The sequence below is a fragment of the Phoenix dactylifera genome, chromosome 14 (genome assembly GCF_009389715.1).
Source record: "Phoenix dactylifera cultivar Barhee BC4 chromosome 14, palm_55x_up_171113_PBpolish2nd_filt_p, whole genome shotgun sequence".
NCBI classification, from domain to species: Eukaryota; Viridiplantae; Streptophyta; class Magnoliopsida; order Arecales; family Arecaceae; genus Phoenix; species Phoenix dactylifera.
Genome location: NC_052405.1, coordinates 5,453,793 through 5,596,219, shown reverse-complemented (window position 1 = coordinate 5,596,219; position 142,427 = coordinate 5,453,793). Strand labels below are relative to the sequence as shown.

The window sequence follows — 142,427 nt, the reverse complement described above, 5'->3', positions numbered from 1 at the left end:
ACATTGCCATCTGAGACAACTAAGACCCACTAATCCTTGGTGAAGCTCGTCCTCCTATTGCCATAACTAAATCCACCAATCCTTCTGCTCATCATCATATTGTCCTCTCCTAATTTTCTTTATCTTTTCATGATCAGAAGCCCAGGATCATTTATCAAGCTACAACTCAACAAAAAGTTGAACAGGCTATGTATAAGGATGTGATTAATTCAAATACTTCAATAGTAATATTTCTTAAGAAAACTTACAATGATCATAAACGATATAGGATGGGAATAGAAGGAAGTATACAGGACTGAAATCTATCGTGGCAAGTGATATTTGCAATGTGCCTGCTGTCATAGGAACCATAGTTTGAAATAATGCGTCAATTATTTATCTCAAAAAGTTACTCTTAAAATTTTTAATATTAAAATAATTATTAAAATAATGGTTATTATAATGGTATTATAACAAGAAATGATGAAAAAATAATATTATTTCCCTTTTTTGATAATAATGGCTATTATTTTTCCAAATTTTGATTTTTTTTTTAGTTCATGTTTATTTTTGATAATGTATATTCTTGAACCATAGAATCATTTTTAAGCGAATCATGAGAGAAAAAATTTGAAATTTTTAATGAATATTATTTTATTGATGAGAAAGTATGAGTCAAAATAGCGGCCACTATTTATATTGCAATGGTCTCTACAAGGGGAAATGACACGATATAACAGAACATAGCATCCATTATATTTTTAATGTTATTTAGATTAAAGACATAAGTGGGGTAATGGTTGTTATAAAGGTTTTTAATTCATTATCTAAAACTATGGGGCCTTCCTCATCAACTAATTAAAAAAGACTTCGAACCAACTAAAATTTTATTTGTTACTGTAAGAATCCATACGGGCATGTTTTTAATTCTATATTGATTATTCGCTGAAGAGATCTTAAATAATTATACAAAATTAAAAAATTTAAAAAATATTTTTTAACTAATTATTTTGGATGAGATCCTCAGTTGTTATAAATTCCAGTCCAAATGAGTTCCTTATCTCACCAACCCTCTCTATTTAACTGTTGTTAGGGAAGCAAACCCAACCAGTACAAAAACAAAAACCTACTTGCATGATTCACGTACTATAGGATTCCAGGCCATTAAAATTTCATAACCATTGTAGCATAAATGAGTGGGACGGTGAAGAGTACTGATAGCTTTTATCATACACTTCATAAATATTAATTATAAATAAATTAAAATTAGATGAGCAAGTAGAAAAAATTTTAGATGGATCAGATTTACCGTAGATATAAAATAAAATTATCCTAATATAATAGCAATATATATTTGAGCAATTTCATCATGAGATTGTGGCTTTTTTCGAACACCCATATCCATCAAAAGACGAATAATGCTGTTGATTGGATCGTTCTTTTCAGCCCGGAAGATTCATTTAAAAGAGGCAAGCATTTGTTTTTTTTTTTTTCTTCCTTCATTATATATATATTTTTTTAATTTGTTGGCTATGCCCATGCAAGTTTAATGCGAGGCACCAGTGCGTAAAAAAAAAAAATTGATCCTAAGTTTTTGTGAGCAAATGTTAAAATAAAATAACATAAAATAAAAGAAAGAAAAGGGAGAATTCTTTGTTCTTATGCATTTGAGCCCTTTTGCCTTTATGGCTGTCCAGTTTGTTTGATTCGATGGATCATGGCGGGAAACAAGGACAACTGAGTGGAAAAGCTTTCGGCGTTCCTTCATGGCACTTTATGATGAGCATGGATATGATAACCTCATGGTAAGCATAAGTGTCAACACTTTTGACAGGCTTCCACATATCAAAACATAAATCAGACTCATGTCTGTTTCATGGAAGCTTTGCTCATGGCCCATCCAAAGAACTTAAGGCTCAGAATCAAGAATTTCTTTACCAAGGCATTCAGAGCTTATCAAAGGAGGAACCAAAAAAAAAAAAAAAAAAAAGGAGAAAAAGTCATCATTAGAAGTAAATTTAAAATTTAAAATTATTGTATATCAAATCATTACTATCACAAATAAAAGAGTATTCAAGTTATGTTCATCCATATAAATGCCTTAGATATTTTTTTTATTGGGTTGTTTAACGAATTATCAGTATGGCATGCAACATGCGCATGCTTTCGATTTGGAGCACCTAACTTGACCATCTGAATTCAAACATTTGTGTAGATTTATAAAGCTATATGCCGACGAGAGGCACCTGATTGGTTTATTTCGCAGGTCCTTTAGTTATGTAAGATCGAGAATATTAAACCAAGAGTCCAATTTGTTTAGTCTAATATACGACCAGAAATTGCAAGCATATCTTTGTTCCTACATTTCGATGATCCCTAGACTCACATTTCTTTTGGACAAGAAATATTAAAAAAATAAACATTTGACCTAATGATCCAATATTACCGATATGTCATACGAATATCATATTAACTGAAATCATATTTACTAATCAAATGACCCACAACCCTAGCTAAGGTGGCCCAGAGCCGTCGATCCAATAAAAGTTCGCCACATATCTTCGCTGCAAGAATTTTCTATAAGTGAGGTGGTAAAAGATTTCCAATCACTTTCTCTCATTCTTCCACATCCTATAGAATCATAGCCATCAATCAGACACCTGTTTCTCTTGTACATGACCTGATGGAGGTTTATCCAGCACAAAAACTAACTAAGCCACCTCTAAGAAGTTTGATCAGGTGGTGGTATGCATGGAGTTCAATGCATGAGCATGGATAGGTGGGAATTTGGAGGCATTTAGAATTGTTATTCACTGGCTCTCACCAGTCACAAGTGTATACCCAGCACTAATGATTGGCAGATCTGACAATAATCTCCTTGCAAGCTGAACTTTAGAGCCAGAGGCATCAAATGAGCTGTTCATCATTTCATGTGAGTCAGCTTTTGATGGGACTGTAGGCATATCATAAAGGGTATATAAAAAGGCCATTCCTTTTAAAGTCAATGAATCAGCAGTGCATCAGTGCTCATGTCCCTTGCTGTTATTATTACAAAAAGAAGATGTTAAGCTTGCAACAACATCATCAAACAAAGCCATGCCCATATGATATAATAGAGCATTAACCATAATCTATAGGAATCAAACAAGTTGTACGACTAACACCTGACCAATAATTAGATTCTCCCACAGCTGGTTTGTATTATTTTGTGATAGATTCTCAGATTGAACTAATTCAAAATTTGCTTTAGATTCTGCAAAATCTAATCGTTCGAACGTAGTTTGAGTCCCTGAAGAGAATGCCAACCGCTAAAGTTGAAGCTGCAACCGATGATGTTAACTGACGATGCAGATTCTAAAGCCGTGGAAAAGAAAAAATATCTTCCGCCAGCCCATTGACATACCTACAAATCCAACCATGAATTGTCCATTTTGGATATGGGTAATGAATTGGCAATGCCGGTTTTTTGATTAATACTCCAAGCAATTTGATACCATTGAATGTCACAGAATTAAGCTGTATTCTCTCCATAACTCTCAGGACCTGTTTGGGAGAGCTTTTGGAGGGCCAAAAAGCACTTTCTGGCTCTTCAAAAGTACTTTTAGATAAAAAATGGCGTTTGGTAAAATTTCCGGAAAACTGTTTCAGCTTTTACGGGAAACTGAAACGGCTTTTGGGGAGAAACTCCAATTTGGAGCTTTCCGAAAATAATGTTTTCAGCTTTGTTGGGAAGCTATTTTTTGGACCAAAATATTCCCATTTAAATCACACTTTTTCCCCAAAACTCTTATCCCACCTCTTCCTTTCTCTCTTTCCCTCTTAATCTTCTTCTTCCTTTCTCTCTATTTGTTTGAGAGATAAATGGTCATTAGAAGGATAAAAATTAATTTACACTAATAATTATAATATTTTATATATTTATTATTGTATTATACTATAAATATAATATTATATTACATTATATCATAATACATTGATATGTTATTTAAATAATTTAATATTATATTAAATTATTATTTTATAATACATAATGTTATATTACTATATTATAATAATATTATATTACATTACATTAATATTATATTATATCATATATTTATGTATTAATACATATTATATTTTATTATGCTCTGTTATATAATACTGGTAATATTCTTTATGATCATTTTGTCACACAAAAGTACTTTAGTTTGTTTACCAAACACATGTTAAAGTGCCACAACACTTTAGAAATGTAGTTACCAAACAGCAAACAGCTTTTTATAAATGCTGTACTTCAAACAGCTCTACTTCCAAAAGCTCTACTACTAACAGCTCCTCCAAATAGGGCCTTAGTCTTTCTTCTGCTCCATCAAAGATTTAATGTCAAGTGGGCTCTAGGCAAACTTTATCATCTTAATGATGCATGCTACCGATTTTTTTTTTTTTTTCAATGAAGAAGAACTTAAGTACCATTAAGCAAGATCGCTCTATAGTGCAAGAAAAGGACTAACTATGGATTAGCCGAATGGAAAGACAATGAAAAATCTCAATTAGGAACGTGACATCATTTTGTGCTTTTCCGCTAACTTCTCTAGGGACAATGGCAATAACTGCCATAGCTGAATTGGCCCATGAATCCGTTGAATGGACCATTAGTTAGGTGGTTGCTTTCAATGCATCAAACGACATTGAGTGAGACAAGGTCAGAATAGGTGGTAATTGAAATTTGACAATGAAAGCTCTTGATTAAACATCAGTTTCTATAATAACATTCATTGATTATTTCAGCTAGAAGTTTAGGTAGATACTAGTTTTTCATCTAGCTTCTTTAAAGGGAATTCGAGTTGTAGGAAATGAATGCCATCCTAGCTCGTTAAGCATGTGAAAGTAAAGCTAGGTTCCATCAAAAAAAAAAAAGTAAAGCTAAGAAGTAAAACTAGCTTCTTTGGACGTTCGATTGAATTTTATTTTAAACAAACCATTTTTCAAGATATACAATGCAATACCATGCTCTTTAGGGGGTGACACCACGCTCTTTAAGGATGGTTCTTCTAGCGATCGAGCCCAAATTTTATTATTTGATACTCGAAACGAAACAAGCAAACCAAAAATTTTCTTTCGGATAATATTTTGATCGGACGTAACTCTCTATCCGAGAAGAATCCGACAGAACGACAGAAAACAGAATTGATGTAAAAATCAAAATCTACTTCCTTGAAATTTATAGCTATTTTTAAAAAAAATTATTAAAAAAATCTTATTCAAATTAAGAAAAGTAATCCGATCCAAATTGTAGGAGATGGATCTTATTATTATAAATAGAGACTATGTAACTCATATATTCGAAGAATTAATAAAAGATAAAAAAATTTAAATTCTATTTTTTAATTTTTTGTTTTTTAATTACTTTTTAAAAATTTGAATTAGCAGAATGAAAAACCTTTTTTTTTTTTCCTCGATAGGATCATTCGAAGCCACAAAAGCCATGCACTCAGCTAGCACACGTAAACAAAGCCTAAAATGGAAGAACTAAGCTAAAAAGCTAAAAATGGTGATACCCATCCACTTAACCTAAAATGGAAGAACTAAGCTAAAATGCTAAAAGTGGTGATACCCATCTAGTTAACCTCAACCGGTAGAACTAGGAAAGAATGAAAGCACATGGTAACAAACACATCATCCCCCCTACTTTTTCTTAAGAAAAAAATAACTAAAAAAATAATAGCACTTGCAAAGTTTGAACTCAATCAGATGTTAAAGTACAATTACCAGCCATAATTAAGTGTTACAGATCACAAGACAAATCCCAGGATAGCAGGTCAAATCAGACTTATTGTATACTTCATTGCCATCAGTCCTTTTCCATGTACTCCTCTGTCCCCTTATAAAAGAAATATTATGAGTAAACCATTTCTCGGACCCACAAACAAACCTACAAACAGAACCATCTTTCGCCCATAGGTGATAGGTTTTGTCTCTTTCTTGCGGGAACCAAAAACAAAAATATTGAACGAGTCATTTTCAGGGTTCCTTTTCAAAGTGCCGAAGAAGGTATGAACTTCCAAGTCTCTCCCTCTATTACATGGAAAAGAGACGCCGTCTTCGTCCGGGGACGACTCTTCTCTCTTCTTCTCTGTTTCTTCTCCTTTTTATTTCCCTTTTCCCGGTTTTGCCCTCTTCGCGCCATGAAGTCACCGGAAAACCCCGACCCACTCGACAACTGCCGCCGCCTCCTGGCCTCCACCGCCTCCGCCGCTTCCGCCGTCGAGTCCTTCCGCGGCCGGTGGTCAGCCGTCGCCGCCACCCTCGGCCGCCTCCGTGACGCCCTCAACGACCTCTCCGACCTTCCCTCCCACTCCCACCCTCTCGCCGCTGACCTGCTCCGCTCACTCTCTCAAACCCTCTCCCTCACCCTCCCCCTCGCCCTCCACTGCCGCTCTCCCGACCCCCCCGCTGGCAAGCTCCGCACCCAGAGCGACATCGCCGCCGTCGCCGCCACCCTAGCCCAGCTTGCCGCCGACGCCGACCTCCTCCTCCGCACTGGCGCTCTCCTCGACCCCCCGACCCCGCCGCAGGCGACGGCTGCGGCGGCCCCTGGGACCTCCCGCCGGGAATCTGTCCGCTCCCAGGCAAGGAGCCTCGTGACCCGCCTTCAGATCGGGAGCCCGGCGTCAAGAATCACCGCGTTGGATTCCCTCATCGCGCTCCTCCGGGAGGACGACAAGAACATCCTGATCGCGGCCGCCCAGGGGGTGCTGCCGGCCCTGCTCCGCCTCCTTGACTCCTCCTCCTCCGGCGGCGAGGCCCGGGCCAAGGCCGTGGCCGTAATCGCAAGGATCGCCGCCGTCGAGAGCTGCCGCCACGTGCTGGTCGCAGATGGCGCCCCCCTTCTGCACCACCTTGTCCGCACCATCGAGTCCGACTGCGGCGGCCCTGCCGCCCGGGAGCAGGCCTGCGCCGCCCTCCAAACCCTGACCCTTGCCAAGGACAACGCCATGGCCGTCGGCTCCCGCGGCGGCATCGTCGCCCTCCTCGAGATCTGCTGCGACGGCACGCCCTCCGCCCAGGCCGCCGCTGCCTGCGTCCTCAAGAACCTCGCCGGCGTCCAAGAACTCAGGGAGAACTTCCTGGAAGAGAACGGCGTCCCCGTCCTTGTAAGGCTTTTAGCTTCAGGGACTCCTCTTGCCCAAGAGAATGCAATCGGGTGCCTCTGCAACCTTGCCGCCGGTGACGAAGGTGAAAGCCTAAAGCTTGCAATTTTCAAAGATGGCGGCTTGGATTGCCTCAAGAACTACTTGGAAAGTGGCGGCAGTGGCAATGACCGAAGTCTTGAGCCGGCCATCGGATTGTTGCGCAATTTGTCATCTTTCCGGTACATTGCGGAGCTCGCTGCCTGCGCCGGCTTCCTTCTGCAGGTCATCGCAGCATTGGATAGCACCACATCGGGCACGAGATCAGAAGCGGCAAGAGCAATCTCAGAGCTGGCGGTGGTGGGGAGAACGAGGAAGGAATTGGGGGATGCGGTGCCTCGGCTGATCAGAATGTTAGAAGCCAAGGTGGCGGAGGAGAAGGAGGCTGCAGTGAAGGCATTGGCCTCACTTGTGTCATTCCCCAGGTTCCGGAGGATATTTCGGAAGGAGGAGAGGGGGGTCTTCAATGTGGTTCAACTCCTTGATCCCTTGGTTTGGAACGTCGAAAAGAAGTACCCTGTTTCAGTATTGTTATCACTCTCACAGTCGAGGAGGTGTCGGAAGCAAATGGTGGCAGTGGGGGCATGCGGGTTTCTGCAGAGTCTTGCAGCAATGGAAGTCGAAGGGGCAAAGAGGCTCCTCGAGAGCTTGGGAAGGGGGAAGCTATGGAGAGTGTTTCCGAGAACTTGACGAGATGGGAGGATTCGGACCTGGATGCTCCAATCTGTATGTACTATGGCCACTGTCTCCATTCTTACCGTTGGTTGTTTCTTAAGTTCTGTCAATAGCTAATCTTGCTCTGATTATGGTGTACATGCTATGGATTGTCTGTGCTTTTAATCAAGTATGTTAGTTTGTGTGTAGGGAGATGTTCATGGGATGTCTTTCTTTGTTAATAACCAATAAACAGAGGAAGGTTCTGATTTTGCTTGCTCAATATTTTGAAAATAAATGGCTACTTAATGTAGTTGCTCTTTCTCTTCTTGTTGCTTGTAGTTTTAATTGTCTTACTGTAACATGAATGCTGGGGACCTTATCACTTTGTTGAATGTAAGGGAGAATTAGATGGATCCAAATTTCATTAAGATATTGAACGTAGCAAATAATATTGTAGAAAGAGAAGAAATACAGAAAGAGAGCAGAAAAGGAAGCAGAGAGCAGGATTATATTAAGAGAGAGGTTGCAGAGGAAAACAAAGGCAGTTCTGGGTGAACTTAATCGTTCTGAGTGATTTAGGAACTTGTAGGCTTGCTCTAGATTCTCTCAAGCTTAACTGACCACCATCGAGTGACCTTCGTGATTCTCAGGTCCTTATTTCTATCTTCAGATGGAAAATCCTTCTGTTTTTCTCTTTTGATGTTTACTTAAGATTGCAAGCTAGAGCATTCAAGCTTTCATCTTCCCACCATGAGAAAAAGGTATAGGATTTCACTAAGGTCAGAGAAGGCTTATCTATTGATTATCTAAAATTTAATCTTCTTTTGAGCAACCCTTACAACACATTCAAAGTTAGATACAATCATGAATACTAATCTGGACGATTGTTGCAACATCTCCCACTGAAGCAGTGCATTTATTTGGCTGGTTAAACATGTAAAGCATGTCTATCTGCTAATCTGATCTACGGCAACGGAAGTTGTAATATTCTGCAATGTTACTTGTAGTCTGACGAAGTTTGAACATCAAATCTGAACAAAAATGGATATAAGAGTGGGAACCTCCTGATGGCTCTCTCGTTTCTTCTTCACTATAATATGCAATTGATGCATAAGTGAATGTTTTGGTTCCTTATACTGATTTGTTGATAGGAGGTATAAATGGTAGGCTGCTAATGTAACTCTGCTGATTTTTGTTTTATGCTTATATAAGGTAGATGTATCATTAAGTTGTTATACTTGCAGATCGAACGAGATGCCTTACCGGTGCAAATCTTTTAAGCTCTACTGTGGTGCATCTTTTTCGCAACCGACCTCACACTGTACCTCTCTTCCTGCTGCCATGCCATATCCTTGCACTGAAGCTCATAACAATCTATTCATCTGCTTAAGTGTGCTCATCTATATTTTGCAGCTTAATCCTTCAACGGATTCATTAGGCATAACACTTGGGACTTCAGAATGTTATCTGAATTAAGAGGTTGCGCAACACAATTGGCAGTATACAAAACAGAAGCTTCTGAACCAAAATTATTGTTCAGTGCAAGATGATCTTTGGTGATGCTATAGTCTCTTATATAGGCCACATTAAATTGGGTGCACCTTCTTTATAATCTCAGATATCTAAAAGTCTCGTACTCTTCGGGTTTCTTGCATTTATATGGCTTTACTTCCTTGTTGGCTTGATCCAAACCCCTGTGTATCATCTTTCCCATGGAATCATCTTGTAGTGACTTTCTGTGAGTTCAATTGTTTGTCTTCATCTGTTAGTTAGGTTATTCATGAATCAAGTTATGCCCTTCGTAGAGTAATCGAATCGTTCATGAATCAAGTAATTTCCTTCAGCTCATCAAGTGGAACATTTTCATTTGCTGAGGATTAGTGAAACCTTTCGCTTTCCTACCAACCAATGGTGGTCTACAGTTAGGTAGAGAGTAGTTGTTAATCATAGTATAAAACCATATTTTGAAATTATTCTAGCAGTAGCATCCCAGTTTTCCAATATGATGTGGTCATGATAGCAAAACATTTTGTCTGTCTTTGCTGCAATTTAATCTAGTCGGAAATCTGGATTCTATTGCTAATTTATTGCAAATGTTAACATTGAAAGATTTCCATGCTCTTCCCCCTGCCCATCAAGGCATCTGAACTCTGAACTGCCTAAGTGTGTTATGTGTAGCAATTTTAGCTTGCATTACAGGTTCTAAATTGCCTGCCAATATATCTAGAGTATTTTAGCCTGGCATGGGCAGGCTAATTCTTCAAGCCCATGCCTAGCCCATAGTCTAAAGAGGTCAGACCTGGCCGAAGCCAGGCTCAATATATCTGGATTGAGCTAGCTCGGGTTGAGTCTCCACGATTTATTTTGCATCTGGTCCAGGCTTTTTGGGCACCATGATATAAATCATTCACAAATGAAGCTGGTCCTTGTCCCTCCCTTCTTTTGATTAATGCAATGTCATCACTAGATACTAGCACTTTGCATCACATGTAACCCTAACAATATGTTGTTTGTAGTTTGTTACATATTTTTACATTTCAAGGTAGATTGGATCCTGGCATGTCTTAATTACTTGTTGGATATCATAAACATATATTTCATTTGCTGTTTATATGCCAGATTTATTGCCAATTATGCATAAATAAAGACTTCTACACCCACAAAGCAACTCAATAATATTAGTATTGAGAATGCAGTTAATATGATAGAAATGAATGCTAATATTTGTCACATGCTTACATTTGGTAGGGGTAGATTATTAGGCTTGGTGGAGGTAGATTAATTGTTCTGACCATGGATACACAAAACTACTAGAATGGGATAGCGTCGTCATCATACCATACCGATGCAAAATCGATACGGGTATTGCACCGACTACTATATATATCATATCATTTCAATGAAAAAATGGTACAAGATTCTGCGCTGATATTTAAAACCTTGGTTGTGACTTCCCTGGTCTCAAGATTTCTCTCATAATCGACATATATGCCTTTATATGATAATTGAAGAGTTACAATTCCCAAGATAAAGATATTTTGGAACTTTAAGATATAATTGACTAGATGATTAGCTATGCTTGTATTAGAATCCATGCTTGGTACTCATCTATCTTAAAAATGTTGTCTTAAATCTTAACATTTTGTTGGCCGGGAAAAAACTATTATACAAAGTCTGATCTTAAAATCCTAGTTGTATTACACCTTTTTTTTCCCCAATTTCTTCATGCTAGGTTTGTTGGTTGGCCGGGTCAGGCCTGATTTATATTTGGGCTCAGCAATCCGAGACTGAACCTGAACTCTCTCGAGCCAAGCCCAAAAGCTAACTTAAAGCCAACCCAGCTCGAAACCAGTTCCAAGCCTATGCTTGTTACATATGGGGCTCATTTGGTTCGCGGGAAAAGAAGGAGGAAAAGTGTGGTCAACAGAAAAGTAATGAGCTGCCTCTTGGTCAGAGTTTTCAAAGAAGAAAGAAGGAAAAATTGTATTCCCATGGGAATATGATTCCCACATTTCATAGAAAAGTTTTTTCCATGAGAAACATGGGAAAGTTACTTTCCCATGATGCGTAAATCACTCCATTTTTACTTTTTTCCAAAAAGTCCCTTCAGCATTAAAGAAGCATTAAAGAGGCATTAAAAACTTAATTTTTATTAAAGACATAATAGGAATTATACATAACTTTCCTGGGAAAATGGATGGCCAACCAAACATAAGCACTTTCGAAATTTGTCACTTTTTCATGGTTAACCACACATGCCAAAAATACTTTTCTAAGCATCATCTTTCTAGGAATTTATTTTTCAGAAATCATAATCCTAGGAGGGAAAATGCTTTCCGCGAACCAGACGAGCCCATGGTTTCTTTGGAAAGGATGGGTGGGATTAAATTACGAAGAAATCCATTTGACATTTGTCTGTATTACTCTAGAGACTTCTGCATTATTTTAAGTTCCTCGGGGCTTTAATATTGCGTTTAATATTGGTAGAATAAGGTTGGGTTTAGTTAGGGAGTAAAGCAAGGATGAGACTTGGGATAAGACTTGCAGTCTTGCACTTATCAAACAATCTTAAAACAATAAATTAATAGCCGACCCCTTCATTGACCGAGCTATTAACTTTAGTCCATGTTGTCTGGGATCATAACATCCACCCCAAGTTCCAAAGTTTTTTAAATCCTCGACCCTCTCACAGCTGTACATACTTATTCTCAAATATGTACACAATTATAAGTAACAGTGTATATATATATATATACACACACATACACATACACATATACATACACATACACATACATATATGCATATACACATATACATACATATATACATATACATACATATATACATATACATATACATATATACATATACATATACATATATATATATACATATACATATACATATATATATATAGATACACATACACATATATATATACATACATATATACACATACACATATACATATACATACACATACACATATACATACACATACACATACACATACACATACACATATATATACACATACACATACACATACACATATATATATATACATATACATATACATATATATATATACACACACACATACATATACATATATATATATATATATGCGCGCGCGCGCGCGCGCAAGGATAATATAATTATGTGCAAGAAGAATATAACTTTGTGCAGGAGAATATAATTGTATGCAGGATTAAAAATTAAATGATAATAGTTGAAGGACCTCGCATCAAAGTATGGGGAAAGATAAAATCGGGTGTTGATTATAATCTTAAAATGCTTCACATAAAAAAGCATATAATTATGCAATAGTTATAGCCTTTTCAAGGTAAATGCTCTCGTGTGCTATTTCTGTCATAAACGCTCTAGCTTATGTTGGCCACTTTTTTATCAATTGATAAAACCACCTTTTATCTTCACCTCGCAACATTTTACCCTAGCTCACTCTTAGCAAGATGTCACTTGTCGCTCTTCATAGAACTTATGATGCCATTTTTTTCTAGTTGGAGCATGAATGCTGCAACAACTCAAGATCTCACCTAAAAAAACTAGCTGAATGGTATTTTTTGAGGTTCCTTAGTTCTGCATAAGTATTAAAATTTTTTCCAGTGAATAACTAATATAGGACTAAACATACGCCCACACGGATCTTCATACTCTCTCCATTTAATTCATGACGTCTTTGTTGGACTAAGAGTCCAAATCCATACAAATTAATTACAAGTACCACGATCGGCTCGTGGTCAGCTTTCATGAATCCGTGCTGTAGTGTCCTCAAGTGCACATCCACTTCTAGCTTTACTAAATAAAAAATCTATTTTTTTTTCATAATGAACCTTATCTATTTGGATGTCAAATCTATGTTTGACCTTTTTATCCTCCCTAAAAGACTTTAAGTAACCCTAACCTTCCTTTGGATTCGATAATATTTATACCAATGCCACTATTGACCACCATCAGATCACTCTCTCCCTCTCCCACAACATCTTAACCATCCACTCACCTTCCACATCACTTGTTCTTGTGACAAAGAAAAAATTTAATCAAATTTCTCAATCTAGCTCCTCCTCTCTCCCTTAGATCAACCTCTCACCCCTAATACTAGCCCTTCTCTTTGTCCCATAATCTTAGCCTTTCACAAAAAAACAAAAAAAAAAAAAAAAAAAAAAAAAAAAAAACTATCCGTATTAAATCTCCATCATCTACATTCTCAATCCTCACTTTATACCCCTTAGCCAACAGTACATGACCATCTCAAATTCATCGGAACTTTTAAATCCATTTACATTGAATCATAGTTCTCAAGTCAATCTTTCCTCTTCATACAATCCTAACCTTCCAAGAAATAAAACCAAACAAAAACACGATCTTTAAATCTCCGCCATCTACTTCTTCTATTCTCTCTTCGTATCCCCAAGCGAACAAAATCTTGCCACCTCAAGTTCATCGTATCCCTCAAGACTCTTAAGAATTCAATCACAACCTTGGAATCAATGGTTTACCTCTATACATATACAAGTGCATCATAGAGCCCACACCATCGATTTCATATCCTTAGCCTTATGCAACAGTTTGGATCATCAGTATAGAATTTTATGCCCTATTAAAAAATAAAAAGAGCACAAGTTTGCAAGAAGCCTACGCTTAGCTTGAGGAGCCGCAGCAATCCCAAAAGCGGCAGTGCCGTCTTGACCCACTCCTTCGGTTAGATCCGACCGTAGCCACTTGACACCACCAAGCTCCTTTTTCTATCATGGAGAAGAGGGTCCAAGAAGAGGGAGCCAACCAAAAGAGGCATAGATTTTACTTTAGCTACAAAAAATCTACAAAAATTTATATTTTTAGTAATTTGGAACACTCAGAGAATTTTATATTAGCTTGGATCTTCGCTTCGAGACAATGGCCTACAGAGGCAGTTACTGAAACAATAGGAAAAGAATTTTTAATTTGATCTGATTGGGGTCTTAGCGTCATGCATGACGCATTCCAACATCCTCCAACTCTCCAGAAGGGTCTTGCATTCGCTCCACATGAGCTTCTCTCTTCCAAAAGCATGCTCCTTTCTTAAAAATATACAAGGACAGGATCTTGTGAGCTTATAATACTGCCATAAGATATCATACTTTTTTTTTTTTTTTTGATAGAATGATATGACAATTTGAACAGAATATTAACTAACTTTATTGGATAGTAGCAATAATAATAATAATTATTATTATTTAGATTGATAACAAGCTAATTTGCATTCTACCAATAAAATATCAGTAGCAGCAATGGTACCAGTAGTAATAATAATAATAATAGTAGTAGTAGTAATAATTATTTATAATCCAAATAGGTAACTCATAAGAATTTTTTTTTTTTTTTTGATAGAAATGCATATGAAAATCTAATTTTTTGATGTGCATATTTGTTTTTTGGTATAATTCTAATGCCATGAGATGAAGGATACTACTACTCACTGCTCACTTCTCCGACAGACAGCCAGCTCAGGAGAAAGGGTCGATTTCTTTCCCTCAATTCCAGGACAAAATTCATACACTCCAAACGCCCTTGAATAACTGATGATACAATACCCCCAGATCTTCGCCACCTAAGCTATCGACAGAATGAGAGCCGTACACCTACTCAAAACTTAATTTCGATTTGAAAAATAACGGCTATGATTAGAATTATGGATTACGTGGCAAAATCTAAGAGAAATCTATAAAAAATAATCCATGCGAGCTTCTATAAGATGAGAGATCCTGCTCTTCTTACCGAAGAAGAGGCGAAGAAGAAGAGAAGAGAGAGAGAGAGAGTGAGTGAGAGGGCCTCTCTCCGAATTCTGGGGTTAGGTTTCGGGTTAGGATTTCCGAGCTTTCTAGGTTTTTTTGCCGGAAATGGGTGACGGCGGCCGCGGCGTGTCTGCCCTGTGCGACCACTGCGGCGAGGCGGCGGCCGTGCTCTACTGCTGCGCTGACACGGCGAAGCTCTGCCTCCCCTGCGATGGCCTTGTCCACGCTGCCAACGCCCTCTCCCGCCGGCACGGCCGCTCCCCGCTCTGCGACAACTGCGCCGCTGCCGCTGCCGCCGCCCTCTGCGCCGTCGACGGCCTCGCCCTCTGTCCAGAATGCGACTGGAACGCCCACTCCGCCCACCCTCGGACCCCCATCGAGGCCTTCTCCGACTGCCCCTCCGCCCTCGAGCTCGCCGCCGCCTGGGGCTTCGATCTCTCCGCAGGAAAAATCCCACCTTTTACCCCTCGGGACCAGGAGCTTTCCCCTTGTAGTAGCATTTCGGCGGCTCTTGATTCGATTCCGGCCGTCGATCCGGTGCTCGGGAATCTCCATGTCCCCTGTACCAAGCGCCAGAAGAGCGGAAGGGGGTGGCAGGAACTACTGAGGCAGCTGGTGGAATTGGCTGGAAGGGAGCCGGTCGCTGCTCCGGTGCCGGGCGAGCTCAGCCCGAGAACGCCAAGCAATAACAATGGCGGCCAGTACGAGAAAGAGAACCGCGTGGTGGAGCATATAGGATTCACCTCGTTGCTTAATTTGGACTTATCAGCATGCGCTGGTCTCAAAGGAAATGATAGGCTTCTGGAGGATGAGGACTTGGTATGGGATTGTGGTCCTTCTGAACATGTTACTCAGGTTCGCTGTTCTTCGCCATTTCTATCAATTTAGTTCCTTTTTCATGAATCAAAGTTCCAATCTTAATTTTGAGTTGTGAGTTGTTCTTCTGGATTTATATGAATTTTGTTCTCTAGCATGCATTCTTGGATTTAGTAAAAACCAAGGGAGAAAGTCAAATGTTTGATTAAGATTTAGTCTAGAATATTAAATTAAGAGCAGGCAAATGGAGCATTATTTGTGATGTATACAATAGGAAATGCTGCTAGAGACTCTTAATTATTAATGAATAAGATATGCCACCTCCGATGCAACCTCTAAAAGTTAAGAATCTGCATAGATTCCTGCCCCCTCTGTGACTTGGGTTGTATCCTGGTACTTAACTAGCCAGGGATGAGATTGGGGTGATGCATGATGTATCAGCTCATTCTTTTGAATCATTACTCATGTTAATTAAGGAAAAAATTATAAGGCAAGCATGAAGACATAATTAGGTAACTCTATGGGAGCCTCTAGATTGGTTTCATTCGATAAGTACATTATAGAAAGACTTCTTCCATGAATGTTTTCTTCATTTTCTTCTGATTTGGGCACGGCTAATGATATTGACTAAAGCGGCTATTGGTTCCGATTCTCTTGATAATCGTCTCTTGGACGCACATGGTGAGCACATCCTGAGTGCATAGTTTTTTGAGCAAAATCCTGACTGCATGACTTGAGCGATTAGTCATTTATCGTTATGAATCTCTTACAATACTATGTTTGCGAGAGTTTCTCTTTATTCTAGCATTGTGTATAACAATATCCAAAGGGTAACTCCTATAAGTTATCTCAGCCATTTCATTGTCCATCATGAATTAGGCCCCGTTTGGGAGAGCTTTTGGAGGGCCAAAAAGCACTTTTAACCCTCCAAAAATACTTTTAGATAAAATAGAGGTGTTTAGTAAAATTTTCAAAAAGATGTTTTAGCTTTTCCAAAAAGCTAAAACATCTTTTTGGACCAAAATATCCATAATAAAATCGAATAATTACGCAAAATGTCCCTTTATAAGTATAAAAAATTAATTTATGCTAATAATTATAATATTTTACCTTTATTATTGTATTATACTATAAATATAATATTATATTACATTATATCATAACACATTGATTTGTTATGTTAAATAATTTAATACTATATTAAATTATTATGCTATAGTATACAATATTATATTACAATATTATAACAATATTATATTACATTACACTAATATTATACTTTATCACATATTTATGTATTAATACATATTATATTTTATTATACTCCGTTGTATAATACTATGTAATGTTTTTTATGGTTATTTTGTCATACCAAAAGTACTTTCTCAGTTTGTTTACTCATATGTTAAAGTTCCACCAACACTCTAGAAATGTAGTTACCAAACAACAAACAACTTTTTATAAAAGGTCTACTTTCAAAATTTCTACCGCCAATAGCTCCTCCAAACGGGGCCTTAATGGGTTACATAGTCATAAAATGATACATTAATAATATAGTTAATGGTTCACAAGGTCGGAGGTTCAAACCCTCCTAGCGAATTTTTTTCATCTATATAATGCTGGATTTGATTTCTTTTTTTTTCATCTATATAATACTGAATTTGATTTCTTTTTCTTTTTTCATCTCGATTTCGCTTCATTCAATTTCTTTTTCGTCCTGATTTTGCTCTACTTTTCTTTTTCATCTCAAGTTCTCTCCATTCAATTTCTTTTTTGGTTTGATTTCTTTTTCTTTTTCATCTCGATTTCGCTTCATTCAATTTCTTTTTCATCCTGATTTTGCTCTACCTTTTCTTTTTCATCTCAAGTTCTCTCCATTCAATTTCTTTTTTGGTCTTGATTTTGCTTCTTTGCTTTTCATCTGTATAATACTGAATTCAATTTCTTTATTATTATCAACTTGGCTCCGTTTTTCATCTCTATAATACTGAATTCAATTTCTTTTCTCATCTTGATTTGGCTACAATTTCACATTTCTTTTTTTCTGCCCTCTCCTTGCCTTTTGAGTTTAGTCTTGTTATAATCTGAATCCAATTCTATCTATGGCCTTGCAGATATGGGATTTTAATTTAGGAAGATCAAGAAATCATGATGAATATTCTCCGCACGAAGTTGGATATGGTACAAACAATGCTGGTTTTATGATTAATAGATATAGTGATCTTCGTAAAGACAGTTCCTTTGCAACTACAAAGGTGATGGATTATGTATATGACATGAATGACCCTTCAGCAATCGAGGATATCTTATCTACTCAGAGTTACCACGTATCATCTCATAATGTAAAGCATACATCTATTATATTTACTTATTGGAATGTGTAGTAACTTTGCGACATCTATGAAGTATTTATATGCTTGAGGATATCTATGTTCCAGTAGGTATGCATCTCGTTTATCAGTAAATGACCAGTAAAAGCATATAACATCAGTGATAATTTTAATCTGCTATTGTTTTCACCATCATTCTTGTTCCATCTTTTCATCATATTTCCCTGAAATATTTTTTTTTAGTCATGAATTTTATGAAGCATCGGTGTCACTTCTAAACTTCGAATTGAAACTTTTTCTTTTTTCTTTTTCTAAAAAAAGCTTACCTGGTTCTACCATTTTATAGTGGAGCATTCTTGCAGAATAGAGAAATTTATAAGTTAGTTGCGCCTTTTATTCATGTAATAAATAATGGATATTGTTAGTGCTTGAATTTTCTGTTTGTGCAATTGGGTAGCTGTTCATGATAGTTTCAGGTTTGACACTTGATTATCTTCAAAAGTAACAACTTCGATCTTAAAACTAAGTAAAAAAGCAGAAGAGAAGAGTCCATGACAAACTTTTTGGTATTGTTGTAGAAGCAACTGGATGAGCAGGTTTAGTTTGTTAATCACAGATATCCAGCATCAGAAGTCATATGGTCAAATATGCATAGTGGAAACTAGAAAGTTCAGAAATATAGAGATGACACACTGGGTAATAACAGAGTTATTCAAAACTTTCAAATCCAAAATGTCAAAGATCAATTCATTTGAATTTGATCACGGTTGAGGCTGCTGTAAATCATAAATGAGAACCAGACTAACTTAATGAAATCATAAAATGAAGGTGAGTGTGTCTTTGCTGTAATTATATAAGGTGTGGTCATCTGATCCCAGCTACTACACATTCTGTTGTGTTGCATTGGGGAAGTTTGGATGGCTGCAATATGTCTTTTATATGTCCCTATGTTCGTTTTCTGAAGGACACAATTTGTTGCAAACTTCTTTTCTTTTTTTGTACTCTGCGAAGTGTCACATGATTATACCGAGAAAACATTAGGGCGGAAAATACTTTTTCATGCAAGCAATTAAAGGATTGCTTTAAATTATTTGTTTTATGGATAATTTATCCGGGCAATGATTTTATAGATGCGGATGAAAAAAGAAAAACAAAAGCACACAGATCACTTTATTTAGAAGCAAAACTCAGATCACTCTTACTTGTGCTCCTCTCTCCTCTTCAGCTGAACATGGCAGCAAGGACTGGTAAATGGCAGAATAATGCGACCGATTCAGCAAAACCCTCCGGAACTAAGACCTTGACTGGTTATTTACATGATCCTGGACCTGTTGACAAAAGCAAGGAAATTTCCTTTGGAGAACAATCCTACTACATCAGCAATGGAACAGCAGAAGAAACTAAGAAAGCTGACAGTCAATTATTGGCTCACAACAGGGACAAGGCTATGTTGCGGTACAAAGAGAAGAGGACGAATCGCAGGCATGACATAATCCATTATCCCTTCCCATTTGTATAGCTATTCTATGATGGAAGTTTGTCAGTGATATTTCTTACTAATAATCAATAGTTATGTAATTTTATATGTGTCTGCACAATATACAGATATGACAGGCACATCCGGTACGAGTCCCGGAAAGCAAGGGCTGATTCAAGGAAGCGGCTGAAGGGTCGTTTTGTTAGATCAACTGAGGCTTAATGGTAGTTGAAAAGGCCTTATAATGAGGCCAGCATTGGCTGTATATATTTTTCTTACTGTCGCAGCTGGTGCTGCTATTATTGTTGTCATTTAATCTGTCTCATGAAGGTTAGAATCCAGCAATTTCACTGTTTCTTGAATAGCATCTCAAATGAGCAAATGTAGTGGGGAGGGGCCACAATCTGTTTCTGGATATTTGAGCTATGATGAGTGGTGGGTTGGTCTTTCAGGCCAAGCATATCTTTAGAGAGACAAACGGGGCTGCCCAAACAATCTGAAGGTACTTTGTGGGTTGGAAAATGGGAGTTGCCTAGAATGCTTCGGGATCTATTATTTTCTGATTTTATTGGATGTATCAATTACTAGAAATGTATGAATCAGCCGTTTCAGAAAAAAAAGAGCAAATTTAGATCTCCATCATGCTAGTTTCTGGGAAAATGTAGTTGCTTCAGTTCAGGTTTAGATTCCTATCCGTATGCATTGGCAATGACTCGACTATAGCTGGATGTGCAACTGAGAAAACTTTATCAGATTTTTGTAGCATTATATTTAGGCGAGTGTTGAGCTCATGCAGGTCAGCTGATTGATTTGGATCAGATGGCTCCTCTTTGTGTTCAGCAAACCTCCCAAGAGTTAATCTCAGTTTCTCTAATATCTTGGGAGCTTTTATCTGTTCAAGTATATTGTGTTGTCAACCATCAAATGCTTCTCTGACTGATTGCTGTTGTTCCTGATTAGAATGATTCATCAGAAGTAGGGCTGGGAATGCTCGAGCTTGGTGCAAGCGAATCCTTTAGTGTCAATACATTTAGCCTACAAACAACATTAGATCACCCAAACAGCCCATGATCTTGGCATATGGAGTTCATGTGACATGAATCTATGCAGCCAAGCTGGAAGATGTGGTTGAACAAGGGGAAAAGTTTAATTTTAAGCCTTTCCTCACTTTATTCTACTCATTTCTAGATCCTAGAGATGCAAACGTAGCCAATTTCGTGTTCTCATTTTGCGTTCATGGACGATCTTTGTTATATGAAACTTGATATATAAAGTTACTCATAGTTACTTGATGGTAAGTGCAAAGAGCAAATCCTTATCTAGCTTTGCTCGCAGAAATATTAAGCCCAAACATAGGAGGAAACTTGGGGAGAAAAAAAGAATGACAATAACCATATCTCGCAGTTGTTAATAAGTAAACAAAAGAGAAGGATGTGCTAAGAGAATGTTTAGCTTCAGAATTATCATTATCAGTCTCCATGTGGGTTATGAAATGCCATGCCTAGATCTAACCAAAGCCACATGACTTCTGTGTATAAAATATAGAATTCTGCAGCATTTGCTTCTTTGTTGTGCATCTTTGAAGTCTTGTACACCATGTCAACTGACTCCCACCAATTGAACACACAACTCCATGGATTTGGTCCACATTAAGGCTTCTTTCTAGTCTCACTACCTTGAAGCCATGCTTGGTAGCTGCACATTTCAAGTACACCCAAACTTATACCGTCACCAGCTTAGGAGGATTGAGCGTAGTGTTCTACTAAATGCTACTGTGCATGTTTGAAGGAGTTTGATGTTTGGATCATATGGTCTATGGGTCCAAGGGTACCATTCCATGGATCATATGGTCTAAACAGCTAGTTAGAGTCACCTTGTCACGTACCATTCCATGGAGCTGGTGGTTCAAACGGTCAAGCCTCTCTCTCTCTCTCTCTCTCTCTCTCTCTCTCTCTCTGAAGACACTGTGTAAATGTCTTCAGAGGCGTTAGTCTCATAAAAATCCCTTTTTTTTTTTGTTTAACAACTACTCGCTGCTGCTCCTCCGCCCGCGCCATGTGAGCGCACTCTCGGAACTCGCAAAGATCTCCATGGCTCGCGCGCGTGAGAAAGATCCTCATCCTCTTCTCCCACCTCTCCTTAACCACTTCGAAGCTTCTCCCCTTCCCTCCCCATCTCACTTCCCGTAAGCTCTCTCTCTCTCTCTCTCTCTCCCCCCCCCCTGGTTTTCTTCAGATCCCTATTTATAATTTGATTGCTTTTGATTACATTTTAGGGTTCCATTTGACCATCTGAGACTGCAAAAGTCCTAGGTTTTTTGTTTGGTCAATCAAAATCCTTTCTTTTTGACGGTTTTCCAGTGCATTCCCTGTTTTCCTTTTTTTTTTGATAAATAAAAATCCCATCTTTTTGATGGATCTAGTGCATTCGCTGTTTTCTCCTTTCTACGAACTGATTTTGTAGAATTTTTTCTTCCTTTTTTTTTCTCGTTAGTTAAATCCTCAGGGTCGACTTGATTCCCAGATTCTACTTCCCCTCCATCTCTCTCTGTTAACGAAATTTCTCTGTTTTCGCTTGCATGTTTGCCGGTGCAGGATGTATGGCAAAAGACGTTGTTTGATCGTGGAGAAGGATGGGCTGCACTTCATCCATCCCAATCTCGTGTATTGTGGGAAGGAGGAGGAGGAAGAAGCCGAGCAGCATCCATGAGGTGGCCGTGTTCGTCCCGGCCCTCCGCATCCCCTTGGCCGTGGATCTTGTTCGGCCCCTCAGAGGTTTAGTGTCTCGGGATGTTTTAGATAAGCTATCCACACTTCGGGGCCGGATTGTGTCGTTGGCTGAAGAAAGTTGTAAGAATCTTGAGCTTCATTGTGTTCTACGTATGTCTTGTGTTTCGAATTTGTTGTTATTAATCGTAATCTTTATTAGATCTTGCTGCTGTGCCTACTGTTTCCGAACTCGAGCGAGCTCTCGAAGAGTATGTGCCTGTTCTACTTGGTTTGACCAAGAAAGGTATGATCTTTCACACGCATTTGTTCTTTTTTCTACTGATTTATGGCTTTAAAATGGTATTTAGTAATTGGTACTCCCTAGAGCACCGTCTTGAGGCATCAGTGGAATTCAAATGGAAAAGCTTGGGAGATGATGATCAAGTAAGAACCCAGAAATTGACAAGAGAGCATCTTTTCTTCTTTGATTTCTTCCATTCTTTTTTCTACTTCTATGGTTTTGGGATTTCTGACGCGGAATTTTGCATTCTATCTGTAGGAAACTTGTTTTGCAAGCGCCTGGTATGAGTTGCTGTCGGTCGTTCACATGATGGCTATGCTGTCATTGTTGGAGGCAAATCTAATGCTTGTTCCTAAGGATTCTATGGATGAGTGTGGAAAGGTGGTATCAGAAGGTCTGTTCATTTTGATGGAAATTATAGCACATATGAGTTCTCAGATGCAGAGAAGTTTCTGTTTTTTGGACAGATTCTAAGATAGAGATAGCCATGGAAAGTTGTTGATTTCTCATGAGCATGCTTTGCTTGACAGATGCCAAGAAGGTTGCTGTTGATTTGTTGCTCAAGGCAGCAGGGTGCTTGGATTACTGTGTTCGTCATATACTTGTTCAGTTGCCTATGCAAATTAGGTATGGCATCAACTTTCATGGATCCAACTTATGATATTCCTCAAGTTGGTTCCTTTACTTCTGATTGTATTGTGCTTGCTTGGTATTTCTCCGGTCGAACTTAATCTCTAGCTTGAAACCTGTAATTGTAGGAAGAGTCTGCCAAGCAGCTTGCAAGAGGGAATGTTGGAGGCCATCTCTGTTCAAGCATTGGCCCAGGTAATTCTCTCCAGCTAATTGGATTTGGAGGTCAATGTCCTTCAAATTGCTGCTGTCAATAGTGTATACTTACACCATAGACCATCATTTACCAAAATTATCATTTTAAAGTAAATAATCTCGAGTGATTGTTGCTTCAGCACTTCATTTTTCCAGTAGCCAGTAAACTGCCGGCATACAAAATGAAATATTTTATTTTTCTCTTTTGATATTATGTAATAAATTGATGGCATAAAAAGAAAATTCATATTTTCGTCAAAGGTTTTTGATTTCCATTGTTTTGGGATGATATAATATGCTGATTTTGGGATTATGTGAAGCATGGACTCGGGGTCTCAACAAATGATTTGTTTTGTACAAAGACATTTAAGTCTTTTAGATCATATTCAATGGTTTGATATTTCTTTTTTGACCATGACTTCGAATTTTGTACTGGGTGTAGAATCTCTTTTTTCACCCTGTGTATTATAACCTCACCAACATATACATAAATAAGCAGGGATATTTCCACTTTGTAATTTAAGAAAGTATAATTAGAACATGAAAAAGAATTTATAGAAGCATCAAACATCCAGATAAGACGAGAATAAGACATGGTACTAGTTTCTGGAGCAAGGATTGCTACCAAGATGACCCCTTCAATAGCTTAAGCATTTGAGGTCTATTTGGTAAAATTAACATGGTATCAAAGCCAAAAGTCAAGATTTCTAATCCCCATCACACTAATTTTCTTCATACCACCTATTCCTTATCTTGAGTCGGTTTTTGATTTATTCCTAGTTGTTACTTGAGTTTTTCTCAACTTGTTATTTTGAGTTGTTTGTGACTCTTCTTATACCCTCCCATGCGTGGTCGAGACCATACGTGAGGGGGAGGGTGTCCGTGTCTTAAGGCCTGATATATATTGTTGACCCCTTCCCAAACAACTTAAGGTTTTAGGTGCTAGCGATAAGATGAAACTAGAAAGTTCACTAATTATGAAGTTCATCCTTCCATCACTCAATCAAAACCCTTTAGTCAAATAGCAGAAATCACAACCATAAGAGAGCAAATTTAGAAAAAATGAAAGAAATATGAGGTCTAATCTTTTGAAACATTGTTCAGAGCACTTCATAAATTTATTAAAGCATTCTTTTGGTAATATAGTCCTTCTAGAATATTGTAACCTTGAGCTTCCCTCAACACATTTACAATAACATGGAAACAAAAAAGCTTCTGGCATAGTAGCACTTCTAGAAAAGTCACTTTGCACTACCGTAAACACATTTACCATAAAGCGCAAACAAAACCATGGATCTTGAGTGACTGATCTCTGAGATACAGAATGTGATTAAATCCAAAAAAAAAAATTATTTTTAACTTTTAATCGCAGTAAAATTCTTCATTATAAAGCAAGCAATACTAGACATGTCTAAACCTAAAGGTACCTAGTAAATTGAAAAGAATATAAAAATGCTTCAACAAATTAAAGCATCATTTCAGGAATTTCCTTCATTAGATGGAGTGGCCATGATAAGTAAATTGTTGCCATGCCTTTGCTGTGTTTGTTTGTTGGTGTTTGGAGATGTGGGAATAGTCCCACATTGTAAAGACAAGGGATGTTAGATGGTCTTAGATCCACATGGGCTCATCCACCTATTTGATTAGGCTTTCAGGTTAAATTTTTATCATGGTATCAGAGCCAGCCATCTCTTAGGCATCTCTATTTTGCTCCACTCTCCTGTTTCCACACCCCCCTTGATGGCCTGAAATACACATGGACCCATCCTCCTATCAGCTCAAGCTTTTGGGTTGGATTCTTATTAGTTGGGTTGTCGTACTAGGCCATCATCGAGAACCCCATATTCTTAGGATGTTATTAGGGGATTCTTATTCTGTTGATTCTGCAGTAGGTGGATTCAGTAGGGTCATTTCTATTGGGCGACGGTGCTTCAAAATGAAATTGAGCAGTCATATTTTGGCCACTCATTTTGATCTCCATTTTGTTTTAGGAGGTGCACATATTCTATCTATTCATTGTGGCCTTCACAATTTGGAGTTTTGAATGAACCCAATGAGTTCTGAGCTTTGTATTGTCCTATTATCTAGTATCTCTGGCTCTTAATTGATTTTAATTCCATGTTTATGTGCTTGAAATGATCAACTAAACTCTTCCAACCTCACTCATTTATCCCAAAGTTTACCAACAAGACAAGTGAGACAGAAATGAAGAAATATGCCAATAAGCTGAAAAGAGAACAGGAACATTTAATCTTAAATAATTGCGACATTATTTATATTAGTATTATTAATTACTATTTTACATTCTGTCAGAATACCTTATGTTTCCCTTAACGATTACTTTTTACTCTTTTACAATTTCTACATAGAATGCATCTAATGCAAATTGTTCTCTGATGTTATGAAATCCAGAGTGTAGAGATGCAGCTTGGCTTGGCTCTCGAGTGTGAAAAGGCCACATTGTCTGTAAAGAGGAGGTTGGCATGCGAGGCAGTCAGCTATTTCTCCCAGGTTAGTGACACATTTTCGAAAAGAAAATATATGATGCTCTTCTTGGTGCATCGATAGTCTGCTAACTGGAACCCCAAATTTGCAGAAGTAGAGAAATTTGAATTTTGGAAATTGATACGAGCCCTTTTATTGGCTTGGTCCCCATGTAATAATTGTGTAGCCTTTTTTGGATTTATATGACTCTATGAGATAGAAAAAAAAAACAATTGAAGACTAAGGTATCATGCAGAACAAATAATGATTTTTGGAACATATTGAGTGCTAACTGGAGGGTAGAGACAGGACCTCTGCCCATTAAGACCAAGTAGCATGGAACAACCTTCACACCAACAAAATAAGGAACATCCAAGAGGAAAATAGAAATCAATGTCTCCAAACCGAATAAAGTGCGCACCATCTAGGGATATTTGTAGGCAGACGTCAAATGAAAAGATTTGTTTCATTTTTGATCTCTGCTCTGATAGTAATGTTCATTTCTCATTTCCCTATGTTAAAATTTCCATTGAAAAATAGAAGCTTGATGGACGATCACTGAACCTTCTGTAAAAAGTTTCACAACTCTCTGTTCTTGTTCATTTACTTCATTATTTTTGTTCAGGTTCACTACTGCATGGCAGGATGTGACACCAGTGATGCATATGGAAAGAAGCTTCTCTTGTTCATCAAATGGAAGTACCTAGAGGCTAAGGTGCTAAAGTTTGTAACTTATGCCCAAACCAGCCCTCATGTTAGTTGTTAAACAATCTTGAATATCTTACTCATGCATTATTTTGTCAGGCAGCAGCATATTACTATCACGGTCTTGTCCTTGACAAGGGTAATGGATCTAGCAATCATCTTAATGCAGTTTGCTGCCTTTTTGTTGCCGAGGAGCTGCTCACAGATAGCAAGAGAGCCTGCTTAAGCTTTTGCTTGGCAGCCCCGGTCACCAGGTTCGTTCGGTATCACAGGGTACTTTTATCTTGGAAATGTTTAAAGTCGCATGACGTAGAACCTGAACCTCATTTTTTTTTCCTTCCCGTCCGCAGGGTCCCTCCTGCATGGGGTGTCATGAAGCATTTACGTAAGAAAATACCTGAAGTAGCCTCAAAGAAGTCTCAGATGTATGGTTATCCTATTGAGCAAGACAAGAATGGGTATCAAACCTCTAATGAATCTTAAGTCTCCATTAACCATTACTTGTTTTTGCTTTAGTTAAGGTGACAGGTTCTTTATTGCTTGGGTCAAACAAATGGCAGATGCATCATAATTTTCCTCAGACATAAGTTCATTCTCGTTCCTTTCTAAAGTCAACTTGGATTTCCTCCTGGCTATTTGCTTGTGTAATATTCAAGTTTTTTGTTTTGGTGAAAATATGAAAAGACTTAGTGTTGAGACCCAAAAAAATACGGACCGCCTTGTTTAGCTTATGCTTCATACTTGATATTTAGATGTCCTTAGCTTAGACAGCTTATCATAATTTTCACTCTAATTAACAGTTGCAGCCCAGAAAATTTTTATTCATGTTGTTGAACGTGCCATGTTGGGATGCTCCTGGATTTCTGGTCTGTGTACTGTACTTGCCAATCCCAATATTACATTATAATTTTACATACGATAGGTTTTTATTTTTCTCCTCAATGACCTTGCTTCTTTTGGCCACCCAGTAATTCTGGGCAGGACAAATATACACTGAGGCTGGGCTGAGAAACTGTATTTGTGACTCCCAATATTGCATTATAATTCTTCATATGATAGGTTTTTATTTTTCTCCTTAATGACCTTGCTTCTATTGGCCACCCAGTAATTCTGGGCAGCATATATACACCCTGAGGCTGAGTTGAGGAACGAAATAAATTCTGATTTCTGCTTGGTTTCTCTGTTTTCATCTTCTTTTGACATATTATTTTGTTGATGCAGAGCATTCCAGTCCTTGCCTGACCTCCCAGAGTTTCCCCTCTCACTGAAACCTGATGATTATGAGTTACCAAATATAGATCCCTCATGGGAAAGCAAGGATTGCCAGCCTCAGATTCAGAGCCTCAAGGCACATCTCAAAGATGAGGAGGATGATGAGATGGGAACCGAATGAAGCTATGTTAAATCACCTGGAAGCTTGACCTATTTTAGTATCGACGGACTCTGTTTCATGTTTGTGTGTTGTGTTTGTTGCAGACAATGCATCTTTCAAATACTAGCATGATTGTAAGCAAAAGAGATGAATTAATGCCTTGATAACAAAAGTAACATGTCTTACTGTCTACAGTTCCTGGTCTGATGACAGAAACTAAGCATTTCCAATCAAAGCGAGGTGACATGGACAAATAATAGCTATCTTGAATCATAAGTGGTTCAAGGAGTATCAGATCATCTATGTGAATGGTAAACTACAATGTATGAAAAAGAATTACTGAAAATAGTTGTGACTGCTTTATTCCCTTAGAATACTCATCATTCTTTTTCTTTTCTTTTTTTTTCATTTTCTTTTTTCTTTTTGGTTTAAACTCATCTGTCTTCATGGTTTGAAACGTTAATGTGATCTTATGGCTGCATATTATTTCACTACTTTTAGTACATTTCTTCTTTTTCTGGCTTCCTTCTGGTTGGTTGTCATATCCAGCTTCTAGACCATCTGATCTTATTGTTATAACATTAATTCCTTGATCCATCATCTTACTGGTGACCTGAATGAACCTGGCAGTGCTTGTGATATTCTAACTTTTCTTTTTCAGATTGTGTTCTTATATCCATTCATCGTGTATTAATATTATCCTCATCTAAGCAATGTCATGCAGTTTATAAGCAAACTTCTCTCTCTCTCTCTCTCTCTCTCTCTCACACACACACACACACACACACAAGTGCATGCATGTGCGCACGCATTCACACACACTCACCTATGTTGAAGAACTCATCAAAATCCTCCTGTTTATGTCAATTAACTTTGCAGCCCAAGAGGAGATATTCTGCATATGCAGAGAGCACATGTTAAGGATCCTATCAATGTTGAAACGAGGGGAAAAAAAAAGCGCGCAGAGAGAGAGAGAGAGGATCTTATTAATATGCTAGAAAGCTGGGATCTAACAGTGGTCAATCCATGCACTTGGCTTTACTTCACCTGCAATAATAACAGCTCTGTCCTGAGACTGCATGTATTCCGTTCGGCCTTCAGATAATCTAAAATGCTAGTTTAAAGGCAACTTGTATCCTTAGTTCGTAGTCTAACCTATACTGGAAACTTTAGATTGACTGAAATATCATGCCATTGTTCTAGGTGACTGAACAAAAATATCATACATCTTTTTTAGTATTACAGTATATATTGCTTGGATACCACAGTAATGAAAGGTTTAGCTTTGATTCATTGACCAACATGTAAAATGCAGAAGTTTTCTAAGTACAGCTACTAATGGTCCTTGTAAACTGTTAAGCAAGCCAAGCCTGAAGTAGTTACTCTTTTCTCTTTTTTGACAATAAGGTTCTGACCAATAACTTGACCAGCACAATTAAATCATTTAACCCGAGAAGTGCAGCAAACAAGAAAACATTAAAAGAAAAAACAATCCACCTAAAATCTAGAGGTGATTGCTTAGTGCAACTTTAAAAGGTTTAGATTGACCAAGTGCGATGATGTAGGTTCAAGTCATGGGGCAGCCAATTTGCCTGGACCATAACTGGGTAATATTCTTCTAGCAGACCTAAAATCCAAACAGAACAATATATTTATCCGTTGCCCAACTAAATTTTTTGTGCTTGCATTGGCTTTGCAGCCCCAATATTCCAAGACAATAAGGCTTCCAGCTAACTCGGTGATCGTACCGCACATCAGTAGCATAGAAATAAATTGTATGTGTAGTTTGGTTGAAAACAAATTATGTGAAGCATATGAAATTAGACCTTTAAGCTTATAAACAATGTCTTGTATTTATGCAATGTAACTCGCAAAAGGAAATAACATTACTTTGCTCCTTCATGGACAGTGATGAGTTTCTCGAAGTGTCATGAAGCACTCTTGGAGTTGTGAATGACAATTAGGATTGGGCCCTGAAAATGCTCCATGCATCCAATAAGCACGAAACTCTCTATATGGCAATGACGATGTAAAATGGTGCATTTGTCCATTAAAATGGCCTAGCAGCAGCCTCCATCATCTTCTTCACTCTAGCCAGTTTCTCGATCTCTTTCAGAACCTGAAGCATGTCATTCAGACAAAGAACAAAGTCCAATCAATTGAATTTGCACTCAAGTATTACATATTCTCCTTTCAAGGTTTTTCTACAAAACTCCTATTCTTTACCTCCACTGCCATGTCCTCTGGAGTAACAGAGTTCAAGTCTTCATATCCTAGTTGGGAGGCTACTCCTGCAACAGTTGAAAAAGGCTGTTAGTCCTATTTCCTCAGAGTATGAAGGCTAATATTGTCACATAAACAAGAGCTGGTTCCCATATTTGTTTACTTTGGAGTGAGACGATTCCATCTGCCGTTCCATATCCTCCTTTCATTTCGTTATAACGCTTGGAAAGCTCGTCCAGTACCTGTGCATGGACCTGCGCCACAAACAAACAGGCCAGATAGGATACAGACGCACTGAACCAAGCATATGTGCAAGATGCTTAATATCCGGTGCTCATGAGCTGGTACAGACAGAGGGATATCGTATGTTTGTTAATATGCTTTCAAGTTATGAGAATAATCAGAAGGCTTGTGAATGAAGGTATAGACAAGATATAAAACGATAAATGAAGCAATTTATTTTTATTTGAAAGTTCAAAAGCATGAATCAGATCTAAATAAACATCAAAACAAACAGAAGCAAAAATCTAATTCCATTAGGGCAGTCCTGGCAATATATAAAGCGCTTAAGAATATCAACAAACAAGACAAAAATAAAGATTCTCTATAACAACTTCATTTTTGAATGGTAGTCCAGCTGCTCTCCTAAAAACGAAGATAATAATACTGGGACATCTTTGTTAAAGATTTCATCTCGTACTACCTCACAGGAAAATATGGCTCATAATCTGAAATTGTTACCAGTGAAGATCCTGAAACTATTTGTTTTCCACCATGTTTTGGTTATTCCTGAGCATGCTTAACTGATTTTCCAAGAAGATTCTGAAACTATTTGTTTTCCACCATGTTTTGGTTATTCCTGAGCATGCTAACTGATTTTTCAACCCTCCCTAGATTGTCTTTGAGCATTTCCAATCAAATTTGTCTACGTAATATTTATAAACTAAATGTTCACAAATCAGAATAACCTCTCACAAGGAGGGAAAATGGTGGGGACACAGACCACCGTGTATTTTGGAATGAAAACATTGTGTTAACATCTGGTGGATTCCAGATCTTCCCTCCCCTTCCCTTTCTATTCATATTTTCTTCCTTAAATCCCGTCCCGCATCAGAAAAGTAGATCACGAAAGAAGAAGAAGAAAAGGAGGAGGAAGAGGAGAAGAAAATTTCTACAAGATAACCCTCAGAATAAATCTGTATATTAACTGAATTCTATATAAACTTCAGCAACTATTTGATGTCACCATCTTTGATTAATTAATGAGGAAGACTATCACATCATGTGAGCCCCCAGCATGTGAAATGTCTCCCTTCACGGCTCAAGCTATCGCTGACTTCTATTTAAACTCGACCAATTGTTTGATAGCATCATCTTTAATTAATTAATACAGAGGAAATCATCACATCTTATTAGCCACCAGCATGTGAAATGTCTTCCTTCATGACTCAAGTTATTGCATGTCCTTCCTAGTTTCTTCAAATACTAATGTGGTTCAGTTTTGGCCTTTGGGAGTAAGTCCTGTTGACTCAGTTTGTTCATAGAAGCATGCATTAAATTGGCACGAGGGAACTCAATGATGAAAGATTTAACACAGCATGCATAATAGGTAACAACATGACAAAAAGCATCTGTCTCTGTAGAACATTAGGGCACAGACTTAATGAAAATAACAATTCAGTTCTAGAAATGAAAATTTTAGCTTAACAACATTGCATTAACATTTCTTATGCTTGTAAGAAATCCTCTTTCCAATTCAGAGTAGACTAAGCTTTCTGATACTAACCGACCAAGCCTAAGAAAAATGAAAGGACCCTATAAAAGCCAATACGCAAAGACAGCCAGCTGTGGAGCGCGCATAATGTCAGGAGCACCAGAAATGTGACATTCCATTCCAAAAAGGGCATTTCCGAACAAAATATCCTCACATTTCTTGTCCTTGTTTTTTTGCATCCTCAAGAGCAGTTGTAAAACAAACATAGCTAGCTATACCATTGCTTTCAAAAAAGGTAATACAAACAAAAAGGTAGTTATTGCATAAAATTTGGATATCAGGATAGTGGGCTGACCTCTGAAAAGAAATTTGAATCTGATGTGGGTTGTTTGTCGGCTGATGGTGCATCAGTCTTCAGTATCTCATTTGCTAACAAATCTAAGGGAACCTCTATCCAAATCGAAATCCCATGCCTCAAATAAGCCCTTAAAAGTCAACAAGACATATAGTTAGCCAGAAATATTAGCATGCTGGTACAAAGAAGAGTGGATGAATAACTGGTAAGACTGTTGCAGCAAAAGAAGAATTAATCTTACAAATTAGTTGAGCTCTGGACAGCACCATCCCCTGCACAAACCACCAAACGACCCATAGATGACAACTGCTTAAGCACTTCAGTCTGGCAACAAATGTAATCAAGTTGCGATATTCTTAACTAGGAAAATCTTAACTTGCCACATGTAATATCATCATATGATCAAGGTCAACACTCTTCAAAACACACCTCAGATTCGCGAAATCCCTTCACATCTTTTTCTCGAAAGGATTTAGCTGCAGACTCACCACCAGCAGCTTGCTCGATCAAATTATCACTATTTAGAAAATTAAGAAAAAAAAAAAAGAATCAAACACTCAACTCAAGGTCAGAGCCAAACTCTACTGTCACATGGAAGAAGATACAAAACCTGTCAAAGTAGCAATATCTCAATGCATCAGCTAGAAGCTTCCCCAGACTAGTTTTCATGGCACAATTGATTCCTAACAATCACAGACATCAATACTATCAGTTTCAAGAAGAATCCGTCTCTTCTCTGATATGCTTAATATATCAGTGTGCACTCATACTAGATTTTATAAAGAAAAAAAATAGTGCACATATTGTGACAGTGGAACTTACCCACAAGAAATATGGATGTTCCTTTTAACTCATCAGAGATCTCCCAGGCTTTCTTCTGCATCCAAGATTGCATGCATATTAAGGAAGCACCATAGTAATCAGCTTAAAGTACAAAGGACAACCATTTCCATCAGAGTTAAACAATAAAAATGTTTCACCTTTACCACAAGAGATGGTTCAAGTTCAGCAATGGACATTTTAGAACCTAAGAAGAAAAAGAAACAAGCATGAAACTGGTGAGCATGGAGTCCATGTTCGAAAACAATTCCTTCCAACATCAGTGCTGACAAAAGAATAAGAGCTTATAAAATAGAGCTCCTTATAAGCAACAAGAAAAATATTCCTCCAAGCCAACAAGGAACAAAGAATTGGATTTTTAAAAAAAAATTGGTGCACAGAAAAATGCCATGTCTAGCATCATCAAGCAATAGACACAGAGTACATTTAATTGATTAGCAATTACAGAAAATAGCTGCATGACCCAGTGGCCTGGAGTTTGTCTATTCTGTTACAAGAAAATCCTTGAGTTCCATGCAAAAAATTTCAAGATGTGTTTTCACCTCCTTTGAGACATACACCTATCTGATGTGAAGCTCACCAAGCCCTAGATCGCTCTACAGTTGATCAACAAAGCCCCCTCTGCGGGAATATTTGCTATACATTCTTTCAAGGCTAGGTAAATATCCCCTTCTTGAAATACCATTAAACTTCAGATCCTTTCTTGATAAAGGAAAAAAGCAAGGAAATTAATGCAATTAGATCAATTCTATTGCAGAAATTATCAAATCAAGTCCATTGCTAAGAATGCAGAACAATAGATCTTTTGCATATAACACAGGTGTGAAAAGTCAAATTTACACAGGTAAAGTCGGGCAAAACAGAAAAACTTTTGACTGCAGAAACTGATCCTAGCATCTAGTGTTGTCAGGTGATATATAGAGATAGCATATGATTAACACTCGAAGGACCCTGGCATTATATCAAACGCTCTGGAGCTTTTCCTGACATAATCTTATTATACGTTTTCCAATACTAAGCATTCTCATATGAAGATTAGTTTCTTTCGTTTTTTTCATAATCTAATTGTACTTTTTGAGAAAATTTTCTCCCTCTTTCTCATCTTATGTCTCGAACTTAGACATTGGTCACTCCCCTAAGCTCTACTGTATCGACTCAGATGGTTGCTTACCGAAGAAACATCCAGAGCTCCACCAATTTAACTCCTTCCTTGGAAACAAAGCAGAAAAATAGATGCAATTACACTAACTCTCTCCAAGATTTCATCTTTCTTCTTTTATTTCCCTATCAACTATCAAATGTGGCACCACAGATAAAATTCCGCTTAATCTTCATATAGATGGCATAAAGCCCTCTACTTGATAAGCCTCAAGGTGCGGTGGCTTGGATACGGCTATAAATCGCATCAAGCTCTCAACTTTAAAGGCCTCGACGGTGCAACACACTCAAATTGAGCTTCCGGACAAGAAAGGCCAATATCAGAGCTTTTCCCATCCTTCTGGCGAGAGAGCACTATAAAGGAGAGGGGAAAGAGAGAAAGGGAGGAAGAACTGACCGGATAACCCATGGGCGCGAAAGCTTCTCCTGCTCTGGGGTCTTCGAACGAGAACCAACTTGCGGGGAGATCGGGTTGTACTCTGCGACAAGGGAAAACAGGAAGATTTCACAGAGGAATTCGAACAGGATGGGAGACAAGGAGGGAAGAGAAGGGCGCCGGACACGCTCATGGCTCTTGGCCCCATCTCTCCCCCTCTCTCCTCTCTCTCTCTCTCTCTCCGTCCGTCCTCTGCCTCCGTCCTCTCTCCTCCCTCTCCCTCTTTCTGTGCGTGGAGTGGTCGAGAGGCGGTTGAACACAATTTTATGAGAACAGTGAGCGGTTCCAGGCCTCACCCTATCCAATGCCCACATCCCCCATCTGGATCCAAACACCGAACTCAGGGCAGACCGAGCCCCTACCCAAAGAAGTAGGAAACTAATTAGGGTTCGCAGGGGCCATTGGAAACAAGCCCCCACTTCTTGCTTAGAAGGTGAGAGAGAGTACTGTTGCTGGAAACTGGACCTGAGGACAACCACTGGCTGAGAAGGAGCTCCGATAGGTGGTGCATCGGCGGGTCGCGTCCTCCGGAGGACCTGCAAGAAGCCGGCCGAGGTTTTCGGCGTCGGCCTTCCGATGCTTAAGTCAGAAGGAATTTTTATGGAGAAAGAGAGAGATTGTATGTAGAAGTCAAAAGTCAGAAGTCATTTTCTCTGAGAAGAGGGAGTCTCCCTTTTATAGGAGGGGTGCCAGGGTTACCTGTGATGTGACTGTGCGAATTAATGAGTTACCGTCATGATTGGGCGTGATCGTGTGAATTAATGAGTTGCCGTAGATGACTGAACGTGATTGAGTGAGTCAATGAGTTGCCGTGGATGGCTTGAGATTTCGGGCTGGCTGGAGGTCCGTGGAGATCGTGCGCATTTAATTGTTGACAGTCGCTCAGGCGGAGATCGCGGGATTGGATCCCGGATGAGGAGGAGAGGGGCTTGATTTCCGATGGAGTAGAGTAGTCTGCTTCGTCCTTTGACCGAGTCTTCTTCGGACTTGAGGTCGATCGGGTTCGACTTGGCCGAGATCAAGGCCGCGAGCTTTGAGGTCGGGCGTGCTGAGGTCAGGCGCCTCGAGGGTGGGTGCTTTCAGGTCGGACCCTCTGAGGTCGGGCGCCTTGAAGGTTGCTGCCGTTGCGCTCGTCATCACGTGCTGGCGATGTACCCACGTGTTTTGGGCGATTCATTTTTCCCCCAACAGATACCATTCAAACTAAGATGATTGAGTTCTAGACAACCTCCTCTTGCACTCTACAGACGACCCTATTTTGATCTCTGATTAATAGATCCCTAGTTCTGTGAGCAATGGCCCGGTCTAAGTGGAGATTAAACTCTAACTTGGATGAGGTAGGCCAGGTTTAGGATAGCAGATGGAAATTAGCGCTTCTTTGTCTATATTAATATCTTCTATAATGATGACAACGGTGATGATTATGATCATAAATATAAGTACAACAACAACAACCATAGCAGCAGCAACAACAATAATAGATACCTAATTTTGTGAGTGGCCCGGTCAACATAAGGCCTAAACTCCAGCTTAGATGGGGTAGGCCAGGTATAGGATAGCAGATGGAAATCAGCTCTTCCTTGTCTATAATAATTTCTTCTATTATGACGATGATAACAACAACAACAATAATAATAATGTTGTGCTTCTTTTCTCAAAATCCGAAAAAGAAAGACTAATCAAATAATCTTTTTTGGAACTCTAATCCTATGAACTAATTATGCTTTGTCTAACTAAGTTTTGACTTAATTGAGTTTATGGCAGGTCTTGGTTGAGTTGTGCAATAACTGATTAATTTCCAATCTTCCAGACTACTTCTGAGGTTCTTATGTAAACCTCAATTTTGATGGTGCTTTTGACTCTTCTTTCTCCGGTGGAGCTGAATTTCTTATCAGAGAATCTCATTGTGAGCTACGAGTCTTTCATTACAAAATCTACCATTTATTTAAAGGTCAAGGTTGTACTATAAGGTATTCAACTAGCGGCTTCAACTCTTTATGGGGTATTCTAAATGGAAGTTGATTCTAAAATTGTTCAATTAATAAAAATATTTAGTTTATCTTTGTTAGCAAAACAAAAAAGCAGGCGATTTTAGACTGAGAATGGTGTTTTAAGTTACCGAATTATGTTCAAAGCAACTTCCATCTAACTCAAATTTGACTCTTTTTTTGCACCTGAAACTAAAGCACATTCCAATTATAATGATGCCCTTCAGCTATATTTTGTCATTGTTATTATGGAAATATTGCCTATTATTATCTTGATAATCATTGGCTAGATTTTTACAAGAAGTTCAATTAATACCTCATACAACAAATTAGCCAATATAGTAACAAAGGCTAATGGAAAATAACCAAAAAAAGATTATTGGAATTAATTATCCAACATAGCTATTCATAGAATAAAATTTATTTTTTGGAACTATTTATATAAAATACTTTATAAATACTTGGCATTTAGTAACACAACCAAGGTATGATTTCTTATTTTACTATTTTTTTTGTTACTCAACAAGTAGGGTGCATGCTATTATGCTAGTTAACTTTAAACAAAATAAAAATATGAAAAATATAACATTTAAATTCTCACATGCAATAAAGGAATGCAACCAATGATATGTTCCTTCGGGACTACTAGCTTCCATTTTAACTCCCAAACATAAATTTCTTCTAGCAAACTTGTAGTTATGATTATGAATTAGTATAATACTTAGGATGGATCTTGGCAAAGTCATAAATGATTTGGTAAACTGACTCTTATGTTCAGCATGATTGATGATCATATTGAACTTGAATGGATTTTACTCATCTTTTTCTGAAACTGCATAAATTTGTGAACCACTGTTTTCACAAAACTGTAGAGATTTGCTTTGATACTGAAGGTATTAAATCTTAGGTATCAGATCAAGAAAATGCAAACAGAACTGGTTTTTATTTTCTCTTCTCACCCCAATCCAGAATACGGAGATGTGATGATGACTTTGTATTGCAAAAAGAAAAATAAACCTCAGAGTACAGCATGTATTGACATCAAAACTCTCACCATATCTATTCTTACTACTGTATACTATGAGCTCCCCAAGTCTATAATTTTGATAAGTTTTTCAATAACAAAATCGAATCCATGTTTATGACTTTTTAGAAGATCATGTGCATTGGAAAATCCCCAAGTCTTGGACTCCAACTTTGCCTTGAAGACTATGATTTTATCCTTGGAAAAATTGATTAGCTAGATCCCAACTATATTATTACTAGTGCTTGTTCTTGGTGATCCGAAGCTGACTAATCTTATGCTGTAAATGATCATATCATTTTACATAAACAGTATTGTGAGTCAAACCTAAGGCATAATGACACAGTAAATATATTAAAATCCTATTAAGATGCAACTAGGCATGATTAATGTATTAGATTTTAAAATTTTATGTTTTAAATTGAATTCAGGTTCTTGCTCAAAAGCGGTGTTATCAGGTTGGGTCGGGTTCAAGTGTTAATAAACCCAGATCTACATGCATTGAGGTTTCATGCCTAAATTTTTTCTCCAATCTTAGTCCATTGAAGGATCAAATTAATTGGCTTCGGGATTGAGTCTATATATATATATATATATATATATATATATATATATATATATATATATATATATATATATATATATATCTACCAGGGTTAACTCAGGTTTTATGCACTCAACTAGTATCAAATATTATATCTTTGAGAAGTTTTTTTTTCAATATAACATTCGTTACATGCTAAAAAAAAAATAAATCATGAACAAGGATAATTGAAAAGATAAATTTTACTTTAAGTATAAAATTCAAATATGTTCTAACGAGTCATTATTTTTTCAATTAAAAAAATTTAAATAAATTTAATATTATATATTATGTACATATGCATATGTATATTTGTGTATGCATGCATACATGCATAAACATTTGCATATATGTAATATATTAGGTAGTTCATTCAATCAGATATAAAACCTTGAGCCCAAAGTTAACTCATAAATTTCAACATATTTGACTTTCATTTTATATCTTTGTAGTATCGAGATTATTCAACCACGGTAATAGATTGGATACAAGAAAAGAGGTGGAGGGGGGATGTGAGCCCTCTACTCTACAACATCAGACAAATGATGGGAGGATGCAGCACTGTTCAAGTAGTGCATGTCCACTGGGAGACGAATCGTGCCGCAGACCGGGTCGCTTCCTATGCGGCTCAATATTTTGATGAGATCCTATGAACTCATCAAGGAGCCTCTTCTGCACCGCTATGCCAGGTTTTTACTCTTGATTCGATGGGCTGCACTTACACTAGAGTAGAGTAAGCAGCTGTTGAACCAAAAATAATAATAATAAATAAAAATAATGCACAAATCTTAAAGTACTAAAAATACTATCATCTATCCATCTATACATATCTCAAAGCAAGCAATCAATGGGTGGTCCATACAATCCCTGCCTGATCCAACCCACCCATCTTGCACCTACCAAGGAGGGCTCCGTACGCTGAGATAAGACCTGGCTGATCAATTGAATTGACGACTGTGATTGACCAACCACGCTGAGCCGCTCTTTGCTGTTTGGGAACATAACAGCAGATCAGGAGCATTTATAAACCCGCGGGCGGTGCGAGCGGGTGAAGACATTAACTTCCGTGGTCAGGTGACATTTAAAGCACACGACACGTGGCATACTGAGACGCCGCCGTTGAAGAAATACCACTCCATGTCGCACACAGCCCTGCTCGAAGTTGACTCCGCCATCCCCCGCATCAGACGTTTTTTGAACTAGACCTCATCATCTGCCCCTACACTTGACTGAAACTACAAAACTATCCCGGCTTCCAATTCATTCAACAACCACCTTTATTTTTATTTTTATTTTTTTTAACACAAACATCTCACACTAACTTCGAGCATTGCATACTGAATTAAAAAACAAAATATTCTACAGTAGTGAAGAAATATATACACACGGATTCAGAAAATATCTCCAAAATAATAAGCAGTGAAGGAGGTCATTCAGTTAGCAGCTCTATTCGTCTTCCGAAACATATGCACAGCCTGTAAAACGTCACATTTCGGCAATAATCGCCGGACGTTCTCTAAAAATGAATGGTCGAAGACCCTCAATTTTTATAAATCATCTTTGCAGTATATTTCATATTTGTGGACAATCTAAATATTAGATGCTTAAAAAAATAAAACTTGTTTTATAACCTTGACCACAAGTCTGCATTTCTGATAGCTATTATGTAAATATTTAGTAACATTTATTGCGCATTGTAATATTTATAAGTATGTGGTAACTATATACATAGCATTGCTGTAACTTTTGTGGAAGCTATTCTATAAATTTTAATTTTACGCTCAATAAATGATCATAACTTAATTAAATGAAAACTTATACTCTTTCATTTACTTTCATTTTTTCAAAAATTAAATTATTTTAATCTAAATATATTTTCTTGAATATATGGAATATAATTGTCGGAGAGCTTAAATTATACCACCACCTACTAACAAGAAATATGGTTGTCCTAACTGATTTTCAATTTTTAATATTTTGTATGCAATGCTATTACTTTTAGTAATATTAAATCTATCAAGTTGCTTAATAAGATTCGCATAAAAATTAAGAAATTTTTATCTGATCCAAAATGTTGACTTATACAAATAAAAAAATTTCAGACTTATCTGCCAAGATTCAAAGAACTTCAATACAAAAACCTAGAAAAGAATTAATTATTGGTTAATATGTCAAAATAAACTGCAATTTTTATTAGAATTTAATGGAACAATGTCGGAAAAATCTCAATTCTACAATAAGCAAATGAAATCGTTAAGCAAGTTCTCTCAACGTCAGTGTCAATTCTGCAATATTTTACTAGAACCGGGGCCCATCTCGTCTACTCCCTCCAAACAAATTCTAAGCGAAGGAGAAGAGCAGGGGAGGAGAAAGACTCCAGCGACGGAATTCCATCTTGCTCTCACGGTTCCAGAGATTAAAATATTTCTCGCCGGCGGTGACCAGACGTTTCCGACGCCAGTTCCCGGAAAACCATTTCCAGCCCAGAAAACCACTTGCGGGAACTCGAGGTAGATGACAAATGGGTTGCGTCCTCGGTAAGCGACCCGCCGCCGCTGGCAGAGAGACCGCCGCTGCCGGCCGCTCTCCGACGGTCTCGGACAACCCCCGGATCCCGTCTTCGCCCAGGGACCCCGCCGTGTGGCCCGCCTGGCTCTCTGCCGCCGCCGGCGACGCCCTCCGCGGGTGGTCGCCCCGCCGCGCTGACGCTTTCCAGAAGCTCGCCAAGGTTTTCCCTTCCCCTGCTCCCAACCTCTACTATTCATCAAGAACCGATTTTTATCGATTTTTTGGGGGTAATTTGTTGAATTTTGCTGGGTTTATGGGGCATGTAGATCGGATCGGGGACGTATAGCAACGTGTACAAGGCGAGGGATTTGGAGACGGGGATGATGGTGGCGCTGAAGAAGGTGAGGTTCGAGGCGGTGGAGCCGGAAAGCGTGCGGTTCATGGTGAGGGAAATCGCGGTGCTGCGGCGGCTGGATCACCCCAACGTGGTGAGGTTGGAGGGGCTCGCCACCTCCCGCGTCTCCGCCGCGCTCTACCTCGTCTTCGAGTATATGGAGCACGACCTCGCCGGTCTCGCCTCCGCCCCCGGCGTCCGCTTCACCGAGCCCCAGGTACTATTTCTAGACTTCTATCTAGTTTGTTAAAAGAAAGGCCTTTCCCTTATTCGAATCTCTCTCTCTCTCTCTCTCTCTCTCTCTCTCTCTCTCTCTCTCTCTCTCTCTCTCTCATCCCCTGAACACTGTTCTGCTGTTTTATTGGTTTTGTTGGAGTTGTTTGCACTTCTAGTGGGAGTGAGAAGTTTGGACTTTTGAGCAGAAATCTGAGACTGGATGTGTTGTATCCATCATATGGTGAGATAATAGGATGTAGAGAAAATTAGGTAATTTTAAGCTGAAAATTTGTTATAATTGATGTGCATTTGATCAATTTTAGTTAATTTTTCTCCACTTGTCACAGTAATTGTCCAGTTGTTTATTATATATTCTCTGCAAGAAATCCTTGTGGTTAAAGACCAATGTTATGCATTTCTGAATTCCAAAGTAGATTTTTTTTTAAAAAAAAAAAATTTCTGTATATGGAGAGAAGCAATTCATCTATTCATCAACATTTTTTATAGCTATTTAACTGTGTTTTTATGCGTGAGATGCAAGCCTGAGCTTCTCTATTAGTTCATCTTGTTAATGTAGGTTCCTTGTACCTTGAATTTCTTATCTCGTATCATTTGGACAGGTCAAATGCTACATGAAACAATTACTATCTGGTCTTGAGCATTGCCATAGCAGAGGTGTCTTGCACCGAGATATCAAGTGCTCGAATCTGCTTCTCAACAATGAAGGAATGCTTAAAATAGCTGATTTCGGACTAGCTTCTACCTTTGATCCTAACCACAAACAACGCATGACTAATAGAGTTGTTACGTTGTGGTATCGTGCCCCGGAACTTCTATTAGGTGCCACTTATTATGGCGTTGGTGTCGACCTTTGGAGTGCCGGCTGCATATTGGCAGAGTTGCTTGGAGGGAAGCCAATATTGCCTGGACGAACAGAGGTGTTTTCTTTTTTCATGCTCAAAAGCATTGTCATATTAATATTTAACTGTAACAGCATTCTCTCCAACTTATTTTCAGACTTACAGCAAATGTTAGCATTCTGTTTTTCCTCTTCATGACCACCACTCCTAGTTTATGGCTAAACTTCTTCTCTTACTCCCTCATTTATTGCTATATAGATTTTCTACATGCCTCTCAAGGTCCATGAGTTGATCGCTATCATCTCACGTTTTTATGTTTTTACCAAAACTTAGAACTGTTTTTCATTCTAAGATGTCATAACCATTTTCGTGCTCATTTAGGTGGAACAATTGCACAGGATCTTTAAGCTATGTGGAACCCCTTCAGAGAAGTACTGGAAGAAGTCAAAATTGCCCCATGCAACTATTGTTAAGCCACGGCAACACTACAAGCGTTGCATAGCAGAAACCTTCAAAGATTTTTCAGCATCTGCGTTGTCTCTCATTGAAACGCTCCTTGCAATCAACCCAGATGAGCGAGGCACGGCAACTGCTGCTTTGAACAGTGAAGTGAGTATCTCCTTTATCTGCACCCTTTGCTAGATCGAAATTTTGATACATTAAATTTCTCGAGTGCTCGAGTCATAAACATTAGCCAGAATGCTTGCCATCTCTGATGGGAATTAATAGATGATATTTCCAGGCTATTCATGTTTGTTTTTAACTGGTCTTGGCATTTGCTCCAGTTCTTCACCACAAAGCCTTATGCCTGCGAGCCATCAAGCTTACCTCAGTATCCTCCTAGCAAAGAAATGGATGTGAAATTGAGGGATGAGAAGGCCAGAAGGTAAGCATCTCTTCTCTTGTACATAGATCATAATACAATAGTTTCCAACTGATAATGAACTTAATTTCTTTGTGCTTGACAGGCAAAGAAGGGTTGACAGGAAAGGAAACGGTGATGTTACAAGGAAAGCCCGCATCCATCATCGGCGAAGCAGGGCAGTCCCAGCACCAGAGGCGAATGCTGAGCTGCAAGTTAACTTAGATGTACATTCTAACCAGTTCTTTATTTCAATTCCTTTTTTCTTGCGGAATAATACCTTTTTGAAAGTAATCAAATAGTGTAGCATTGCATTATTACTACTATTTTTCAAAGCCTCGGTTCATATTAGGCCAGTCATGGCAGCTGTTTGGAGTCAGCTAGCCATACCAGAAAGGGAAACCCGATCTAGGTCTCTCTCTCTCTCTCTCTCTGTGGCCCATGGCTTAGAAATCTCAAGTCCACTTAAGGTAAACGCATGTCATGGTATTGCAACTTTTAAGCTTTCAATTCACATTAAGCCAGTCATGATAGCTGTTTGTAGTTAGATCATAATAGCAGGAGAAGTCCCACTAGAAAAAAAGAATCAAGAGAGGAGGAATGGAGAATACCTACAGATTAAAATATAGTTTGGCATTTGTAAAGTTTGTTACAAGAAATCCAATTGGTGTTACCTTATTTAGTGAGCTAGGTAGTCAATCATAAAAATTAGAGAACACATTTCCTACAACACAACAGTGATAAACCATCTTGCTTTAATTAAGTGTTAGTCTTGAATTTCGAGGATCACAAAAGTCAGCTCTCAGTTGTGGATTTACTGAAACTTCTGTATATGATCTGTTTTCATTGCCTTTAACAACTTGTTTTGATTTCCAGCGGAGGAGGCCGATGACTTGTGCGAACGTCACGAGCAAAAGCGAGAGGTTCCCTCCTCCGCACCAAGATGGAGCGGTCGGGTTCCCATTGGATGATCCACGCAATGGAACATCATCCTTCATTGTAGCAGATGCTTCTTTTGATTCATCATTCTTTGAGGCAATAGAAAATTCTGGTGGTGCATTGCCAGGCAAGAGTACTGCCAGAAGGAAGAGTACAAGTAAAGAGGAACATCAATTGGCTCCTTCCCATTCTTTGATGAGATCGCTCAGGCCATCCTCTATCGGGCTACTGATGGATCTCAGAAGAAACACAAGAATCCATAGAAGAACCAAAGGAAAGGAGTTGGAAGTTTTTGGTGCTGGCGCTTGAACAGTTCCTTGTATTGGATCTTTCTAGTTCTTCTCTCTCTTAGACATGCCATTCTACTCTATCCATTTTCTTCTTCTTCTTCTTCTTTTTTGATTTCTGTACAGTATTGAGGTTCAGATGCAGTATGCCAAGATATAATAAAGGAAGGAATATGATCCTTAGTAGTGACAGAAAATTTCTCTAATCATTCCTGATTTGTTTTATTACTTTGCAATGCTGCAGCAGCTTATTCCCTAATATTTAGAACATAAGAAAGTTATCCAGTAATCTATAAATTTATTGGATGATTCTTGAATTTTTCGCAGCTTATTGAGAAAGATTTCTTGAATAATGATTCTCTGCCCATGCAGTGGTGCAACTCGGAAACTTCCACCCTGCCCCATGAGATGAGAAATTGTAATCGTAACGCGTCGCTTAGAATTGCAACAAGATAATCTTTTACTCATTAGAGTTTGAGATGTATAAATTAAATGTTGCATGTGTGCACTAACCACTAAGAGAGTAGAGCAAGGAAGGGAATAAAGCTACTTTGTAATGAGAGTGGTGACAAATTTCCTTTGACAAAGTGACTTGATTCAATTAGAGCCTTTCAAGCTTAGGACATGAATGAACTAGGATTTCATGCTTGCTCAACCTATTCATTGAGTTCAGCTGCACATCTGACTCCCTCCTCCACCAGGACCTAAATTTGGATGAAACAATATGGGAAAAATTTGAATCACTCAAGCTGACTCAAGGAGATGTACACTGCTGGCTTCATATTTAAGTAGTCTAAAACATATTTCTTAGCTGGATTCTGTTATGCACTTATCTGCATGGGGTCAACATAGAAACAAAATTTAGTTCAAACAAACAATTTGTTCTTTTAACAAAGAAATTTAGCAGATCTTCTGTCTAAATTTAGAACTTCATTGGATCCCAATGCCCCTCAAAAGGAATTGTTGCCCAAAGATGGTCACCCAAGAGGGGGGTGAATTGGGTGTTTTAAAAAACTTTTTGACTAATTTAAGATTAAACCACACAAATATATAAACTAAAGCAAGGATAAAGGGATAAGAGAAGACAACCACAAGCACACGGTTTTATAGTGGTTCGGAGCCTTCACTGCTCCTACATCCACTCCCCAAAGCGCCTTTGGGTATTTCCACTATAATCCAAGATTACAGTACGGTAGTTTTGCGAGTTCACTACCCAACTCGTTGTTTTACACCGGGCTCACAACAAACCCTAAACCCCCAATTTCTCTTAGGCTTGGGACGCCTTTCCCTTGTTCCAAGTCCCTTGACTTGAACAAGCACCACGATAAAAGAGTGTACAAAAGAATATAAAAGCTCTAGAAAGCAAATATAGCACTTATGAACAATGAAACCCGGAAGAATCTTTTTGCCGTTGGAAGCGTGGGAGATGTTGATTCTTCCAAGGTAGACCGCGTAGGGTTGAGTGTGAGCTTTGATTCCCGAGCGCGCGAGAGTGGTTGAGCTTGAAATCACTTGGGAGACTTGAAAGTACTTGATTTCCTTCCTTGGATGCACTCACTCCCTTGAGCTTTTCTTTCAAACTTCTCTCTTGAATGATTTTGCTTTGGGTTGGTGAAGAGTTGTTGAGAACCACTTAAGAGGTCCCTTTTATAGCCCAAAAAGCAAATATAGCCGTTAGAGACAAAAAGAGAAGGATTTGAAATTCAAAATCAAACCTGAAAAGCTGTCAGTCGCGTCCCAGGCGCTCCGGGGACGTCTCCGCTACAGCGAGAGACGTCTCACCTACAGGATTTTACTTTTTACTTTATCTGGGGTCGACTCGGCACTTTACGGGGACGTCTCGCCTTGTCTGTGCTTTTTGAGTGGGGACGACTCCGCTTCTTTGGGGACGACTCCGCTTCTTTGTCTCCGAAAAACTTGCCCTCTGGAATTCCCTGAGAGAGTCGTCTCCGCTCTTTCAGGGGACGTCTCCGCTTGTGTCCACTTTATGCGTGGGGACGACTCCGCTATCTCAGAGTCGACTCCGCTTCCTTATCACCGCAAAAACCATTCTCTGGAAAACCCTGAGAGAGCCGTCTCCGCCATCTTGGGGACGTCTCGGGGAGTCTCCTTTTTGCTTGCGGGGACGACTCCGCGTACAGCGGGGACGTCTCGCGCATATCCCTTGAGAAACGTCTTTCTGCCGCCACTGAGAGAGTCGACTCCGCTTCTGAGAGAGTCGACTCCGCTAACGCGGGGACGACTCGGCAGGTGCCGGGGACGACTCCAAGTGTGCCAGTTCTTCCTGTTTGTGCCAGAGACGTCTCTGAAACTATCAGGAGACGTCTCGGCTGTCCCTGAACTTTTTCTTTAGCTCAAAATATTCTTCAATAAATTCATAAAAATTGTGGGAACTTGCCTAGACATTTCTTAACAATTTTCTAAGTAAAACACATGAATTCCTCAATCGAATTGTTAAGATATAATGGAATTTTACTCTAGTGTTTTGTATTCATCAAAATCCATTAGGGGGTCAACAATCTCCCCCTTTTTGATGATGACAAAACACTGAGTATATGCAAAATTTGAAATTTAAACATATACACAGTATTGATCAGATATACAAGTATAATGTTTTGATTTGAACTAGATACGATGTGCATCACTTAAATTTCCTTGTGCATAGGATTGATCTTTATAGTTCTTAAATGATTTTATCATATGAACTGAATTTGAATCAAGTTAGAATGATATATTGATGCTGAAGATAATTTAAAAACTAGATTCTTTTTGACTCCCCCTTTCTTTTCCAGAAGGGCAATTATCTTAAAATTAATATTCTTCAATAACCATATTCAATATTTATTCTATACCCCCCTTTCAATATCCATATTTTTCAATATTCATATTTCAATATTCTATTCCCCCTTACAATATTCTACTCCCCCTTTTTGTCATCAACAATGAAGGGGACAAATGATACTCAAGGTGTGACATTCATATTACTCCCCCTTTGTTTGTGGAATTCATTTCATACTCATCGTTTAGTTTAACATAGTTATCACAAGATGTGCTCCCCCTGTTTCTTTGTATCACACAATCAAACACATACACAGAATTGGCAATGTACACAAGATTTTAAAAAGAAATTGTATTCATTCATATGTCATTGTAAGTCTTTGAAGTTAGTACATAAGAGTATTGATTTCAAGTACAAAAGGAAGAGTCATAATAAGTATTGATTTCTAGTACAAAAGTGTTTCACAATGGCCTAGGATTTACAAAAAGAAGATCCTATAGGATATCCATCATCGGCGTCGTTGCTCATGGGGCATTGTACTTTGTGCATAAGCCTTACAGGCTGCATCTATGAAGCCATTGATAGAATCCATGAGAGTCTTAAAGTGATCTCCCTGTGACTTGTGGAAACCTGCCACAAGTGCTTCAAACTCTAAGGTTGCCATCTCAATTCTGCCTCTAAGTTGGGCAACTAGGGTGCCCACATTGCCATCTGGCTTTGTCAACTCTTTGAGACTCTCGGAAATGGCCTTCAAGCTGTCTTTGAGCTCTATCGATCTGAATGTTTGGGTGGCACCTACCCCAACTATTTGCTGCTCTGTGGCTTCAATTTGAGCTCTAATTTCCTTCAGCTCTTGTCTGATGGGGGCCAGCTCTGCAGTCATCATGGATCTCATCTCCTCCCTCATCTGCTGACAAATAACAGATGCTAAAGTGTGCATCTGCTCCTCTGATAGGAAGGAGGTCCCACTGACTGGAGGAGGTTGTGGCATGGATGTGGAAGGTCCAGCTGAGCTGGAGGGAATATCAGGGATGTCCATGTGGCTAGGTGGAGGAGAGTGATGGTCAGGCTCATGATGTGGGATTTCAGGCTCTATGGTTTGTGCTTTTCTTTTTGGAACCTTGACCCACGACCCATCTATCTTGTGAAATTCCATTCTTCTCATTGAGCCCTCATTGTAATAATCGGTGTTTCTTAGGGCCTTTGCAGGTTCATTTGGTGGAATGGGAACCTTGAAGTGTTTAAATATTAAGGTAAAGATCATGCCATAGGGTATACTAAACCTAGAATACCTATGACATTGGGCAATGTAATTTAGCATGAGTCTAGGGAGGTTTAGGGGGATCCCTAGTAGGATATGGTGCATTATGACTAAATCACGCTCCGAAACAAAATCGAAGCGACCGGTTTTGGGGAATAGGACCCGATTGACAATGCTTAAAAGAAGTCTCATTTCTGCATTTAGGTCCTGGGAGTAGACAACATCAAGAGGGCCGCAGTCCTCTCTTCCTAGAATCAAGTTTAGGGCTATTTCCCTTTGGGGATGTGAGGTCGGTGCCTCACCGTCCTTAGGAATTTGTAGGACAGTGGATAGGACATCCTCATTAATTTCTACCAATGTCCCTCGGACATATGCAGTGTACCCTAAGTCCCCTAAGGCCATATCACTAAACATTTCTCTAACAAGGCCGGGGTAGGTCGAGATTTTGAGGGTGCAAAGGTGCTCCCACCCTTGGGCTCGGAGTCTCTCTCCAATAGAGAACCCCTCATGATCTAGAAAGGAAAAATCGATGTGCCTGCCAGTCGTGACTGTGCGATTTGCACAGGAAATCGTCGTGGTCGGCGGAGCAACCGGAGGACGCGGAGGGTTCTTCCCGCCGTTCCTCGCCGTCGCCCGCTACTCTAGGTCGCCTCCCACGGGTTGTCCTAGCTTTCTTTGGTGCCATGGATGCTAGGGTTTGCGATTTAGGGCAAATGGAAGCTAGGTTTTGAAGTGGAGAGCAAGTGGAGGCTAGGGCTTTCCGTTTTGGTCGGGAATGAGGGAGAAAGCTCGAGTCGGCTCGAGCGATTTCGACCTATTTAAAAAGCCCTCATTCGGTCCCCGAGACGTCTCCGCCACTAAGGCGAGACGTCTCCCCCTGGGGGGACGTCTCTGCGACTTGCCAGAGACGTCTCCGGCACAAAAAATTTCAGACTGCAGTTCCAGATTTTTGTTTAATCACCCTAATCAATCGTGATTTCTTTTGATAGACACAGAGTGAATTTGTTTGTGATCCTCCCCCTTAATAATACATCCTATAATGATTTGATAATGACTTTTAGATTATTAAGATTGAAATGAGGAATGTTTGACCAAATTTCGAATACCCATGTTATAGGCTCTGAAAATATCTCTATGAAGAGTCCAAGGGAGGGTAACCATCCTCCGGAAAGTCAAACAGTTCGTCATTTAGTTTAGATGAATTCATGTTTTCACGTATGTTTGCCTTGAGGTGGGTTACTAGTTCGAGTAGCAAAGTAAAGCAATACAAGTTCACTTCATTTGCTAGGATCATACAAGCTCAACGCATTCCTTAAGAAATTGAATCTATCTTTACAAAGGGGCTTTGTAAAGATATCAGCTAATTGATTTTCAGTACATACATATTCAATCATCACATCATTTTTCATCACATGATCCCTAATAAAATGATGCCTAATCTCTATATGCTTTGACTTAGAGTGTTGAACAGGATTTTTTGTTAAGTTGATTGCACTTGTATTGTCACACTTAATTGGTATATTGTCCATTTTAATACCGAAGTCTTCAAGCTGTTGCTTAATCCAAAGAACTTGGGCACAACAGCTTCCAGCTGCAATGTACTCAGCTTCAGCTGTGGACAAGGCAACTGAATTTTGTTTCTTGCTAAACCAAGAAACCAAATTGGCACCCAAGAATTGACATGTCCCACTTGTGCTTTTTCTGTCGAGTTTGCACCCGGCAAAATCAGCATCGGAATAAGCAATTAAGTTTATGTCAGACTGTTTAGAGTACCATAAGCCTACATTAGATGTCCCTACTAGATATCTAAATATTCTTTTAACAGCTTGCAAGTGTGATTCCTTAGGACATGCTTGGTATCTAGCACACATACAAACACTGAATAATATATCTGGTCTACTAGCAGTAAGGTAAAGTAAAGAGCCTATCATACCTCTGTACAATTTGCAGTCTATACTTTTACCTTTTTCATCCTTATCAAGCTTGCAACTTGAGCCCATGGGTGTGCTGATTTCTTTTGCATCCTTCATCTTGAATTTCTCCAACATTTCTTTGATATACTTGGACTGACTGATGAATATGCCTTCCTCTGATTGTTTTATTTGCAGCCCAAGGAAGAAGTTGAGCTCACCCATCATGCTCATTTCAAATTCTCCCTGCATAAGCTTGGCAAACTCTTGACAAAGACTATCATTAGTAGCACCAAAAATTATATCATCCACATAAATTTGTACAAGCAATAAGTCATTTCCTTTTCTTTTAATAAAGAGGGTTTTGTCTACATTTCCTCTCTTAAATTTGTTTTCAATTAGAAAATTACTTAATCTTTCATACCATGCCCTAGGAGCTTGCTTAAGTCCATACAATGCTTTATGCAATTTATACACATAATCTGGATGTAAGTGATTTTCAAAACCTGGAGGTTGTCCTACATAAACTTCCTCCATTATATAACCATTTAGAAATGCACTTTTTACATCCATTTGATAGAGTTTAAAGTCCATGAAGCATGCATATGCCAAAAGTAATCTAATAGCTTCTAATCTAGCAACAGGAGCAAAAGTTTCATCAAAATCTATTCCTTCCTCCTGATTATATCCTTTGGCCACTAGCCTAGCTTTGTTTCTTATTACTATTCCATCTTCATCTAGTTTATTTCTATACACCCACTTGGTGCCTATAATTGAAACATTTGGGGGTCTTTTCATTAGAGTCCAAACTTCATTTCTTTCAAATTGGTTTAATTCCTCTTGCATAGCGTTCATCCAATTATCATCTTTTTCAGCTTCTTCTAGTGATTTAGGCTCTATTTGTGAAACGAAAGCAAGATAATTACTAGTGTTTCTTAGAGAAGATCTAGTTCTTATACCTTGTGAAGGATCACCAAGGATTAGATCCTTTGGATGACCATGTGCATACCTCCATTCTTTAGGAAGATCTTGATTGTTTGATGGAGGTTGATCTTCTTCATCTTGCTGATTTGTATCTTCCTTAACCTCATCCTCATGTTGTTTGTCTTGTATGGAGAATTCCTTGATTCGGTCTTCAAGTATACCTGCATCAACATCTTCTTCTTTTCTAGAAGAATCTCCATTAGTTTCATCAAAAACAACATGAATGGATTCTTCAACAACGAGAGTTCTCTTGTTGAAGACCCTGTATGCTCTACTAGATGAGGAATAACCTAAGAAGATCCCCTCATCTGATTTGGCACTAAATTTACTGAGATTGTCCTTTCCATTGTTCAAAATAAAACATCGACAACCAAAAACATGAAAATAACTTATATTTGGTTTTTTGCCTTTTATCAATTCATATGGTGTTTTCTTTAAGATAGATCTAACTAAAGCACGATTTAAGATATAACATGAGGTACTTATTGCTTCAGCCCAAAAATACTTTGGTAGATCCGATTCGCACAACATGGTACGAGCCATATCTGCGAGTGTGCGATTCTTCCTTTCTACCACCCCATTTTGTTGGGGTGTCCTAGGTGCCGAGAAATTGTGATTGATACCATTTTCGTCACAAAACTTTTCAAAGTGTTGATTTTCAAACTCGGTACCATGATCACTCCCAATTGCTTTTAGCTTAAGATTGAGTTCATTTGAAACTTTATTATGAAACTTGATAAAAGCGGGAAAGGACTCATCTTTGTGTGCAAGGAATGAAACCCATGTAAAACGTGAAAAATCATCAACAATGACAAGACCAAATTTCTTACCCCCTAGACTAGCAGTTCTAGTGGGTCCAAACAAATCCATGTGAATTAGTTCTAAGGGTTTTGACGTTGAGACTATGTTCTTAGACTTAAAAGAACTTCTTGTTTGTTTTCCTAATTGACATGCCGCACAAATTTTATTCTTTTCAAAGTCTATTTTCGGTAGTCCTTTGACTAGATCCTTTGTAATCAATTTAGAAATTAAATCCATGCTAGCATGCCCTAACCTACGATGCCATAACCAACTAGTCTCATTGACTTTAGGATTCATGGCTACAAGACATTGGCCATCCTTCATGGTGAGATCATCAAGATCTACCATGTAAACATTTCCATGCCTATGTCCTGTGAGTATGATCTCATTATCAATTGGACTACTAATTATGCATAGTGACGATTCAAATGATACTTTAAAGCCCTTGTCACAAAATTGACTTATACTTAATAAATTATGTTTCAGTCCATTAACTAACAATACATTATCAATAAATGAGGAGGATGATATGGAGATTTTACCGACACCAATGATTCGGCCTTTAGCATTGTCTCCAAATGTGACTACTCCTCCTTCTTTTGATTCCAAGGTGACGAAGAGACTCTTGTCACCGGTCATATGCCTTGAGCAACCGCTATCAAGATACCACATTCTCTTTTTATTTTCGGCTGCAAGGCATACCTGCAAAATGATCATGTGAAGCTCTTAGGTACCCAAGTTTTCTTGGGTCCTTCGTGGTTAGTGTGATTGGTTCCCTTAGGCACCCATACTTTAGTTATGTTTTTGGCTTTCACAAATGTACTCTTGTTAGTTTGGATTTTTCTTTGAATACAAGAGTAGACTTTATGTCCAGTCTTTCCACAATGAAAGCATGTAGGTTTTTCAGTTTTTACATCTTTCGCTTTTACAAAGAAATTCTTTAGATACTTTTGTTGTTTATTAGTTTTATAACCTAATCCGGCTTTATTAAAAACGGCTCTTTGATTTGAAAGAATGAGATTTAATTTTTCAGAACTTTGTGTGAATTTTTCAACAATTGGTTTGTACTTATGTACCTCATTCTTAAGATTCAAATTTTCTTTGACTAGTTCTTCCTTATCTTTTTTAAGAGATTCAACATTTTGTGCAAGTGAGGTATTAATATCGAATAGGGATTTTAATTTTAGATTTAATTCCTTAATTACTGTTTTTCCCTTTTCATTTTCAATACTAAGTTTTGAATTCTTAATTTCTAGGTTAGTAGTATTAATATTTTTAACGCTCTCCTTTTCAATTAATAGGTTTTCAATGTCTTCCTTTAGTTTTTGATTGGAGGCTTTTAATTCTTTATTTTTTGCTCCTAACATACTACAATCACCCATAAGTTCTTGAAAAGCTTCATACAATTCTTCTAAAGTAAAATTTATGGTTGGGTTTTGACATACCTCGTCGTCCTCGAACGCCATGAAGCATAAATTGGCGGTCTCTTCCTTCTCTTCCTCGGAGGATGATGTGTCACTATCATCCCATGTTGCCTTCAATGCCTTCTTCTTCTTCTTTCCAAAATACTTGTTTTGTTGAGAGCATTCGGAACGAATGTGTCCCGGTCTCTTGCAATCATAGCATATGATTGGATCTCTTTCTTTTTCCTTTTCTTTTTCCCAATCATTTCTACCTCCAAATTTCTTTCTTGGGAAGGGTTTCTTCCTTCTCATGAATTTCTTAAACTTCCTAACTATCAACCCCAAGTCCTCATCTTGGCTTTCTTCTTCACTCCCACTGCTCTCTTCTTCACACACACTTGAGGTAGCCTTGAGTGCGATTGTCTTTTTCTTCGGCAACTCTTCTTCATGTTGCTTCATCGTGAGCTCATGCGTCATCAATGAGCCCAAGAGTTGCTCTAGCCCCAAGGTGTTGAGGTCTTTGGCTTCTACGATCGCCGTGACCTTTGCTTCCCATGCTTTTGGCAAAGACCTGAGAATTTTACTCACAAGTTCCGAGTTAGTGTAGGATTTACCCAAGCTTTTTAAACCATTAATTATATCCGTAAAGCGTGTAAACATGCATGTGATGGTTTCATTGGGTTCCATCTTAAACAACTCATATTTGTGAACTAGAATGTTCACTTTGGACTCCTTGACTTGATTTGTACCCTCGTGGGTAACTTCAAGCTTATTCCATATTTCCTTAGCGGAACTACATGTGGAGACTCTATTAAACTCATTTGCATCTAAAGAACAAAATAATGAGTTCATGGCTCTAGAATTGAGTTGAGCCATCCTATCATCATTCTCATCCCAATCCTCTTCAGGTTTGGGAACTCGAATGCCATTAACTATGTGTGATGGTTCTTGTGGTCCCTTGACTATAACCCTCCACAAGGCATAGTCTTGTGCTTGAATGAAGATTTTCATTCTAGTCTTCCAATAGGTATAATTTGTCCCATTGAAGAGTGGAGGTCTATTGGTTGCTTGCCCTCGGCAGGAACATTGTTAAAGGGTGTTCCCATCTAGATCTTTGGCTAAGACGGTTAGGTCTTTCAAGAAATATAAGAGCACCTGCTCTGATACCACTTGTTGCCCAAAGATGGTCACCCAAGAGGGGGGTGAATTGGGTGTTTTAAAAAACTTTTTGACTAATTTAAGATTAAACCACACAAATATATAAACTAAAGCAAGGATAAAGGGATAAGAGAAGACAACCACAAGCACACGGTTTTATAGTGGTTCGGAGCCTTCACTGCTCCTACATCCACTCCCCAAAGCGCCTTTGGGTATTTCCACTATAATCCAAGATTACAGTACGGTAGTTTTGCGAGTTCACTACCCAACTCGTTGTTTTACACCGGGCTCACAACAAACCCTAAACCCCCAATTTCTCTTAGGCTTGGGACGCCTTTCCCTTGTTCCAAGTCCCTTGACTTGAACAAGCACCACGATAAAAGAGTGTACAAAAGAATATAAAAGCTCTAGAAAGCAAATATAGCACTTATGAACAATGAAACCCGGAAGAATCTTTTTGCCGTTGGAAGCGTGGGAGATGTTGATTCTTCCAAGGTAGACCGCGTAGGGTTGAGTGTGAGCTTTGATTCCGAGCGCGCGAGAGTGGTTGAGCTTGAAATCACTTGGGAGACTTGAAAGTACTTGATTTCCTTCCTTGGATGCACTCACTCCCTTGAGCTTTTCTTTCAAACTTCTCTCTTGAATGATTTTGCTTTGGGTTGGTGAAGAGTTGTTGAGAACCACTTAAGAGGTCCCTTTTATAGCCCAAAAAGCAAATATAGTCGTTAGAGACAAAAAGAGAAGGATTTGAAATTCAAAATCAAACCTGAAAAGCTGTCAGTCGCGTCCCAGGCGCTCCGGGGACGTCTCCGCTACAGCGAGAGACGTCTCACCTACAGGATTTTACTTTTTACTTTATCTGGGGTCGACTGGCACTTTACGGGGACGTCTCGCCTTGTCTGTGCTTTTTGAGTGGGGACGACTCCGCTTCTTTGGGGACGACTCCGCTTCTTTGTCTCCGAAAAACTTGCCCTCTGGAATTCCCTGAGAGAGTCGTCTCCGCTCTTTCAGGGGACGTCTCCGCTTGTGTCCACTTTATGCGTGGGGACGACTCCGCTATCTCAGAGTCGACTCCGCTTCCTTATCACCGCAAAAACCATTCTCTGGAAAATCCTGAGAGAGCCGTCTCCGCCATCTTGGGGACGTCTCGGGGAGTCTCCTTTTTGCTTGCGGGGACGACTCCGCGTACAGCGGGGACGTCTCGCGCATATCCCTTGAGAAACGTCTTTCTGCCGCCACTGAGAGAGTCGACTCCGCTTCTGAGAGAGTCGACTCCGCTAACGCGGGGACGACTCGGCAGGTGCCGGGGACGACTCCAAGTGTGCCAGTTCTTCCTGTTTGTGCCAGAGACGTCTCTGAAACTATCAGGAGACGTCTCGGCTGTCCCTGAACTTTTTCTTTAGCTCAAAATATTCTTCAATAAATTCATAAAAATTGTGGGAACTTGCCTAGACATTTCTTAACAATTTTCTAAGTAAAACACATGAATTCCTCAATCGAATTGTTAAGATATAATGGAATTTTACTCTAGTGTTTTGTATTCATCAAAATCCATTAGGGGGTCAACAGGAATGCTTTCAAAATCCAGGAGAAAACCTTGGGAGCACGATGAAAATAGAAAATTCGAAGAAGAAGAATTCGAAGAAGAAGAAGAGCAGAATTTCGGTGTACATCACCCTATGTGCGACATTATAATGGCTGATATGATAATTTTAGAGAGGGTCTATTACATTTTATACAAGGAGATATGCAATAGGATTGTAGAAATGTCAAGAATGACATGAACTGCAAAAGGTAAAGATTTAGACTTAATCAATTGAGAAAGTATGAGAACAGAGTAAATAAAAGGTGGAAGCACAATGAAAATAGAAAATTCGAAGAAGAAGAAGAAAAGCAGAATTTCGGTGTACATCACCCTATGTGTGACATTATAATGGCTGATATGATAATTTTAGAGAGGGTCTATTACATTTTATACAAGGAGATATGCAATAGGATTGTAGAAATGTCAAGAATGACATGAAATGCAAAAGGTAAAGATTTAGACTTAATAAATTGAGAAAGTATGAGAACAGAGTAAATAAAAGGTGCAAGCACAAGTAGTTGGTGGGTTTGAACATTGGAGCACATTAGTTGACTTAATCATTGGAGATCATTGGGGCTGAAAGGATAAGCGTGTGGTTACACCATCATTTGTTCGCTTCGAGAAAATTCATATCGGCAAGCTTTTTAAATCAAGCACATCTTGTTTTGATCAGCCACTGTGATAAAGGTCCCAGTCAGTAGTCAAATCACAATAGCACTTGACACAGTTGCTCTCTTTGGGTGAGAACGTACCACAAGATAATATAGGATAGAAATTCTCCTTTCTTTTGTTTATTCATGTCCAGAGCTTATTAATACATTAACTTCAACCAACTATTTGGATATACAGCCGAAAATAGAGGTTCTAATACAATGGCTAAGAAAATAACAGAAATCAACTCAACCATAAAATAGAATGGAAAAAAAACATATGCCTAAAACTATTCCAACAACTAGTTGACGTAGTAAAGCCTCTCATAGCCGTTTGGAATTGCTGCCTAGCTGCTCCGGTTCCAACGTTCAAGCATGCATGGGTTCAACATTTACGCCTGCCCTGTTCTTATACCTGATCTTCCTCCCCCATACTTGGGATTCGGCTTTGGCGCCCTCTCAGACCTACGTGGCTTATCACACTGCATATTAAATATCCTCAGGAAAACAATAGTAAAATCTTTAGTGACTCATTTTTGTAGAAGCATTCGTACTGATGAAGGGGTAGCAAATTTCTCGACATAAGAAATAATTTGTAACCCAAGCAGGATATGCGAAAAACATGCATTTTTGCAAGGGGTTAAATGAGGTTGACAGGGGAAAAAAAACACATAAAATTTTAAGTAGCTTTTATGCCTTTGTTTCTCAAAGCCATTTGTAATAAGAGGAAAAAAGTGAATTTTCCCTGTAGAAAAGAATCTTGTTAGATAAAGTATCTGCAATGTTCTTTTACAGTTTCAATAAATGGCAAAGGCCCATGAGAGAATGAAAAGGAATGGAATCATAAATCCTATAATTTATTTGAATAAATTTTTAGTTGCAATAAAGTTCTTCTATGCAGGGTATTAGATCGATAACAACGACAATATTATGACAATGAGAGAGGAGAAAACACTCCAGTTTAAACCTTAACAGAATTAAGCAGGTGCTGTTGCATTAATGAATTAAATACTCATTAATATGTCACATTATTGGGAAGGGTCCCAGGACTAGAGATAGAAAAGGTTCACTTAAATTAGGCTGAAACAGACAATTAGCTGATGTGAAGAAATTTTATAGGGGATGAAGAGGAGCAAGATTTGGCAACCAAATAGGATACCAGTAGGCTCTTCGGAGAATTTTTCCTGCATGCACACCAATAAGTTATTTACTCAAGGATTGGAGATCATAGAGATTGTGTTCTAAGTAATTACTGAGTGTTGATCCAAAATACTAGCAGGATACACCTTGCAGGAAGTCAATCTGAGATTGCATGTCTAAGGCATCTGAAGAAATCTAAAAGTTGCTACCAATTTATTTGAGAGCTCAGGGCTAAGGGACATTACCTTTTTTAACACTAAATAAAGTAATATTAGAGACAATAATAGTAGATTGCATACATGCATCTGCCAGAAACTCAAAATTGCTACTAATCTATTTGATGGCTTGTGGCTAAGGGTTATTACTTATTACTTCCTTCACATTATATATAGGTGTATTAAGCTTCTTGGCAGCAACATGTGAATCAGAACTGGAATTGAATGCAGCTATTTTAATAAACAATATAGGAAAAGGGTAGTTTGAAGCCGTTTCAATATGATTTATTTCCCATAGCAAAATACATCATTAATCAAAAGCAGACATAAGTAAATTAACTGAATGCTATTGGCATGTCAGTGTGTGAGGACCAAATTTAACTGATCATAAGATGGAATCCAACTTAAGTTGAGAATGAGATTTTTCAGCACTCAATTCATTCACAAAATTTTAAAAGTTGTCCTCATAACCGGTCGTTAGATCTAGATCTGTCGACTCCTTATTAATGGTTCCCTGAAAAGAAAGATCCACAACTTCAATGATCTTTAAACCTCAGAGCACTGACACAAATGTGAGATCCACATCAGTCTTAGGGAATTTCCACATAAACATCACCAAACTCAAGAAAGAACGAAACTTGGAAAAAAAAAAGAAAAAAAAAGAAAAAAATGCTTTGATGCTTGTTTAACAAAATTAAATTTTTCCATTAATGAATCATAGAATACAAAAGATTCATTATTTCGCACTTACAATTTTCTCCCATCATTATAGGTACCAAAAAAAATGAGATTCATGTGAGAAACTAGGAATGTACATGCTATTATATGCAAAATCGCAGGATGACAGCCGACCAAGTTGACCAGCTCTGGACAGCCAAAGCAAGGTGAAATTAATCACAAGAATCCTGCAAAGAAGCAAAAACAGTTGGTTCACTGAGCATACTATAATTTCACCATAAGATGGATGAAGCTAGTCTAACTTGAGCAGGGGATCCTTAAAATGTAGAATCCAAACATCAATTCCAGTCTGAGAAACTATATTCAAATCTAGTAACTTAAAACTACATAGATTTTTCATAATTCATTATAAACAACCACTTATCAACAAATGAGTGAGAACGTAAGGATTGTTATTTCCTAATGGTTCACAGCCAAACAAAGTCCTCCAAAATGGAAGATCTACAAGTCTTTTACTACCATAATTTGGTTGCACTTTTCTGACCCTTTGAACTCAATATAAAGACTTGATGCATCAGAATATTCTCACTCATTAGATACCCATCAGAAAGCAGCCAAAAATTTGCCAGAAGACTGGGGAATGTTTTGCATACTTTGGAAAAAGTGGTCGACCCAGAGGCAAATTTTGGTAGGATTGTTTACTGATAGAGGAAATGACAAGCAGGAGAAATGCTACACTATTTGGTGGGCAACCTAGAAATAAACAAACATCTACGAGCATTAAAAACATAAACCAGAAAAGCAAACATCCTTAGACTATATGGACAGTAGAATTTTGAGCCAAAGGCAGTGTGATGTGGGGTTTTGTATTTCACAATGTCAAAAAATTTTGTTACATTTTGTTGTTGGACGTGCTTGTGTATTTGTTGTGGAGACCACCTTGATAACCTTTATGCTTTCAATAATTTACCCTCTTTTAGCTAAATAGAGGGAAGAAAATGTCATCAAACTTGGAAGTACTCACTCTACATTTGGACATAGCATGAAGACATATTACAATGTGAACTATGATAGAGATTTTTCTATGAATCCTACTAATACTGCTGCATTCACTTAAGGCTAAAAATATCATGTCTAGGTAATTCAAAATTTATGGTTCGCCGTACTGATCCGAACCAGACAGTACGGAGCGCACCAATATGGTACGGAGCGCACCGTACCATATTGGTTCAGTACCAGTACTCAGTATGGGGGGCGTACCGACATTCAGTATACCAAAAAAATCTTATACCGTGTCGTACCGATACTGTGCTAGTGTAGCACCGATACGGAGTTCGGTACCGAGACGGCGAACCTTAATTCAAATCATATGGAAGACTCTTCTCAACTTCCATTTCTTGCTTGGCGATATTCAAATGGTGACAAGGTAACTGGCTATACGATGTTTTTTTAATTTTTATGGGGAAAAGATTGTAAAACATCATGTTGAGGGTATATGGCCTGCGCATGATCACAAAATTTTTGACAGATTGTTGTCTGTGTGAAAGCATAAACAATGAAAAAGGACATGCATGTATACTTGGCAAAAGTTAGAGAGGAACTCCCCCAGGCACTATCTTTGATATTTAAAAAAAAACAATTTTCACAAGATACAGAAATTTGTTGTTTTTTATCTCCTTTTTTCCTTTTATTTTCAGCTAAGATGACAAATTTGTGTATAGACAAGTAAAGCAGAGACCTTGGGACTGGCTAATAACTACATGCAAATCGTATATTGTCATTTCCTTTTGGTAGAAATGCAAATAATATGTTCAAAAATTTTAACTTCAAAGGCTTCTGATTTATACATTTTTATGCGATACAAGTAATTTCTGAATGAAATTTTGATAACAAGTGATTATCAAGTGATTATGAATGATCTAGATTATACAAGTGATTATGAATAATCTAGATTATACAAGTGATTATGAATAACTCCCAATTTAAATATGCAAGTGATTATGAATGATCTAGATTATAATGTATTCCCTTTAAATGACATAAAAAATCCTAGAATCTCATATAGCATCAAGGGACTAGTGAATCCCTAGAAGTATAACTTACTATTCTCTTACTAATATCTGATTAAAAAAAAATTTCATGATTTATTGTACATGGCAATGTGGACTAGAGTTACTGGTAAATCACTCAAGGATACACCCCCAAGTTAAATTTGTAATCTGGGAACCATGCAAGCAAGCCATGAGACAAAATCATATTCTCCGAAAAATCCATCAGAAAATGAAAGCAATTTGCTTCACAATTATAGTACTCCCAAATGAGTTATTTATAAATAACATACTAAGCCTTCAAACATATCCGAGATAACAATTATTTTCCACTTATATTCAAACACATCAACTGAAACAATTTGAAAAGAATATAGCACAATGACATTGTCAACAAATCAATGAAATATAAACAACGCAAGCTTTAGAAAATGGACAACATTATGTGCTTTAGCAACTCTCACTGACCTTATGTTTTCATAGCTCGAGTATCAGGCTTTGAAGCCTCTGATGCTGGATGAATATTTGTTAGAGATATAGGTGTCAGGGGAGGTGAAGTGACCTCTTCAGTCAAATCTGGATTATGAGGAGCTTCTAATAACTTAGTAACTGGTAAAATTGGCTTTCTATGACCACCAGACGGAATAGAAAAACTGCGAGACATTGGACCAGGTGGTGCTGGTAGTGGTGATGCAGTAGGTGATGCATTTGATGGAATTCTGCTTGTTGCCACACGCACTTGACTCCTAGAAATTAAAGGACCAGAATAACCGATCAGCCTGGAAGGTCTTGCAGCATTTGCTAGGGTGGGAGGTCTAGGAAGCTCATGAAGTTCCCTAATTTTTGGTGATGACATAGGAGGAGGTGAGGTGCCAGGAGACACTTTTGAGGACACCGCTGGCTGCTTTGTGAGGACAGATGCTGACTTTGCAGAAAATATAGGAGAATAATTCACAGAGGATCTGTAATCAGTGGCAGAAAACATTGCCTTGCTTGACCATGCTTTACCTGGCAGTGGACCAGAAAATGCCTGTCTTTTGACTTTTTTAGTATCAGAAACACCGCACAGGCCAAATTGCAGCCATGGAAGCCCGTCTGCTGAGGGAGAAGGCATGCGGATGGGACCACTATTAATGTTGCTTTCCTTGAGTACTGACTGTGTTTCCTTTACCCTGGAAGAGCTTGATAATTCATTATCTCTGAGATCTTTCCCAAACTTATTTGCCACCAGTGGAGATGAATGCCACAGCTGTGTGGGCCAGCCACCCTTGCTTTCTAGATGATCTGCAGAAAATTTATTCGCAGGCCCCATGGTGTCTGAGTCCTTATCTTCACAAGGTGTGGGTAGAACATAACTGTGAAACTTTCTTGTTGATAGAGGTTGGGTTTCTTTCATCTTATCAGATGGATCAAACTTCTTATCCGCAAAAATTGGTGCTGATTGGCTGCCAGCCCCAGGCCACCTACTGAAAGTGAAGAAATCATCTTGATTCCTATCTAAATTTTCCTGCATGAATGGAAAGGGTAATTTTTAAGTGTGGAAGTACTTTTCTTTCCATAGTAGAACCAGCCCTACAACAGAGAGCATATGGCAAAATTCCAGAAAAACAATGGGACATGTAATGGGGAAAAAAAACTGCCACATACATTTTTACATAATCAGAAAGACCTCCACAACTCAGTTATATATAACTTATAAATAGTATGCATTGCAAGTTTGGCCCTCTTTTAACATTTAGATTATACACTATTAGGGGAAAAAATGCAATGTGAAAACTGTTATATGTCTTAGGTCCACACCATGTGAAGCCATGATGAGCATGCAAGGAAAAGAAGAAAAATAGAAACATGAATGAGGAGACATAGAAGTTATTGTTTGGGTAACATTTGTCAGAAGCACATCTTCTCACAAAAAAAAAAACAGTAGCATGGATTCAGGACCGCGTCCATCCTCATCCATCCCGGACATCCTGGATCAGACCAGTGAGAGGCTAGGGCCTGAGATGATTACAAGATCCAAGATCCAGTAAACTGGGTATCCCGATCTATACCACAGGGTCCCAGCCAGGACCTACCAGGTTGGTTAATGGTTCAGCTGGTACCAATATGTACAGACCTAGGACCTGAAAAGAAAGAGCTCGAGGCACTCATAAGGTCAAGACAATTTAGGTCGGGTTGAGTCATCACCTCAGCTAAAAATCTAATGAGTGGTCCTTTTGATACTAGTTGTTTAACTCATCTTGAAAATTAAGGCCCCGTTTAGGGGAGCTTTTGGGGGGCCAAAAAGCACTTTCTGGCCCTCCAAAAGCACTTTTGGATAAAAAAGGGTGCTTGATAAAAATTTCGAAAAGCTGTTATAGTTTTTTCAGAAAACTAAAAACAACTTTTTGGGATAAGCTCCATTTTGGAGCTTTCCGAAAAAGCTGTTTTCAGCTTTGTCGAAAAACTGTTTTTTTGACCAAAATACTCATAATAAAATATAATAATTACATACTTTGTCCCTTTATAAACCTAAAAATCTGCTGGAGCCCTAACAAAGAACCCTAGCCATGGATCAGACTCCCTTCCATGCAAGAAAAGATATTCTTGTTTTCTATTATTGTATTATACTTTAAATATAATATTATATTACGTTATATCATAATACATTAATATATTATGTTAAATAATTTAATATTATGTTATATTATGAAAAATTAATATACGCTAATAATTATAATATTTTATACCTTTATTATTGTATTATACTATAAATATAATATTATATTATATTATAATACATTGATATGTTATGTTAAATAATTTAATATTATATTAAATTATTATGCTATAGTATACAATGTTATATTACTATATTATAATAATATTATATTACATTACAGTAATACTATACTATATTATATATTTATGTATTAATATATGTTATATTTTATTATGCTTAGTTGTATAATACTATGTACTGTCCTTTATGGTAATTTTGTCATACAAAAGTACTTTCTTAATTTGTTTACCAAACACATGCTAAAGTGTTACAGCACTTTAGAAATAGCTTTTTATAAAAGCTCTACTTCCAACAACTCTACTTCCAAAAGCTCTATTGCTAACAGCTTTCCCAAACAAGGCCTAAGTCATTAGGAATTGTAGGATTGGCTTAGATAGGCTAGGTTGGGTAAGGGTTGAGGCTTGCAAATTAGACTATGTTAGGGGTCAAATCAGCCGATCTGCACCTGGATCAGATATGGAGATTTCCACCTTTTCCTTGTTTACATTCTAGCTTGGTTCCAAAGAAAGGGTTGGAAAAGGGGGTGGACCCATAAGTAGGTATGGTTGAAGGTTGAAGGATCTTGACCCGCTGTTAGGTTAGGCAGGGTAGGGTATAGGTCAAAGTTTCTTATGATGTTATCTTAATTTGACCCAATCAGAACCCGATCTGACCCATTGCCACCACTAAACGTGATAGATGAGAAGGAAATTGACATTGAATGTCCAAAAAGTTGATAGCTTAAACCATACAAAATTATAGAGCATCTTTTTCCAAATTGCTGAACAGAATATTGCTTAAATTTGTAAATAAAAGGTTAAAATACAACCATCTTCCATATCAAGTAACTAGTTTGTAGGGCTGTTAATGAGCCGAGCTGCTCGGGCTCGGCTCGGTAAAAGCCCGGCTCGGGCTCGGCTCGTTAGTCAAACGAGCCCGAGCCCAAGCCTAATATGAGGCTCATTTACACCCGAGCCCGAGCAGCTCACGAGCCCAAACGAGCTCTAGTCTCCCAGCCCAAATGAAAAACTCTCAGCCGGCCCAGCCCAAACGAAAGTCTCCCAGAGTCCCTCGTATCGAGCCCGAGCTCGCAATTGAAACGAGCTTTACGAGCTCAAGCCCGAGCCTTTGTTTTGCCAAGCAGCCCGAGCTCGAGCCCAATACAAAGCTCGGTACCGAGCCCGAGCCGAGCCCGAGCCTGAGCTTCTGTGAAACGAGCCAAGCCCGAGCCTCCCCAGGCTCGGGCTCGGCTCGGCTCGTTAACAGCCCTACTAGTTTGTCATCCCATGCAGCCATGCAAAGGATCAAGAACTTATAGAATCTTAAAACAAAAAAGTTATAGAGGCTCAAATAAGCAATCTAGCTTCTTCAGTTCAGAGAGAAGGTGCAGAGCCATGATGCTTAACAACTTCTTTTAAAAAATAACCACCGGCAAGCAATATTTTAAGCATTAAATTAGACAGTGACATGAGGCAATAATAGCATCTCTCAGCCACACAATGTGGAATGTTTCCTTTTTCCCTTGTTGTGAATAAGAGAATTTCCCTCTTTGCTCTTAGGAAGAATCCAACTGCTTGGTATAGATATAGATTTGTTGGCACAGCACTTTGAAAGATGCACAAAAGGAAATTATTCAATATGACTGTTTCTGATAATAAAAGTTGACTTACATCAACTTCAAAGCAATTAGTAACCCATAACTCACTGTCATCAGTAAAAATCATCTAATAAAATGATAAAATATCTGCATGCAAAAAAAAAAAAAAAGATAATGCAAATTTTAAACCTAACCTTTAGCCAGAAATAACGAAAACATAATAAGACCTTAAAATAAATATGAACTCACCTCTGTTGAATTTCTACTTGCAAAAACAACATCTTGATATTGGTCATTTTGTCCGTAGCCAAAACTCAACTCCCCATCATCACTGCTATCGTAACCAGAATAATCATCATCATTGTTGTCTGTTTCATCATCAAGTTCACTGAAATGATAATCAATATGCTGTTGTTCAGCAGCTTCTATAACATGTGGTTCAACCAGTTCAAGGTATTTAAGTCCTTTTCTGAAGAAATTTAACTGAAGTCCAAGCAGGAGAAAAGAAAACAAAACAAGGTCAGATTGCGTCACATTTCCATCAAACAAATAAATATTCCTGACATAAAAGAGTTGAAGTAACTACCTGTGCGGCATGATGGCGAGCAGCCTGTGTTAGAAGGCTTCGAGATTGACCTTGCTTCAATGATTTCAAGCGGAAGGCAAATAGGGCTGCCTCCTCTACATAATCATCTCGAGCTGCTAGCAACTGTTGTGTTAAGTAAGTTTCACCTTTGGCACGTCTCGACCTCCCTTTTTCTTGATGTGCCGCCAGCATTAATTTATAGATCTCTCTGAAGAAGATATGCCAGAAGAAAATCACTATAAAGATGAAGAAAAATGAACAGAAAATGGCAGAAGATTTGTACCTTTTATCATCACATTGCCGTTTCATCTCCTGCAATGGCAAACAAAGTCCCATTAAAAGAATGGTAAGTCATGGTTTGTTTCAAGAATATTCTCGGCACAAAATTATGAAATATAAGCTGAATGCAGAAGTTTGGCAAGGAATAGGACTTAATGGATGTCAATTTGGAAAATCATTCAGACTTAAAAAATAAATAAATAAATAAATGCTTATGCTGAGTTCAATGATGGAGATATAACTAGATTGAAACAATGTTTTTCAGACAACACTGAAACTATGTACAAGACATTAAGGAAAAACAAGAGGAGAAGCTGGAAACAGAAAAGATTGTCAATAAGCAACTCCACTTATAGAGTCATGAAAATATTCCATATGAAAATTAATTTGAACAGCAAATTGTACTCTTTCTAGTTGATGCCCCTTCCCAAGGACATCCTAATTCTGATTGGAGCTTGATGTGTAATGATGGTCCAAGTAACACTAGGTGCCCTATGGAACTCCTCTTTGAGATATATAAACTACTTTTATATTTTGGTTGGTGATAAAAGTCCATCGGCACTATATATTCTCCCCCTTCTTCCAAATTTAAGGATATGTTCGCCAGCTTAATAGGGAAATTTCGAGTCTTAGAGGAAAAATTGACCTTATATTTTTTACTAAGATTCTGGTGAAATCTACAATAATATAAACGAGTATTTTATTATAAACCTATACTAAGGACTAACTAGGTTTCAAATTATGTATCAAATCAACCCACTGGGCCAATCCTAAAGCCTTAGAGTTAAGGAAAGATAACAAAGAAAGAAAGAAACAGAGGAAGGAGAATTATTTCTAGAACATAGGAAAACTACAGCACTTTCCCTTTTCTAAGATTCTATTTTATTCCTTCAAAGTTTCCTGAAGGAGGTAGAGTTTTGCTGAATTTCTCCATGACGAATATAATGAGACCTACCAAAGATGGGACATGGAGAGAGAGAGAGAGAGAGAGAGAGAGAGAGAGAGAATTTTAGGATTCTTTTCTTTTTGCAGGGGGGAGGGCGGTAACTGTCTTTTCTCTTTATTTATTCCGGTTTTTTGATCTTTAGTTTGTTTATGGAAACATAGTCATCACTTGGGCTGCCCACTCATAGCCTACCTCATTCAATGAGCAGTCCAGACAACTTAAAATCTGGTTCAGTTAAAGATAAAGGCCCACCTTCACCTAAAGACTAAATTCAATCCAAATAAAATAGCCTTGTTGCCCATCTAGCCTCACTTGTTTAACCAACATACTTTAAATATTACTGAAAACCTTAGAAAAAGAAATCAGTATCATAATTACTATATTGATGATAATGATGATGATGATGATGATGATGATGATGAGACCTCAAGACATCACAGACAATAGGACGAAAACTGAGCTACCAGACAACTGTTTCAGTCTCTATTAATCCCTAATGTGCAATCTTCCACTGGAACTGCGTCGATTTTTTTATTATCCTATTCTGTTTGGACTTTCTTTCGTTGCCCAGCATTGTACAAAATTCAAGACTTGCTGCTTAGTTTCTTTAATCTTAATTTTTTTGCAATAAAAGAGAGCTCAAAAAGTCTTGAAGTTTTATTCTAAAGATTAATAGAGCTGGATCATGTAAACAAGACCCACTTTTTTCATAGTGGAAGTTTATAATTTGGAAACTGTCCTTCACAAGTAAACATGAAGCACATGTTATTAAGACATGACATGCTATAATTACTGTGGGCATGAAAACTCAGATACATTTCATACCATGTTTCACTCAGTAAATATTGTTATCTATTAGAAATAGATAACAGTGTTATGATACACAGCTGATTTCAGAAGAATAATAATTTAGTCAACTTATTACTTATTACCCTTAGTTTTTATTATATGCAAAAAGCAATTCGGGACACGCAGGAATATGTTAAGGGTCTCTTTGATCACCAATTTCGCTCCTTATTAAATGAGTCATCCTAGGACAGATTGATGTTGCATACTGAGGCTGCAGGCATTTATAGAACATATAAATGGAGAAATCAACAGCTAAATCTATGCATTAGATAGTCAAATAAACACTTAGTTGATCAGTCATTTTGCACAGGATCAGAAAATAATACAATTATTCCAGTTAGAACATACAAATCAAAAAGAACAAACCTCCACAGTTTGAAGCTCCTTGAGAAGAGACTCAGATGGTTTTGTAATTGTCTGGATGATATGGGCACGCTGTGAAATAAAATTTAACATAAATTCCAGTCAAACTGATGTCAAATCACTTGCCACAGGAATAGATATGAAGAATTTGTGTTAGTATGGTCTATTTGCAATATAGAATACAGGACTCACATAGCTATCTACAAGTTTCTGAAGCGCAAATTGTGCTTTCCCCAGCATCAACAAAACCCTGCCTGCATGTATAATCAAATTCAAAATGCATATGAGAAATCAGGACGTGAACTACTTTTCACACTTTGAAAGTTTACTTGGGGACTAGTCTACCTTTCTCACTTCAATATCTAAAATTCGTATCTTTTAAATTGTTTCTTATAAATAGAGTCCTTAAGTTGTATGTTTAAAATGAGCAATCTGGTAAACATGCTGGCACGATTCCAGCATGCATAAAATAAAAATGGCTTCATGAACTATCACATTTCAGAAAGTACACGCAGATACCACAGACAAACAAGAAGATAAGAAAACTTTAGGAATTCCAGAAAATTATTTCAATCAGCATTCAGTTATTATCAGTATTTTCATTAACTTATTTATGAAATATTCAATATTATATCCTTACATATAACCAGAAAACAAGGTTGGTAAAATTAATCAGACCACAAGCAATACCGGAAAAATAAGAGTTCAGTTGACTCACCACTATCCTCATCATCATTTAGTGCAGTTTTTTCAAGCAAACATGTGCCCATTTCCTGCAATGCTTCTGAGAACTCTGCAAGAATATGTAGACATCTAAGAGTAGCTCAGATAGCAAAGGTTCTTGTTTACTTTATTTTCAATAGTGCTCAAGTAATAAAGACTGCTTATTTGCTACAGTACCCTCAACTTTGCATAAGTTATGATGTAAGTTTTCATCGGACATATGAGCTCAAAATGAAAAAGGTAAAATTTCCCGAGTACAGACAAGAGATTCTTATAAACTTACTGAAGTAAAAATATAAAATAATTAAATACAAGTATTCCAGTTATAGCTTGCCCTTCATTTTAAAGATGTAAAATATATAAGATAGAGAACACGCTAAGTACAGCAATAAAGCAATGTACCATATGCACCATTTGCAGTGGCAGCTGCTGCAGAAAGTAAGCCGTCATAGCAGCTCCTCATGTCCTGCACGTCCTGCAAACGCAAAGCCTCCAAGTGTGAGAGCTGAAGGTACGATTTTAAAAGAAGAAAACAGGTAAACTAGTTGTTTTTAGCAGGTTAACAATATATATTTCTGCATATGATATGCAGATTGCTTTGGTCACTCAGTCCATTTGAAAGAGTATCCATTCATTCTTAAATAAATTTTCAGTCAGACTTCTTATAATATGGAATACCTCTCAACCGTCCTCTCAACCATTACCAGTGCAAATTAACAAAGGTGTCTTAGAAATGAAATACTGGTCGCATTTTGTATAAAAAATAATGTATAGAAAATGTGGACACAGAGCTTTCCCATTTGCAAGAATGCTCCAACTTAATATTATGGGGGCAAAAAGAAATTTTTAGTTGTGTCATTCAAAAATACAATGATTCAGGTTCGGGACAAAACGGTCCAAAAACTGTTCCACCAAGCCCTCCAGGGGAAGGTCTAGTAGTTGCTGCCTGGAATTATCTGTCCTACCTGTGACACTTGTTTTCTATTATCATGGATAATAATTTGGGGGGAGAATAGAATAGAGCTGAAGTTTATACCTTTTTGTCCTTTACATAATGAATGAGTTTTATTTAGTTTTCAAAAAATAAAAAGATTAGGCACGTAAAAACTTCAACTTTGACGGACACAACAAGCTGGGCAAACAAACTGCACTGGATAAAAATTTAAAGAGCCATCAAAATTTAGAGAATAGTGAGGGGAAAAAAAATAAAAATCTTTCTGCTTCCTCCAACCAAAATATCAAAATTAATTACACTAATTTGTTCAAAAGATAAATTTAGATAATTTGAACTCCAGTAAGACGATCAAACCCAATAATTCAGCAAACTATACTGAAGAAAAGAAAAGAACAGGGACCACTACACACAAACTAGAGCTGCTCTTTTTCCCCAAAGAAGATGTGCATCAAAAATCAAATAAAACCAGAGATATTTCGAGCTGGAAGCAGAGCAATGCAATAAAATAAAAATCCCATCTTTGCTGCCAATTTCGAGACAAGGAGATCCAATAACCACAAAATGTCTGATCAAAGACCCTGGAGAGGGAGAAGAGCGTCACCTGAGCGGCCTCGACGAGCTCATCCAGCTTTGCCAGAGGGTGACGGTGCTCCCTCTTCTCCTTGGCATCGCGCCGGTGGAGCGTGAAGCCTCGGAGGTTCTTCAGAGGCGACTTCATCCCCCCTCTTGCCTTCCGTCTCAGAATCCCAACACCAGATCGAAATCCCCAAGAAGATTGAGAGAGGGGAACAAGGAGAAGCGAGAGAAAAAGAGATCGGAGGAGAAAAGATAAGGGAGAAAGAGAGTCAAAAAAAAGGTCTCTGTTTTCCTCTCTCCCGTCGGAAACCCTGGAAAGACCAGACTGGGAGAGCAAGGACGAAGCAACCCCTCTCTCTCTCCCCTCTGTTTTCCTTTCGTTGCTTTTAGCTCAGGTTATTCTTCCTGGTCAAAAGAAGATAAAAAATAGTTGACTTAGGCACGGGGTGGGGGGGGCTATTTATACCGGTTTTGTGATATCTTCTCCTTGGATTCTAGAGAATCTATTAATAACATTAACATGGCTGTCTAATGCTGCTTACCGGGAAAAATGGAAATATAAAAAAAGGGATTGGAATGGGAGAATTAAAAGGTGGCAAGGTTGAATCCTGCCTAGCCTGGACTAGTAGTGCACGCCATCAATTATAATTGCTCGTTTCTTATACTAATGCAGCGAGATAAACACTTGTAAAATAGAGTCCATAGAAATGAGCGGCTATAATTAACAGCATGTTCAGCCATACTGTGTAAGATAAAAATTTTCGATTAGAAGACAGAGGAAGTGTAAATGATGAAAGATATGATGAGAAGAGGCAGAGGAATCGAAGAGGTAGGAAGCAGTGGAAATAATGGAGGTAGTGGAGGTGGGGATGATAAGCTAGGACCCAATGACGCAGTGGAGAGTGGCGATGGTAGTGCACTTCAGAGATTGTTGTGACTTCAGACGTAGATGCAGGAGTAAAATAGCTAGAACTTATTCGACTTTTTTTTTATTTACTAAAAAAATATTATTTTATTCTCTTAAGATAGTGGGAATGGCGAGGGTGGCGGAAAATCATTAGCTTGATATACAACTATTGTGGATAAAATGGGTCCACATAATAATTTCTTGAGAAGAGGAAGAGGGTGAGAATGTTTTAGAGATTTAGGCACAATTTAGAACCTAAAAAATCTAACTGTAGAATGGTATTTATATCTAAATACACAATTTGATAAAATATACAACCTGACAAGCAACCGAGTAAACTCTTGATATTGACTATATGAAACTTAAAATACTACAAGCAAAACTAATATTAGATTGCAGGACTAGTATTTTTTATATCAAGCTAAATATAATAGTAACTAGTGAAAATTAATTAGCTGGTTTTGAAGAGACATAATAAAAATGGTTTTATTTGATCCAATGTCGAAGTCAGCAATCAAAGTATTATATACAGGCCCCATATCTCCATAAATATTTAATTGCCGGAGTAGCACGGGATGGTAATACTCAGATCTATAAATTTTATATATCATACTCAAATCTACAAATCATGAAACATAGGTTATATATGAAAGTATATATAACTTGACCTTCAAGTCTTGCGTGAATTTGTTTGAAAATATTTGTCACCCCAGCTAACAAGTTTGTGTCTCATCCATGAAAAGATAGTTGAGCCACTCCTCTCTTTTAATAAAATATTTATTTAAAATAAATATTAATAATATTTCTAAATGTTTTAGTATAGTTGGGTTGATTTTTTTTTTTGACTGCAAGGAAAATGTTACTGAGATTTTTACGATGAAATAAAGTATATCATCAAGCATTTCACCCTCCTATTGGAAGGCAATTGTAAAGGACAACCTCATTCTGGAGGGGGACTCTTCTACGGTAACCGAGTGAATTCGGGATGTTGGGCATCAGAAAGATGGCCACTTTATTCTTAGGGATATTCAAAGATTAGTGGCGAGTTGCCGTTCGATTCAGATTATCTATGTATTGTGAGAGACGAATATGACTGCAGATTGGATCGTCTTTTTTACTGCTCATTATTCGGAAGAAATTTTTTGGATTGAGTCTGATTCTGTCCTCTTATTTTTATGCAGCCTTTTTTTCTATTAATGCTGAGAAAAGTATTTATGCTAAGCTGATAGGTACCAAAAGAGAGAGAGAGAGAGAGAGAGAGGAATTGGTGATGGATGTAGATGCGAAAAGGGTTGCAATGTCAAAGGACTTTTCCAGCATTTTACTAGTGCTCGTAATAATTTTGTTTGCCTTGTCGTCCGGTCAAGGCATACGCGGTGTCTTGACCGCTGACTGACCACCGCTCCGTCTTCGCCCCATTTCCCGGTCACACCGTCCCCATTCGCGATGTCCCGGTCAAACTCGACCCAAAGATTACTTGGCGATGTCACTCATCCAAGAATGGGCCCATGCGTTCACCCAACTCAGTGTCCCAAGTCGTCTGCATCTCGTTTTGACGCGACCAAATCATGGCAGATGCAATGCACGCGATAATAAGTGTGAATGTGAAAACCTCATTGCTTGATTAGTCCCAACTCTTGAATTGAGACTTCTCGGTGCTTGCTCAAATATCTCATGGCCAAAACATGAATTCTACCTTCCAAAATTATTTAAAACCAATTACTTTGCATGAACATGTCCAACAAATGTGGTACCATTTGTGATAACAAGATTGGAACTAATTTGATCCTAATGTTTCGCAATGCATTCATGTTTTAATGCTATTTGTTGTGAAAATAAAGGGTTTCGGACTTACTCCCACATCGACTAGATAGCAGAGAGGTCTGTTCCTTAAATGGAGGGGGGCAACCCCTTTCTTTTCAGAGACGCCTTTTGTGGGGCAAAATCGTGAGGGGTGGCGCCCTCCAGCAAGCCCATTGGGCCCGGAGCCATCGATCCCCAAAGCGAATAATACCTCTGAGGAGAAGCAGTCGCCTCCGCTGTCTGAGATCAGTGGGGACGAAGTCGGCAGATCCTCCCGTAGCGCTGGACGCACAGGCCGAAGCCCGACCTCGCTCGATCTCATTAATGGGGAGGTCAGAGGGCGGAAAATCCCTCCATAACGCTGGACACGCGGGCCGGAGCCCGACCTCACTTTGACCTCAACATTATTATTTTAATGCAACCAAAACAATTTGCATTTGCTTTTAAGCAACATGCATTACTCACATTGTTGGCCCCATTTGAAGCATATTAGTTTTATTCTTTTGAGATGTGGAGAGATCTAACTTTTGCCTTCCCATTTAAGGGGATTTTAAGGCTCGGGCTTTTCCCTGAGTGGAGAACTCGAGTGAACCCTAACTTCTTGCGTATGAGCAAGAGAGTGCTATCAGTGAACTGAAGCTTGGTATGCACTTGAATGGTAAAATAACATATTGATAATTGAATTCATAGATCTGTTAGCGTAATTTTAGAAATCACGTAACAACATGTACAAGCCCATAATATTTTTTTTATTAATATGATTCTATATGTATCAATATTATTTTCTTTATTAGCATAATCTTCTTAGAATGAATTTAAGGATCATATAATAACTTATATTAGCGAGTATTATTTTTTATTATTAGCATAATTCTATATTAGCATATACTATTTTTTTTGTATGGACTTTGTTTACGAGTATATATAACTCCCGAGATGTACAAAATGTGCTGAAACAGAGAAATAAAATCATTTTTCTCACTCTTGCTTTTTTATTTTTTTCTGCAAATATTTTTAATAAGATCAAAGTTTTTAACCTTTCTTTTAAAGATTAAGTTATGTCACCTACTCCTCAGTTGCATGAAGTTAAGTTCAGCAACATAATTATGCTGCGAATGGAATCTCATCAAACTTGCTACTCGTGCTACGGCACTTGTAATAATCAATTTTTCCCGGCATAAAAAATGTTTCAACTAAAATAATTAAATAATAATATTTATAATCTAATAATGGAAAGCAATGTAACTATTTTTCAAATCACAATTGATTGAAAAAAATATCATTTCAATTGATGATTAAATAAATTTATTTTCGGTTCAGAACTTGGAATGAAACATAATTTTTTTTAGTGAACATTGCAACCTTCAAATAAAATTGTGTATATTTATTATGTAATTGCCATTATAATAAAAAAAAAATTAACCTGATGACACTATTGTTTTGATATCATTATAATTGGCTTATTTGGAGCTACTAAAAGGTTTCTTTGTTCAAAATGAGCCAAGATTGAGCTGATGAAATTTTTACCAACATCAATGATTTATTATATCAACCCTTTTTTATCAAATTTCTTTGAGCTGAAAAATCTTTATTAGTATAAGATAACCATCCTCGATGCACTAAGCCAAGTCCATCCACCGCGAATCTAGATGACACATTATTGGATTTGTATCATTAGATAAATCTTAATTGAGAAGATGAGCCCAATAACCTATCACCCTTATTTGCTTCAAATCCAAATAGATTTTCATTAATTTCTTGGAACATGACAATAAATAAAACCTACTAGCTCAGTTTGAACTAATAAAGTTATTATAGATTAAAAATAAGTCGGTACTTATATTGCTAACTTGTGTCTAAACAATATCATTATGCGATAGTTATTTTTTAAAAGTATTGCACCATGGAGCTATAGGACATTATTTGACTCTCGCAATATTCATTAGAATAAAATAATATTTTCATTTATGCTTCCATCAAAAAATTCAATCATTGGTTATGAAATAATATTTTATTAAGCAAATAGAGGTTTAGACAAACAATTATTTTTTTTACCGGCCAATATATACAATTAATTTAATCTATGAGTAATTTTGATTTTTGGTTCCAATGGGGTTCCATTATGAAATAATCATATTATTAACTCCTAGGCATGCAAATAGGTCGGGTAGGATTGAGTCATAAGTGCCGTCGACTCAACCCGATTTCTTATTCGGGTCCTAATTTTGGACCCAGACCCAACCCAATAGAAGATCGGGTCGGGTCGGGTCCACCGCTACAATTTTTGACCCAACGGGTTATACGGGTAGATCGGGTCCATGTATAATCCGAACCCAATTCAAAAAATTCGGGTCCAATTCGGGGCAACTTATTCTTGCCTTCAGAACTTGTTCTCACGAGTCCAAATAATTTTACAGATGTCAGTCGGAACGGATTGGGTTGTAGGATTGAAAATCTAAAATTACCCAAATTTCAAATGGGTCGGATCGGGTCTGAATTCAGTAAATCTAGATTCGATCTAGAATATAAAACATGTCCAATTTTAGGACCTGACTCAGCCCAACGGATCCTCCAAAATTGGTCGGGTTGGGTTAAGTCACGAATCGACCCGACCCATTTTGCAGCCTTATTAACGCCATTGATTATTATTAAAGAAGAGACCCAATTACAAGTCAGGGGTAAAATGAGCATTATATATCATTTTTGATGGAAAAGTGGTATTTTTGTAGCTCTCATGGTTCAAATGATAGGCGGGAGCTCTTCTTAGATATCGTGGCCAAAGCAAACTCAGAAAATCGAACAAAAAAAATGCAAACTTAAAAGGTAGCCAAACTAATAAGATAGGCATTTTTATTTATTTTTATATAATCTTACTTATGATGCAACTACACCTCATTTGTCAAATTAGAAGCATTTTTGTTTTCATAGCTCCATAGTTGATAATAAGATACTAATTAACCACACAACTTGCAGTCTAATAATAAGGTGACAAGTTGGGGAAGGTAGATTAGAATTTATCCATAAATAGAGTACTCAAAGTAGTTTGGTGAACAATTCTCAATTACTCCGAAGTACATGCTGTTCTTGGAATATCACAAAGCCATACAAAAGGATTTTCTTTTCTTCAAAATAGTATTAATTTATTTTCAAAACAAATAATCTTATATTCAGTTTATTTTTAAAAAGTAGCCTTTTCTAAATCTAAAACTTGCACAAGTTAGTATTGGGTTAGCTTAGTCAATTGGCATTGAAACAATTGGTTGGCATCTCCCTTCATTTGAGACAACTCTAGGATTCAAGCCTCGATGGTGGTGTCTATACCGTATCTCTAAATCAAAAGGAAAACATTCTTCTCTTCTTCTTCTTTTCTCTCTAATAATTAGTAAAATGGATTTCATAGATCATTTTTCCATCAAACTGTTAAAAATTTCAGACATTGAAAATTAAAAAGACTTTGCACAAGTGACAATTTTAAATATAGATAAAGGAACCAACAAATAGGATTTGTGAAGTTCTCAGCAAGATTTCGGAGTAGTTGATTAAGAAATAAGATCATGATACCAGGCATAAATTAAAGAGGGATACTGCAATTTTGGATAGAGCTTGAGTAATTAAAACAAGTAGAAGGGTTAAGGAAGCTAACTTGGCTAATCTTATTTTGTACAACTCCAATATTCATGGAAAAAGGGGAGGGAGGAGTGTATGCATGTTTTTTCTAGGTCAGGGATGTGCTATCTTTTTGACATTTTTTAATTTTCAATAATAAACTTTGGTTGCAACTTGTAATTTTTAATCATTGACCTAAACCTTACTATTTAGGTATTCGGGTTATAGTTTATCATTCGAGTGGACAATAATTTAGCCTGTATCTTCATGAAAACCCCTTCGATGCATTGAATCCTCTTAATCTAGTCCCAAACTCTCAAGCCTCATGATTCCCCATCATCTTAACTTAATAGAAGTAGGAGAAGAGGATGCGCAGAATCTCTTTTCTACTTATTACTATGCTTTGTACTGAAGCACAAAGAGGAAGAAGAGAAAAAAGGACCTTATTTGGCTACCTATCACTTTTCTCTTGTTGCCTCAATATAAAGATAAAAAAAGGATTTGGTTTATGATAATCTCTTTTTTGATTATAATAATCAGCAAATACCTAACCTAGCCCCATGAACCTCCATTAATTAGCATTCTTTTCTAGTAATTGTAATTGGACACTCCCTGGTATTGTTAGGTAGATGGATATACATCGAGGACGAATTAACAACTACTACCAAGCCTCAATGTTGGTCATGGCATGCATGAGGAGTGGAAGTAAAGAGGGTGGTAGGTAAGCTATATTAAAAGTTGGAGTTTTTTTGCATGAATACCTTTCTAAAAATTCAAATTTATGTGAATACTCTTTTAAAATTTATATTTATTTCTACATCCTTATAAAACACCATTTTTGCACAATTGCCCCTAATATAACGGTTCTTCTAACACCATTAACAAAAACCATATTTATTTTAATTAAAAATAAAATAAATTTTGAAATTACCTTTTTGTCCTCCATTGCGATCGCCTTATAAATATTTCTTTTTGCACATATACCCATTAAATGTATTTTAGTCATTTTAATTGGAAATCGTTAATTTGTTAACGACATTAGATGGGAGGGCATATATACAAAAATAAGGATTAAAAAAAAATAGAATAACAAAACCAGTGTTTTATGAGAGTATGCATGCAAATATCAATTTGAGGGGGGTGTTCATATAAAGTTCGATATTTAGGAGGATATTCATGCAAAACAAAACCCTTAAAAGTTTGAGCTTTTCTAGCCCTTTCGTTCTCTTTTGATCTCACATAAGCCAATGCAAATTATTAAATTATGTAGGCGAGAGATTCAAATGATTCAATATGGTTTAATTTAGAAGATAGTTTTCAAATGATGGTCTTCAAATTGGTAGTGTTGTGGGATTTCAATAGTTTGAGACCCATCACCTCATGCCAAAAGTTACTATTTCGAGTCCATGGGCTGAAATTAGGCCTGGCCCATCCAATGAATTCCTTTGGCCAGGCTAGGTCCAATCACATAACACTGGGCTAGGCCGGGCCAGGCTAGGTCCAATCACATAACACTGGGCTAGGCCGGGCCAGGAGCCCAAGCCTTGTTCACGGTGTTAAATAATGCCCGCCAACCACAAGTCGACCTCCCGGCCCAGCCCAGCCCCCGCCCGGCCGTCGCAACCCCACTAATGGCCATGGCAGGAGCAGCTCTCCCGCGGAGGATAGGTTAGGGTTCGACATGGCGCTCGCCAAGGCCAAGGAGATCGCATCCTCCGCTCCTGTCGTCGTCTTCAGGTGCAGTTCCCCTCTCCCGCTCTTCCTTCTTTCCTTCGAATTCGATGGCTTCCTTCTTCTCCCGTTGAATTCCGAATTCATTCCCCCTTTTTTTTCTGGTTTTCTTTTCGACCTCTTCATTTTGATTATCTGGTGATCGGCGCTCGGTCTGATGACGGGATAGGGATTCGGGGATGGGTTTTGGGATTAGAAATTAGGGTTTACGCGTCGAAATGTAGCCGACAGAGGGACCTTTAGGAGAGAGAGGGGGGGGGGGGGGAGCTGTGAGTTCGGGAAATAGGTATTTTTTTGAGGGATGGCGTGAATTTTTGGATTTTTGAGTGAAGAGTGGCGTGGATGGGTAGTGTATGTGCGAAAATTTTGCTTTCTTGTATGTTAATTTGAGAAAGAGGATGCATGATTTTGTTAAATTGATAGAATGACAAAGTTTGGGGAGTTGGAACCCTTTATCGAGAACATATGAGTTTTTAATCTATCTTGAATAAGAAAGGGAAGGAAGCACCACAAACGGCCACAAAAGTATCTCTAGTGATTGAAACTGTTGTCTATGAGGACTTTGGAGTTGCCTGTAACTTGTTTATTTTTTGTACGGGAAAAAGCTGCATTTCTATTCGATTGACTGTTAATGGCTTCTTTGATGGATGAGATTCCGAAGCTTAGTCAAGGAAAGCTAGAGATTTTAAAAGTTCTGTAGGGCCTGCTCTTGTGAAGGCTTCTTTGGTGGATAATTTTTTTTTCCAAACCTTAGCACCAGTGAAAAGTTAGAGATGTTAAAACTTCTTTAGGCTTGCCCTGTTTTTGCTTATAAAAAAAAATTAGAAACGAGGCAAGATGGTTTCTTATGTTGTTTTCCAAGTTTCTACAACCTTTGTCTAGGTACATGTGTCAATGTAACTTTTACTCCATGACTTGTAGTCAAAGGAAGGAAAAAGTTGAATGTGTTGAAGGGCTTGACATGAGAGTGTCCATTTAAAGTCAAAATTAAAAAACAAAGCGACGGGAAAAGATTTCTATGCATTTTTTAGGAGCAAAAGTTTATAAAGAACATTTTGCTATCTTCGTTTTGAGATTATCCTGTATTAGAAGCCTTTTCCACAGCCAACATTTTCAGGAAAGTAAAAGTGATACTTGCTGTATCCTCATTCTAATTGTCTTTTTAAAAACCTTGTTCTAGAAAGCTTCATGATCTAGAATCAAAAGCATTGCTGTTATTTGAAAAAACCATCATAACTGAAAACCAAGGGGCTAACGCTAGACTAAAGGAACTATATCATTGTGTTGTAAACGGTAAATCAAATGTACTGTAATTATCAAACTGTTTCTAATCAAAAGTCCAGATAAGGTTGGAAGTGAGTTGGCTAGCTCCTTGACTTTTAACATGGTTCAAGAAGCATTTAGATGATCATACCGCATATAAGTTTCAGGTCTGGTCAAAGGAGGACATTACCCAGAACTTGGTGTTAAGCAAGGCTTGTATTTTTGTTGCTTGCACAGAATCTGGGATGCAGAATTATGTAATGTTAGCATTTACTTATTCCGTAGTTCCCTTGTATGAGCCTTAGCCCTATACCTTTTGTTGAAATTTAGTGACATGTATCTTCATTATTTTTGTGACCAACTATACAATTTTCAAATCAGCACACAATAAGATCTTTGATTAAAATTATCAAAGAATAATATATATTTCAATTAAATATTTGATTTTCAAATTTAGCAAGAGATTATTTTTTATTTTCCAACTAGCCTTCTATTCATGGATCAGGGTGTGATCCGAAGACTGACTCTTTACCCAATGTCAACCCTTGGCTAATTGGTACCCAATTCTTGGTCATGCCAACTTATGGCAATGGAGATGTTTGTCGTGTAGCCTATAAAGAACAGTTGATGATGAAGTTGACTGGCGTGATTGAAAGGAGGATTTCTTCACTGTCAGATTTATAAAATGTAAATCAGGCATGGTCTTTATTGCAGAGAAAATAGGTAAAAAAATCTTCTATGATTGCCTAATCCGGTCAGCCACCAAGCTAACTTGCTCTCGAACATCTTGAACATGTTATATCTAATTATAGATAAAAAAACAAGTTTAAAAGTCTCGATTTTTGATTTTCTAGTATTTGAATGTCGGGATGATGATGCGTTTAAGCAAGGTAATTGTCTCAAGTAAGGTTTTAAGTCCTAGCGGGATGGGAGGTGTCTCGGCCGTCCCATCCCGTTCCTGTGAGAAAACCGGACTGGGATGGGGTTGGGGCTCTGAAACCCATCCATGTGGGGAGAGAAGAAGAAAGAAAAAAAGAAAAAAAGGAAGGAAAGATGTGATGGGATAAAAGCAAGAAGTGAAAGGAAAGAAGAAGAAGAAAAAGGAAAGAAAGAAAAGGGAAGAAGGAAAAGAAAGAAAAGAAGGAAAGAAGGAAGAAAGTCAAGGGAAAGAAGAAGAAAATGGACAAAAGAAATAAAGGAAGGGATAAGAAAAAGAAAGAAAGGAAGGAAAGAAAGAAGAGAAAGAAATGATAGACGAAGGGGAGAGACGAAGGGTTGCATGAATGGGACCACCGTTGGGATGGGGCGAGGTAGCAGGGTGTCTCTTTCCATAGAGAAACCGGGTCACCTCCGTCCCATAGGATTTAAAACCTTGGTCTCAACAACCATGTTTTGACATAGGTTAACTTTATTTTGTGCTTTAATCATTAAACACTTGGATTTGTTAACATTATCATGCCACACTGCCCCTCCTATGAAATTTGAAGAATAGGGAAGCCTGAAACTCATATTTCCAAGTTGAAGGTAAAAAAGAAAGAGTAAGCTCGTTGATTTAATTAAGGCAACATGGTGACTTCTTGCCTACTTCATCATTTTCATGTTTGTAGTTTCTCGTAAGTAGGGCTGCAAGTGGATTAGGTTGGATTGAAATTGGCACACCATAGATTTGATCCAATCAAAAGACTGAACCCAAGCCTAATTCATTTCCATTCGGATAAGATATGATTGAATTTAGGATTTATTTATTGATTTATTGAGTTTGTTAGGTCAAATAGGGAAAAAACAAATCCAATCACTAGCCATAAGAAATATGCATAAACAAGTTACTTATATTATAAACATGTTGTGTAAGAAAATAAAAATTAAATAATGTGTAAACATTAATACCTTATCAAAAATCCACTTCATATAAGATTTCGCTGATGACATATAAATTTTATAATTGATAAAAATCTATGGGCGGATTAAAACAGTTTGGATAAAATAGAGAAGTGCAATCGGGATAATATATGATTGTAAGATACCGATCAAGTTGAAGGAAAAATTTTATAGGACAACTATATGATCAGCTATGTATTATGGTACAGAATGTTAGGCAATTAGAAAATATGTTCATTAGAGGAGTATAGCTGAAATGAAAATGTTAATATGGATGCATGATAATACAAGGAAAGATGGAATAAAAATGATGTCATTCGTAAAAAGGTGTGGATAGCACAAGTCAATGATAAATTGAGACAAGGATGACTTAGATGGTCCGGACATTAATAACGTAGGCTGAAGAATGTATCAGTACGAAAGAGCGATTTGATAGATGTAGAAGGAAAGAGTCATAGAGGTAGACCAAAAATTATATGGGATGAGATGTAAAGAAGAACTTGATATCTCAACATCTCTTGGAAAGCATGGCCTTAAACTGAGCGGAATGGAGGAAAAGCATTTATGTAGCTGAGGCCAACTAGTTGGGGATTAAGGCTTAGTTGAGTTGACTTGAGTAGAAAAAAACCCATGGGTGAATATATACATGAAATCTTCAACTACTCTAAAGGATCTCATTCATTTAGTGCCAGCTCATTGTCTTGACTGTTGATGTTGACTCTTTGTTTTTCATTAACATGTAATTCATCCTTTTACCTTCTTTGGCTCATGGATTTCTAATGCGGTTTATGATGGTTGCAGCAAGACAAATTGTGAATATTGCAAGCAGGTTAAGCAGTTGCTAACACAATTAGGAGCAACTTATAAAGTGATTGAATTAGATGTTGAAAGTGAGTATGAGTACTTGATCAATTTTATTCTGGAGATCGTCAGATTGTGCTTGCTTCTTAATGGTGCAGAATGTTTTCGATCTCTATATTCCTGCTTATGTGTAATATTCTTTATTGTTTTCATGTGGAAGATCTTGTGAACACCAATACATGATTTATCATGCAGTCTTGATTGATGATTGTTTAACTTCATTTCTTTGTCGGTTATACCCTGAAATTGTTATTAAGTGAAAAAAGACATCTTTCTTGCTGAGGCAAGAGAACATATTATCTTTGATGATATTAAACTGCAAGAGTCTAACTTTCATCAGACTTGGCAGAAATAGGATACAATCATGGTGGTATTTGATTCTTTTGTGTTGCCTGAGACTATAATAAACTGCAGTGGATAACTTCATTGTGGCACCGGCAGGTTTCTTCATGTGAGGTGATGAAAGATTTAAGTGCACTGACATGGCATGTGTTGACACATGCTGTGCTGTGTTGTAACAGAAAAATTATAAAGGAGGTTGTTTGGCTCAACACTGAGCAGTGCCGAGCCATGTTGATCCATGCCTGATAAGCACTGGTTGATATATGCCAGCAAACTTGGTACTTGGTAACGACTTGGTACTAGGGGCTGGTATTGGCCTGGAATGGACTGTCACAGCCAACACTTGAAACCACAGTGGTAATTGAACAGGACTTGCATGCATAGGAAATATTTTGGTTCCCCCTGGATGGTAGGATTCTCACTTTGTGAGTTTGCCTGGATTTGGATGCTTTCGAAAAATACAGAATAGGGTATATTGCTGGTCTTGCCCCAGTAGTATCTCATTGTGTATACATTATTTTCCTTATATTGAGGTTATAAATAAGCTACAAAGTAGCATCACACCTTGTTGGACTTTGCTTAATCAGACTTGCTGCCTTTGTAGCATGACTCATGACTTTTTGGACTTCGCTTAATCAGACTTGATGTCTTTGTAGCATAACTCATGCCTATTAGTAATATTTAAGGTCATGAGATGGAATTCATTGTTACTGTATTTTTTTTCTTACATCAATTTGGTCGTGGGCATATAATCACCTTCTATAAATGCTGTGAAACAATTTTATCCTCTTCTTCCAAATGATTAAACTGTATAATCTATGTCCTATTACTTACTGATTCCATCATAGTTATTCTCAAAGACTATTCTAGGTGGATAAAAAAAATTCTCTCTTTTTCTTTTGTTATTTTTTCTGACTGGTTTAATCTCATTCATGAAGGTGATGGAACTGCACTACAATCTGCACTAACAGAATGGACTGGACAAGGGACAGTTCCAAATGTTTTTATTGGCGGAAAACATATTGGTGTTTGTGATGGTATGTTTCTCAGCCACCAATATTTTTACAGATTATAGATGCCAAAGTGATATTTCATCCTTGAATTATTATATATCCACCTTTTTTTGATCAAAGCCTTTGATTATTTGCATGATAGTTCATTGCTCATTTGATAGAAAGCTTTTCAGTTTTTGCATTTGACTATCCAGTATTCCATCATGTTACATATTCAAACAAAAGGGATGTGTCAATGCACTTATGAGATTATTATTTGTAATAGGGGTTTTCTTTTTACATGAGGTTAACATGCATCCAATTTTAATATATTTAAGATTAGCAGGCACCTTTTTTAAACCATATGTAGCAAATAAAAATAAATGCACATAGGTTATTACATAACATATAGAAAATTATTACATAATATAAAAAAATAACAATTTCTTTTTTGCCTTTTTGCTCCTCCAATTCTTTTAATTACATTTATGGGTTACATGCATTAAAAGGTTGACATTACCCAAAGCTATCGTGTAATTTATTTTATATGTTCTGCTTCGGTCAGTCACCAATTAATGCTTCCATTCTTCTTATGTTTGCAGGTACAAAATCATTTATGACAAAGTTGTTCCAGGCCCTTGAAGATGGTTCAATTTCAATAGCCCATGCAAACTTGGATGTTATTAAGAAATTGGAGTTATCACTATCTCCCACAATAGACACTGTACAGATGGCAAGTTCATCACCAAAGGAAGAAATTCATTCTTCTTCTTCTGAACCTGACAGTGATCCTGAAGACAAAGAAATTAGTGATGATGATGATCGTAACCACAAACATCGTAGGCGGGAGGTTCGACCTCATTCTTTTGACAATGATGTTCATGGACTACCTATAAGAAGGCCCAACAGAAAGCGAAACAGGCCTTTTGAAAATGGACAACGTTTTCTGGAAACTGATCCTCCATCTAGTTTGGAGAGGGATGTCTCTTCAAGGTCAGAGAAACGCCGCGCTGGCTTGACACCACAGATTCGGGCTCTTCCAGATTCAGGCCCACGTGCTAGAGTGAACCAGTTTCGTTCTGATAGTGGTTCTCGTTTTGATTCATCTGCATCCACAGGTCGTCCTTCTATAGGGAGGGGAAGAGGAAGGAATACCGTTCCCTGGAGTCAACATGATTCAAGATTCAACCAATATGACACTCTTGATTTTGCATCACAGATGGCTTCACAAGGACCACCCACACATTCTAGTCTTTATGTGGGGGCAGGTTTACCGAGTGCTGCAAGTACACAAAATACATCTTGGGGTGCCTATGGCTTTATTCCTGGAATGAATAACAGAATTTTGGATACAATTCACCCACTTGGTTTGCAAGGGACTCTTCAGCCCTCAATCAGCCCTCTACTAAATATTGGCATGCCACGTCAGCGTTGTAGAGACTTTGAGGAGCGGGGCTTTTGCTTGAGAGGGGATATGTGCCCGATGGAACATGGTGTAAATCGAATTGTTGTTGAAGATGTCCAGGTGCATATCTACTGTTTTTGCAATCCAACTTTTTGTGAGTACGTTAGCATGCATCAATATATTTCACTGCTTAGATATTTAGAAACATAAACTTTCACCCATATTTGTAACTAAACATGCTTTTAAGAAAGTACACAAGAGATAAATTAGAACTTCCCAATCATAGGATTCTAATGTATTGCGTTTGATATTGGACACTGTTTTATTCTGGAAATTCCATGGGCAGAACAATTTCATACCTCAAAATTAATAAGTCCCTGTTGTTAGCATGATTTACATAGTCAGTTCTTCCATTTGGGCCTTGCCTAGATCTCTTGTTTTAGTTGGGATTGACATCCCTAGTGCTATTCTTATTGTGGTTTTATGGAAGTATAAATTCTTAGTGCAGCCAAAAATCACTTGCCAAATTCTGACGAACTGTATGTGGTAGTATGCATTTCATACATGCGATAAACATGATTTTATCATGTACTATTTTGTATATCTTTCATCAGTAATAGATTCTTTAGCAATTTGCAGAGTCTGTCTCAATTCAATCTTCCTGTCTCAATTCCAAGTTCACACGCACTGGGAATTCAAGCTGGGGCAGGATCTGTACCTCCCGCTAGTGCATCTTCAAGCCTCTTGACGAACAGTAAAGCTGCATCTACAAAAAATAACAAATCTGGAGTGACAGATGATGCATTGAAACTGAATAATGGAGTTTCATCTGCTTCAGGTGTTGCTGAAGCAGACGTATATGATCCTGATCAGCCTCTGTGGAACAATGAACATCCTGAAACATCAAATGCACACTTGAGGCTTCCTACGCCAAACAATGATGATGATACTTTATGGGAAGCTGATTCTTCTGCTCACCAGGGTCTCAGGTCAATTGATGGCATTGAAAGTGAACATGCAGGCAGAAGCTTTGCAGCCAATATTGGCTCTGTCTGGGGCCGCATCGGTCCTGGGAATAAGTCAGAAACTGGAAGGAAGGCTAATAGTAATACAAATGCGACAGGTCATATTGGGAGTGAAATGAAGATAGATCACGAGGAAGCAATAGCTGATAGTTGTGCTGCTACTCAAGGAAAACGAGCTGCTGGTAAGGAGATGGGTCCAAAAGCAACAGCTATTCAACCTTTACCAAGACTGCGTGCAGATTCTGGGCGTAATGGTGGTAGAGCATCTCAGAAAGCATCTCGTACTCTCTATGTAAATGGTATTCCTCAAAAGAGCAACAGAAGGGAGGTTCTTCTTTCACACTTCCAGAAGTTTGGTGAGGTTATTGACATTTATATTCCACTGAACAGTGAAAAGGCTTTTGTCCAATTCTCTAAGAGGGAGGAGGCAGAAGCAGCACTGAAGGCGCCTGATGCTGTAATGGGTAACCGTTTTATAAAACTCTGGTGGGCCAACCGAGATACAATTTCTGACGAGGGAGATGGCAGTGTCCATAATAGGCCTACACAATCTCCTGGTGTGGCAGTTCCTTCTGTTGCATCTCAGTTGTCCATTGGTGGCAGAGGTAAAGAAAATCTCCCATCTACAGCTCCAAAGGGAAGTAGTGCACTTGGAGCCGAAACATCTTTTCATGCTGGTGGACCTCCAAAAAGTGTGTCAGCACATGGTCCAAAAGCAGCGCCGCCCGTGCAAAAGAAGGTGGAGGGTTTGGAGCTTTTAAAAGAGGAACTGCGTAAAAAGCAGGAAATTTTGGACAAGAAACGTGATGAATTCCGACGCCAATTAGATAAATTAGAGAAACAGGTAATCTCTTTTTTTCTGCTTATATATAACTATCTTTTAGATAGTATTGGCAATTGTGTTGGAAATATGCCCACTGTTTTCCCAGAATTAAGACTTTGTTAGATTGTCAAAGACAACTTTCAGAAATCTGCAACATGAAAATGTTTGTTCCCTTAACTTTTTTTTTTTCCATTCTTAGTAAAATCCTTTTCCCCTTAATATGAAATCTCCTTTGAATTTTTCTTCATGTCTTAGCTTTTCAATTTTAAAGGAAGGACTTGAAGATTTCTAAATTTACATGTAGTTGATTTGGTTTTCCATTTTACTACTTATTTGGTTTTTGATCTAAAAGAATTAAGATCAAAAGGATAACTTTTCAATAACAATATTTACCTTTAAGTTTGTGGATCCGTATTTACGGTATTCAGAACCTTTGACATTTTTACTGCAGACAATTTCAAGTAAAAAGGGGGAAGTAGCTTTTGAACAGGCTGGTAAAATGCTTAAAGTGGACACAACTCATGAAGCAGAGATTAAAGCTACAGCCTCAACACCCACAAACATTAGTACAACAGGGGCACATCAGGAAGCTGAAAAGACATTGGAAAAGAGAAATTCTGGAGAGATTCTTGTTCTATCCTCTTCGAAAGAAAATGCAACTACTCTGCAGCAATCTCCTAGGAATATTAAACAGACAAGTTGTCTGCCAGCACCAGTGCTGGATAGATTTAAGCTGGACAATTCTCCTACTTCATTTAGAGTTGTTCCTCCTCTACCAGCTGAGTTTGCAAATGTAAGTCTCTCTTTCTCTCTCTCTCTCTCTCATACAAACACAGCATGCCTGTACATTATGCTGGGAATACTATTTCAGCAATGGAAAATCTACCTTGAGCTTTTCATGTGAATATATCTGCATTAATTGATTTGGAAGATTGCCAACTACTATATATGAAGATAAAAAATCAATTTTCTTTTTCCAGCTGGTAGGTGCCAAATAAGGAGGGGATGAATTGTGAGGCTTTTGGGATATTTACCATACAATTTTAAAGATATTTTGGTAAACAGTTTTAGGAATTTTAGGTTTGCAATATAAATTATTAATACTTAATATCCACAGAGAATCTATGATTGTTTTCATTCTTTGATATAGAATGTTGTGGGAAAGAATTTTAAGTCCCAACCTCACCCAGATTTTGGCCAGCATTTCTCGTCTTAGTTCTAAGAAAAAAAAGAACATTGCAGGAAAGAAATATTGTGAATGCATTATTACTTTATAACTCTAGGCTTTTTAAGAAACATGCACTTCTTCTCAATTATTATAAAATGCGATATATATTTGCCAAAAGATTCTATTTGTCAAAATTGTTGACCAAAATGACATATTAGATTTGGTTAATAAAACATACTTAAAGATGCTATTTTGAAAGGGGAAAAATGGAACATAGACAACTAAATGTAGTTTAATTTTGTTTGGAATTTTTTCTCCAATCCAATTGTCCAATTGAATATCTTTCCTACAACCTCCTTATTTATGAAATAAACTCAAGTGTCTTTAAGATTTTAAAATTCAATAATAAAAATCCGATTTAGATAAAATAAGAAATCACTTAAATCTATTTATTTTTATAATTGTTATTTTATTTTATTTATAATTTTTCTTAAACATGCATTGCACGTGCATGTGCGTGGGTTTATACACACATATATGTATATACAAATGCATACACACACATACATGCATACATATTCATATATATGTATGTACATATGCAAAATTGCTAAAATGCATAGGTGAGGCCAGGTGGTGGACCCCTTGTATGGCTTAGGCAGGTGCCTAGGAGGCTGCTCAGGGAGGAAAGCCTTCTAGGATTTTATTATTCATACTTCTAATCATATGCTGCTCAGGGAGGAAAGCCTTCTAGGATTTTATTATTCATACTTCTAATCATATGCACAAATAAGCATGTTCATAAATTCTATATACACTCATCTATTTGGGATCATAAACCTTATTTTTCACACTTAAAAAGTCTAAAGATCAAAATCTACTAGGAGAGGTAGTAGAATTGCTGCTACTACAGTATCTAGCAAGCTGTTGAACACATCCAAGTACCTAGCACCTAGCAAGAAGCAGGAGGCGGCAAGCGGACTAGAGAGTGGCAAGTAGAATAAAAGGAAAATTTAGGAAAAAAATAGAATAATGGCTAGATGAAGAAGAGATGTGCTGGTCACTATAATCGCCGTTGCCTCTTGTCAATGTTGGCTGACCTATTAGTAGTCATTGATCAGCCCACTGGATATACTAGGTTGGTGGTAGCCCTCGCTATCCTCCTACGTGTGCCATATGGAGCTTAAATACATAAAGAATTTGGGAAAGGAAACCCTTAAAGAGGTAGGGTTGACAGCCCAGCCAAAAAAAAGTGCCTAGGCTGTCGCTTTTAACAACACCATATGCATGTATGTATGTGTTGCGGGATTTTCACCCCGGCAACAGCCCGCACACCGGCCGAGCAGGAAAAGCGGCTGCGTCCCTCCCGAGGTATTGTCCGCTCAGGGCCCCGCGGGCGCGGAGCTCGCACGGGGTGCGCACCCACCTGCAGGCGCGGAGCTCGTACAGGGGGCTTGGGCGTCCCTCACGGTTTTGTCCCACAAAAGGGCCCTCGTGAGGAAAGGTTTTAGGCCTCCTCATTATAAGGCACAGACCTTTCCGCTGATTAGCCGATGTGGGACTAAAGTTCGGAACCCCATCCCACAACACAGCCCCCCTAGCGGGAAGGTCTGTGCGTGGCCGGGGCCCTCCTTCTAGCGCCATCTGTTGCGGGATTTTCACCCCGGCAACAGCCCGCACACCGGCCGAGCAGCGAAAGCGGCTGCGTCCCTCCCGAGGTATTGTCCGCTCTGGGCCCCGCGGGCACGGAGCTCGCACGGGGTGCGCACCCACCTGCAGGCGCGGAGCTCGTACAGTGGGCTTGGGCGTCCCTCACGGTTTTATCCCACAAAAGGGCCCTCGTGAGGAAAGGTTTTAGGTCTCCTCATTATAAGGCACAGACCTTTCCGCTGATTAGCCGATGTGGGACTAAAGTTCGGAACCCCATCCTACAACACAGCCCCCCCAGCGGGAAGGTCTGTGCGTGGCCGGGGCCCTCCTTCTAGCGCCATCTGTTGCGGGATTTTCATCCCGGCAACAGCCCGCACACCGGCCGAGAGGGAAAAGCGGCTGCGTCCCTCCCGAGGTATTGTCCGTTCTGAGCCCCGCGGGCGCGGAGCTCGCACGGGGTGCGCACCCACCTGCAGGCGCGGAGTTCGTACAGGGGGCTTGGGCGTCCCTCACGGTTTTGTCCCACAAAAGGGCCCTCGTGAGGAAAGGTTTTAGGCCTCCTCATTATAAGGCACAGACCATTCCGCTGATTAGCCGATGTGGGACTAAAGTTCGGAACCCCATCCCACAACAGTATGTGTGCATGCATGCATTGCGTGTTTCTATGTATGTTACATATACATGCATACATACTACATACATACTACATACATAGACACATACACATATAGAGTTAGGTTAGAATACCTTTGAGAGCATTTAGCTGCACATGCTTCCTGGTGGAAAAGATCCTAGCAAAATGAAAATTGGCACTGTTGATCATAATCTATGATATATAAACCAAAAATCACAAATTTCTGAGATCTTTTACTCATGCATCAAAAGAAAATGAAATTGACAATTTGAATATTATGATGTTATGTTTTAGTTTGATCTATAGTTTGGAAACATCCAAATTATCTGAAATTTTATCTTTATATGTTTATATTTAGACCAAGATCAACGATTTGGAATTGCAAAATAAATAGTCTATGCAATGTTTTCTCTTACTAGCTTTGTTGCTACCAGTCTTTTTTCGCTAGCTAGATGCACAGGTAAGAGGGCTCCAAAATAAATGTTTTTTAGTTTTTAGGTATTAAATGCTTTCAGAAGCATTCTAGCCTCCCTTTTCTCTCTCTCTCTCTCTCTATATATATGTATGTATGTATGTATATATGTATATATGTTATGTATATATATAGAGTAACACTTATACCACTGAATTCCTCAAAAGACGCTTATACCATTGAAATGGTTTATACTGTTTTAGATTACATTGTACCATATTGTACTATGTGGACATAGGTGAGCTTGAATCACATTGGATAATTGAATCATACTATTGACAATTGAAATTGTTAGATAATTAGATCATTTAATTCATATGGAAGTGGAACCTTTAAAATGATTCATTGTGATTTATTATTCATGACTCACAATGATTTTGATAACAGTCATTGGTGTGAAGTAACAGAAAGGATAATATACCTTGTTATGCTCTCATTTGTTACTGAAGCATGAAATTGTTTTGGTCGTTGTTTCTGGACAATTTAAGATTATCACCCTCTATGTACAATGTAACTGTGATCCTAACGTACTTTTGTGATTGTTATTTTAACCTCTTATGGTTTGTTGTATGGACATTTTGTTCGTGACATGTTGGTGTGGCATTGATTAGACAATTGGTTTCTCTGATTCATGAGGATCCTGCATGCCCAAATATCCTGAATTCTGACAGTACGTCAATGAAAAATTCACATTTTAGTGTCTTTTTTTTTCCTGTCTGCATTGCCAAAAATTCTTGTTCTTTGCCTGCTCCACCAATATGCAGTATTTTCTTTAAGCTACTTGTTTACTAGTAACTGTGCCCTCAACTTTTTTAGAGTCTGAATAATCTGTTTCCTTGCACCTTGCCTGACATTGTTGCTGATAGAAAAATCAATATATTTAATATCTGAAGAAACTAAGCATTTAAAGTTCTAATGTGAATCTCTTATTTCTGCATTATTATTCTTGGGCTGTTAGCCGTCTCCTTCTACTCAAAAATTAAAAAAAAATGTCTTATATCTTTGTCATCAAACAACATGCATAATGCATGTTACAGGACATATACTTACATACTGTCATGGCTGAAACATTTATACTCTCTCATTTTTTTCACTTCGTGCCTTCAGTAGTAGTTTGTATAATATATTTCATATCTTCCTTCTTTTTAAAATTTCCATGGAAAGAAAAAAAAAGAAATTCGTGCTGTTGTCAGCCTGTCACCTGGTTATTTTCTACTATTGATGTGATGTCTTCTTGTTCATTGCAGGTTGCTGCTTTGAACGATCATTTTTCATCATTTGGCGATCTCTCTTCTGTTGTGCTCGAAGAGCCGGAAGCTCACAGTGAGAATGCAGGCTTAAAGCCATCTCATAATTGCTCTGCATGTGTAACTTTTACCACCCATCAATCTGCCATGAGGGCATTTCTTACTGGTAAATGTTGGCAAGGCCACAATTTGCAGTTCATGTGGTTAACAGCCTCTCCCAATTCCAGCACTGATCATAACATCCAAGAAACTTCAACTCCTATGAGGGCTTTAAGTGCTGGTGTCCAAGCTGAGGTAGTGACATCTGCTGATATCCAGGCTGAGGTAGCAACATCTGGGTCATCTTCGTTGACTGCAGGAAAGTCAACATGCAATGTCATGTCCGAGGTAGCTGCTATTGGAAATGGAGTGTCTGTTATGGATGCTGAAAGCACAAATTTTGCCCCTGCTAGCATTCCCAAGGCTCTGGTACAGACCTCCGATTCCAGTACCATACCATGTGAGGAGCATCCCCCAATGTCTGATGTTCCCATGGTTGAAGATAACGTCAACATCGGTTTTGCAAAGTGAGGTATGATGGATTTTGGTCACAAACTCTTTTTATCTATTGAACCAACAGGAAATTGCTTTTTTGTAGTCTTGTTTTGTTCTACATGCGATTATATTTACAAATAGCTAGTAAATATCCAAGTAGTTGATTGTTTTTGTTTGGTAAAATGGTCGTCTGCGGCCATTCGGATTGAATGCCAGATTTGATAGAAGAATGACATCATTTTGTGATTAGTAAAACTAAAAAGCTCTTCAAGCAAGAAAAATGGGAACTAAAAGCTGGCCACATATTGTGCGGGATACTTGGTAAACACGGGAGGATCTTTGCTGGCTGCAATGGATTGGATTGAACTTCTTCCAATTTGGAATGGATCCAAAATTAATCCAGTCTGACCAGAACTGAAGTTATTTGGATTAGGCTTGGATTTGAAAAATGACCTGTTCCAGATATGGCTGAACTGAACCAGACCGATTCAAAACTAGTAAATAAGTCTTCTTCTCATGATATAATTTGTGAATAATTTATGTTGTTGATTATAATTATGCATGGTTACCAATCAAATCCCATGTAGAATATGTTCTCAATAATGTTTACATTTTGCTTGCTATTATTTTATTGCATAATATATTTACGATATAACTAAGTAAATACTTTGATTATGTTTATTATGATTTGTGTTTGATAATTTGCACTTGATTTGACCAGAAAAGTCCAATGGATTGATAAAACTATATTAAATCCGGTCCATTCCAACCTGAAGGTAATTGTAGGTTTGAGTTCATTTTTTTACCTGATTCAAATATAGTGTGGCTTCGGGTTGTTCCCATCCCCAATCCAACCCGACTTGCTTGCAGCCCTATTCTTTACTACGTGGCGGATGGAACTAAGATGGTGATTAATTTCTGAGATCCAATAGGCAAGTAATGAAAAGATCATAAATATCATACTTCCAGGAATGTCATGTAACATGATTGACAACTTGGAATGATATTAAAAACCAAAGGAGGCAAGTAAGGTCAGCATAAACTGCATCTGTGGTGTACAATAGACACCTGTTTGCAGCTAATTTAAGATGAAAAGGTTTGATTTTGTCACTAATAATAATTATTTATGGTGTTTTTGTAATAACCTGAAACAAGTCACCAAATAAGCATTCTGGCAAAACGTCAGCAAGTGGAACGAGAAATATTCATAATTTGCCACCTGATTATGATTGTTTCTTACTAGTTTTGGCCTAGATGTTATTGCTTGAGCAAAACAGATTACATCCTGAGCTGCCAGAAATTGGAACTTCAATCAATCCTTGTTTTACTGTACTTCTTAGAATTTTGGTTGGCAACAAGCTGTGCTCTCCCAGTACAGGTAAGAACCAAGATACCGATAGAAGGGTAGATCATAGATGGAGGATTCAGTAGCCACAGTGATGATGTTTGAGAATTGTTGGTAGAGAGCCACGGGGTTAGGAAGGTTGGAGTGCTATCTTAGTAAAAGTGTAAGAATCATACGAAATAACTTGGGTTCTCTTTGATTACTAGGAAATATGCTTGGAGAACTTATTTTTCTTGGATAATCAAGTTTTTCATTTAGTTGTTTGAATAGAAAATTGTTAAATCTGAAAAGCTTATTATTACCTTGCTGGAAATCCTTTTTTCTTTCATGGAAAAATTCTACCTTTCTGTTTTCTTTTTGGTTGCTTTGCTTCAAACCAAATAGACCCTTAGTTCTCTCACAGGAAGCAACTTGGTTGTTTTCTTAGGTCTTATTTTAAAATGATCAAAGGACCACAAATTCCAATCCTTAAATTCAGAGTAAGAATAACACCTTTTTAACTTAATAGACTAATATAATACTCATGCCACCCTACAATCTTAAAAACTTTCTTACCTTCTAGAATGCTTTAAGAATGCGAATTTGAAACAAAATAAAGATCTCGCAGCTTGCAGGTGTATTCAAATAGTTCAGAAATGGGTGTCTGTGATGGCCCAAATCCTGGGGTGTTGTATTTGTAAGGTCTGCTACAATTAATGCTTCATGCTAGTGAACATGCCATTTGGCATGCCTATTGGCTATGACAACACAAGTGCTTTAATTAAATTGTAACCATAAAATATATATGAGTCATTAACCCCTATTGTATGATCCTTGGAAAATTAGATGGATGTTTTAGTTATTCTTGAAGTTGATCTGAGACTGAACTCATAGGTATATCCAAATCTAAATTGCTGTAGATCTGACATCATTTTCAGACTGGCGTGCAACACAAAAAATGCACTTGGCAGATGTAAATGGAATGAAGGGATTTTTTTTTGTTGGAAAAATTGAAGCATGTGGCCTCTTGTGAAATATTAGGAAAATTGTGTGGAGGTGCAGGGTACAGTCTCCATGATGGGCCTTGTGGTGAGTTACAAATGCTCAAGATAGAATTGGAGAAAGGGTAAAAAAAAAAAAGCCTAGAGTGAAGTTGAACTTGGGGGTTGAATTGCATGTGATAAGAGACATGGATGGCTATGCTGATGTGGCTGCCGTCTACAATTTAACTTCCATTTGTCACAAGTCACATCTAAAACCCTGTGGCTCTAGGACTCTAATCCCAACGATGGATGCTGACAATAGTAGGGTAAAAAGTCCCATTGTAACAGCGGAGATAAAGATAGAATTCTAGAAAAGATGTGTGCACAAAACCACACTCTTTATTAGCTTAGGTTTGGGGGGTTTTGAGGCTTAATAAATATAAAGGGGCTTAGGGATTTGGGACTCTTAGATTTCGCTTTCGATAGAATGTTATTAATTTTTTTTTAATACTGCTAGATTGACTCCCTTGGCTATAAGATTGGGAGATTGAAGTGCAGTCAAACTTTGGGGAGGAGTGGCACCCCCAAAATTTTCTTTACGATAGTAGTATGAAGCAGCTTAGGGATCTGGGACTCTTGAGTTCTTGTCTTTAGAAAAGTTTTTTTTTTGACCATTTGAGAGACACCCATGGCTAGAAAAGAATGGGTGATGTGAAGGTGTAATCGAAATAGGGTGGAGTCACATCCCCACAGTTCACTTTATCATGGTAGAGATTTTATAAAAGAAAACGATGAAGAGTAGAGAGCAAGGTTTGAGGAACTGGTACCGGGCACCGTACCAGTTTTCCGGCGGAAGGACTTGGTACGGCTTATGTCGAGCCTGTACCGATGAGCGAGGGCATGATACTATGAGAGAGAGAAAAAGAGAGAGAGAAGGAGGAGAGAGAGAGAGGGAGGCGGAGGCTGCCTGCTACGGCCACCGCTGGTAGGGCTGTTAACGAGCCGAGCCGAGCCCGAGCCTGGGAGAGCTCGGCTCGGCTCGTTTCACAGAAGCTCGGGCTCGGGCTCGGGCTCGGTAACGAGCTCTATATTGGGCTCGAGCTCGGGCTTGCTTGGCAAAGCAAAGGCTCGGGCTTGAGCTCGTAAAGCTCGTTTCAATTACGAGCTCCAGAACGAGCCCGAGCTCGGGCTCGTAATCGGGCTCGAGCTCGATAACAGGCTATATTTCTCTATGTGGTCAGATTTTTATGAATTATAGTGCTGAAATAAGATTTTTCAGTGGGAGACTAGAGCTCGTTTGGGCTCATGAGCTGCTCGGGCTTGGATGTAAACGAGCCTCATATTGGGCTCGGGCTCGTTTGACTAACGAGCCGAGCCCGAGCCGGGCTTTTACCGAGCCGAGCCCGAGCAGCTCGACTCATTAACAGCCTTAACCGTTGGCCCCCCACGGCCCTTCGTCGGCGTCTGCCGCCTCTCCCTCTCCCTCTCCCTCCCCCGCTTGCTCTCTCTTTCCTTCTCCTTCTTCGGCTCCGGCAATAGGTCTCGTTTCTGTTGCCGGAACTGTACTGGTGAGCCGCTTGTACAGCTCGAGTCAGTCGGAACCGTCCGGTTCAGGACCGTTCCGCCAATCTTAGTGTTGAGGGATATAGACTGGATGTATTGTGTCGATTCTTTTGAGTAATATAATCCACCAAAAGCCTACTTTAATTTTCTATACTAGATTAAAAAGGGATCATTTTTAATTTTTGGAACGTTCTTGTAATATATTGTCTATTTTTATTTCCAAAATGCCCTCACTCCTTTATACTAATCTCCCTTCTCAAAATTGCCTACCATCATCTTGTTAGTCTTAATGATTTATCAAATGTATTGCCTACTTTTCTTAATCCCTCGTTGGTCAATTGATTGGAGTGGGGTTTGCGCTACCATGCATCATTTCATCTCTCCTTCTCTCTCCCCCTCCCTCTCTCTTCCCCTCTCCATCTTACTAAATGTGAATGGAAGGCCATAGGTCCCTAAAAGTTTTCAGTCTTAGACACTCTAAGAAAAGCATTAATTTGAATCTCATGTGTTTGCTATTACTCCTATAATTCCCCTTTTCTCTTCAACTATGACTATCCCTCCTCTCTCCCACCATTCTCACTAAGATTCCATAGGTGGATGGATATTCACTTTCTTCTTTTTGCCTCTTAATGTATCATAATAATGACAAAGGGAAGGATAGTTGAAGGCATAAATGGAAATAAATTGTCCTCCTCTTGCCATGATGGAAATTTATTATTGTATTAAGACCTATTTCTATATAACAACAAATAAATAATGCATGTTTGTTAGATGCTTTTACGATTTGAGTCCTTCATAGATACTAGGGCATGGCTAATGCTTTAAAGTAAAGGTATACATGATTGGACAGCATGTTTTATTGCTTTAAAAATCATTTAAGGTATAAGAAGTATATTTAGTTTCTATAATATATGTAATCAAGTTGCTCATTTAATAATAATATTGACATTTTTAGTTTTCTGGATACATAAACTTGTGTTCCGATCTCCCTGAAAAACACAATAGCTGATATAACTTTTATTTGGTCAATAGCTTAAATTGATCAATAGCACCCCGTTTAAATATATTACCGTATAATTTTTTTCCATGTATATGGATTTTTAATACATATATTCATTGCATGGTTGGATGTACTATCTTGTACCGAACTGAACCGATAGGGAACCATGATGATTCGCTCTGTCAGCTCGGTAAATAGGCTGAACCAGCTCCAATTTGATTAAACCTCCCCGGCTTGGTAAAAAGGTCACCCCGGCTCGGTAGAAAGCCCGCCTGGCTCAACCTTTTGATTAGCCCCCCCATGCCCTCCTTGGCTTAGAAATGGCAATCTTATAGTGATTTGACCACCATTACTACAAACACTGAATCTAAAAGTGGCCATCTGTCTTGTGCATTATTTTGGGGCCATGGCATACAAGAACCCCCCATCACACACACACACACACACACACACACACACACATAGAGTCGTGTATTAAAGCTTTATCCTCGATTTGGATGCAAAAACGCTTGCCTTGAGTGTCTTAAAATCTCAAAGACAATGTTTGCTATGCCGGTACCGGGCCCGTATCGGTTGCTTGGCGGCACAGATCGGTACAGCCCTGTGCCGTGCCGTGCCGGCCCAATACCGACACAGTAGAGGTGGGGGAGAGGGAGAACGAGAGAGAGAGAGCGGGGGAGGGAGGGAGAACGAGAGGAAGGAAGAGAGAGGCCGGCTGACGGAAGCTGGGGAGCCTCCGTGAGGAGGAGGCGGAGGTTGGGGAGACGCGGAGGTGGGGCTCCGCATCCGGTCCCCTATGCAAGGGAGTAGGATCTCGATGGCAATAATGGAGGAGAAGCAGGAGTATTCTGATGAGATAGTTGTGATCGAAGAGACAACAACTCTCTAAACTATAATTTTTCATGTCAAGTGGTGGTCCCAATAGTCCTAAGTGTCACAAAAAATGCAGGATTGGTCTTGTTTATATCCATTGCAAGAATTAATATCTTAGATTAGTTGATTTTAGAGGCCCAAAAACTACTCTAAGCATATATCACATGTACTGCAGGTATAAGGTTCAAGTGCTTTTTTTTTTAGGTGGACCTGTACCCAACTGGCATACTCATATCCATAAGTATATGGATGACATTGCTCAAAGCAAGCAATCAGGACCAGGCATTCACCAATTCCCCTCTAGACACCATAAATATAAGTCATCGACATAAGTATGTGGTATGCAACTCCCTATCTTGAAGCCCTTAATAAAATCCACAACCTTTTTCTTTTGATACTATTGATGAATCAAGAAAGAAGAGTAGTCTTGAGGAAAAATGAGATGAAACTTAGGGCAGTTCAGCAACCTAACCCAAGCTGCAACTATTGGTACTTTCGTAAATAGATGGTTTCCTGAAATTAGTTAATCCTCTTATTCTCACTTTTGAGTAGAATCCAAGGTAAATAACCCATACAATTTAAAAGTGGCAGCTGCATTTTTCCGTATGGTCTATTAAATTTAAATCCTACATAAGCCTGTTTTACAAAAAGGACATGCCCTAGAGGCTCATAATGGCAGAAAATTAATATAAACTACAGCAACTTAAAGCAATATCTAGACGAAAAAATGTTTGCTAATTAGATGCCTCAGCAAACTAGTAATCACATCAGAACATCTAAAAATAAGAGAATAATTGCTAATTGGACAGGATGATATAATTGTACTTCTAAAACATATCATTAGCCAACGAATGATTTTTAAAGCAGTAATACATAATCTGTGAAGATGAGTGTAAATATATGCGACTTGTAACTAAGGATGAACTTTGGAGAAAAGCCAATACTATGGCAGTGTGAAATCTCATGTTTCATGCTATTTTTGATGCAAGTCAGTTATGTATTATGGTTTAACCTCTCTCTCCCTTGTGGTCAATTTTTACTGGAAAAGCTGAATATTTTAAATGGAAAGTGTACAACACTAAATAAGCATCGCAGTACCACACCATCCGTCTATTGTAGCCCAGGAAAATGCTCTGGGGTGCCTGTTAGTGCACATGAAAAGTTCTCTCAGTCCTACTTTCCATGTATGACAGTATGACACTATACTCAATGACCCTCTGTATACTGCACTAATTCTCATGACTTGTGACCAGTTCCCATGTGGCAGGAACTTTTCACGTGTGCAAAATGGTCCGCCCTAGCATTAGCCCGTGACATTTGCAGAAGCAAAAAAAAAAACAAAAAAAAAAAAATTTCAAACTCCCAATGCTGGCAGATTTTCATAATCATCCTTTTACTTAGAGAAGTAAATGGAAAGGAAATAATTGGTAACTCAGAGATTTCACTAGAGAAAAAAAAATCATTCAATTGATGTGGTGCTGTCCTCCTTTTTCTGACAGCTTTTAATGGTGGCAGTTCCAAAAAAAAAGCAGCAGTTAAAAGAGTGCTACATTGCTTGGGAATTTTGTGTTACAGTAGAAGCAAGAGGAAATAAAGAGCTAAAAGTAGTAAATTATCTCTAGGGCCACAACAAAGAGCCAAAATAGTTAGTTTTCTTACTGGCCTACCACCCATAAAAATTCTAACCAATCATGAGAAAGATGGGAAGATTCCAAATTTGTTAGTTATACATAATTTAGCTCCTAGCTTGCTGATTTCTTGGACAATGTTGATTTGGGTGTGTGACAGTGAGGGGATCGATTTTGTTAACCTTTTATTATTGTTAGTTTACGTGAGTTCCTCGGTGGTGCATAAAAACTGGTTAACTCAAGCTTATACCAATGCCATTGTTCATGTTTATGCATGACGTTTTATGACACAAATAGTCTTTTTTTCCTGCAAATTCTTTTAGCTGGAAAGTAAATTATGAAATGTTTTGGATATCAAGTGTTAGCTCTTCAGCATTTTATAGAATGAATATTACCATAACATGCAGAAACTGAGCACCACCTTCTTTAATTTTTATGATCATAAATCATCACTCCATAACTTTGTTTTTATGCAGGCACTCTGGATCAGATTTTGGTGCTCAGTGAGGCTTCAGCGTACATAAATATCCGTTGCTCCCTTGGAGTTCTCGTATCCAACAGAAAGTTGTTTTGTTTTTTTCCTTCTTGAGTGGAGAAAGAACTTTCCGACATCATTTGCAACATTCAAAGAAAATCCAGTTGCAAATCTTGTTAGCTGTGGCAGCAGACTTGAATACATAACATTCCTTTGTTGAAAACACTATGTTGCAAGGAAAAGGATAATTGCGAACTAGTCGCTACCCGGATTGGGTTTCGTCTGCATTTACTTTTAGAAATGTAATTTCCTTTAGGTTATTCATGTTCATCTTGCTGTCAATTGGCACTTTACATTGATGAGTATTATACTTTAACCTTGATTATAGAAATTATCATTGCCATATAACTAATGTCATGTTTTAAGGTACTTCTGCTGCATACCTTCAGTGGGCTATATGTGTAGGTTATTTTATTACTAGCATCAAAGTATGCTGTACCAACCTGAATTAAGCAGTACGGGGCGTACTGGCTCGAATCGGGCAGTACAAAACGTACTGTACCATATTGATTCGGTACCGGTATCCGGTATGAGTGGCGTACCGATACTCGGTATACCAAAAAAATCTCCGTATCGTACTGTACAGACACTGTGTTAGTGTAACGGCGTCGGTATGCCAAAAAACTCCATACCATACCGTACAGACACTGTGTTAGTGTGACACTGGTATGGAGTCCGCTACCGAGATGGAGAATTTTGACTAGCATTGTGGGGCTATTTGGTTGGATCAACTGTTCCATGTTTATTTCCTGAAGTGAGAAGGTTTCACATTGACTTGAGAGTACAGGAGTTTGGATGGCATAACACTAGAAATCTGGTAAGCTCCACCATTTATTTGTCTTATTGCATGTTTTTTCTTTTCCCACCTTTTTTGCTTGCATTTAGCAAAAAAATTTTCTATTAATATAAAGTTGAGGGAATCGCCAGCCTCCTGAAACTGCTATGATGTCAGCACATTGCTACCTGCCAGCCATTGATGACTGGATGACAATGTGTGTACACATGAAACATTTATTTGGGAAAAAAGGAAAGAAATTGCAGAAAAAAAGAACAGAAAAAGGAAGCCAAGGGTTGTGATAGTGGATCAATTTATTAACAGAAATAAATGAAGAGTGGTATGAATGTATGAGAGGGGACAAAAATTAAAAAAATGAAAAAAAAAGAAGAAAAGAAAAGATGAAGTTTGTTGGAGAGGGAAAAAAAGAATTGATAAAAGAAAAAGAAAAGAAAAGAAAAGGTGGGTGATGAGTTTGAAATGTTTATTTGCAACCTGAAGGCCTGGACTTGTATACTTTTCCTTAGCAGGCATCTGTATTTTTTCCTCTATTCTGTTTGAGCCTTCGTTGAAAGGAAGATTTTTCAAATTGTCATTCAAATTGTTCTGGCTTGATACATGGATAATGCAGATACTGTCTATATGGTTCATGCATCTATTTTGACAGGCTTGGTGGTTGCAGGAATGGCTTGATGTCAGGAAATTTATCCATCATTCTGGCTATTAATTTTAGGTTGCCTTTTGACACTTGAGTTCATTTTATTGTCCTGTTGTTTGTTGGCACTCAATTTATCCAGATGATATCTCCTTTTGTCACATGGACCCGGCAGAGCCCACCCTTCCTGTCTGATTACTTTCATCTGTTTAATTTTTCTAGAAAAAAGTGGCCTTCCTTGGAAAGTTTAAAACAGGAGCAGAGCCCACCCTTCACCTGAAAGCTTTTTAATCTTTTTGATTACCTTCATCTTTCCAATTTTCCTGGAAGTTTGGTTTGGAAAGTGGAGCCCAACCTGGTCACCAGGTAGGTATGACTGTTGAGTGGGCCTGCTAGCAGATACAGGGAGTTCGAGTATGAAAAAATAATTTTAATATGCTATTGGATTAGGTCAGAATTCTGAATTTAGAGTTTAGACCCAAGGTCTTATTGTATGTGGATCCATACTTGAAAACCTGAAACCCATTCCAAATATCTCTGCATGAGCATGCATGCATGCTTACGTAAAGTTATCCAGAAGTCTCTAGAGATTTCTATTATTTGAGATATTTCCATAGAATATTTCTAATGGATGGATCTAGGCTTCTAGCGTTACATATTTTCTGGAGATATTTCTATGACTATATAGTTCCTGTAGATATTTGTATTTAAAGGACTAGAATGTCACAATAAGTGCTATATGTGTATTCGAATCTTGTCCTTTTATTTTCTTTTTGTTAATTCAGTTATTATTTTATTTATTGTCTCGCATTGAATGGTATAACCTTATGATATTCTTTATTGTCTAACATCTCTCTTCTGGTAGAACAATTAAGCTCAATGTAAATAAAAAGAAATAAAGCTCACAAGAAGTGGAGGAGAAGTAGCCATATGTGCATATCTATTGGAATAATTATATCACATATTACTCTAGTTAACTATAATTATTTTTGGTGTTTGTATCTATAAAAAAAATACTTATGCATGTCTGACAGACGGGTGAAGAAGTAGAATTAAATTAGTCATTAGATCAAGGAAAGTTTTGATTTTTGATAGGGATCTTGGCTAGATGAAAACATAAATTCCTTATTTGGAGTCTGCATTATAAATTTGATGACTTGTCTACAGTGAAAAAGTATGAAGAAGAATAGGCTAAACAAATAAAAAAAAATTCATTGACAAGGGGAACCCTTCGCACTCTTTTTTTTTTTTGGGAGCAAAACAGTGGTAATCTATCTCTATTAAAATGAGACGAGAAAAGCAAAAGCATAGAAGAAAAGAGAGAAAAAAAAAGCAAAATATGAGTGCATGATCTTGATAAATTGAGAATCGCAGGACGATGGTTTGTCCTAATCCCAAGAATTGTTACCAAGCATTAATTTATCTCCAAATAAACTAATCAGCCATCCAAATAAGGCATTAATATTTTGGTTTCTAATGGAAGCTAGAGTAAATCCATATGCATGAAAAAGATATCGGAATTTCATTTTCTACAGTGGGGACTAGAGATTTATGAAGAAAATGGGAATCTTATATTCTAGAGTGTGGAGTTTTCCACTAAAAGAGATCATCCTTTTTGAGTAATACTAAACAAAATGCGCTCCAATTAATGCAGAACCTGAGTTTCCTTCAGTTGCTTATGCTGCTGCTGAAAAATTTATTGGCTGCATCAAATCCTCAAAGTCCTTGAACTCTATCTTCATGAGTCAATCACCATCTAATACGACAGTGTCGCAGCTACTTACGTTGCTGCAAACCCAGTTTTTCATGCTCATATGGCATTCTGTGAACTTATTTAGAACCCAAGGAATTAGATCATCACCAAATAAAATACAGTTGCCAGTTGTGGAGGGATGACTGTAAAGGTCATCCAGCCAGTTGGTAATAGCAAAAGCTATTAGAGATATTGAGGGCTTCTGTCAAAGATATCTTTAAGATAATGAAATATTTGTTTCACTGCTTGCTGAGTGTGTGGTTTTGAGCTGCTGCACAAACTAATTGACCATGCTCACTGCATAGGAGATATCAGGTCTTGTCATAGTAGTGGATAGGTAACCATACTTAGATTATCAAGAGTTGCACCATCAATGCATGAGAGCAAAGTATGAGCAGCAAGTGATGTACATAGAGGCTTGACTTGATCCGCACCAAACCTGGCAAGAAGACCTTTTGTAATATAATGTCGAGTTAAATGTAAGCCCGATGAGTCACGCTTAGCCTCTGTACCCAAGAAGTAGTGGAGTTACAACCGAATCTTTTGGAGCAAACTTAGCAGAGAAAATATGACCTTATCATCCGCATATGATGACATATAATAGGCTTTGTCGAGATGAAAATAGAGGTGGCAATGCTTACCCTGCTTAACTCGTTTAATTTGCTTCAAGCCATTGTATATTGGGTTATTTTACCTATTTAATAAAATGATCTACTTCAGCCTTTGGGTTTGGATTTTTGACCTGCTTAATGAAAATGTCAGGTTTTGGTTAAGAGATATTTTGTCTATCCTATATCTGACTTGACTTGTATCTAGTTTGACTTGATCCAATTGCCATCCTTAGGTGAAACAAACAAAGTAGAATTATCTACAGGACTACGCATAAAACCTGTGGTGTGAATAAAGTTGCTGAATCTATCAAGCACATAAAGGACCTTCTTAACATGCACATATGTTGAGGAAATTTCGGGTGAATAAAACCTTGGGGTTGTGTTATATGAACAACTTTTGTTAAATCACCATGTTAAAAATGCATTTTGAGCATCAAGTTGTTTGATTTCCTGACCATTGGAGATAGCCAAAAAACCATTTGAATTGTTGGTGGTTTGAGCACTAGACTAAATGTCTTAAAGTAATCAATACTGTTCACTTGTTCAAAGACTTGTTCTACAAATCTAGTTTTATAGCAAGCCACACTCCTATCAGAGTTCCTCTTAAGCTTATTTATCCACCTAGACTCAACAAGGTTCATGATAGGATAACATGGAATCCAAAAGCAGCAAAACACTCCTACAAACAATTTGGATGACTATTACACGGTTGAAAGGTATGTAACAAACCTAGGGAAAAATTTGGATGTTTTCATTAGTTATTGAAGTGATAACTATTGCGCGGTTGAAAGGTATGTAACAAACAAACAAAAAAACAGGCCAGGAAAAACAGATTTTATTGATCAAGGCAATAAATTTTTTTGCTTAAGAAATCCTTATCATTAAATGGCAGTCATGACTAGACAAAAGCATTACGTCTTTGTTTGGCCATTTACATTAGTTTTTAATCTGGAAACTTAAGCACTGTTGAATGGTGTGAGGAGATCAAGCTGAGAAAAAAAGAACTCCTTGTTTAAAGGAATAGACAAAAGCATTAAGAATTTTTGTTTGGACAATTGCATTAGTAATTGATGTGATAACTTTTGAACAGTTAAAAAAATATGAGGAGAAAAGCTGAGAAAAACAGAGTTCTGTTGATGAAGGGAATTAAAATTTTGCTAAGAAATCTTGATCATTATGCAGTAGCTTGGTCAGTTTGGAAAGAGTGCAACAACAGAATTTTCATTCAAAAATCTTCGGACCTCAAGAGAGTTTTGAAGAATGCTCTTCTCCTATTCTACTCATGGACATCTGATCCCCCCCAATCTTTTTGTCTTCTTTTGTAACTATTTTGTTTCATTTGCTAATGAAGTGGGTTGAACACTTGAACTCCCCTCCTGCTTCCACCCCCCCCCCCCCCCCCCCCCCCCACAAAAAAAAAAAAAAAAAAAAAAATCCTGATCATTATTTAACTGTCATGACAATAAAAAAGCATAGTCCCTATTTGGATATTTGTATCAATTATCAAATGATGACTTGTGAATTGTTGGAAACTTTGGGAGAAAAAAAGATGGGAAAAATGGAATTTCCCTTCACGAAGGGAATAACTGACATGACTCGATGAAAGCATTAGTCCTTGTTCAGCAGTAGTATTTATTATCAAAAGGAAAGATGTGAGGAAAAAAATTGGAGAAAATGTGAGGGAAAAAAGGTAGGGAAAACTGAATTTCGTTGACAAAGGTAATCAAATTTTTGCTCAAGTAATCCATGTTAAGGGTTGAGATCAGACGAAAGCATTAAGTGTGAGAGAAAAATCTGGGAACAAAACAGAATTTTGTTGGTGAAGGGACTAAAGCTTTTATTTGAGAAAATTAATCATTAAATAACAGTTACATGATTAGACAAAAGCGATAACTCCTTGTTTGGACATTTGCATAGAACATCAATGTGATAACTTATGCATGATGGAAGAGTGTGAAGTAAAAAAGCTGTAAAAAAAAGAAGTTCAATGATGAAAGGGATAAATTTTTTACTTCAAACATCCTGATCATCAAATAAGGGTCATGGCTAAATAAAATCTTTCATTTCCCATATGGATGTTTGCATTAGTTATCAATGCGATAACCCGAAGCTGTGGGAAAATGGGAGTAAAAGAGCTGGGGCAAAACAGAATTTTCTTGGTGAGGGAATGAAAGACATCTTGATCAATTAAACAACAGTAACGGCCGGCAACGGCATTAAGTTCCTGTTTGGATTAGTTATCTTTTTCGAGAGAAAGGGAGGGAGATCCACCCACACTATAATTATCTAGGTTCCCATACTTAGGATGCTCCATCCAAACTTCAAATCCAGAATCTCTTGTTGCCAAGCAGAGGGAATTTACCACCAGGACAATTGCTATGGTTCATGTTCTTGGATTAGTTATTGGTGTGATAACTTGTGCAAAATGGTAGAGTCTGAGGAAAAAAGGCTGGGAAAAAACATAATTCATTATTTAGGGAATAAAGTTTTTGCTTAAGAAATCTTGATCATCAAACAAGGGTCATGATCAGACAAAAGCTTTAAGTACTCATTCAGATGTTTGAATTATTTATCGGTATATCATCTTGCATGCGATCAAGAAGTGAAGAAAAAAGATTGGGAAAAACAGAATTTTGTTGATGAATGAAACCATTTCCACTTCACAACCCAAGTTTGAGTGTGTGTGTGTGTGTGTGTGTAAACTACCTTCAAAGTTGCATGCATTCTCCTGAAACCTCAAGGAGTGGGGTTGGCGGTTTCTCTTGATCCCTTGGATTGTTCCATTTCCACCACTTCTTCTCTTCCTTTTCTCGGGCAGATTTTTTTATCAATAGGTAAGCTATTCGGCCATCCAAACAGGGCTCTAAAATATGGTTTCCATGTGAAGAAGATGCTGAATTTTTTTGATATTTCTGAAAAAAATGACTGTTTTTAATCAGAGATTCAATGTCGGCGGAACTTTTCCTTTAAGCGAGCATTTTCTCATTGAGCATGCAAGTCGTATATAGTCTTGGAAATGTTTTTTCTTTTGGATGTAAAGAATTGAAAGCTGTATGCTGCCCACCTAAATACCATTGTTCACCTTATGAGCTGCTGAGTGTGAGTCCAAATGGGTATTACTATTGCATTCCCCCAAAAAAAGCACATACCCAGAATGAGCAAGAATCAGAAACAGAAATTCTTTAACAAGCTGAAAATCTAACAAAACTGGTCACTCAGGTGGTGTATTGTTTTCTCATGAAGCAAAGGCAATGGTGAAAAGCAGCTTTCTGACTTCAGAAGCGATCTTTCTGAGTCACCACAGCACTGCAATACAAGAATAGATGATTCATTTGGGCCTTTAATACAAGAATGCATTATGTTACCAACTGGATTTTGAGGGAAAGAGAGTAGCAAGAATAAGCCTAACTAAGATTTAATAGATAACTATCTAAACAAGGATACACTAGGCTAACCAGATACAATATTATAAAGGATCATAAAAACAGTGTCTAGTTTAGAGATTCTTTTCTTCCTTCACCAAGAAGTATCTGGTTTTTGCAGGTCTTCTGGGGAGATTTCCTCTAATCTCTGAATACTCTGGCATCTCTTTCAAGCCAAATGCACCAAGTAATTGACTAATTGATAATGATAACATCCCAACTAGCTCTCCCTCCATTCTGTCAAAAAATCTAGTGTCTTGGCAGGGAAAGAATGAATACCAACCCAATGCTGCAGCTTAAGCCAAATAGTATGATAATGAAATCATTATGAAAGAAATAGATATTCTGTCAACTCCTCGTGATACAGACATACTACACGCATGGTACAATGGTTCCAGTTTCTCATTATCAGATTCTCAGCAGTCAGGATTTTGTTGAGGCCGATATGTTAACAACCAGATTATGAGAGCATTTTTCTGCTAGTCTAAACTCTAGGAATATAATCCCTCCAAAGGTATTGCTCATAAACAAGGGCACAAAAATTCTTGAACCTTGTAAATTTTTGTTCTCATTCAGCTTTGGTGTATTGGGACTCAGAAATATTTGATAGGGTAGTATCACGATGGGTTCAAAATGTGTATCTGGGAATAAAAACTTTATCTCCTTTTTTTTTTTCTGTGTATCATGTAATCAGGAATGCTTATACGGGTTCGACTGAACTCAAATCTTGATCCCCAGTTACAGGTCTTATATTTTATTCCACCAATGCTTGGATATTGAACAAAGCTTTTCAATCCCATATAACATAATTTATTCAATGGCTCACCTATTCTAAAAAGAAGAAGAAAAAAATCCCACAGGCTTATCGGTGTTTACTATTCTTTTAAAAGTGATCATTGTTCATCCTCTACTTCAAAGACATTCTAGTATTCGAGTACCTGAAACACCTTAAATGAATGGCCTTCTACTTGTCAGCTTGGTAAAGGCGGTACCTGTTAATACTCACACAGACAACTCAAGATCTACAATGCAATAACTTGCAGGTGTTGCCAATAAAAACATCAGGTGAAATAGATGAGGTCAAAGTAACCCAAACTGGAGTGGAACGAAGGGGAGCATGTTCTTCGCATCCTTCCCTGTAAAGAGTCCAGCGTTATTGCAGCAGCAAATCTAAAAGGCTTCTAAAGCAAACTTACTGCAGCATGACCATAATTTGGATGGACAAAGCAACATCCTAAGTCGCAAAAAAGGATGCGAAATTCAATTGTCCAACAAGTAATTCATAACATACCTTGTATCTCCAGTCATACAGCTCAAAGTAGTTGCTAAAATACAACATGATTGCAGAACAACTCCCGTAATGTAAGCCAAATGAAACACTGAAAATTTAACGAAATAAATATGACGTCGCAATTAATTACGACCTTAGAAAGATTTGTCGCTTCACTTTGTTTAGAAGACGAGCAACAAGGAACCTACCAAAATTGTAGTTTCAGAAGGAAATTATTTGGTAACAGGTATGGAAAAGGGTCCAACAGTCATTGCCAGTAGGATGTGCCTACAAGTCAAGGAGAAGCCTGCGAGGGTCTTCAACCACATCTTTAATACGCCGCAGGAATAGAACAGCCTCTCTTCCATCAATCAATCTATGATCGTAAGTCAGCGCAATGTACATGATTGGCCTTGGAACAATGTTGCCGTCAACCACCATTGGACGAGACACAATAGAGTGCATACCTAAGATGGCAGACTGCACAAAATATGTAGGCACATCAGGGTACAATACAAATAATACATGGTAACAGAGACCTTTTGAAGCAGTTCAGGGGCATTACTTGTGGGGGGTTGATGATGGGCGTGCTCAGAAGGCTTCCGTAGACACCACCATTAGATATTGTAAATGTACCTCCAGCCATCTCATCAATTGATATTGTCCCATTATTTGCCTTCTTTGCAAGGTTATTAATCTCTTTCTCTATTCCCGCAAAATTCATCTCATCAGCATTCCGGACAACTGGAACCACAAGGCCCTGAGAAAATTAAGAAATTAAATGTTCATCCGGCCACTTATTCTATCAGCCATACAACTAAGAAATCAACAAATTAAAACCAAACAATCAGGATCATATCTTCATGTCAAAATGAAAAGGTCAAAACATAAAGTGCTCATACGGCCTCCAAGAGACATGATACTCCCAAACCTTAGGTGTGCCAACAGCAATACTGATATCAATGTAGTCCCTGTATATGATATCATCCCCATCAATTACTGCATTAATGATTGGCTGGTTTTGAAGCCCAGAAACAGCAGCCTGACAACATGAAGAATTAATGTAAATGAATAGATCAATGAAATATTATTTGCAGTATTCACTACACATTACATACTTTAACGAAGCCTGACATCAGCCCCAACTTCACACCATGCTTTTCGAGAAAGGCATCTTTATAGTCTGAGCGAAGCTTCATTAGATTTGTCCTATGATATAAAAATCATGATGGTGACAAACCAGAACATGTATATATAGCAGAAAGACTGCTTTGCAGTAGATTTTTCAACAAATAAATTAAAAAAGACAAATTAATCTAAAGTGTCTTGTATCTTTAGAGGGTGAGCTTCGGCGCAATGGCAAGGTTGCTCTATTATGACCTGGAGGTCATGGGTTCGAAGCATGGCACTAGCCTTTTTATATGTAGGGGTAAGGCGACGTATATCTGACCCTCCCCATATCTCACAATGGCAGAAACCTCGTGCATTGGGCCACCCCTTTTTTTTGTCTTGTTTCTTTACATAAATTATCATACCAGTTCACTGTAAATTCTAGCACAGCATAAATTAAACTAAGAAAAGGAATACATGTGCCATGCCAGCAGTGACAAACATAAACACAAGGGCCACAAGAAAGTGGTGACAGAGATACCTACATATCAACTTCATTGAATGTAGTTAGCATAGCAAATGTGTTCTGAGAATCCTTCAAACGCACGGCAACTCTTTTCCTTAGTCTCGGCATGGGAACCTGAAATATAAAAGACAAAAGCAATACCAGGAAACCTCTCTATCAAGTCCTCCTTATGTATCAAGTGCAGCATGCTTTACTAATAACACACTTCTAGCAATAAAAGACAGCTGTGTGAGACTTACTCTTCTTTCCCTTTCCTTGGGAGGAAGCTGAGGTTCTGAAGCTGAAGTTTTAGGGTATGAAGGAGAAGATGCTTTTGGCTTTTCTTTGATTGGAGCTTCTGCTTTTAGCGTTTCTTTCTCCATCTTCTTCTCTTTTGCAGGAGGAGATGGCTGTGGGGCATCTTTACCTGCTTTCTCCTCTGATGGAGCAACATGTGTGTCACTGGAAGCAGATTTTGATATAACAGCAACCTTGGTTCCTGGTGTCACAGTAGCACCTTCCTCGGCTACAAACTGTCAACAATATAATACAGACATCAAATTTGTGTGAGTCAGAAGCTTGAATGTATAAGAGGAAGCAAGGTAAATGATATATAAGAAAAATTAATTATTGGCAGCATATTATAGCATGACGCCTAACCTTTTGGATTATCCCAGCTTCAGGACTAGCAACATCAATGGTCACCTGAAATAAGTGACTACCCTTTTATATTGAATGTAACATAAATTAGATATAACTTGTGAATAAAGCAATATTACCTTATCAGTCTCAACTTGCGCGATTGGCTCATCAACTTCAACCCTGTCACCAGGCTCTGTTTCCCAATTATCATGTCCAGAAGAGGCACAAGTTAGCATGAATGCTTATGAAGACAAGCACATTCATCCATGATCCACACATACAGCCAGAATTTATCCCAATAAATGTGGGCAGGAGCTGTAGATCACACGATCCAAATATACATGAACACATCATCTGTGATCTGGCTTCTAGGTTTAATGCCAATGATGTGTCAAGCTGTGGAGGCAGCATGTTTGGGCCCAATGATGCATTCTGTTTGAGAGCATGCATGTCTCTGTGTGTGTATGTGTTTGTGTGTGTGTGTGTGTGTGTGAGAGAGAGAGAGAGAGAGAGAGAGAGAGAGAGAGAGAGAGAGACAGAGAGAGAGAGAGAGAGAAGAGAAGAGAGAGATGAAAATTACATACTCTTTAAGAAGGTTGCTAAAGTTCCATCAGTTATAGATTCACCCATGAAAGGAACAACAGCATCGACTAGGTCGCCTTCAATCAGGAAAATATGGCAAAAATTTACAAGTTAATACTCTAGAACTGTAAGATATGCCGAGAAAGGTGGAAGTAGCTGTAGACGCTTACCACTGTCAGCAGCCAATGACCTACTCCATATTTGGTAAGGAGAGGCTTTTGGGAGGAACTCGATAAGATCCCTGCAAGTTTCATGCAAATTTTATTTGTGAGAAAACCCTTGGAGCAACATTCTCCAAGAAAAACAGTTTTATGTGAGTAGACTATAGTCTCCTGACTAAAGAATAACATTACAAAAGTGAAGATAACAATGAAAATTAAAATAATTGTGATGGTTGATTACTTCTACAATAAGTCAACTAGTAAATTGAAAGGAAAAATGAAGTTTCCATTCTATTGCTAACCTTCTAGGTTTCGAGCAGACCACACCACCTGAAATGAAACATGATGTAAGATTCTCAGTTTTTAACATTATCAACAAAATATGCTTAAGATAATAAATAAACAAGATCACCTGGAAATATATGATGGCTAAAGTGTCTGACATGCCTGTAACTTCTCAAGAGAAATAATGTCTGCACAGATATGACAAAACTGGTGAGCGCTTCGCAGGACAGAGGAAAAATTAGTCGATCGACTTAATATATAAAATCAAAACAAGGAAAAATCTACTTGAGGCAAAATAAAGATTAGATTTAATACTAAAATCAGAATATGACTGGAATCCAACCCAAACAATATGAAGAATGAAACAGAAAATGGTGACTGATCTGGCCAAGAGCCAAGGTCACGGGACTGTTGGTCCAATCACTGGGTCAGTTAGTCGAACTGAATTATGCCTAAAAAATATTATAAAATAAAAATATTAAAATGATTAGATATAATATAAAAATATGTATTAACTATTTATATTTTTTTCTAATTTTTCAAGAAACTATTTATAATTTTCTACATTATATACTACTCTATAAAATGCATTGAACTACATTCTACACAATTCTTTTGTTAGAACATAAATAGGAAAAATTGTGATTCATTTAATTTTTAAAAAATGTAAAAAAAGTTGTAAATAACCTAGGGAAATGTATAAAATTTATTGATATTTTATTTTTAAATAGTAAAGTTTTGAAGTATCCAATGCATAAAATTGATGCATTTTCTTTAAATTTTGCATCAAAGAGAAAAATAATTGTTTATTTTTCTTCTTTATTGGAAAGGATTGATTATCAAAAAAGTGAGTACATGACATTTTTGGAATAAGATTGATATAGTTTATATCACTTGATAATTTATCAAGAATCAAAGGCTGTCCTAGTGGTTGAGCGTTTGGCCAAGAAACCTGGGTCATGTGTTCCATCCTGACTCAATATGCCTTCTTCCAAAAATTGTTTGACCAGATCACCCACCGTCCACTCGCCCGGTTCACCTGCTTTCTGATAAAACCAGCCGGGCCACTGGTTTCTCAGGCGGTTCAACCGCATATCCGGTCCTGTATGAAAACAGGATTGGCTGGGGGCTTGGTTCACCGATTTTTTGGTCAGACTGGCCAATGGTGGGGTTTCTATAACCATGATATGGAACATAAGGAAAGATCAAATAGAGCACCATATCAGCAAGCAAATGTAGAACATGAATGAGGGAGAGAACTTGAGGAAATGCAAATGATGAAAATTATTCAAAATATATAAGAGGATGAACTTCAAATGAAAGGCAAAAGTTTTGGAAAATGGGAGCCTTTGCAATAGATTTTGGAAGGTTATTAATTAACATTAAGGATTGAGTACAACTCAATCCATGAAGATCTTTCCTAGGAATTTGGAAGGTTCAGAGGACCAAACAGGTGGAGGTTTTTGTCAGCTTGCAAATAAGTTGAAATATGATTTCAATTATTTCTTCAAAATAATTCTTCTAATATAACACCACAAAGTGAAATAAGACCAGCTGGAATAAAAATAAGGAAAAAACAATGGTGAAGAATCTACATTGTGCTATGGTAGCACCATGGTCTGTTATAAAATTACTACTGCAATAACAATAATTTGCCTAACTAACAATAGTAACAAAACCAATTTTGCTACTACAACAATACTGACTTCATCATCCTAAGAAACAAAAAATGATTTGTTTTTGGCACACATAATTCTTATTCGAAAAAGACAAAAGCTTGGTTTTCTAATGATTTTACATATACTTTATTTTTTCTATTATCCACATCTTCCTTACTTTCGGTCACATGTGATAGTTATATATTTCTTTTGGAAAGTTTTGGTTATGTTATGACTTTCTTGGTGCAACCTCATTCTTTAACGTTACGAAGAAAATATACTTATGATTTACAGCAACAATTACACATGTTAAAGACAAAACAACCTTTGAAATCAATTCATTAATGCACAAAACTGCTAACAGATACAAACAAAATGAAAATCCCTAATCTTCAACACCAGAGCCTCTAGCGTTTTGTTCTAATCAAAAACTGCACACAGATAAAGCAAGATTTTTCAACACCTTGGTAGGATTCATGTAGCCAACCTCAACTAGTTAGGGATTAAGGCTCAGTTGAGTTGAGTTGTAGACAAGGCAACTGCCTTAAGATTCGGCATAGTTCTAGTTAAATGTCTAACCATTCAAATGTTCCATAAATGTGAAAAAGCTGGAAATTTCCTTATTCTTTGAAGAGTTATCTTATCTAGCACATTATCAAGATTTCTTGTTTTAAGCCATTATCGTTCATCCCTTCCCTTGCAAGCCATTCCAGTGGCATGTTTGCTGCTCATAATATCGGGGCAATATGAAATTTGTGCAAGAAGATTAGTATGCCCAACATACAGAGAAATCAATTGAAGGAAACACCACTCTTGATTTGGGAGGCGAGCCTGTTTTCAGACTGCACAGCCAGTTCCTTTGCATTAGTTAAAGGCATGTTTGGTTCTAAGTCTTCAAAAATGAAGGAGGCCAGTTTCCCCAAGTGACTTCGGAAAAACCCTTCTCCCCAAATACAAGGAAGAGAAAAGGTTAAAACCACTTCAGGACTTTTCAAAAAGTCAAGACATAACTGTCGAACTGTGGTCCTCACATCCACTGAACCAAACACACACAAGTTGCTCACTTCCACCTAACACACTTCGGACCTGCCACCGACGATTCCCATAGTCAGTAAACAATGTTTTTGAGTTTCCACTAGCACCATATTGTACATATGCTTCTGGGTTTCCACTAGCACCATATTGTACATACCTCAATGAGTAAGCCATGCTTTTTGCTAAGTTTCCTTACTGTAAAATTTATAAGTTTGATATAACTCCTTTTGTATAATAGCATCATGCAAGTCTATGAATTGAGACAATCAAATTCTGAATTCCTCAAAAAAGAAAAAAGAGATTCATTCTGAAACAATCAACATTCAATGGATGAGGTGAATATGGTTTTACCCACTTGTGTTCCTAGGAAACTTCTGCTGCCTAGAAAAGTACTACCTAATGCCTATAATTGTTATGATTACTTAGTTACTGCATTGAGTACCAATGCTTTAAATATTAAGTTTTGTAAATATTAAGGTAAATCTTTATACTTAACATATGCTTTACATTTTATGTGCACAAAGTAAATATGCTCAAATACAACAAGTAGATTACGCAAATTTCAAGGGAACTTTATGTTTGTACACTTACATACAAGAAATTTGGTATACATGTTTATACATGAGAAGGTAAAAATTCAAGTAATGGGTAACTAAATATTTATTATAAGTAATTTAGCATATTAATACAGCATATTCATATGTCACACAACTAAACAGAAAAACATGTAAATTTAATAATACAAACTAAACAAAGAGTAGATGAAATTAATGTATTAAGGAGTCAAGTAATGGAAGCTGTAAGGTAAACTAATTGATCGCAAAGGGCATGTAGTAAATCAATAAGTTAATATATCAAGTATCACCCATGTGTTTTGACATTTAATATTTAACTTGCAAGTTAATATAGGCTAAGAGTGTTAGATGTTCAATTCTATGTTAGCTCATAACTCCTTCAAACCCTCTCATTTGGTGCAAGGGAACCAACAATTGTCACACTCGTCATCTGCTTGTCACAAATATTTTCTCTCTTCCCTTCTCCCTTCTTTTCTTCTTTCATTTTGTTTTGTCCCTTCAGCTACCTAGTATTCTTTCCCCCTTAATTTTCCAATTGAGAATCTTGTCTTGCTGTCTAATTATTTCTTTTTCCAATCACCATTTCTTTTGCTTCCCTTATTCTCCGTCATTTCCTCTTCATCCACTCACCTACTTTTTTCCCTCTTTCCTTTCCAACACAGTTCTTCTTCTCTTCTTCCAGAATTTCTTGTTCAAGAATCCCCAAGAATCTTCGTTATTTGTTGATCATTTGCTTACACCAACAAAACAATTTGTTTAGAAGAGCTTTTGCTTCCGTTCCTTGCTCCAGTTGGTTAGATTCATTGGCCTTGGAACACAGCTCAATCAGTTTTCTCAACAGCACACACCAACTTAACATCCAATTAACTAACTCTAGACACTTCAGCATTTCTTCCAGCAATAAGCTAAACCAATCCATAATTGACTTCCTAAGATTATTGCTAGGTAGCTCACATCGATGCTAAACATAGCATTGCTTTAAGTATAGAACCCGGAGATCCAAACTGGCATGTCAACACTCGAAATATTTCCGCTGCATCGCACTGATATCGTAATCCAACCTAATAGAATCAATTTTTTATACTATCATTCGCCCATGAAGCTGTAATAATTCCAATTTTCCAGTGGAATATCATCTAAAGCAAAACTTGAATGCAATAAACAATAAACGTATTTTTTGATCCACACTTGAGGTCTAATTTCACCAACAAAATCGCAACCCAAATCAGGCCAGATTAAACTAACTTCTCAGCACCACAATTACCTCCCCCTAAGCCTTCTCACTCGAACCTCCCACCAGAACGATTCAAACCAAAAATAAAGGTATGAAATTCCTCCACATCCAAAAGAAAACATGCTGTAGAGCATATCAAAACAGAGCAAACTATTATGTATACCACAAGATCTTCAACCCAAAAAACAATGGAAGAGATCCAAATCATTCAGGCCAGAGAACCAAAAAGGAAGTAAATTTCTTCGTTTATTTGAATAGATTGGAAGGAAAAGCTTACGGCCGCGGGTCGGCGGACCAGGCGAGCGAGATTCGTAGCCATTCCCCGCGATCCTCTCCACCGAAGCTTGGATGAAAGGCGAAACTCTTTTTCCCTCTTATAGACACAGCTCGGAGACGAGGGTTTTCGTTTTACGGTGCCGTCTCGGCGCTTCTTTTGTTTCTTTTCCCCGTTTTTTTTTTTTTAATTTTTTATGCATACGTACTTTCTAAATATTAAAACTTACATAAATATTCTTTCAAATAGATATTCACACACACACACACACACACACACACAATATACATATATATTTACTTATATATATATATTTATTTACATATACATATATATTTACATATATATATATATAATATTTATTTTGCATGTGTGTGTATATATATATAATGCCGTAAAAAAATATCAGTATAAAATTAAAAATAATTAAAATATTTTTAATAGGTAGACATATAAAAAGAAATTTTATAAGGATATACATGCAAATAACAACTTTGCAAGAGTATTTATGCAAAATTACATATTTAAGAAGATTTACATGCAAAAAATTCTAACTTTATTTTGTTCTATTTTAAATTATTTAACACTCGGATTTGTCTAGTATATGTTCCCTAATATTTTCTATAAAAATATTACTTAAGAAAAAGATTGATTCGTTAACAAAAAGAGTTTTGGAATTTTTTTACTAATCATGAGATTATTCTATTTTATTGTTCTCCATTTATAATAACCACTATATCTTATTTTATTAAAATATAGCTCGTAATATTTCTTGTTATAGATGTATATATAAAAGCATGTATTAGAATATAGAAAAGGATTACGATCTCTTGAAGGCACATGATAGATTGCAATGATTAAGCTTTTTTGCTACTACTATACACATGGGTGGAAGAACAACATCAATCATCTCCAAGCAAAATCATTGAAGGACTTTAAAACTCTTTAAATTTATAAACAACCTCCACGGCTATGTGGTAGAAGGCCGCCCTTTATGTTGTGTACCTTAAGCTATTTTTCTTTGGAGCTTTAATTTTCTAGTAGAAGAAAAGTTCTAGTATATGGGGCCTATCTTGTCACAGTAATATTAAATCGGCTACTAGCTTGCACACGAGAAATTTTCTAGCTCTAAAAAATAATCATTCCAAATCTCATACACTAAAAGATAAATGTTGCAATTTTTTTATAATATTTTTCTTTAAATAATTCATAAAGCTAAAAGCATGATCTGACCATCTTCATGTAAAACAAGGATACAATAAAGGGCTATCTATGGTAGAGAAGAGAGTTGAAGAATGGTTTTAATTTCGAACTAAAAAGTAAAAGAGAGGGTCCAGCAGCATGGGAGGGAGTTTTCTATGCGAGACGAGTGCTAAGGGTAGACTATATTATACTCGAGGGGAACTCCACCATGGCAATCGAGGGGATCCAAGGGATCGGGAGTGCCGATGGAGGAATGCGATTATTCCACGATATTTGTCGTCTGCTAGGCGAATGTATCTCCTATTGGGCCTCTCATACTTATAGAGAGGCCAACAGTGCAGCGGATTGGGTGGCCACCTATGTGGCTTATCATTTAGGCGATTTTATTTGGGTGGACTAGGCTTCTATCCCGCCTCCTTTGCAGTCTATTTTGCTCTCACCTTTTTAGGCAAGTCTCACACCCATTATGTATGAACTACCGATCCAAAAAAAACAAAAGAGAAAGCTTGATTGGTCCACAAATATCGGCATGAACAAATTAAAGTGGCTCATTTGCTCTTGAAGTAGTTTCTCTTAGAAAGCTTTTTTGGAATTGTTTGCCAACAAGACATTCTTTACATAGTTGTTCCGGTTGGTCAATAGACGGCAAGCCCTTTAACATCCCTTCTTGATCCAACAACTTCAAGACTCCAAAATTCACATGCCCCAGCCTCAAATGCCAAAATCAAGAAGAATTTTTTCCACAAGTCTTGAGACATTTAGCAACATCAGTTTGGATATCAAGCAAAACTATTTTTTTCTTTGTCATGGGCACCTTAACAATCACATTCTTCCTATTATCTTGGAGTAAGAGACTACGATTTTTCATATGAAACTCGTAGTTCTTCTCCAAAAATTGTTCCAAACTTAAATTATTACTATTCATACTTGGAATATAATAAACATTACTCATAAGTTGATGGCCACCATTTTTCATACGAATTAAAATTGTACCTTTGCCTTCAATTGGAACTTTAGAGTTATCTCCAAAAGTGACAAATCCGGTCATGATTCGTCAATCTCCACAAACTTTCTTTTATCTCCATACATGTGATTGCTTAAGACATTATCAAGATACCACAAATCTTTCTTACTTCTTTCTTCTCCTTTATAGGCTAGCAACAAAGTGGCCTCTGCTTCCTCATTCTATACATAATTAGCCTTTTCTTTAACATTGCTAGAAGAACTCCAACACTCCCCAGAATAATGCCCATTCTTTTGGCAATTGTAACACCGAACTTTGGACTTATCATTTTTGCCTTGTGTAGTTTTATTTACCACATCTTTCTGAGGAATGCCCCCTTTCTTTATTGTTAGAGTTTTGATTGCCTTGTCTGCCTCTTCCTCTTTCTCGACCTTCTCCACGTCCACGTCCTCTTCCTTGCTAACTTTTCTCATGCTCCCCTTCCTTCTCCTTCATCGAGGGCTTGGTGGTTAGAACTTGCTCGACCGGCTCCTCCTTCCTCTTATTGGCTCTCTCTTCATGGGCTTATAATGAATCCATAAGTTGATCAACCATCACAGTCTCCAAATGTTTGGACTCCTCGATGGTTACAACAATGTAATCGAACTTTAAACACAACGAGCAAAGAATTTTTTCAATAACCCAGACATCCTCTAATCTTTCTCCATACCTCTTCATTTGTTTCACTATGGCCAACATCCTCGAAAAAAAATCTGCAATGGACTTGAATTCTTACATTCGTATACATTCGAAATCTCCTATAACATTTGAAGGCACAATTTCTTCACTTTATCAACTTCTTGGTAAGAGTTTTATAAGATCTCTCATGCTTGCTTGGCGATGGTCGCATTAGCCATTCTCTCAATATGGTTTCATCCAACATTGACGGATGAGAGTGAGAGCTTGTTGATCCTTCTTCCACATTCTCTGCAAAGCCTTTCTTTGAGTAGGACTCATTGTAGCATCTTCACGAGGCTCCTCATAGCCTCTATCCACAATCTTCCACAAGTTTTGTGATCTAAGCAAAACCTTTATACTAATGCACCAATTTTCATTCTACTCACACAAAGATAGGAAAGTTGTTTGTCTAGTGAAAGTGTCTTTCCTAACATAGATTATTTCTGAAATTATGCGAGTTGTTGATTCTATATCAAAGAAATTTCCTCTCTCCCTCTTGACTCCTTTCCAGCATAAATAATAAGCGAACGAACTAGGTTTTGACAATTCAATCATCTGCCAACTTCCATGTTTGACCGCAAAATTTTGTAAGTTGCACCAACTAACTTTTTTTGTATGGCAAGAAAATTGTTCATGTGCTTATAACTAGAGCCTCGGTAGCATTACTTGAAATATAACATAAAATACTGAAAGTCATTGTACCTAGCATCTACCGACCTCATGATCGGCTCCTATCCCCCTTTTGTGGAGTCCTTACTTAATCTTTGGTGTGGAGCTCATCCACAAGTTAAAAACGTTCATACCGTAACAACACGCCCCACAAGTTATACGGAGAAGAGAGACATGCACGCTATGAGAGGAGGAAGCAAACGTGTCGACTCTATTTATCACATAAAGCCTATTTAATCTCACCTTTTACAGGTAAGGAAAAACTAATCATGGACAACAAGATTGGCTGGATTACCGATCCATAATAACCATGGTTTTCCTCGTGCACTCTCTCCTGTTTGTTCCTGAATACTTATGATGCTTTTTTTAAGTGCATTGTGGATATCAAGCATGGACAACCAGATTAGTGGTCTATAACTTGGTAACTTGAATTCTATACAGGGTAAGGATTTAATAATATTATAAATATACTTTTTCTTGGTGCATTGTACAGTCCATATTCGAGCAACTATTTCGATATAAATTCAGTACCCATGGATCCAGCTAAATTGTCAAATCTTTAATTGGAATCGTTTAAGCATGATTCCACAAATGAAAATATACTAATACTAATTGCTTGAATTCCATAATATAATAGAGATACATAAAGTTACGATTCCGCATAATGATTTTGCTTCCACATATATAAGTCCTTTTCAAGCTTTACAGCTTCCATCTTCCCTTCCTTCCAAGATTGCAATGTACGTTTATATTTCACTGCTACAATGCATGAACATTTTGCAAGGTAATTACTCTTCCATACCATAAGCAAATCAGATAATATAAGCAACTGTATCTTTTTGTTTTCAGTTTTGGTAACAAATCGCCCTATCTTCTCCTTTGATATAGAAGAGCGACGAGCGATACGTACGCATTCCCCATTGTTTCCATAAGTCACCGTCTCACACTTAGTATAAATCATGCCTCCTCCCAATGCCATGGAGACCAAGAGAAACGAGGAGGAAGGCATGGCGTCAACAGCGCTACCCAGCTTCACCATCCTCTCTCTCCTCCTACTCGCAGCCTCTTCATGCATATCCGCCGGAACCCACGAAGCCTTCCTCCAATGCTTCCTTAAGAAGACCAACAGTAGTAGCTCAGCCTCCTCTTCACTCATCCACACTCCTGACACCCCATCCTTCTACTCCATCCACAACGCCACCGTCCGAAATTCGAGGTTCGCATCAACTTCCGGCGCTACGAAGCCGACCTTCGTCGTGACCCCGAAAACTGGCTCCGATGTCCAAGCTGCAGTCACCTGTGGCAAGGCCACCGGCCTTCACTTGAGGGTCCGGAGCGGCGGCCACGATTACGAGGCCCGGTCGTCTTACTCCAACGGCGACCCTTTCGTCATCGTCGACCTCGCCAACTTACGCTCCATCACGGTCGACGCGGCCGAAGGGACTGCATGGGTCGGCGCCGGCGCAACGGTCGGTGAGCTGTACTACAACATCAACGCCCAAACCAAGAAGGACACCGTCGCGTTCCCGGCGAGCCTCTGCGCGAGCGTCGGCGTCGGTGGGATAATTGGCGGCGGTGGGCTGAGCGCTATGAGCAGAAAGTTCGGTGCCGCGGCCGACAACGTCGTCGATGCCTCGATCGTAGATGTCAACGGCAGAATCTTGGATAGAGAATTAATGGGTGAGGATCTCTTCTGGGCCATAAGAGGAGGGAGTTCTGCCAGCTTCGGCGTCGTGCTGGCTTACAAGATCCGGTTAGTCTCCGTACCCCCCACGGTCACGGTGTTCAGGGTTAACAGAACCTTAGAACAAGATTTAAGTAATCTGGTGGAGAAATGGCAGAAAGTTTCGCATGATTCCAGTGACGACCTCTTCCTCAGAATCCTTACAATCGCCGTCGGGGCAGGTGCGAACAGAACGATCCTTGCCACTTTCGAGGGCATGCTCCTCGGCGGGCGCGATGAGTTCCTCTCCGCGCTGCAGAATAGCTACCCCGAGCTCGGCGTCGAGGCGAACGACCTCATCGAGTTGAAGTGGATAGAATCTACTCTCTTCTTTGCGGGCTATCCTACCACGGACACGAGCCTCTTATTGGACAGGAGGCCGTATAGAAACAGAACCTTCAAGGCCAAGTCTGACTTTCCAAGGGAGCCTATATCTGCTGATGCGTGGGATAAGATCTGGAAGTACTTATTAGATGCAGTAGACGAGAGTCTTCAGATTATTATCTCTCCATGGGGAGGGAAGTTTGAAGAGATACCTGAGGATGCCATTCCTTTCCCTCACAGGAAGGGAAATTTTATCAACCTTCAGTACTTCTTGTTCTGGCCTGACAGTCCGGACGAGGTCAATCAGAAGCATTTGGATTTCATGAGAGGTTTCTACGACTTCATGGCTCCATATGTTTCGAGCAACCCGAGAGCTACCTATTTCAACGTCAAGGATTTGGATCTAGGTACCAATAAAATAGGAAATACAACCTACTCTGATGCTACTGTATGGGGCAAGAATTATTTCCGCGGCAACTTTGAAAGGCTGGCACGCGTGAAGGCTCTAGTTGATCCGGACAACTACTTTTGGAATGAGCAAAGCATCCCTCCTTTTTCGGCATAGATTAATGGAACTCTTGTTTTGCAAAAAATAAATGCATTAGATTTTCTTTAAATGTATTCGATTATTTGCTTCTACCACTGCCTGAGTTTGCAATGACATGAATAAAAATACGTTATGATGGAAGATTTGAATTATTCAATGTGATTTGAAATATGTTATGATGGAAGATTTGAATCTTCAACGAAGAAGGGTTTTATTAATAAAAAAAGATAAATATTGTTGATTCTTAGACTAATCATGATATGACTACATTATTCTCTGTGATAGATTTTTCTATTGTTGGTTGTGCTAAGAAAAATTGCATTTTATGACCAGGATAAGTTGATTATTGATTAAACATGGTTTAATTTGTTAAGTATCCAAATAACAGGAACGGCATATTTAGCAGTGTATTTCAAGCGAAATATTAAATGAAACTCTTGTTTTGCAATTTATTTTATCATTAAAATGAACCCAAGGAAACTTTTTGTTTTTTTGGTTTTTGAAAAACAAAAACACATCATCATCATCATCATCATTATATTATATATATCTATATCTATATCTATTAAGTGGAAAGGAGAGAGAAAATTTGACCCATCTCCAAAATTCAGAAAATTAGAGAAAAATGTATAGAAAAATTGAGACATTTTTGGAAGTCATTTAAAAAAAAATTGTTAAATTGATCAATTTATGTTAAAATTGAATGGGAATTCATTTATGTTAAAATCATCATTAAGCACAAAAAAAAATTTATATTAAAATCGATCCATTTATGTAAAAATTGCTCGCACATTCTTTTATGTAAAAATTATATACGCACAAAGAAAAAATATTTTATGTTATTTTGTGATATTGTATGCACAAAAGAGTTCAACTTATAAAAAATAATTCACGTGCACACTCATAAAAAAAATTCACGTGCATGAACAAAGATTTGCATTCACGTAAAAAAAAAAGATTTTTAGTGGCACAAAATATTATCTAAATTAATTTATATTCAAATAAAAGCATACAAAAAGTTTCACTCAAAAAAAATTTATGCACAAATTTATTTAAAAAAATTTACATGCGCGAACAAAAATTTACATGCACACGCAAAGAAATGCATCCAAAGAAATTTAATCATACTAAAATTATATTTTTAGTGGTACAAAAAATACATGAACATAAAAAAAAAATTGCACGAATGCACAAAAACTCTCATAAGAAAATTCAATCATTCCACAATTAGATTTTAAGTGGAAAAAATATTAAATAAATTATAATACACAAGAAATCCATCCATAAAAAGATAATTGTCCATACGCACAAAGAAATTTAAAAAAGCCATTAACTAATTCCATGCATCTAGAAGAAAGAATTTTGACATATTTAAAACAACTTCAACTTGAATGGAACTCTTCCTAATTATTTTAGTAAAAAATTATTGATCATTTAGAGTTCACGTACAAAAAAAAAAAAGAAATTCAAAATATGTTTGAATCTCTATCTTTCTCTATATATTAAACCGATAGGAGAGAGAAAACTCGCCTCCTCTCTAAAATTTAGAAAAATTAGAAGGAAATCATAGAAAAACCATGAGGTATTATTCTTGTATATCTATTAAATCGAAAGGAGAGAGGAAACTCGACGCTTATCCAAAATTCTTAAAAACTTAAAAGAAATTTGTAGAACAATAAAGATATTTTTGGCAGTCACGCTAAATTAAAAAAAGAATTTTTCCATTAATGTTTATGCACAAAAAATAGTTCCATTGACCCACAAAAATGGAAAGTAATTTTACACATGTTTATGCACAAAAAAAATAATTCCATGCATGCACAAAAAAGAAATTAATAAAATTAGATATTCCATGCAAGCACAAAAAAGTAATTAAATTAAATTCAAATAAAATTAGATTTTCATGGTTGCAAAGAAATTCAGTCACTTCTATGCATGCACAAAAAAGGAGTTAATTAAATTAGATTCAAATAAAATTAGAGTTTTAGGCATGCAAGAAAATTCAATCATGCTAAAGTTGGGATTTTAGCATTTTACAAAATTCTTTACGAACAAAATATTCCATGCATGAAAAAAAACTAAATTTTGCACATGCTTATCTACAAAAAAGTAATTAAATTAAAATAAAATAAAATTAGATTGTTATGCATGTCTAGAAATTCAATTAATTCCATGTACGCATAAAAAAATCATATAAATAAAATACATTCAAATAAGATTAGATTTTTATTCATGTAAGGAAATTTAATCATGCTAAAACTAATTTTTTAGCATGCAATGAAATTCTTCATGTACAAATATTCACATATCAAAAAAAAATTAATAACGTGGACAAAAAAATATGGAATTCCATGCATGATCAGAAAAAGAAATTAAAGAATTTTACACACATTATGCGCAAAAAAAAGTAATTCCTTGCGTGCAGAAAAAATCAACTAAATTAGATATTCTAAGCATGCATCAAAAAGTAATTAAATTAGATTCAAATAAAATTAGTTTTTTCATGCATGCGAGAAAATTGAATCATACTAAAATCAAGTTTTTATTATGCACTATTTTTTACATACAAATATTTATGGATCAAAAAAATTTGAACGCATGCACAAAAATGGTACAAAATTCCATGCACAAACAAAAAGGAAATTAAGGAAAAAAAATCCTTCCACACACAAAAAAAATAATTAAATTAGGTATCCCATGCATGTACAAAAGAATAATTATTTTTGATTCAAATAAATTAGATTTTTATGCATACAAGGAAATTTATTTACTATGTACAAGTATTTATGCACAAATAAAAACTTGCATGCATGTACAAAAGACATAGTAATTTCAAGTGCCCACAAAAAAAGAAATTTACAAATTTTGCATACGTTTATGCATAAAAAGGTAATTCCATGCACACAAAAAAATTTAATTAAATTAGATATTTCGTGCATGGAAAAAGTAATTAAATTTATTCAAATAAAATAATATTTTTATGCATGCAAGAAAATTAAATCAATTTCATGCACAGATAAAAAAGAAATTAATTAAATTAGATTCAAATAAAATTATTTTTTTTTGCATGAAATAAAATTTAGTCATGCTAAAATTAGATTTTTAGCTTGCAACAAAATTCTTATACAAATATTTATGAACAAAAAAAAATTTGCATGTGTGTACAAAAAAATGCATGCAATGCCATGCACATATTACAAAATTAATTTACATAAAGTAATTCCATGCATGCAAATTAGATATTTCATGCATTCATGAAAAAAAGAAATTAAATTAGATGCTCTTATAGAATTTTTTTGTGTGTAGATTGACCCAAATCAAAATGAAAAAAATAAATAAATTAGATACTCTCATAGATTTAGCATTTAGTTGATTTCAATCCAATTTGAAGTCTTGCATTCACATCAGAATGATGATTTCAATTTCAGACTCTTACTTAGTTCCTTATTTAGTGCCAATATTGCTAGCTTATATCTTAATCTTAAATACGATAGGAGGCTTTTGATAATTGATCCAAATCTAGTTATCGCACTAATTTTGATGGAGGAGAGACAAAATCTTGGATGTTTTGTTACTTAAAGAGCAAAGCTTTAGAGTAGGCATAGAGGTGCTGAGTTATAGAACACTTTTGGGAAGAATGTATGCTTTGGCATAAAGATGGACATGAGTGTTGTGGTTGACCTAAGGGTTTGGGTTGCTAGCGGGCACTCGAGGGTGCCGCATATGTTTAGTTCGACAAAGTGCCAAGCAGAGGTTTAGAGGTGTATGTCTGAGTGAAGGACTCATGAGGAGTGGTCTTGGTGTGTGGCATGCCGAGATGCCGTACGGTTTCAGATTAGGAAAATACTCAACCCATAATAAATTATCTCCTAGCTATTTTGGGTATGTTAAGTTTTTGGGCCGAGCATCTTTAAATTTACAAGGCCTTAATTTGACAATTTCGAGAATGAAATTTTGTCTAAGGAGAGGAGAATACAAGAATTGGCCAATTGGGCCTGCTATGGACCGAAGATGGTAGGCTCAACCGCCTTTAGTTTAGGACTTAAAAATTAAAAAAATAAAAAAATAAAAAAAAAGAGGGGGGGTGGGGGACAAATAAGCCACCCAGTTTTAGATGTTCAAAAAAAAGCTCTGGTATTTCTTTGTTAAATCTTTGCCCCTGTTGTTTGATCTTGGTTTCAGTTTAGCTGTTCAATGAGGCTTGCTTATGGTCTACTGTCCAGTGGTTTATTGGTATAACTTAAAGTCTTTCAGGAGCCATTTTGTTGTCTCTGCGTTGTTAGAAACAAGATAACCACTAAACCTGATATTCTATAAAACAATTCTATGAAGAAGAAGGGGGCGCCTTTTCTATAAAATTGAATTATCAGGCTCTATGATGTGCCAGTTTCCACAAAACAGGCTGTATGAAAAGAAACCAAATTACAAGGATTACAGTCAGTATGGAACTATTTTACTAAAACCTGACAAGCAAACAACCCCTAAGAATCTGTTCTTTTTCAATTTGTATTGGAGGCTTTTGAATTATTCCATTAGAAGCAAGGGAATCTGAAGGGGTGCTCAATGCTTAGAACTTATGTATGAAGTGAAGCAAACCATGATAATGTCTGTTGCCAATACAAACAAATTCATAAATCAGGCTGACTTATTATAGCTGCACCTCATCTTTGTCTTTGTTAGCTAGAATGACATCTTGTCCATTTGTTTTCCATTTCAAATGTAAGTGATATATATTGGCCCCCTTTCCAGCTGTGCTGCGTGCTGCATGACTTCATTTGCTTTTGTGGAAGGCATGCATTAATTTCATTTCTGGTTCTATAAGTATTTAGAACCAGAAATAGTTAATTTCTGATCATTTCATTAACTCCATTTGCTTTTGTCTGGCATTCTACTGATCATTTTACTGTTGGGCGATCGACATTCATTTTAGGTCTTATATCTGAAGAATTTCCAGTAGTTCTGATTTCTGAAATAGTTAGTTGACAACAAATCAAAGAAATAGCAATTTTAGCTACCAAAAAGAAGTAGAAATTTTTGCTTTTACATGGACATGAAACAAAAATTTGGTGTTGAAGCAACTCATTAGTTTAGACCATACACATTCAAATATGCAACTATATAATCTCATGGCAATCTGAATTTTGGAAATTAATCATGTAAAACACTTATCTATGGTAGTCACATCATAATGTGAAATCAAGATGAGAAATTGCTAGACAGAATATTGTATTGAAGCATTTGGCAACAGATGTTCATCACATATGATCCATAACATATCTAAATCATAGGAATTTGTTAAGCAAGTCATAATTTGAAGTTCAGGTTTTTTTTTTTCTTAAGCAAAATGGATTCTATTGCAATTGAATTGTGCCTTTAACATATCATTAGCAAGATTTCTCAGATTAATTGTGTGTGTGTGTGTGTGAGAGAGAGAGAGAGAGTTGCAAACTTTACATTGAAGCATTTAAAATAAATATGGAAATAAATGCCTTGTCAGTTTGGTTCCAATTAGTAATTATTCAGCACATTGAGTCCTAGACAAGCTTCTCCTCCCCTCCTTGTTTGTTGCATTGCATGGCAGGGCACCTTCATGTGGTGTTCACATGGTGGGTGGATCCCCACTGTCCTTTCAATGATCAAACTGCCATTCAATCAACTCTCAACTAGATTTTAAATGCATGCATGATGTCTTGCTTCCTTGCTCTGCTCAAATTCCCTCATCAGGGGGTAGTTAGTCCAAACCTCTCAAAGCTTAGACTATGCGTGGTCCGCCATGCCGGCAGTCCCCACCTTGTCGATGGCGATGACCGCAAAGTCAGCAATCCAACCCCACACTCATGCGGGGTGTAATTGGGTCGGATTCATGCAAGATCCGAATCGGAACCCGATTATAGAATAGATCTCATATGAATTCAATTAGAGATTATCTTGCTCGTAAATGGGTCGGGTTATCGGGTTGTTGGGTGTCATCTTGCGCACCCGGTAAAGACCGGTGGAAGGGGTCAAGGAGTGGGGGGGACAGGGTTTCTTTCATTCATTCATTGAAATGGGGATGGAAAAGGAAACATTGGTGGTGTCGTGAACGAACTCCCCAAGATCTAGTTGGATGACGATCCTAAAACCATACTCACAAGAAACCTTGGTCGGCCGTTCTCTCTTTCGGTCGCATGTAATGGCTAGCACGTAACTTTTAAATAATATTACATATGCCATCAAAAACTTGGTGGTTTTGAGATGCCTACAAGTTTTACCAAGCTAATCTATTGACTAGATTTTATATATTGTTTTTGTCATTGTTCTCATCTATGCTATGTTTTGGGGTGTTTTATAATTTCCAAGACATGACGTCCCTACTGCTTTCATCGTTTGTGCTTTTAATGTTATTTTAAACTTTATAATTTACATTATAACACTGCTAGTCATGTGGATTTCTTTATCTTCTGTATGCTTGATAACAGATGTATTATAATAAGCTTATGTCATCATGACTTAGTTTTGCTCTAATGCCAATGAGGCATGGTGTGTCCATCACATCATCAATCCACCTTTCATCAAGCATCATTTTCCTCTACGTGGATGTATCTGAATCAGGAGATGACTTGAACTATTCATACATAAAAGCACTCAAAATATTCGATTTTTATTCTTGAATGTCTTGGATTGTAGATATGATCATGAACAATATCTCAACTGTTCTCATTTATTATGAAAACATCTTCCACCAGCCTGTGCTCTTCTAGTTTGAGAAGTGATTTCCATAATCAGATGTTAAATGAAGCCTTGGTTTCACATTTATTCAAACCAAGATTTCGATAAATGGGTTTGTCCCACAGAAATGATCATAACTTGAAATTATGAAGAACTGCTAATGATACTGAAAGTGGTTATCATGAAGCTTGTGCATTAAAAGATTTATTTAAATTCAAAAAATATCAATAGTATATGCTTTGTAATAGCAGTTTGTAATATATCTTATTGGCTTATAATGGTCATGAGGTGTTGCTCCGAATATGTTTGTATATAATGAAATAGCTTGCATAAAATGTTATGATTTTTTTAATTAATTTGTATACTAGTCATGACTCGTAACGGCCATTATAGTTATATGACGGTCATTAAAAGTCATGACGCAAACACGAAACTAATCAGTGCCCCTAAGAACTACATAAAGGTCATTATAAGCCATAATAAAAAACATACACTTAACACTAATCGATGCTTCTATTGTCTCCAATGTAATTTAGAAGAAGACTTAAGAACAGCATTGAGAGAGTGTCTAAACTAGATAATTCAGGCACAACTTACATAATGTAATATATGGCTTTCGGTAGGAAGCAATGTTGATGAGTGAAACCAGAGTATTTATTGATTACAGTCATTGTTAAGTAGTGGTTGCATCAAGTCTATGGAATGGGTTTCAACTTGTCCATTGAATTTGTCCAGATGATTGTCCTTTCCTCACGTCGGAGTATTCTTCGATGTCCCGATCACTGACTATTCCAAGGTTTTCGATCCATAAAAATAACCTTGGGGCAACGAATTTCAAGAGAAGTGGTCCAGCTAAGAATTAGCCGGATTAACCAAGACATCAGACCAGGCATAACATGAACTAGAAGACTGTTTGATAAATTGACAGCTTTTTTTTGGGTGTTAAGGTGTTCCAAGCAACCTGAAATAGTTAGGCTGAGAGGTTTTTCTTGTACAATCATCAACAATGGCAGTTTAGTGCATGTTTAGTGCAAATATCAGACTAGAATAACAATCTAATTGGTGTTTTAGGAAGTTTATTTCTCCTCTAAGGTATCCATTTTGTGTGGGAAGCACCTAGATGCTTAGTTTTTATGAAGTTCAGCATAAATTACTTTACCAAGCTTGTTCTAATTCTGGTCATAGAGGTTGTTGACAAAACAACTTTAAGAATCTAGATTTTGACAGATGACCACCTTTTGGATTGTCTAAGAAGCAATGTCACAGTTTTACATGAGTTAATTACAAGGTTTGTTCGTCCACGGAGCATGCCTCATTTGACCAAGTCAGGGTTTCAGCTTAGCAATAAGAACATCCAAGTCTTGGGTCTTATTCTGAGTTGATTTCTTCTCCTCCCTTGTCAAAACAAAATCTAGTGCAAATATTCTTGGCCAAGATGGGTGCTTGTCAAGGGACCCAGATTCCTTTGACTAGCTCCCCTTATTTTCTCAGCTGGCCCCAAAGGCTCAAAGCATCTCTTTCAGCAAACCACATGGACAAATGCCTCCCCCTTTCTTGCTATGCTTTCCTTCCTCTCTTTTTACATCATTGGATCTTCTTTATTGCTTACAAAACACCATTTGCATTTTAGAACCATTAGGCCTCTGCACTGAAGCACCCACTGCAGCTATCTTCATTTATATTATGGGTAATTAGGCCTTGGTAAAATAATAAACCTCAGAATTACACAATGAAGGATAATTAGAAATAAACAAAACACAGAGTTTCATTAAGGAAAACATCTCTTCCACATTAGCAACAAGCTCTGATGATCCACAAAGATCTCTTGTATCTAAGTTGTTCATAAAGAAAACTTACAAGAGATGAAGAGACTAGAATTCCTAGAGTCAAAAGCTTATGGTTATTCATGGAGGATCTCCGATTAAGGGGGAAAAAAGAGAGAGGAAAAATAGGAGGCTTTTAGTTTTGATACAGCGAAGCAAAAGAGCTCTAAGCTTTCTTCCTTATGGAAGTGATCAACTGTTGCTGCAGCTAGTTGCATCTCCACTGCTTGATCCATCAGAAGGCTCGGTGACACAGCTTGATTCTGATGAAGAGGCTGAGGAAGGCCGTTGATCTCTCTGTTGCAGCCCCATGAAATCAACGAACCCAATGCTACCATTTCTACTTTGGCTCTCTTCGTGGCATTCTTCGACATCAACATCCATCTTGGTAGCTCTTTTCTTCTTAAAAATACGACAGAGCACCCAATCTTTTGTAGGAACCATGGAACTCTGCATAAAAGCATTGCAGAATTTAGTAAGATTTTAGAACCGTTTACTTATCTCCACTTGCGGTTCTATTAAATTTTTTTTCTTCTTCTCACTTCTTAGAGACTCGTAGTTTTGTATCAGCATCTTTCATGAGGCTAGGAAACTGATAGAAAACAAGTAATTGATGAAATACTCAAACTACTTGATTGAAACTACTATTATGATTTTGTTGACAACCTAACAGGAACTTTTTAGCTAGACACAATTCAAAAAAGGAGATGAGAGGGCTCACTTAGCTGACAGAAATGTTCAAAAGGATTGGCAAAAAAGAAGCTGCTTGCTTAGCAGATATCAATTTGAGGGAGAGGGTGATAGCGAGTACAAGTAAAGTTTTCTTTCAAATTGAAGAAGAGGAAGGAGGAAAGGACTGAAAGCTCACAAGGGTTGAGTTCTTTCTTTGGGGAAAGACACAGGCTCTAGTCTCAGCGCCGGCGAGGCGATACTCATGCATGATCCAATCAGTCCTGGACCCTCTTGGAGGCTTCCCATGATAAAAGACCAGCACCTTCTTCATCCCCACCACCTGGTTGCTGCTCGAAGCTACGATCGCCTTGTCCTTCCCTGTTGCCTTCCAGTAACCGCAGCCGGTTGCCCGGTTCGATCGATTACCATTCCGATACTTGGCTTCTCTAAGGTGGAAAAAATACCGCTCTTGCTTACACGCACCTAAACAACAGGAAGGAGAGAAGGAAGAAGAAAAACACAACCATCTTCAAGCTCAACCCAATAATGTAATCATCTTCATCATCATTACATTCAGAGTGCTAAAGTAGAAAAAGCTGCATGCTAAAAATCTAGCTAAAATGATTCTGCAAAGACTTCCACTTTGCAAATTATGGCTGCCATCATGTCTATGATGAGAAAGTTGAGCTGGTTTTTTACAAACATTTCATGCATTAAAAATTAGTACTACTAACCAGGAAAGTCCCAAGGATTGTATTTGCCGAGATCGATCTCGGGGATGATGGAAGCCGGCAATGGACAGGAGAAGACCTTCCTCTTAAGGTACTGCACAACAAGCTCTTCATCAGTGGGGTGGAATCTGAATCCAGGGGGCAGCCTGAGCACTCCTTGCCTCATAAAACTTGGCTTGTCCATGACCAAAAGGAACCCCCTCACACCTCTTGCGTCACTTTGAAGCTAGAAGCAGTACCAAACACTTCGAGTCCAATTCCAGATGGGTTTGTAAGCTAATAGCACCCATGTTCCATTTTTTTTTCTCTCAAATCCAAGGAAGAGAGAGGAAGCAAGAGGGGGCGAGAGAGAGAGGGAGGGAGGGAGGAAGGAGGAGGAGGACAAAGGAGAGGAGGAGGAGAAGCAGGAGGAGGAGGTGAGTTTGTATATGAGAAAAGCGAGGGGCAGCTTTATAGTAAGGTTGCGGGGAGAAGGCGACGACCGCTGTGGCGTGAACCAGACTCGAACCCTTTGACGCATTTTAACAAATGTGTGGCGACATGGATTTTAGAGGAAAACAAAAATATATATTTTTTTATTGAAAAGGACAGAAGGAGGACTTTTCTGAATCGATTATCTTCCAGTTGACTTAAATACCCTTATCCTTTTGTCGTATCTGCGGAGAAGATACGCCAGCTGCTCGCCGATTAGGAGGGTCGTTTTGGTCATTTTGCCGCGGAGTGGCTCCGCCGTATGGAATAGGGGAAGCTTACGTCATGCTTACAGCTGGAGAGCATCAACGGCTCCCGTGGACTAGTAAGATGACTAAAATACCCTTCACGTTCATAACTTATTACATCAAGCGACCTTTTCTTAACTATTTATGACTACATTATTATATAGCCTTCCATCTTTAACATGACTCTTCAAAAAAAACAAAAATCCACACAGCTGAATCGAAGCCGCTCAGTTTAGTTTATTTTTGCCAATTATCAACTCAGCTATTTTTTGTGATAGTTTAGTAATTACGTTCAAAAAGCGATCACTGCACACCAAATGATTACTTTTTAGGATGAGATTTATTATTTGCTTGCTTATTTTTTCATCTTGTTCTGCACTAAGTTAAATCGAATTGCATGTAAAAAGCAATGGTGGATAGATTTTGTAGCCAACATAAAATTTCTGCATACAAGTTTGAAAGATAAAATTACTAGGACGGTGATATATGATAGCTTGATCTCTTTCTAATGAGGATCTCTCCAGTCTTAACCAAGCATGATCAGGAGATCTTTAAAAAAAAAAAAAAAAAAAGAGCTTTTTCTTTTTACTGAATTCCTTCAATTTTTTCCATTATGAGATAAGGCTAATATGGTAATCTTATGAGTCATAGTGGGTTAGGGAATCCAATTTGCATAGAGACACGGTTGTGGACCAAGTTGCTTCCAGAACAACAGACAGGAGGATATATATATATATATATATACACACACACAAAAGAAGAAAAGATAAGGCATATTGAGAATTTTAAAAGATAAGAATTATCCTTGAGGAGTTTTGGAAGTTAAAGAAGCATTAGAATAACAAGAAGCTAAGATTGAAACTTTCCTACAGGATAAAGGGGACAAGTTTTCCTTTATATATATATATATATTTCCTGCATATTATTGGGTGACAAAATTGATGAGGGGAAAGTACTGGCTTGTTAGAAAAATTGTGACACCAACTCTGCCAAGGATATTGTAGGTTGCAATCAGAGCCTCTATCAACTTATGGTAGCTTGTATGTAACCATCATAATTTGTCTATAGAAATAGAAAAAAAAAATAAAGAGACCATGGGGGCTGTTGGTGTCTATGCATGAATAGTATTTCCAAAGATGTCATGAGAAAATTAAATGTAGTAGACGATGCTCCAGTTGTCCAAGCTATGGTTACTAGTAATTTCAAAGTAAAACTTAAGAATTCAGACAACAGATGGTGAACAGTAAAAAAAGCGACCTAATCTATAGCTTGGGTGTATTTTTTTTTTTAAGTTTTTATGGTAGTGCTCACATGAGATTTATGTGAGCGATGTTGATATACCAAAAAAAAAAAAAAAAACCAGAGGTGGTAATGGGAATACAGTGTAGCCTCGTGAGGAACGTGGACGGGCTTTCGTTGCCGTAGGGAGAGGGGAAAAGTGGATTTTTATATAAATAGATACGAGAATAAGAGGTAAAAAGGCAGGAAAGAGATGTCATATTCCACTTGCAGTGTGGAAACATCTCAAGCCGGAATGCGGCTGGGTTTTATTGTAAGATATTTTGTCTGCTTTCGCTCATTAGGTTTTTATTCCATCTCAATTCTTGCCTCTGAAGTTGGTGTCTTTGTAGGTGCCGTTTTGGTTTTATAATTCTTTTTTCTGGTCAAAAGAGGTTTGCGTGTTGGGATTAGAAGAGGGTTTGTAGGAGTAAGAGGAGACGTCAAAAGGTACAATTATTGTGCTTGGATATTTTTTTTTTAAAAAAAAAGAAAAATTCTTGCTTGTTTTGTTTGGACTTGGCTTTGTTTATTTATTGGCTTCAGCGGTTCGAATTGATTGAGTGGAAGAACCAAAAAGGCCATTTGCCCCCCTCCCCCATTCTAAACTTCTGAGGGGATGGCTTGCACATGGTTGTGCCATTCATGGACCACACATAATGACACAGGCATAAGAAAAAAAAGTATGAGGTGGATATTCTATTTTATCATGTTAAAAAATCTAAAAATCAAAAACTTTTTTTACCTAGCAAGTTGTCAGTCTTGTGATTAAAAAAAAAAAAAATCTTCTTGTTGTTTTCATTTTCAGTATGTAATTTTTACTTGTATATATTATATGATCAGGTGATAAACATTTGCATATCAGCAAGCTACAAATTTTGAAATACAAAACTAAGTTATTCGGACTACCTAATAGTACTCTTCATATTGATGTCAACTGCATTTTGGTCTGGAAGCACTATAAGGAGGCAACGCATTTAAAATGATATTCCAATACGTCCTTTGTTTTGAGAAATTATGCACCAATATTTGTCAATGCCATATCTTTTAATCATTTACGACTTTCGCCCATGATCTGATGTAATTCACTAACCGTTTTTAGTTTGACTAAAAATTTAATGAATTTACTATTTCATTATCAAAAAGAAAAAAAATCAAACATTTACAGATATCGAAATTTCGGGTGTTGCTGGTAGGTTTTTCAGAATTGCAAGCTCATCAATCTATTTTTGTTGGAGTCAAAAGCCATTAGTTAAACGAAATTGGCATTCTAGACATAGTTGAAGCAACCAAACAATGTGAGAATAAAAGGTGTCCTTAATTGTTTCAAGATTGAAACATTGATAAAATTACAGCCCAATCATGGTTTATTAGAGCTCTCAAGTCTCAATCATACTCTGTTTTTAGTTGGTTCCATCATGTGAAATGGGCTTGGGTCTTACTCGTGCACCACTTAACTTTTTCCTCCTTGGCAGCCCTTTGTGGAAGTATCTACGCATCAAGGTGTGTCCCAGTCCCACTTGTGTGTGTGTGTGTGTGGCTTTGAAAGGGTGGATTCTAAATGTTGTGGTTCATATCATTGGGGGATGTTGGAAGAATCCTTGAACCTCATCCTTGGAAGGAACACGCTTTGAAACTCTCTTTTCCGAGAAGAAAAATAATATCAAAAAGTTAGTGGAGAGAAAAGAATTTTTCTGATGGTGATGGGCATCCCAAGTTGGGAGCAAATGCCCCCCCTGTTTCCTTTTCTCCTAAGTTTGATCGAGTTAAGCAAAGATTAACACAACGTGAATCATGTATTCATGATAAGTTATCACATTGCATTACTTTTAAGGAACAATAAATTTTTTTATATTTTGAAAGAAACTAAGCCCCTGTTTGGGAGAGCTGTTAGTAGTAGAACTTTTGGAAGTAAAGCTGTTTGAAGCAGAGCGTTTATAAAAAGCTGTTTGCTGTTTGATAACTACATTTCTAAAGTGCTCTGGCACTTTAACATGTATTTGGTAAACAAACTGCGAAAGTACTTTTGTATGACAAAATGACCATAAAGGACATTACCAGTCTTATATAATAGAGCATAATAAAATAAAATATGTATTAATACATAAATATATAATATAGTATAATATTAATGTAATGTAATATAATATTATTATAATATAGTACTATAACATTATGTATTATAGAATAATAATTTAATATAATATTAAATTATTTAACATAATATATCAATGTATTATGATATAATATAATATTATATTATATTTATAGTATAATACAATAATAAATATATAAAATATTATAATTATTAGTATAAATTAATTTTTCATCATTCTAATGATCATTTATCTCTCAATAGGATCTGTTACGGGGGAACTAAGCCGCCATGCTCCACGTGACCGGCACGCGCGCCCATGAAGACTACGGCTGTCCTTTGATCCAGCAATCCGACCCCGAGTCGGACATCTTCGGCTCCACAGCCCGACCTCGAGTCGGCTGCCCTTCGATCCAGCAGTCCGGCCCCGAGTCGGACATCTTCGGCTTCGCGGCCCGACCCCGAGTCGGCTGCCCCTTAATCTAGCAATCCGACCCCAAGTCGGATATCCTCAGCACCGCAGCCCGACCCCGGGTCGGCTGCCCCCTGATCCAGCACTCCGACCCCGAGTCGGAGATCTCTTGATAACGACAGGCTGCTTCCCAGAGGCACGCCGAGGCCTCCTGCTCCACTACTCCCTGCAACGGCTGTATCCGATGCTGTTCCACGATCTCCTGTATCAGCCGTACAAAGCGGAACTCCACTACGCCCTGTCATGGCCGTACCCAGCGCTGCTCCACGACGCCCTGTAACGGCCATGTCAGTGGCCACTCCGCCGCGCCCACGATGACAAACCCCCCTCAGAGACCCCCCAGCCAGGTATATATGCGGCTGGGGGGAGAAGGGGGGGTAAGCAATATCTTCCAGAGCACTCTCTTGCTTGCGATTATTATCTCTCCTTCTCCTCCAATCTCCTCTGACTTGATCGTCGGAGGGCCTCCACTACCCCAGTGGTGGTGCGAGGCTTGCTCGCAGGTTTCCCGGTGGAAGGTGAAGCGTAACCAACACCAACCAAGACAACTCAGACGGAACCCCGTTCACACCGCTGTGTCAATCGTTCTCGGTTTGGACCACCAGCAACAGGATCCATCTTCAATTTGTTTTAAATTTTTGGAAGAGGTTTTCAACAATTTTCATTCTCTCCTATTATTTATGACGCTCCCTAGCTTGTCCACCGTTCTCTTCTTTCTTCACTCTTCGTTGGCATCATCATTTCCTTATCAAAAAATAAGACTGACATTAAAAAAGTGGACGAATGTGAACACAAACCAATGACCCTCCAAGAGGCGTGGCAAATGACACAGTAATAATTAAAGAGAAAATGACCTTTGAGGTCTTCCTCCATGAGGGTGGTGTGCTTTCTCAATGCTTTTGGAGCGGAATGACCAGGCATACGATATTTTCTTGCAAATGAAGCAACACCTGAAATTACAAGCTTATTAGGCCATGCATATATCTTAGGGGACCCATGGATTAATTCTAATGGTGAGTTATCTGATAATTTTGGCCTATCTCCTAGCAAGTGGTATGTCGGTGGGTGATCGACGCATTGGAAGGGTCACGATTTTATATTTTTCGAGCGAAGATGGGCGGCATTATTTTAATGTTCTTAGGGATGAGATCTAATGAGAAATGTTTCAATTAATATGCGTTCTCTTAGTTATTTTCTCGGGGTTTTGGAGAATAGGGGTGATGTCAGTGGAGACAGTTCATAGAGTGATATGAACTCAATTGTTTGCTATTCTGGTGCAGCTCGAAAGCAGCTAGCGCATCTCATGAGCGTGAGGTGGTTGCCTCACTGAACATAATGGCTTGATGCAGTAGGTTTGTGGAGATGGAAATGTTTCGAACCAAAAGTGTTTTTCTCAAAGTAAATTTCGATGGTAGTCGGTCAGTGGATGGTGTGACTGGAGGGGTTAGATTTGTAATTAGGCACCACCTTGGTAGGATGATAGCAGCAGGAGGGCGGTGCACGCCGGGTCCACAGTGGTCAGGGTAGAGCTGCAGGCAGCGTGAGAGGGTATATCCTATGCGTGGCAGGTACTTGGTGTGGAGCAGGTATGTCTCGAGAGAGATTCTTCTGTAGTTATCGACTGGCTCCGAGGGGCGGATCGGTTTGGGGATGGTCATCCCCTCATTCGGAAGACCCATAGGATGGCGCGGTTGATGGGTGATGTTCAGGAAGGCGAACAGAGCTGCAGACTGGATCGCCTCCTTTGTTGTCCGGTATTCCAGAGATTTTCTTTGGACGTCTGTATCAGACATTCATCCCTCTTTGTATCTTTTACTTTTCCGCGATTTGGCAGGTTGCACTCACGTTAGAGTTATATAAAATGAGCAGCCGCTCTTGACAAAAAAAAAAACCAAAAGTGCTTCTCTCAAAGGAAAAAAAAAAGTGAGGCTAACCCCTTAACCATCAATCTTAGTCATTCTTTAATTTTTTGCAAAATTGGATATTATTATATTATTTTTGAATAAATACAATCATGAGAATCGATAAAACGTTCAACAATTAAGTGAGAGCCATGGAAGTAGAAGTCCATAAAAGTTAACTAATTTATGTCATTGGTCTAGGCTATAGAAGGGGCTCGGGCTCAAGTATACAACAGAAACGGGGTTGAATCTTTCACGGGAAAGAAGGATTCACCTTCCTTTGCATGAATCCACCATTGGATCGCAAAATGGTTGCTTCGATATCCATGCAGGCTGGCGAATGAATAGATTCAGAGTGCTTTGACATTTGTACAGAGTGCGACCCAATAGGCAATGCTGCAAGAGAAGATCAATTATTCTTTTGTGCTAAAGATACAATCCGAACCCTTATGATGGAGCCTAAAACATAATAAATTGGAGCTAGGCGAATAAAAAAGTCTAGATCCAACCATGGCCCACTAGAATCTCAGGCTCAGGCCATAGTTGGGCCTTTCAATTCTGAGCCTGTTTTGAGTAGGACAGCCAAGGAAATCAGATTCAGACTGGTATTAAAGCTTGGAAATTGCCTAACCTGGCCTAAGTTGACAATGTTATGTCACTTTCTCTGTGATTGAAGGTATAATGCAGCCATCTCTCTCTCTTATGCAGGTTAATTAAGACTTCTCAAGTCTCTCTCTCTCTTTCTGTCTCTCTCTGAGCCCTTCCTTTTATTACGGAGAAGGCAACTCCTACCAACTTTACCAGCTATGCATTGGCACCTTCTTTCCAGTGATTTAATCTAAAGAGCTTCCGGGACTAGAGAGTGGAAGAGGAAGATTAGGAAAAGCACTGGAAGAGGAATTAATATGGACATGAAGAGCATGAATATTATGACAATGGTAACAAAAACAAAGTCAAAAAGATCCTAAGACAAACCAAAAGATTTTTATGTTTATTATTTTGTTTACAAAGATTTTTTTTAAGAATTTAATAAAGCTGGATCATAATTTAATAACTAATTTACAAAAAAATTCTTTCAATACATGTCTGTCCCCACAATGCGGGATTGATTTATTGTGACTATCTCTTTATTGCTTCTGTAGCTGTATTTTTTCTAAAGGATTCTTCAATTTTGATTCGAGGGCTAAGATTATAAATGCAATTGATGAAAAATGAAACCACGCATATTTTATTCTTTTGAAAAACATATCTGTATTCCCATATATTTATTGAAAATTTGATTTAGAAAACAAAAGGTACCATATGAGCCTCTTTTTTCAATTATTCCGAAACAAGATTTTTTTTCTATCTAAAATCACATACTGAGATTGAATATGGCCGTGGAGATGCCAATCGACTCAATCAACCCTCTAATTGGCCCTCCGAGGAAGCTATCCGGCGAGGAGGCGAGATCAATTGGCCAAGAACTTCCTTACCTTCATTGCAGGAGCTTGTTGCTCTCATGAAGCTTATCTATCACCAATAAGCTGTAAATAGCACTCCATTGGCATTTTCCTTTTGAACCTTCAAAAGAATAAAAGGATAAAATGGCGAGAAAAAAAGATAAAAAAGGTTGGTGGTTTTTTTTTTTTTTTTTTTTTTTTTTTTTTTTTTTGCTGCTAAAGCGGGTGTTTCATACTATACAGGTACGAATACACTCAGTAGAGTCTACAAACAAAAGGTCCCGGAATGCACCGGGCAAATCATCCTCACCAACCCATAGGATGCCTCCTGAGTGGCTCGCAATATATGCTGCCACCCAGTCCGCCGCCCCAATATCCTCACGATATACATGCATAGCTCGAAAAATAACCTCCTCCCTTACCATCAACCATATGTCATGAAGCAAAGGGTGAACTCCTCCATCACTGTGAGAGCTCTTCCGGACCCAACTGATCACCGTGGCCGAGTCGCCCTCCAAGAGGATGGAACTTGCCCTAAAGGTTGGTGGTTCTTCACAAAAACTCACCAGTCTCTACTCTAAGCCAGTTAACTGTCAACTTAGAGGATTTCAATTCAATATGACATCCTATAATCAGTGCTTTATTCTTTTGTTATTATTGCAACGATGTACGACTTTATTCAAAAAAATAGTCAAAAAACATTATTTAAATTAGTTAATTATATATCAATATTCAAAATTCATTAAATATATAATCAATATAGAACTAAATATATGCTGTGTGATCCATGTTGTCTTGTTATGACCAGTAAAGTGCTCCATGATCTCCAAAAATTTTTGGGAGAAGATGACTATGGGGTCTCCAATTTTAAATGCCTTCAAAGAATA

At 37.8% G+C, this 142,427-nt stretch overlaps 10 protein-coding genes across 19 annotated transcripts; 6 read left to right on the top strand and 4 right to left on the bottom strand.

The window, feature by feature from the left end:
- Window positions 1-5,947: 5,947 nt before the first annotated feature.
- On the top strand, window positions 5,948-10,683 carry LOC103708084. Of its 2 annotated transcripts, XR_005514743.1 has the most exons (3): window positions 5,948-7,877; window positions 9,053-9,129; window positions 9,222-10,683. XR_005514743.1 is itself a non-coding variant. In XM_026805024.2 (2 exons), exon 1 carries the CDS (start codon window positions 6,015-6,017, stop codon window positions 7,839-7,841), a length of 1,827 nt encoding a protein of 608 aa, XP_026660825.2. In that variant the 5' UTR covers window positions 5,948-6,014; the 3' UTR covers window positions 7,842-7,877; window positions 9,053-10,681. The 2 variants fall into 2 exon arrangements, 1 of the variants encoding a protein (XP_026660825.2); XM_026805024.2 differs by having other exon boundaries at window positions 9,053-10,681.
- Window positions 10,684-15,068: 4,385 nt separating this feature from the next.
- On the top strand, window positions 15,069-20,368 carry LOC103708085 (zinc finger protein CONSTANS-LIKE 14-like). Of its 2 annotated transcripts, XM_008792855.3 has the most exons (4): window positions 15,078-15,961; window positions 18,037-18,264; window positions 19,478-19,734; window positions 19,858-20,368. In XM_008792855.3, exons 1-4 carry the CDS (start codon window positions 15,212-15,214, stop codon window positions 19,949-19,951), a joined length of 1,329 nt encoding a protein of 442 aa, XP_008791077.3. In that variant the 5' UTR covers window positions 15,078-15,211; the 3' UTR covers window positions 19,952-20,368. The 2 variants fall into 2 exon arrangements, with proteins under 2 accessions (XP_038989347.1, XP_008791077.3); XM_039133419.1 differs by lacking the exon at window positions 18,037-18,264 and having other exon boundaries at window positions 15,069-15,961.
- A 1,373-nt stretch (window positions 20,369-21,741) lies between these two features.
- Window positions 21,742-28,472, top strand: LOC103708086. 2 transcript variants are annotated; one of them, XM_039133418.1, is made up of 12 exons: window positions 21,746-21,914; window positions 22,324-22,578; window positions 22,658-22,741; window positions 22,823-22,881; window positions 22,997-23,132; window positions 23,269-23,365; window positions 23,497-23,563; window positions 25,976-26,074; window positions 26,673-26,762; window positions 26,852-27,006; window positions 27,103-27,210; window positions 27,974-28,472. In XM_039133418.1, the coding sequence occupies exons 2-12, from the start codon at window positions 22,362-22,364 to the stop codon at window positions 28,143-28,145; spliced, it is 1,284 nt and encodes a 427-aa protein (XP_038989346.1). In that variant the 5' UTR covers window positions 21,746-21,914; window positions 22,324-22,361; the 3' UTR covers window positions 28,146-28,472. The 2 variants fall into 2 exon arrangements, with proteins under 2 accessions (XP_038989345.1, XP_038989346.1); XM_039133417.1 differs by having other exon boundaries at window positions 21,742-21,914; window positions 22,658-22,881.
- Window positions 28,473-29,866: 1,394 nt separating this feature from the next.
- Window positions 29,867-35,099, bottom strand: LOC103708087 (probable inactive shikimate kinase like 1, chloroplastic). The gene is made up of 10 exons (XM_008792860.3): window positions 34,812-35,099; window positions 33,397-33,443; window positions 33,239-33,293; window positions 33,027-33,099; window positions 32,846-32,933; window positions 32,658-32,740; window positions 32,417-32,546; window positions 30,511-30,601; window positions 30,351-30,415; window positions 29,867-30,243 (listed from the first exon to the last, which is right to left on the bottom strand). The coding sequence occupies exons 1-10, from the start codon at window positions 34,996-34,998 to the stop codon at window positions 30,175-30,177; spliced, it is 888 nt and encodes a 295-aa protein (XP_008791082.1). The 5' UTR covers window positions 34,999-35,099; the 3' UTR covers window positions 29,867-30,174.
- Window positions 35,100-40,812: 5,713 nt separating this feature from the next.
- Window positions 40,813-44,717, top strand: LOC103708088 (probable serine/threonine-protein kinase At1g54610). The gene is made up of 7 exons (XM_008792861.4): window positions 40,813-41,173; window positions 41,280-41,564; window positions 42,184-42,501; window positions 42,805-43,032; window positions 43,209-43,309; window positions 43,392-43,512; window positions 44,162-44,717. Exons 1-7 carry the CDS (start codon window positions 40,967-40,969, stop codon window positions 44,531-44,533), a joined length of 1,632 nt encoding a protein of 543 aa, XP_008791083.3. The 5' UTR covers window positions 40,813-40,966; the 3' UTR covers window positions 44,534-44,717.
- A 12,439-nt stretch (window positions 44,718-57,156) lies between these two features.
- Window positions 57,157-71,139, bottom strand: LOC103708089 (uncharacterized protein At2g33490). Its single transcript, XM_008792862.4, has 10 exons — window positions 70,784-71,139; window positions 69,630-69,702; window positions 69,223-69,297; window positions 68,697-68,758; window positions 68,508-68,576; window positions 66,351-66,379; window positions 66,068-66,275; window positions 65,731-65,964; window positions 61,592-62,630; window positions 57,157-59,302 (listed from the first exon to the last, which is right to left on the bottom strand). Exons 1-9 carry the CDS (start codon window positions 70,898-70,900, stop codon window positions 61,593-61,595), a joined length of 1,905 nt encoding a protein of 634 aa, XP_008791084.2. The 5' UTR covers window positions 70,901-71,139; the 3' UTR covers window positions 57,157-59,302; window position 61,592.
- Window positions 71,140-78,670: 7,531 nt separating this feature from the next.
- Window positions 78,671-101,357, top strand: LOC103708091 (zinc finger CCCH domain-containing protein 27). 3 transcript variants are annotated; one of them, XM_008792865.4, is made up of 9 exons: window positions 78,671-78,811; window positions 82,748-82,836; window positions 84,088-84,186; window positions 84,744-85,666; window positions 86,186-86,300; window positions 86,385-87,415; window positions 87,846-88,187; window positions 92,566-93,136; window positions 100,947-101,357. In XM_008792865.4, the coding sequence occupies exons 1-8, from the start codon at window positions 78,756-78,758 to the stop codon at window positions 93,133-93,135; spliced, it is 3,225 nt and encodes a 1,074-aa protein (XP_008791087.1). In that variant the 5' UTR covers window positions 78,671-78,755; the 3' UTR covers window position 93,136; window positions 100,947-101,357. The 3 variants fall into 3 exon arrangements, with proteins under 3 accessions (XP_008791087.1, XP_008791086.1, XP_008791088.1); XM_008792864.4 differs by having other exon boundaries at window positions 86,186-87,415; XM_008792866.2 differs by lacking the exon at window positions 82,748-82,836 and having other exon boundaries at window positions 86,186-87,415.
- A 6,641-nt stretch (window positions 101,358-107,998) lies between these two features.
- LOC103708092 (dihydrolipoyllysine-residue succinyltransferase component of 2-oxoglutarate dehydrogenase complex 1, mitochondrial-like) lies at window positions 107,999-117,702 on the bottom strand. 5 transcript variants are annotated; one of them, XR_604249.4, is made up of 14 exons: window positions 117,556-117,702; window positions 112,794-112,964; window positions 112,501-112,571; window positions 112,333-112,407; window positions 111,886-111,941; window positions 111,767-111,811; window positions 111,367-111,639; window positions 111,147-111,241; window positions 110,610-110,700; window positions 110,423-110,533; window positions 110,057-110,251; window positions 109,701-109,971; window positions 109,513-109,600; window positions 107,999-109,357 (listed from the first exon to the last, which is right to left on the bottom strand). XR_604249.4 is itself a non-coding variant. In XM_008792870.4 (13 exons), exons 1-13 carry the CDS (start codon window positions 117,595-117,597, stop codon window positions 109,780-109,782), a joined length of 1,335 nt encoding a protein of 444 aa, XP_008791092.1. In that variant the 5' UTR covers window positions 117,598-117,702; the 3' UTR covers window positions 109,472-109,779. The 5 variants fall into 5 exon arrangements, 2 of the variants coding, with proteins under 2 accessions (XP_008791092.1, XP_008791091.1); XR_003385909.2 differs by having other exon boundaries at window positions 109,009-109,357; window positions 109,513-109,971; XR_604248.4 differs by lacking the exon at window positions 107,999-109,357 and having other exon boundaries at window positions 109,457-109,600.
- Window positions 117,703-122,082: 4,380 nt separating this feature from the next.
- Window positions 122,083-123,786, top strand: LOC103708128 (berberine bridge enzyme-like 26). The gene has a single exon (XM_008792906.2). It carries the CDS (start codon window positions 122,083-122,085, stop codon window positions 123,715-123,717), a length of 1,635 nt encoding a protein of 544 aa, XP_008791128.2. The 3' UTR covers window positions 123,718-123,786.
- Window positions 123,787-132,144: 8,358 nt separating this feature from the next.
- LOC103708093 (NAC domain-containing protein 83-like) lies at window positions 132,145-134,064 on the bottom strand. The gene is made up of 3 exons (XM_008792871.3): window positions 133,637-134,064; window positions 133,099-133,385; window positions 132,145-132,680 (listed from the first exon to the last, which is right to left on the bottom strand). The coding sequence occupies exons 1-3, from the start codon at window positions 133,815-133,817 to the stop codon at window positions 132,423-132,425; spliced, it is 726 nt and encodes a 241-aa protein (XP_008791093.1). The 5' UTR covers window positions 133,818-134,064; the 3' UTR covers window positions 132,145-132,422.
- Window positions 134,065-142,427: the final 8,363 nt, after the last annotated feature.

What these genes read in the sequence shown, in the direction of transcription:
- LOC103708087 (XM_008792860.3), bottom strand. Translation starts at nt 34,998, where the DNA reads ATGGGGCCAAGAGCCATGAGCGTGTCCGGCGCCCTTCTCTTCCCTCCT. An exon ending in AACATCCATATTTCTTGTGG is followed by an intron (nt 33,100 to 33,238) that starts GTAAGTTCCACT and finishes TGTGATTGTTAG; the next exon opens with GAATCAATTGTGCCATGAAA. An exon ending in AGGGATTTCGCGAATCTGAG is followed by an intron (nt 32,741 to 32,845) that starts GTGTGTTTTGAA and finishes ATTTGTTGCCAG; the next exon opens with ACTGAAGTGCTTAAGCAGTT.
- LOC103708089 (XM_008792862.4), bottom strand. Translation starts at nt 70,900, where the DNA reads ATGAAGTCGCCTCTGAAGAACCTCCGAGGCTTCACGCTCCACCGGCGC. An exon ending in AGCTCGTCGAGGCCGCTCAG is followed by an intron (nt 69,703 to 70,783) that starts GTGACGCTCTTC and finishes TTGCGTTTGCAG; the next exon opens with GACGTGCAGGACATGAGGAG. An exon ending in AGGAGCTTCAAACTGTGGAG is followed by an intron (nt 66,380 to 68,507) that starts GTTTGTTCTTTT and finishes TTGCCATTGCAG; the next exon opens with GAGATGAAACGGCAATGTGA.
- LOC103708088 (XM_008792861.4), top strand. Translation starts at nt 40,967, where the DNA reads ATGGGTTGCGTCCTCGGTAAGCGACCCGCCGCCGCTGGCAGAGAGACC. An exon ending in CTGCTGCTTTGAACAGTGAA is followed by an intron (nt 43,033 to 43,208) that starts GTGAGTATCTCC and finishes CATTTGCTCCAG; the next exon opens with TTCTTCACCACAAAGCCTTA. An exon ending in AGCTGCAAGTTAACTTAGAT is followed by an intron (nt 43,513 to 44,161) that starts GTACATTCTAAC and finishes TTTGATTTCCAG; the next exon opens with CGGAGGAGGCCGATGACTTG.
- LOC103708093 (XM_008792871.3), bottom strand. Translation starts at nt 133,817, where the DNA reads ATGGACAAGCCAAGTTTTATGAGGCAAGGAGTGCTCAGGCTGCCCCCT. An exon ending in CAATCCTTGGGACTTTCCTG is followed by an intron (nt 133,386 to 133,636) that starts GTTAGTAGTACT and finishes CCTGTTGTTTAG; the next exon opens with GTGCGTGTAAGCAAGAGCGG. An exon ending in AAAGAAAGAACTCAACCCTT is followed by an intron (nt 132,681 to 133,098) that starts GTGAGCTTTCAG and finishes GCTTTTATGCAG; the next exon opens with AGTTCCATGGTTCCTACAAA.
- LOC103708084 (XM_026805024.2), top strand. Translation starts at nt 6,015, where the DNA reads ATGAACTTCCAAGTCTCTCCCTCTATTACATGGAAAAGAGACGCCGTC.
- LOC103708128 (XM_008792906.2), top strand. Translation starts at nt 122,083, where the DNA reads ATGGAGACCAAGAGAAACGAGGAGGAAGGCATGGCGTCAACAGCGCTA.
- LOC103708091 (XM_008792864.4), top strand. Translation starts at nt 78,756, where the DNA reads ATGGCGCTCGCCAAGGCCAAGGAGATCGCATCCTCCGCTCCTGTCGTC. An exon ending in ACATATTGGTGTTTGTGATG is followed by an intron (nt 84,187 to 84,743) that starts GTATGTTTCTCA and finishes TTATGTTTGCAG; the next exon opens with GTACAAAATCATTTATGACA. An exon ending in TAGATAAATTAGAGAAACAG is followed by an intron (nt 87,416 to 87,845) that starts GTAATCTCTTTT and finishes TTTTTACTGCAG; the next exon opens with ACAATTTCAAGTAAAAAGGG.
- LOC103708085 (XM_008792855.3), top strand. Translation starts at nt 15,212, where the DNA reads ATGGGTGACGGCGGCCGCGGCGTGTCTGCCCTGTGCGACCACTGCGGC. An exon ending in CTTCTGAACATGTTACTCAG is followed by an intron (nt 15,962 to 18,036) that starts GTTCGCTGTTCT and finishes ATGGCCTTGCAG; the next exon opens with ATATGGGATTTTAATTTAGG. An exon ending in ACCACGTATCATCTCATAAT is followed by an intron (nt 18,265 to 19,477) that starts GTAAAGCATACA and finishes TCTCCTCTTCAG; the next exon opens with CTGAACATGGCAGCAAGGAC.
- LOC103708086 (XM_039133417.1), top strand. Translation starts at nt 22,362, where the DNA reads ATGGGCTGCACTTCATCCATCCCAATCTCGTGTATTGTGGGAAGGAGG. An exon ending in GCTTGGGAGATGATGATCAA is followed by an intron (nt 22,882 to 22,996) that starts GTAAGAACCCAG and finishes TTCTATCTGTAG; the next exon opens with GAAACTTGTTTTGCAAGCGC. An exon ending in CTGTTCAAGCATTGGCCCAG is followed by an intron (nt 23,564 to 25,975) that starts GTAATTCTCTCC and finishes TATGAAATCCAG; the next exon opens with AGTGTAGAGATGCAGCTTGG.
- LOC103708092 (XM_008792869.4), bottom strand. Translation starts at nt 112,936, where the DNA reads ATGTCAGACACTTTAGCCATCATATATTTCCAGGTGATCTTGTTTATT. An exon ending in GTCTGCTCGAAACCTAGAAG is followed by an intron (nt 112,572 to 112,793) that starts GTTAGCAATAGA and finishes TGAAACTTGCAG; the next exon opens with GGATCTTATCGAGTTCCTCC. An exon ending in TTTAGCAACCTTCTTAAAGA is followed by an intron (nt 111,942 to 112,332) that starts GTATGTAATTTT and finishes ATTGGGAAACAG; the next exon opens with AGCCTGGTGACAGGGTTGAA.